Genomic DNA, 144,179 nt, shown 5'->3' with positions numbered 1-144,179 from the left:
GGCAAATACAGCCTTTTCAAAAGAACACTCAGTATGTCTTTTTTCTCATTAATCTCTCTGTACTTGTATATATCTGCTGAGTTCCTGCTGACAATGCCCAGCTCAAGGACTGCACCAGACATGTGCTCCATTATTTATTATTTATATCGCTTTCATCTTCTTTGCATCTTCTTCTCTCATTGCTAACCTAACCCCAGTGTTATGTAATGCCATCTACTAGGCCAAATGAATTAATCTGTGTTCTGACAAGTGTCCTGTGGGTCTAGTTTTATCAATGCTCACAAATACCACAGATCAAGCATTACATCCTGCTGTGTGTTTGGAGCATGTTTGTGTGTCTGTGTGTACAGTCCATGTGCTCTCAAGCACAACACGCAGTAGAGCTTAAATACGTCACCGCAGCTGGCAGCATGACTGGAACTTTCCTCCCACCCCCATACAATCCAGGGCTGAAAGTCACAATCTTTCTTCCTCTTTGCCCCTTAAACTAATTTGTTATTTATGCTGTCCCACCTGCTCACCTCCTTTAACCCCATTCTGCCCACATTGTTCTTTCTTTCTTTCTTCCTGTCACGCATAGCACATATACAACTGTATTCTTCCTTGTATGCAGCAGTTCCACAGAAATACCATGGCCTCATGTGAACCTGAGCTTTCTGCGTATTTTCTGCCTCCATGCCCCATCCCTCCTGCTGCTTTACCCAAGTATCAGAGCAAGTGCCTGCTGTTAGATAAAAAGGCTCTCTCTCATACACACATCCCTCTGCTTTGCAGCTAGACTTTAAACTTCAGTGATGACAAAAAGTAAAAAATGTAGAATTTGAGTGTCTCTGATTTATATTGAATCTTTGTTAGAGGTTTATGTTTTAATTATTCATTTCATCTACTCTAAAATAATCACTTTTAAATAATGGCATCACTTTGAAATGTAATAAGGTGCGTTATCACATATGTAAAATGTGGGAAAACATATGCTAGCATACGTTAGCTAATAACCACTGAATTGATACGGCCTGATTGCACTACCAATATGTTCTAATGAGAATTAGTTGCAATTTAATGAATGTAAGTTTCAAAAATTCCATAAAATGAAGAACTTTGCTTTGTCATATAAAATTGTGAGCTTTTGTCTTTCATTTAGGTTGGTTCTGTGAATGCCCAGATTTTCTACAAACTAAATACCTGCAGTCCAGCATACTATTGTTGCTTTGCCATATTTCACGAGCTTGCATGCTGCCTTTGGGCACTTAGAAAACATTTGCTTCCAATTTGTTGCTCGTAATGTTCAATAATTAGGTCAGCACTTGCAGTCACATATAATGCCATGTTAGTTCATGCTTCTCAGTCACCAATTAAAGTTTAGTTTAAAGGAACTGAATAATGACCTTAGTTCCAGATTAAAATTTTTTTAACTCAAACTGAAAATGTGCTAGTTCACATTAATAGTAATCTTCTGTCTCTAGTTCCTCTATAATTATAAACACCTTTCAAACAAATGGAATTACTGTTATTTACTAGTTGACAACAAAACTGAGTTATTTTAAATGCAAATATTGATTTAACCACCTGATGTGTCATAAAGCCAATCAGCTTGCAGATATTGAACATATACATTTTTTTGCAGTTATTTGCAAAAATTGGTATTGATTTTGATTTCTTATAATTTAGCCATTTGGCAAAATGTCAAAACCAACTTATTGTTTCAATTATTTGTGGGATTTAATATTTGGTGCTGGTGTGGCTGACATTCAGATTTCTTTTAAGGAGCATCCACACAGAACCTGACTGGACACTATCTTCCTCCACTGTTTAACGCTGAACGCTTGATGCCCCACTCCGTCATCGGGGCTTTCTTTGTTAAGGTTCTAAAGGAATTATTAAAAAGTTCTTCACATTACATTCTAACTCCTGCAGATCTTATATGTTGGTGATTAGTGAGACAAAGCTGTTGATAAATGATAAATCAGAGTGGTCATTTACTTGCTAATTATAGCTCTGTTTCCATACAGGCAAATGATTTCAAAACAGTAAAGGGTGAGCTAATCCAGCGCCAGCTTTTCTAGCACAAGTTGGCACTGGTCCCACCATTTTTCAGTAAAAGACCAGAGATTTATCCATGATGCACTTGCAAACACAACCAGAACAAGCTCCTGATCGCTCAGCTTGACAAGCTCAAGTCGACACAGTTGCCCATTAGGTCAAGAAGCAAAAAAATAAATGGTGGATAGCAATATTAAGCCTGCTTCCAGAGACAATAGCCAATTGTAGTGACAGGATGGCAGCAATTCAATCCTCTGGAGTCAACAGAGCAGTGCACTAAAATCACATCATCAATTTAACATGGTCTAGCAGCCAAATCCAAACAGTGCAGTTATGCAGATTTTATTGACAGTTTGATGTATATAAGTCCTACACCATATAAATGACTGAAGCCATGGTTATGCTTTTTATGCTGTGGACACATCTTACTATAAATAAAAAGGAAGACTTTCAAACCTTTTATGATATGATAATGATATTGTTAAACTATAGAAAAGAAAAGAAAAGCAAACATGTTCTGAATCACATTTAATTTTATATTTTAAATTGTTTCAGTAGACATTTGGGATTTAGGTATTTGTTTTAGTTTGATACTGAAAAGCACCATTTGCTAACAATGGTTGGTGCAGCTCTCCCAAAGTGCGGGTGGGATAAGGGTTAGGGTTAGCACATATGATTACTGGTTTGCAGTGATTGTGATATGTAGTAACTCCACTGGGTAGCTCGTGCTAGAAAAGAAAACAATCTTCATGACATTACTGAGCAGGGGCCTGTCAGATAATTTTTCGTCACCAAGATAAACTAAGAACATATGAGCAAACAACAAATAGGTAAGTGTATATGTTTTGAGCAGCATCAGAAAAAAATCATGGCATAGCAGTTATTTTATTAAATATAAAATTACCAAAATATTGTATAGTATGTGCCGATCATTACATAATCTTGAATAAACCTGAAACTATATATCCAGATAAACTCCACAGGACTATTCAGAACATAGAAGGCTACGAGACAACACACACCGACACGCTCTAGGTGGTTAAAGCACACTTCTCTTTTATCCTCAGAAGGATGAATTTTAAACTTTATTATATAACAGAGAGTGGAAAGGCATATCTCCATAGTAATAGTTGTTTAAACACTCTGTAGCTTGGTGTTGTGGTAACTGAAGCTGTTTGCATTCAACCCCCCCCCCCCTCTGATTTTATAGAGGCACTGATCTAAAGATGCAGAAGCCTGAGGGTCTGAAACAAAGGGTGATCGTAAGAAATGCAAGTTAAAGTTTTGTCAGAGGTTTTCTGATGAAAGGAATTGAAATCAAACAGAGAGGATGACACTGCTGTACATCACTAAGAACCTTAATAATGGATTGCATTTATATAGCACTTTTCGGGGCCCTCAAAGAGCTTTACAGTTCCACTATTCATTCACTCTCACATTCACACACTGGTGGAGGCAAGCTACAGTTGTAGCCACAGCTGCCCTGGGGCAGACTGACTAAGAACCTTAAGCAACTCTCTCTCAGATTTACCACAATATGTGCCAGTATAAGTACAGTATGGGTCTAGAAGCACAATTTAACAAGCTCCTGAATAAAAAAATTTAAAAAAAGCAAAGTGGATTGTCTGAAGAAATGTAATACATATTTTTGCAACTTCAAAGGGAGAGAAACCCCAGGACATCTTCAAAGGTATGCCCTTAAAAATAGACCATAGAGAAGTCCAACTTGTTTTCAGACAAAAACACAAATACAATAAAGGTAATGAAACTAAAGTAACAAAATAGAAGATCCACATACACAAATAGATTATTATATAGATCACAGCTTTAATTTTTTTAAGGCGTGAATGGCTTGCATTTGCTAGCCTCTAATTTTATTCAACTATTGCACCCAAAACAAAATGACACATCAACCATCACTGCTTTTCCTCAGATAAAATAAAGGCTCTATCACAAGTGATGTATGATTTTTAGCAGTTTTAAATGTTATATATTGCAATTAAAATTCTCAGAAGAATTATGTGCACTTTGTGTCAGGTTTTCTGCAAGATGTTGTAAATCATGTATGTTATTATGGTTCGACCTGAGATTGTCATCCAACGTCCACCATGGTTTTGAAGACTTGGCTGATGAGATATAGTGGTGTTCAAAACATCAACTGTCCTTTTATTTCGGCTGGGACACATATTGTTCTTACATTTATAAATCTTACCTATTCATCAAATATCACTGCAGACTTCTTTACAGGGCATAAATATATTACTGAATTAACATATTGAAATATACACCAATGAGCCCCAACATTAAAACCTGATTTGGCTCTGCCGACTTCTTGCAAAACATGCCACCATGTTTGCCACCCCTTGATTTGCAAACCCCCATTTTCAACTATTGTTGAACTGCATACCAGTTGTTTTACCAACTATATGCCATTCAGAAATTGTCACTAATTGTTTTTTGAAATTTGCATTCTTTTATCAATGTGTGCTCAAATATGGGACTTTGCAGAAATGCTGGACCAGAAGGGCTGGATATATACAGTAGCTACAGTCAGCTTCTTCAGCCAGTAGGTGGGAATCATCTCGGGGCCTAGTGCTGTCCAACTCTTCATACTTGAGACCTTTTCTTGGATATCTGCCATTGTGATGGTTACTGGACTCTATTCAGGGAGGTCGCTGTGGTCTGCTCTTAGATCCATTAGCCACGAGCATTGCCGTTATGTGCTGCGTCCTTCTCCCATATGCTCTTCCAGTGTTGCTCCATTTCCAGACTTGGTGGTGCGGTTCTCATATTGTTCCCCTGCCACTGAGAGTAAACCTTGGCTGGTTCTTTGGAGAACATCTGGTTTATTCTCCTGCCTTCTGTCTCTCTGATTTTTCAAGCGGTTGGCCAAGGCTGTGAGTCTTTGCTTGGCAATTTCCAAGGCCTCAGGTATGGACAGCTTCCTGTACTTCTTAGGATGGACAGCTTCCTGTACTTCTTGGGCACCTTCTTTATCAGACCTTTCTGCAGCTATGCTCCTTGTGGCTGTTTAATTTGTGGCTAAGCATCTCATCTGTCAATGCTGCTATAGTGTAGATCAGCTGATGAAAAATGGTTAAAAAAGAAAAAAAATCCTGTTTTTTTTCATGGTTGGATCTGAACAAGTTTCTAAGTAGAGCTTCAACATGCAAGAACTGGGAGTGAGACAAGCATTGAAAACAATGCTTAAAATAAAAACAGGCTGTTTTACAGCTGATCAAAAGTTTAGGACCACATGCCTTTAAAAGGCCAAATCTGTGCAAAAATGTGGATTCACTGTCATTTTCTGTCAGGTAGCCACACTGTCATGATGTTCTGATGGCAAAGGCAAAAAAAAGTTCCCTTTTTGAAAGTGGTCGGGTTGTTGAACTACATAAGCAGAGTTTTTCGCAGTGCAACATTGCTCTGGAGGCGGGACGCAGTAAGACAGTAATTTGGAATTTTTTTAATAATCCTGAGGGTTATGGAACAAAAAGGTCAAGTGGAAGACCCCAAAAAATTTAACTAGCACTGAGCCAGAGGATCCAATTGGCTGTCCATCAAGGCACTGGACGATCCTCAACCCAAATTAAGGCTGTTACTGGTGCCGACTGCAGCCCCATAACCATCAGCTAGCACCTGAGACTGAAGGGCTTCAAAATCAAAAAATTCCTTGACTCATTAAACGTCACCGAATTAACCGTTTGGACTTTGCAAGAGAGCATCAAACATGGGACAAGGTAGAAAGGTGGAATAAAGTTTTGTTCTCTGATGAGAAAAAATTTAACCTTCATGGTCTTGATGGTTTCCAACATTACTGCTATGACAAGCAGATCCCACCTGAGATGTTTTCTACGCACCACATTGGAGTGGGCGCGTCTGGTCTCGGATGCTTTTTCCTTCAGTGGAACAATGGCGCTCCAGGAGGTGCAGCTGCTGGCTATATCCAGATGTTGCCAAGAGCATCATGACTGAGGGCCCTCGTCTGCGTGGTAGCGACTGGGTTTTTCAGCAGGACAATGCTACAGTACACAATGCCCGCAGGACAAGGGACATCTTCCAGGAGAACAAAATGGTGTTCCCGTGATCTAAATCCAGAGAACCTTTGGGGGGATGGCCACTGAAGTTTACAAAAATGGACAATAGATGTCCTTCAGAAATGCTTGCATCAAGTATGCCGCAACAAGTTTTTGAAGTGATCAACAATAACGGAGCTACGCATTACTGAGTTCATGTTTGTTACTTTGGCAAAAATTAAATCTATAAAATAACTAACCACTAATCATACATTTTTGAATGTACTGTATGTATCCCTAAATTGCAGATCCTGTTTCATTTTGATGGTGAGAAAGACCAGTGAAATTTTCAAGCTTTTATCTTTAACAGTCTTTGAGATTTTTTTTTTCAAACATAAAATGGAGATGATTGCCATCTTGGTGTTTTGAAGCATCCATTGTGAATGCAAGGTTGATCTGATTGATGATCCTTATTCTTGTATAGTAGAGACTTGGCCAACCCTAAAGCTTCCTCTTCTTTTCCACTATATTTTTCTTTACACAATTAACAAAAAAAAAATACCGGTTTAGACTATGAACTCATTACTCAGTTTTCAGATAAAGTGAGGCGGAGGTCTACTTCTAGCCAGTAGAAAAAATGCAAGTTTAAGTCCATGTTTTTATTGCTGACACTGACCACTGATGTAAGAAAAAAATGGGCTTGTCAAAGATGCCAAAGGCTTCCAATTGCTGTTAGCAGTTGTCAGGTAACAAATAAACAAAAACAACACTGTTATACAAAACCCTATGCAGCAGATCATAAATTAGAAAGCAGTAATCTATTTTTTTAAATTATTTACTTAGTTTTGTATTGCAAAACCCCAGTGAAGAGTAACTGGGAGACCAGGAAGTGCTAACTTCGTTTTTTGCTTCTGTATGTGAAGTATGTCAATCATTCATACAAGGAGCTGTGTGCATGCACAAATAATAACCTGTCACCAAGACTTTATCACTTCACTTCTCATGTGCTGGTCTCCTGCTGCATTCTTCTTAAGACAAACAAGTCCACATGTCAGTACTTGTTCCACATTGTACCCATTTGCTGTAGTGTTGTTGTTACACCCCGGCCTAGGCAACCGGAGTGCAACACGAAAAAAGTAAAAATAAAGAAAAAAAAAACACACAAAAAACCCCACTAAAGCTCACCACCAAAATCCCAAAACGAAAGTATCGACAAATCTATTTACAACAAACTATTTATTTACAACAAAACACCAAACTATTTACAACACGGGGGAGATCACAACCATGACACACTGAAACACAGGGTTTAAATACCTAGAGGGAGCAATCAGGAAAATGGACAACAAGAGGGAAACACAGCTGGGGCAACTCAGAACTGACGAGACAGGGAAACGTAAACTGAAAAGACTAAGATAACACAGACTTTCAAAGTAAAACAGGAAACACATAACAGTCACGCCAAAAACAACACACTGACAACACCGAAACGTAACAGTTGTCTTAATGAGTAAGACAGTTCATTTCCTATATTTTCCATGTAATCAAGCTCAAACCCATCACTGAATTTCTCAATAATGTTTGTGCATGTTTCTGTCCAGAAGCACAAATGTTCTTAAAGATGCAGTCAGTCAAATTTAATTTATTTATTTTTATTGAGTGTTTAGTTGTTTTAATTTAGATGGAGAAATTTGTTGCAGTTTTATTATCTGAAAAGGGGCCCCTTTTATCAAAGAAGGGAAAACATGAAGGAAAGAGAGAACAGAATCGGCATCTGGATAAAATGTCTGTTTTCTTAACCCCTAGCCTCATCTCTTTCACTGAAATTAAGGTTATAACAAATGAAACTACGTATAAACATTTTTATTTATTCCCAATATGGTAACAATTACTAAGTCTCCCATCTCTTGATAGCTGACGACAAGCCAGTCAAACAATAATAGCTGTTTTTCGGCTGAAACTATGCCGGCTAATGTTGGGCTCAATTGTCCAACAAAATTACACTTTCTAATAAAAAAAAAAATTACATTCATACATTGTCTGAGAGTTTATTTGCTAAATGTTAAACAATTTTATTTTCTACTTTAAGGATAGTTTCACTAATGGTGGTTAACGTTAGCTAACAAAGGCTCACAGCAGATAAGCCAAGCTAACAGCAGCTAGCTAATAGCTGCAAAAATAGCAGTCCTTACCAGCAGAAGTCCAGAATACCCTCAACAAATCACCTCAGTATCAAAGTTATGGGACAGAAATTAGCTTAATTTACTTATTGACTTGTATCAGACAAAATGTTACCGCCTTTCCAGATGATGACACATATTTACAGACTGGCAGCCTGCAGTCACCACAGATGAATGGGAGCCACTGTAGCTAGGATTGTGCACTTGAACTGAGAGGGGTAAGAACACAGAAATCAGTTGACTGTTATCTAATCTACTGACCTCTAATGATGAGATTTTACCCACTGTACTGTTAAAAAATTTTAATTTTTTTTTCTTTCTCCAAAAAGCATTCACAAAGTCCCATATTGAAATGCCCAACTTTACATTATGAATAAATAATAACGTACAGGATGCAGTACATATTAAATGTAGAAGAAGCTTCTTAATCACAAGGGTGGTGCAGCCTATTTAAGTTTATTTTCTCCAGTTTTGTTGAATTAAATTCACATATTTTATTAATATGTTAATTAGCAATAATAAGCACGTATATGTGACTCTGTGGTGTCCTGTTAATAGTGTTAGCTCAAGCTTTAGCACTTAATTGTTTCCTCTCATCAAAATATGGTCACTTCTCTTCTGGATCCAGAAAAAAAATGCATGGCCACGGCCTAACGTTGAAATTTTGAAACTGAGCTTTAAAAACCAAGGCTCTCATGTCGCTATGTCTACCTTTTATATACAATTTATGCTCTAGACCATAGGTGTCAAACTCTGGCCCGCAGCCTAATTACATTTGGCCCGCGAAGCCACACCAAATTACTATTAGAGCTGGCCTACTGGTATTATACAGCTAATATTTATATTGTTTAGTATTAAGCTTTGTTTTTTCCATATTCAGTTTTCCAGCAAAACTTATTTGAGTCCATAAGAAAAGATTCATTCTTATATCTGGAGGAAGATTTTTTTTTTTTCAATAAATATTAATGTTAGCCCGCGACTTTGTTCCAGTTTTGAATTTTGGCCCACTGTGTATTTGAGTTTGACACCCCTGCTCTAGACACTTGAGAACAGGTAGCACAGACATAGCTTTGTCAATAATCAGCTTGCCGCCCTTTTAGTATATTCTTTGCAGTCAACTACAACAAAACATTGTGATATTTTAATTCTATTTTAAAAAAGTAATAATCTCCTTGCAGTCTTGTCTGAGTCACTGGAAACCCCCACGTTTTGGTGGCTTGGTATTAAGTCCGTATTAACTGAGGGAAAGTCCCGTAGTGGTTTTATTTGGTCTTAAACAACACCTAGTCATGGCTTGATACCACTTTTGTTAAAAAGAGAGAAAAAAAAGACATAAATAGTCTGTGAAAACCAGAAGATATCCAATTAAGTTACACTTTTAGTGAAAGTACAATACTGCCTTCCTTTTATGTGTTAAATAAACACTTTATATTTAGACCAGAAGATATATAAGATATGATTAAGGTTCATTCATGTGTGTTCATTCAAAGTGCTTTCGTATAGAGGTGTGTGTGCATTTTCATAAGGATCTTTATTGATCTCTTGATTAAATAAAGTCATGCTTAGGAGAGAAAAGCATACGGTATATAAAATACTACCATTTTACTATTAATATTTAACACTTAACTAGCTGGGCCTTATAAATATAGAACCGAAACATAAACTGCTTCTGAGAACTTGCAAGCACGGAAAGGAATTCTCTGTAGGCGGGACAGTTTAACAACTCGACTCTGAGTCTGTGATCTACCAGCCAAATAAACCGGTTTGCAGGTCATATGAGGTGAAAACTGTTCATAGGGGAACAGGAAAGTGCACTCTGAATAATGCAAAACTTTGGTCAGCTCAACTCTTTCCACATCATATCAGCATTTAAAGTGCAAAGGTTTCTGGGAGCCGTATACGTATCTTGTTGTTTATTGACAGGTTAGCATTCCAACATGCTCCATTACGGTCCTTGTAACCTTTCAGACAGATAGCAGTGCATAGGTTGAGCTGATACTGGTGAGGGGGTTGGACATACATTGGCAAATATTTGCTCAGGCATTCTGAGGCAATGGCTTAAACTTAAAGCATGAATCCAAAAAAGGGGGGGGAAAGTGTAAGGAGAAACCATTTTTCAACATTTTGTTTTATCGCAAATACACAGAAACACTCAGCAGAGTCAGATACATTAAGTGTGTAACTGTATCAGGTTGAAGACTGAGTCAAAGTAAATCTATGACGCACGATATGAAGTAATAATATAATCTATTCAACATTAAAAGAACTATTTGTACATATGTAATCATTCAAACAAAAAATTTAAAGCCAAATAAGTGATAGTTGAAACTTTGTTACTAATAGCATTGAATAAAAAATAGATTAAGTATTACAATAAAGTCACAAAGTCACTTATTCAAAATAAAATAATTCTGAAAATGCAAAAACAGTGGAGCACAGTAACACTTCCTCTTTATTTTAGCACAATAAAGGCTCACTTTAAAGTATTCCATTTTGTTAACTACTTTTAACATTTCTAAAAAAAAATTCCAACCATTATCTGAAATCACACAGTGGCATTTACTTTATCAAAAGAACCTGTAAGCAGTGTTGGGAAGGTTACTTTTAAAATGTATTCCATTACAGAATACATGCCCCAAAATGTATTTTGTAACGTATTCCGTTACGTTACTCAATGAGAGTAACATATTCTGAATACTTTGGATTATTTAATATATTATCAAGTTTTTTACAACTACATGAATGTACTATTGCTGTGTGATTTCTTACTATTACTGAAGGTTATTTGCCATACCAATACCAACTAGATTTTTAAATCTTAATATAAAACGAGTAACAGTAGGGTGAACATTAGATAAGGCTGCATTGCATAATATGTCGTGTAGCCGAAAACTAGTTTTACTTTGCTGTCTGGGTCAACTTTACTAGCGAGAGACAGAGAGAGATAGCTTACTTTTAACTGGGCTACACTGCCCATAAGGCTATGTCTGTAACACTCTGCCTATTGCCTTCATATTAAATAATTTTTTGAACATTAGAGCCTCTTAATGCGTGTTTTGTTTGGGTTTCCACCGGCGTGGAATTACCAGAAATAGAGAGGGGACAACATATGAAACAGGAAAAGACCACCGCCTTTATTTCAAATAAGTAACTGTATTCTGAATACCAGCTTTTTAAACGGTAACTGTAACTGAATACAGTTACTCATATGATTGTATTTTAAAAATGTAATGCCGGTACAGTATTCCATTACTTCCCAGCACTACCTATAAGTAAAGTGACCTTTAATGCACAGGTAAGTATACACAGGAAATATTTGTGGAAACATTCATTCTTTCCAAGAGTTAAATAATACCACTCATGCCCCTATACAGTTACAACGAGCAGACTGAGATTAGCACAAAGACTGAAAACAAGGGGGCGGTATCACAACACACCTACTGGGCAGAAATGTGCTCAGATTATCTGCACTGTAATCTGTACACGAATAATGTTCACAAGAATACAAACTCTGCGAAATACTCACAGTCTGTGTTCACATGCTATAAATTGAATTAGTGAATTAGTAAATGAGCTTTAGAGGTGCTGCCTGCATGGCCTTTGTCAGAAGTCATAACAAAAAATCAAAAACAAACCATAAATCAGATTAATGCTGCTGCATTCTTTCCAAATGGTATAGTCTCGCTTTATGTGCACTTTATGGAGAGGGAGCCTGCATAGGCATGCAGCGACCTATAGCTGTCCTATATACTCTCTAAAGATGTGAGCTTCACAAGCCAATGCTGTTTGTTTCTGGTGAAACATGCAGGCAATGTGGGAATTCTGTTAATGGCATTTTATGTTCCGTGTTGGTTAAATAAACGTTCAATTCCAGTAAGACTGTCTTGGGTGAACCGGGTGAAATGAACAAAATATGAGTAACATTCCTGTCTAAATCAAAATCACATTAGTAGGCCAGCTGGAAATCTCTTCTGGATAATAAATCTGTCCTTTGACATTTCAAAATAAGTCTTTCATTTTCACACCAGTGTCGCTGACGTACTTTGTTCTGGCTTTATCTCTTTTAACTTTTGGTGTAGCTTCAAGCTGAAAAGTCAAAAGAGGCAGCACGACTCATTTCAGAGCACGCTGATAAACGGCGGCACACTGTAAAACAGACCTATCTTCTCGCTGCTGACTCTTTATCAATACAACAGATTAGTTATTCTTCACGACCAAATGACCAGATATGTGTTGCGATAAAGAAAAGAAGTCACCCTCTCTAAAGACCTCAGCAGGTGTATCAAAGGATGCTGCGGACAAAGGATGCCGGTGATCCAAGGTGATGTACCATTGTGCATCGAAGACTCCATGCAGCCAAAGTGGCCTAGACGGATTAGCCTGAGAGGGACTACATGATGGTTGCTTAGTAACTACAAACCTACTCAAATGCTTGGCGAACATTATGGGCAGGGCTGCATTTTGACCATGAATAATGAATAGTCAAAGGTGCTTTATGTTCCAGCCTTACCTCACCTTGAACTCCACACAGCATGATGTAAACATATGTGCCAAGAGAATCACCTCACAGCCCTGAAACTTCTGTTGCAATAATCGGTGTACATACGTACCTGCGGCATGTGTATTCAATAACTTTCCAGTGGCCGGTGTACTATAGTGGTTTCAGCTGGATCTCTGCCACCTTTAGTGCTTTGCTTCAGGCTCTGTCCAGGCTGTTTTTCCTATTCTGGGATGTCCTTGTATGACCCATACTCCCATGCCAAGATCCAGGCGGTGTCTAATGAAAGTAGGGTTCCAGCAGTTTATTTCAGAAAAAAAAAGGGAAGAAAAAAAAAGAATCAAAGCTCAGGACAACAGTGTTTCATTAGCAATACTTGTCAAGCCAGTAGTTGAGAATTTGAAAAGTAGATGTGGGAATGTGATAACAGACTGGAAGGTTTAAAGGAAAAGAAATATTTTCACAGTGTAAGGGGAACCATTTTGTTCTCTAAATTATTATTATTAAGCGAAGCAGAAAATTTTTTCTGGTTAGCATTGAATATTGTAAAGTTTTCGCAGTGAAATGTAAAGTGGCTTCAGATTGCTTAGAGTAGGTTATAAATTGTTGCAATCTAAAGAAAATGAAGAAGAAAAGGTGAAGTGAATCAGAAAAACCCTAAAGACATAAAGGAAAAATTACAATTTTACCTCCATTTTTTTGGGTATAATTTATTGGAGTATTCTTCTTGTTTGTTAAGCTGCAATAACATGGACTGGTATTTATATAGGGTTTTTCTACCCTTACTACAGAGTCATTGCACCAAAATCAAACGTGGACTTTCTAAACACAGACCAGCAAAACATCGGGAGAGAGAACCATCCAGAAGAGCTAGTGTAATCTAGGAAGTGAAAGTGAAGGTAAGCTCTTGTCCTGCTCATCCTATTGCATTTGTAATCAGGTGCTTAGGGTTTTCAGAGGTCACAGTATGTGTGCATGTGTAAGGCCCGTGATTTGAGCGACCCATGTTGAGTGGTTTTAAGTTGACAATCGTCGCTAGAGTTAATAAGCTTAAATGCAACAGTATTTCTGATGACCTCCTGGGCTGTGGAGTCACACAAGGGTAAACCCTGTCTTAGAAGTCCTAATTATTCCATGAAAATCTGATTCAGCCAAAGACACTGGCCGAGGGCTCCTTGCAAGCCAGCACACATGCTCTTTTCCTTCTTTAGCCTTGATGTAAACAAGCAAAAGACTTAGTCCAATCGAGTAATCCAGATCACAGCGGCAGTTTCCCAGAGTGATGTGGAGAAGCCAAATTCACAGTAACTCCTGATCTTCTCGGTGTTTCAATTGCTTCTCTCTTACAGAAGCGGTTAAGAAATCCTTCTGCTTGGTGCTGTTTCCTTTATTAATGGCGAACACCTTTTTAGAAGCATTTAAACAATATCGTATGATATAACATTTGATCATCTCAGGTATTGTTTTTTAATGATTTGCAACTTCTTGTTAAAAGTCCACATGTGCACATTGCATAATTTCTCAAAAAGCATATTTTTACATCGTGCCCTTTTCAGGCTATTCACTGGCCAAAGCTCATTACTAGACTGACATGAATTGAATGGCAGTTAGATCAGTTAGCCGATTATGTAAGTGTTTAAACTAATCAAGTGTCGGTAAAGAATAAAGACACAAGAGTGTCAACATGTCAGCAGCTATTATGTTAGTAGCAGCATCTGAGTCACTTCCCTTTAACTATGTCTTTTTTTTCCACTTCCAGTCAGCCTTCTTTGAATTACAAATGGTGAAATTGGACTTGCAGGAAAATGCGTTTTGCAAGTTCAAGCACAAATGTTATTCCCAGAAGTATTTTTTATGGTGATTTTGAAAGTTGAATGTATTTGAATTCACCAGCATAACATTCAATCAATTACATCAATTTACTGAAGTCTACTCTAATGCTTTTACTCTTTTTAATGCTTAGATTTAGATAAAGAGAGGTGCCGGAATTGTTTTAGATTTTTTTAATAATGCTATAAACTACTTTTAATATCGCGCTTATTGTGTTCATTCTTATTCATTTTCCAAATTGCTATTTAAAACAAAGAAGGTTCGCTTTCATGTTTAATTATAATATTTAATATACTTGCAATTAGAATAAACACTGTTTTAAAGGTGAGTTACTGGATGGAAAGCATGTGCCTAACTTATTGATAACATGTCTGTTTGAGTAAACACTGCAGGTTTATGGTCTTCCGCAGTGTGTGGCACCTGGCATCTCTTTCCACCCCTCATTTTTCTAAACAAACACACATCTGGCTTTGGGAACATCTGGTTTATTACAGCCATTTCTCAGCAGGTTGTCTTCTGTTCGTTTTAGAGATTTTGCAAAACATCATCAGAGGCCTCCAGTGCAACAGCTGCTAAACAGTTACAGGTGCTTTCAGACAGCCAGGGCGTCTGGGCTGTATTTGCAGGTGTATACTCAGCTGCTAACAGCAACTTTCCAGCTGCATATTTTTATTCTTGGAGTCTGAATGTGGTTTTGTGGTTAAAAATAAGCTTTACTTTCTTATATTTGGCCTTCTTCTCAGGTCATCCACTCTCTGAAACAAGCTGTTTGACCTCCACTTGCTTTAAAATTATCTTTGGTTTAAGATAAATTCCTTTTGATTGGTTGGCCCTCATAAACAGAAGCAGTTATGTACTGCTGGAATACTGGATTGTGTTTTTCTCTTATATTCACAACAGAAATTATGGCCATAGTAGACAAATCTTTATGCTTGTTATTGGATAGGTGCAACCCCAGAACGAAGAATTGGTGGAGTTCTAGTTGTTCAACATGCAACAAATGTAGAAAGAAAGCAAATATGATGTTTAATCAGTGTTGTGGTTTCTGTATTCACTAGCATGGGATCCTAGTGACATAAATACCATTATCAAAGGGTGGTCACAAGGTTTTCATGTTTTTTGTTTTTTGTGAGTGCTCACTCATCCCTGAGGCACTACACTACAATTCACCAACTGTACATCCGTGTCAGCTGGCAAGAGCTTGCTAACAAACAAGTTTTCTAGTATCTAGTATTGGTCAGAGGAGAATAGAAACAGTTCATTCAAATTTCTACTCATTACAACCAAGGTATAGAGTAGAGCATCTCTGAATGCACATCTCAATGTGAAACCTTCAAAGAGTGGACCATAGCAGCAGAAAACCCCCATGTTAAATCACTTGGAGGGTATGGTCAGAATTTGGCATAAACAGCATGAACGCGTGGATGTATCCTGCCTTGTATCAACAATTCGGACTGCTATTGGTGATGTAACGTGTAGGGTGAATACACCTGGCACACTTTGAGCCTCTTAGCTGAGCATCATTGAAATGCAATAGCCTACCTGAGTATTATTGTTGACCATGTCCGTCCCTTTATGACCACAGTGAACAAATTTTCTGACAGCTGCTTCAAGGAGGTAAATGCACTGATGCAAAACTAAAACCATTTCCAGTTCTGTTGTAGCATACATACAGAGCTCCGTTTGATGTAGGTGGCAGTCAAAAATCTGAACTGGCGAAACTAACAAAAAGCACACTGATAACAAAACAAACAAACAAAAAAAAACAAATCAAATACAAAATAGGAAAGCAATTCGAACTGTCTAGATTTTGTATCCATCTTTCTGTGCTAAAGAAAATTAGAGCAAGTGAGATTGACAGGACAACAACAAAACAACAGCATCATAAGGTGATTATAATTCTGCAAAAGTTTAAATTATGTATGAACACACCCAAAGAGAAAATGAATAAAGAAACAGTGTTGCAAAGTTAGCAAGCTAGCTTCCTGGATCAGCTTTGACTGTTGGATCTTTTTGCACTGTACTGAATGTTGCTATATGTTGCATAAAAAATTAAAATGCATTAGAAAAATTGGCAGTTAATTTCAAGCAGGTGCTGCCTTATATTTCAAGCAATGAAACTTAGAAATAACAAGTACAAGCAGGAAAGAAAGGAAACTTTTATTAAATTAAATGAAATTGAATCATTTCCTTTCTTTTTCCAATCCTTGCAGAGGGTTTTAAAAAAAGCTGTGAGTACAAACAAAACCACAAAAATAATTTGGCAGCACACAGTTAAAAAGAGATGACCCATTGCTTCCGTTCAGGAGGGTAGAGGAACCACTAAAGGACGATTTGCTAACTAAAGCTGAGAAGACTACCTACGGGAAATGTGTCTCGGACTAATAACGTCTGATGACAGATTCAACGGGCTGTGAACAGGTAGTGGCTGAGAATTAAACTAAGCAATGACTTGTAACAAAAGATTGATAATGATATGAAATTGAGTGTAAAAATAATGGTTCCACAGTGGCACGAAACCCAGTCTCCTGGGTGAAGGCCATTGGTGGGGGGGAATGTGCTGATGTTGTTTATAAATAACTTGATTTAATGAAGGAAGCAAACTGACGTCAGACGTGAGTAAAATGTATTTTATGATTTTGAGTTGCACTTTAAACATGAAAAGGTTCAATAAACATAAATCGTAAAGGTCAAATTTTCTAGTAATTTTTTCATGGTTCAGGCTTTAACCTCCTAAGACCCGAACTCTGTCATGGCATGCATTTTTAAGTGCTATTTGGGCTGATTGTTTTTACATTCATCAGGTCCCAAAGAATTACGTGATTACGTGTTTTGTTTGGGTTTTTTTTTTTTTTTTTTACCTGATTTTTGTTTCTGAGAAAAATGAGATCCACTTATGAGGACATTCGCTTTAAATTTCGATAGCACACTGGCAGTATAATGTCCTTGTAAGCGGATATCAGGCCCTTGTAGAGCAAAATTTAGTATTTTGGTCTAGCCAACCCAAAATGTGATGACCACATATGTGGACGCCAGCTCAATTTTCCTAGGAAAGTGGGAAATACATGCAATGATTTACTGAAACAAGAGCAAGCATTGTGGAAATACAGCATATCGACACAACCTGAACTCTCTTAGTCAACCTTTCTAGTTACCTTTCTTTGTCAGCAACAAACCAATCAACCTTCCCATTGACATCCCGTTTTTCAATCGGACAAGATGCTGCCATCAGTCCATCCAGCCAATCTCTTCCACTTGTCCTTATCAGAGTCGTGGGGGGGCTGTATTCTATCCCAGCTATCGTAACACTGATTCTAAGAATCCAGCTTCACCAATAGTGTTAAATCTGAGACTCCTTTTAGCGTAAGGCTCCATGGTGTAAATAACCTTTAATACATGTAGTGTGTCATGTCCAGTAATAATACATTACATTCAGGAAGAGTTCTCCAGGCTTTTTAGAGGACATTCAAAGCTCTGGGGAGGCCGGTCCACAACCTGCTGAGATCTATTCTTATAATATTCACTGAAAACTGGACTGGATCGCAGAAGCAGCAAATTGTAAAATTACACACCAAAAAGATGTTAAGTCAACTTTTCCACATCTCTTAACTACTAACAAAACATGAAAGGTTTGGAGTCTTGAAAGAATGCGTAGAAAAAGATGTATAAACTCACTGAGCAGCTTCTTATTGAATAGATTTAAATAGTTTGGAGCTGTCCAAACTAAAATCAGGCAAAACTGGCTTAAAACAGACTCTGTTGAATGTCCAATTCATACTAGATATTATTTGAATGGCCATATTTTAATAAATAAATAAATTCACGTTAAATTTGTATAATTAGATTCGCACACACTCATGACCTGACTATAATAAATCCCACGCTAAACCTATTGTGCTAAGGAGCCCCAGTAGTCTAATGGGGTGCAGTCATTAGGCAGTATGATAACCCATTATAAGCTTGATATAGTGCACATCCTGAAACAGACGCATAGCTTACATATGCACATACAGTGCCATGAACATGCATTTGTTAATTTAAAATGGGCCTTTGTACACTACCAGTCAAAAGTATGGATACACCTTCTCTAAATGGTTTTTCTTTATTTTTACTACTTTCTACATTGCAGATACATACTGAACACATGAAATATATGAAGCAATATATATGGATTTTTGTAGGAAGAACAAAATGATAAATAACTCTAAATATGTCTTATATTTTAGGTTCCTGAAATTAACCACCCTTTGCTTTGTTGACAGCGCTGCAAACCCTCGGCCTTCTCTCAATAAGCTTTATGATGTAGTCACCTGAAATGGTTTTCACTACACAGGTGTGTCTTGTCAGCATTCATTTGTGGAATTTCTTACCTTCTTAATAGGGTTGGTACATCAGTTGTGTTGTGCAGAAGTCAGGCTGGTACGCAACTGACAGTCTTATCTGATAACTGTTAGAATTCATATTATGGAAAGAACCAAAATCAGCTAAGTAAAGAGAAACAACAGCCCATCATTAGTTTAAGGACTGAAGTTCTGTCAGTCTGGAAAATTGCTAAAACTTTGAATGTGTCCCCAGGTGCAGTTGCAAAAACCAGGAAGCGCAGCGGCTGGCTCATAAAAAACTTTACACTCTGCTTTGGTGTAAAGTCCTTTCTATAATTATTTGAACATTTCACATGAGGACCGCCTCAAGAAATGAAGACCAAGAGTCACCTCTCCTGCTGAGGAGTCACCGGCCTCAGAAATCACAAGTTAACAGCACCTGAGATTAGAGCCCAGATAAATGCCACACAAAGTTCCAGCAGCAGCTGTTCAGGGGAGACTGCGCGAATCAAGTCTTTATGGTCAAACAAGAAACGACTACTAAGGAAAAGCAACAAGCAGGAAAGATTTGTTTGTGCCAAGAAACACAAGGAATGGACATTAGACCAGTTGAAATCTGTGCTTTGGTCCAAATTTTAGATCTTTGGTTCCACTTGCCGTGTCTTTGTGTGATGCAGAAACGGATGATCTCTGCATGCATGGTTCCAACTGTGAAGCAAGGAAGAAGTTTGATGGTATGGGGGTGTTTTGCTGGTGAAACTGTTGGGAATTTATTCAGAATTGAAGTCACACTGAACCAACATGGCTACCACAGCATCCTGCAGCGACACGGCATCCCATCTGGTTTGTGTTTAGTTGGATCATTTATTTTTTTAACAGGACAATGACCCCAAACACACCTCTAGGCTGTGTAAGGGCTATTTGACCAAGAAGGACAGTGATAGAGTGCTGCGTCAGATGGCCTGGCCTCCAGAGTCACCCGACCTACACCCAATTGAGATGGTTTGGAATGAGGTGGACCGCAGAGTGAAGGCAAAAAAGCCAACAAGTGCTAAGTGTCAAAGCAAAGGGTGGTTATTTTGAAGAATCTTAAAGATGCTTAAGGAGCTTAAGAATCTTAAGTTCATTCATAGTTTTGATGCCTACATTGAAAATCTACAATGTAAATAGTCGTGAAAATAAAGAAAAGCCATTAAATGAGAAGGTGTCCAAACTTTTTACTGGTAGTGTATTTGATAGGGACATTCTGTGGCCATCTGGTAACAAAAAATAAAATATAAAGCCTATTGAAAGAATACACCAAATCTTTAATAAATGAATCAATTGATATAAAGGTGGGCTATGGTTACTCTACTGTAGAACAGGTTTGAACTAGAGATACCACTTTTTTTTGTCCGATACTGATATCATAAATTTGGATATGCCGATACCAATGTGAATCCGATAGTCTATTTTATAGTCAATAAAACTGTTTTCTTTTATATCTTGCTGCCGTTCGTATAAGTTCATACTCAAATTTGAAAAGACAAAACACTAAAGCTATTCTATTACAAAAATATATGCTGCACCCAAAATATTTCGCAGTTCAGCAAAACTAACTTTTTATTTAACCATTTAGCGGAGCTTTAAATCTTATTTAAAGTAATATTAAAAAAATTTAAAATGCAGTTTCACGCAGATTTCAAAAACTTTGGTTCTGAAAAAAGCGCAATCTGCACAAAATAAAATTGAATCAATCAATCTTCAAAAAGAAAAAAAAATAGTTGTAGAATGGACCCTTTTTTCAAGTTTAACATAAATAGACATCCAGAGTGGAAAGCAGTGCAAATAAATCAGACATGGCTTCATGACACTCATCTTTTATCAAGATTGAGGTCAGTGTAAGCCGTTTCTGTGATGTTTAACCTGAGACTGAATTTTGTGTAATTTCTATACAAAACTTAAGACAAGTATGAAAATAGGTGGTTTTCATAGTTTTTTTCTTGAAACCACAGAACTGTTTAACCTGCAACACAGTTTTTTTTCAAAGTAAAACTTGAGTCCATCCATTGTACAGTCATACTTAGCGATGTTAAGCTTAACATCGAATGCTTTACAAACATTCAGAGATTAACTTACACTTGCTTTACTTCTCTGGGATAGCTTGCTCAGAGATGAAATGCTGGTTTGGTAGCACGTAACGAGGCTCTAGATGCTTTCAGTGTAAAGTACCACTGACAGGTCTCGCACGCAACAGCCGCTCTATCACGTGACGCATACTGCTCCAATATGCTAAGGGCAATACCTGGATTACGCCATGTCACAAGTTTTGTAAGGTGCCTTTGATATTTAATCCGGTGTCCTTTTTTATGTCCTAGGTCAGGATTGGACCGATACTATATATTGGATCGATCCTGTCCCTAGTTTGAACAGCAGGTCATTGGGTCTTTTCTGCTCACAGTAAGGGCTGTATGGTACAGATGACCATATTAAATATATCCTCTCTTGTTGACATCATGTAGCTCTGAGAGGAGAGTGTGAAATGGAACGCTTACAGCAGTGTGGAGACCATTTGATGCACAGGGATTATTTGCACATACAACACTTAATCACAACAATAGTCACGTCAATGTACTTTATATTGTAAGGTAAAGACCCTAACTACAATAATACAGAGAAAACACCAACAATCAGACAATCCCCTATGAGCAAGCACTTGGCGACAATGGGACAGAACACCTCTGTTTCAACAGGAAGAAACCTCCAGCAGAACCAAGTTCAGGGCGGGGCAGCCACCTGCCATAATCAACCGGTGATGAGAGAGAAACAATGCAAAATATATACCTGATCCAACCCTAACTATTATTAAAAAGTGAAGTTTTAAAACTAATGCTAAAATCAAAGATTGTGTCTGTCTCCCATGTCAAAACTAGCAGCTGGTTCTAAAGAAGAGGGGTCAGAAAGCTGAAGGCTTTGCCTCCCTTTTATATAGCCTAGGAAACACAAGTAACCCTGCAGTCTGTGAGTGAAGTACTCTATTGGGGTGTGTGACAAAGTGGGTGAGAATACCATTTGTCCATATTTGAAGCTTGTTATTCTTAGTTAGCATTCTTGGTTTGATTTAGCCATACATTATTTTTTTTATTCTGTTGTGGGCAAACATTTACTATACCGGGTTTGTTTTTGTTTTGCACTTTCACCATTCCTCCATTCCTTCAAATCGTGGTTAAAAAAACAAAAACAAAAAACAAAAACACTTATTTAGCCTTGCCTTTTCTACCAGTTGCTTGTTAGTTAGCTTAATGCTTATTCTTATCTTCGGCTTATTCTTAATTACTTTTAATCATTTTCAATTTTTTGACTGTTTTATCCTTTACACTTAGTTTTCTTTTATGCTTTTATATGAAATTCTTTTGCTTTTGTGTTTTAATGACATTCAACCTGCTAGCATGTTTTGGTACCTTGCCATAGCCCTCATCCTTCCCTGTTACTTCATCCTACTCTCTTGCATGTTAAGCATTTTGGTACACCACTGGTTTTTAAATGTGCTATATAAATAAAGTTTGTTGTTGTTGTTTCACAGATTATGTAATGTAACATCTTGGTTTAAATCAACTCTGACATGTTTGTTAAGTTAACGTATTATTTATTCCAGCTTGTCTAGTTTGTCAAACTCACCTTACTTACCTATGTTCCAGGAGTAGAAGGAGGAAGTGCTGCTTCACTTCCTGTATTTATAGCTTCCTGTTTAGTCTGAGGTCACAGAAAGGGACCAGGTGAAGAAGGGGGAGAATTGGTGTAATTTAATAAAGTCAAGTTTATGTTGTTTGTTGACAAATGGATGCATTGATGTAATATGTATTGGTTACACCTTAGAGTGTTTTTATTGCTAGTAAAGAGTAGTATCATAAGTTTATGAGTATGGGAATGTTTGTCTTACCTGCTGAATGGAATAGTCCAGAGGAGAAATTGTTTGGATAGCTGACTATTTAAGCAGAAGAACTCAAGTGTTCAAGTGGAAAGGACCAGGTCAGTGTAGCTGAGTGCACGTGACCTTAATTTTTGTTGGTCTAAGTTCAGTTATGTTTATTTGTACTGGTGTTACGTTCTGTGAGGCTGTGGGAGTGTGTGGGTGGGGTCTTTGCCCACTCTCCCCACCTCCACCCCTCTTGCCACTCCTACCCCTCTCTGTCTCTCTCACTCTCCTCTCTCCCCAGGACACAGCTGCTGCTGATTAGCCTCGTTTGCCACCTGACTCCAGTCAGCAATCATCCTCTGAGGCTATTTAAACTGGGGATGAGCTGTGAGCAGGGTGGCTTTTTTCCTCGGTGGCTCTATGTGTTTCGGTGCTAGATGTTGGACAGACAGCCTCTTTCTGACCAGTGAGCAGACGGGCTTGTGGGCCCTGAGAGTGTCTCCCCGTGGTGGGGAGTAGGGTAGGAAGTGTGGGAAGTGCCGCCTTTTTTATTGTGTTTGTTTGGTAGTCTTCCTGCCTTTCGTGGCTGCGAGCGTTTTCTTTGTTTCTTTGGCGTTGTTGGTAAGACGGCGTTGCCGGCCCTTTAAGTTAATGTTAATGTCGTTTGTAATCCACCTGTACCATTTCGTAATAAAGTTCTATTAATACAGAACAACTCTGTCTGTTTTCCTTTTCATTCTGATTCCGGACTCATTTGTTACTGGTCCCCTCACTCATATGCCTAGACCCCTTCGGGGGGAACGTAACAATGTGGGGGCTCGTCCGGGATATGAATGGAAGGAAAATAGAGTTTTTGTGAGTTGTTTGCCGGTGGCCTGGTTAGTTGTATGGTATCGGCTGCGCTCCCTCTCCAGTTAGCAAAAGGGGAGTGTCTAGCTGAGCGTAAGCTCCTCCTTCAGGCACTCATTTTTTATTTTTCCTTTATTATTTTCGGAGTAATCCCGGGTGGGGATTAGTTCCCTGTCGGGGGTAGGCTTGTCGGTGCTTTGTGCACTTGATGCTTAGCCTTTAAAGTTGCCTCGAGCCTGGTACACTCCAGAAGCTAACTAGGCTAAGATTTTAGTAGGCAGGTCTGGGGAGAGGGTCGGCGGTACTTTTATTTATTGGTTAACCTCTGGCCACACTTTTCCCGCCTGTTTTCTCATTTGTGTATTGGAGGTGGTGCTGCTTTGTTGTTATTGTTAGCCTCAGGTAGTTTTTTGTTTTTAGAGTTGATGGCTACCTTTGATATTGCCGTGTTTAAGAAAAACCCCTCGCTTGTCCAACTGGACGCCTGTAGGAAGAGGGATTTGCATGAGGTGGCATCAGGTTATAGCATTTCTGTTTCCACAGCTCCGCGTAAGGCTGAGCTGAAAGCTGCTCTTGTGTCTGGCTTGGTGGAGAAAGGGATAGTGGCCTTGCCAGTATCTGCCAGTCCACTTGAGCATGGGGCAGCGTCTCAGCCTGTTCCGCAGGCGTCAGCTCAAGCTGTAGGTCCATTGGTGTCGACACCTGTTGATCAGGGGCTGCCTGAGGACAAACCCATGACATTGCCTCGCTTCGAACCCCTCTCCATTGAATCAAGTGAAGGCTCGAAGCAGGATGCTAAGCTCCGTGTACGCCTGGCTCGTCTCCAGTTAGAAAAGGAGGACCGTGAGAGGGAGTTCCAGCTAAAGAAAGAGCTGGAGCTTAGGCGTTTAGACGCAGAGCTTGCTAGAGCCAGAGAGGTCGAATTGAGGAAGGTGGAGGTGGAGGCAGAGACAGCTGTGAGGTTGCGACAGCTGGAACTCCGGCAGGTTTCCCTTCCTCCGACCGCCTCCATTCGTCAGGCGGACACCCCGTTTGACGTAGGGAAAAACAGTCATCTGGTTCCGATGTTCCGTGACACTGAGGTCGACAGCTACTTCGAGTCGTTTGAACGAATAGCCACGGCCTTGCACTGGCCACGGGATTCATGGGCCATTTTGCTCCAATGTAAGCTGGCGGGTAAGGCTCAAGAAGTTTGTTCCTCGTTGTCAGCTGAGGACAGCTTGGACTATGACAAGCTGAAAAGGGCTATCCTGCTGGCCTATGAGCTGGTCCCAGAAGCCTATAGGCAGCGTTTCCGGGGGTTGAGAAGAGGTCAGGATCAGTCCTATCTTGATTTTGCCAGGGAAAAAGGTGTTCTTTTCGATCGGTGGTGTGCGGCCTGCAAAGCCACTGACCTGGCTTCGATCCGGGAACTAATGCTCATAGAGGAATTTAAGAACTGCATTGCTGAGCGCATCGCGGTATATATTAATGAACAGAAGGTTTCCTCGCTACAGCAGGCTGCGACGCTGGCTGATGAGTTCGCGCTCGTCCATAAAACCAGTGTCAGTAGGTATGACCGGCGCGATGCCCCAGTGAAGGCTAGCGAGGTACCAGTTGCACAGCACCCAAAGAGTGAGGTACTTGTGTTTCGTCCCAAGGCAGACCGAAAGTGTTTTTTCTGTTTTAAGTCTGGCCACCTGATCGCAGATTGTGAAGCTTACAGACGGAAACAATCAGTCTCGTCTTCACGTAAACCAAAAGGGGTTGGGCTGATTAAAACCATGCCTCCTGTCAGTAGGCCCCCTTCCCCTGAGACCCCGGATGAGTGTTTTAAGCCCTTCATTTTTAAGGGGATAGTTTCGCTTTCTGGTAAGACCGAGGATAAGCGTGAAGTGACCATTCTGCGTGATACTGGTGGCTCACAGTCCCTCATACTAGCTAGTGTGCTTGAATTTAATGAGAAGTCTGACTGTGACTCTAGCATCATTGTAAGAGGTGTTGGGATGAGTTTTGTGCCTGCTCCCCTCCATCGTATCTGGGTACAGAGTGAGCTGGTGAGTGGTTTCTTCTCAGTGGGTGTGCGGCCTTCTCTCCCGATTAATGGGGTGGATTTTATAATGGGAAATGATATCGCGGGTGGGAAAGTTTACCCTACCCCTGAGGTGACCAACAATCCTGTTATAGAGCCTGTGTTAGATGCCCTCAGCCTGCAGCACCCGGATGTGTTCCCGGTGAGCGTTCTGACTCGTTCACGTGCCCAGCAACAAGGTGGGGGGGGTTGATTTGTCAGAATCAGTGATCGGCTCTATTCTAGAGAAGGATGTGATGCCCTGCACCGATGAGGGAGATAATGGAGCCTTAGAGTTAGCTCACAGTGTGGTTGAGCCAGCTCCTGTGTCTGGAGCTCCTTTTCTGCTCACCCGGGAAGCACTTGTGAAGGCTCAGAAAGAAGACCCTTCATTAGTTCAGTGTTTTACCGCAGCAGCTCAGGATAAGGGAGGTGAGGGGAGCAAGAGGCAGACATTTTTCGTTTGGGAAGGTTTATTGATGCGCAAGTGGACCCCAAGGCCTGGAGAAGACTGGAGCGTAGTGCGGCAGTTGGTGGTTCCGACCAGTCTGCGGTGGCATGTGCTGCAGTTAGCACATGATCACGCATGGTCAGGTCATTTGGGTGTCACTAAAACATATGACCGTATACTGCAGCATTTCTTTTGGCCGGCAATGAAAGCAGATGTAGTGCAGTTTTGTAACACCTGTCACACTTGCCAGCTTGTGGGTAAACCGAACCAGGCGGTGCCCCCCGCCCCCCTACGTCCTATCCCTGCTGTCGGTGAACCTTTTGAGCATATCCTGGTAGACTGTGTTGGCCCCTTACCAAAGACGCGGGCAGGGAATCAGTTCTTGTTAACCATAATGTGTGTGTCCACTCGATACCCAGAGGCGATTCCTCTGCGGAAAATCACGACAGCAAGCATTACCAAAGCACTAGTCAAATTCTTTACCACCTTTGGCCTCCCGAAAACCGTGCAGACAGATCAGGGTACCAATTTCATGTCCAGGGATTTTAATCGGACTCTACGGTCCTTTGGAGTTTCTCATTCTGTGTCTAGTGCTTATCACCCAGAGTCACAAGGTGCACTGGAGTGGTGGCATCAAACTCTCAAGGCGATGTTGAGTAAGTATTGCCACGACACCGGAAAAAGCTGGGATGAAGGGGTCCCTTTTGTATTGTTCGCTATACGTGATGCGAAGCAGGAGTCTTTGGGGTTCAGCCCAGCTACCCTGGTGTTTGGACATGACGTGCGGGGTCCGCTAAAGGTGCTGAAGGAGAGTTTTCTCAGTGGTTGTGTGCCTAAAACTACTGTGGTGGAGTTTGTAAAAACATGCAAGGACAGGTGGCAACGGGCTACTTTGTTAGCAAAAGAGGCTCTCTGTGTATCCCAGGCAAACATGAAAAAAACGATGTGATCAAAAAGCAGAGGAAAGACAGTTCCAGCCTGGGGACAAAGTTCTTGTGTTGTTGCCCGTGCCCAGTTCTGCCCTCATGGCTCGTTTCTCAGGCCCCTATGTGATAGTGAAAAAAGTGTCTGACACCAACTATATTCTCAACACCCCAGAACGCAGAAGGAAGACTCGCCTATGCCATGTCAACATGTTGAAACCATACCATACCAGAGACACCAGCATGACAGAATCATCAGACACTGCTGGGACGGCTGTCCCCGGTTCAGTCCCTGTTGCCCTGCTAAGTGTTGAAGTTAAGGGTGATGATGATCTGGGTACCCTTTCTGAGGGACAGCAATGTGGGCGGTTGTCAAATTCTGTTTTTTTAGCTAAGGCCGAGGCCAACCTATCTCACCTTCCTCCGTCCCAGTGTAAAGAGGTACTTGACTTGCTGCACTCCTACCTGTCTCTTTTTAGTGACGTACCCTCGCGTACCCACGTTTGTGAGCATGACATTGACGTTGGAGACGCAGTCCCAATCAAGCAGCATGCATATCGTTGCCCCTTCGCCAAACGTGAGGTCATGAAAGAAGAAGTTGAGTACTTAGTAGAAAACGGCTTGGCACAACCTAGTTGTAGCCCCTGGAGCTCCCCATGTCTACTAACACCTAAGTCTGATGGCACACCCCGTTTCTGCACAGATTATCGGAAGGTAAACGCTGTAACGGTCTCTGACTCTTTTCCGCTTCCTCGTATGGAAGACTGCATTGACAGCATCGGCCCTGCCAAATTCATCACCAAACTCGATCTCCTTAAAAGCTACTGGCAGGTGCCTCTCACTCCCAGAGCTTCAGAGATTTCTGCATTTGTCACCCCTGACCACTTCATGCAATACACAGTAATGGCCTTTGGCATGAAAAATGCCCCAGCTACTTTTCAACGACTGATGCAGTTGGTGTTGGGAGATGTGCCCCAGTGCAATGTGTATCTAGATGACGTGGTGCTATACACAGACACATGGGCAGATCATATGTCCCTTCTGAGGACAGTGTTTCAGCGGCTAGCCGAGGCCTCGTTGACCCTCAATCTCGCTAAGTGTGAGTTTGGTAAGGCAACCGTCACTTACCTAGGTAAGCAGGTGGGGTTTGGGCAGGTCCGCCCAGTGGAGGCGAAGGTTGCTGCAATCCTGGACTACCCGAGTCCAGCCACCAGACGGGAACTAAGGCGGTTCCTAGGGATGACCGGATATTACCGGTGTTTCTGTAAGAACTTTTCTGTGGTCGTGACCCCGCTAACCAAACTGTGTAGCCCAAAGGTGCCTTTTGAATGGTCAGTTGAATGCCAGCATGCCTTTGAGTCGGCAAAATCTCTTCTGTGCAGCACCCCTGTATTGGCAGCTCCAAACTTCTCTCGCCCCTTTAAGCTAGAGGTCGATGCCAGTGCCACCGGAGCCGGGGCAGTCCTGCTGCAGGATGATGAGGAAGGTGTGTGCCATCCGGTCTGTTATTTCTCTGCAAAGTTCAAACCCCATCAACTGAACTACTCTACCATAGAGAAGGAAGCCTTAGCTCTGCTTCTAGCTCTGCAGCACTTTGAAGTGTATGTGGGCTCCAGCGCTTCCCCGGTGACCGTGTTCACAGACCACAACCCCCTTGTTTTTCTGAACCGGATGTACAATCACAACCAGCGACTGATGCGCTGGGCACTCCTGGCCCAGGATTACAATCTGATGATAGTGGCTGATGCACTCTCACGCAGCTCGCAATAGGGTGTTGTTGTTGTTGTTGTTGTTGTTGTTGTTGTTTTGGTAGGGCTTCAATGTAAGGGGGGGGGGGGGGATGTTACGTTCTGTGAGGCTGTGGGAGTGTGTGGGTGGGGTGTTTGCCCACTCTCCCCGCCTCCACCCCTCTTGCCACTCCTACCCCTCTCTGTCTCTCTCACTCTCCTCTCTCCCCAGGACACAGCTGCTGATGATTAGCCTCGTTTGCCACCTGACTCAGTCAGCAATCATCCTCTGAGGCTATTTAAACTGGGGATGAGCTGTGAGCAGGGTGGCTTTTTTCCTCGGTGGCTCTACGCGTTTCGGTGCTAGATGTTGGACAGACAGCCTCTTTCTGACCAGTGAGCAGACGGGCTTGTGGGCCCTGAGAGTGTCTCCCCGTGGTGGGGAGTAGGGTAGGAAGTGTGGGAAGTGCCGCCTTTTTTATTGTGTTTGTTTGGTAGTCTTCCTGCCTTTCGTGGCTGCGAGCGTTTTCTTTGTTTCTTTGGCGTTGTTGGTAAGACGGCGTTGCCGGCCCTTTAAGTTCATGTTAATGTCGTTTGTAATCCACCTGTACCATTTCGTAATAAAGTTCTATTAATACAGAACAACTCTGTCTGTTTTCCTTTTCATTCTGATTCCGGACTCATTTGTTACTGGTCCCCTCACTCATATGCCTAGACCCCTTCGGGGGGAACGTAACAACTGGGTTAACTTTGGAGTTGAGTTGGGGGGGGTTAAAAAAAATAAAAATAAAAATTATCACCAAGATGGTGAATAAATCACTTGCTGCACTGGACAGCATTTGTCTCCTGCCCTTCTTCAGCCACTTTGGTCAAGCTACCTCACAGGGTGACACGGTACTATTAGATCTTTAAGATAAGATGCAGCCTGGTTATTTGATACCCATATTTGAAGAGAATGATTTTGATTTCTATTCTGGATTTAACAGGGAGCCAGTAAAAAGAAGCCAATGTTGGGGGGGGGGGGAATGGTCATATTATGTTTAAAATGATCATCCAACATTGTAACTGTATATGGGTGATGATAAATAGTGAACAGCATAGTAGAATTTCTGTAGGTGACAAGAAACTGTATATTCCTATCTGTTTTTACAGCCGGTGTATGACACAGCCAACACAGTGAAACAAGCCATGGGGTAGAATGAAAAAGGTAGGAGGAGGAAAGAAAGACTCAGGGGACAGACTCAGGGGTGGGAAAGAAGGTTGGACACATGCTGGGAGTGTTATGGCATCAGAGAAACCGATCCAAGCAGTCACATGGATGCCATGTCATCAACGCCCGAGATGAGGAGGAAATTTCATGGTGAGGCAACATGATTTGCTTTGGCCTTTTTGTATCATACAGAATAGGAGAAACTTAAGCATGAGAATACAGTAATTCCACATTTCTTTTTTCTGTGTAATCATCGTAAATAGGAGGAACTTAAGAATGACAATACAGTAAATTCCACGTTTCATTTTCTAGTTTAATCATCTTTTACTAGACCAGACAGTCAGGAACAAAAAGTTGCTGACAAAATAACAGAATTTTATCTTACAATAACCCCAAAGCCCAGCTCAGCATGGCCTACTCACTGTTCATAGCTCCCATAGACGAACCTTCATTTTAATCTCACCTACACAGCACTGCCCAAATGTTGCTCAAAACAGCACAGTGATTATTTCCTCCTTCAGTTTGTCTTTGGGATCATGTTTTGCCATGATCACGGGCACAGACACACGCACTTCAATTTTGAAACTGGTGATGGCAGGTTTATGCTGCCTCCTTTAACTAACAATATGTTGAGGGGCCCTAGACGAAGCGAATGACTCATCCAGCCTAGATGGTCTGTATGAATCCAGCGCCGTCTAGTGGCCGTAGAGGCCGCTGAAGCATGAAGTGAATCAAATGTTTTGCCTACTTTCTGAACTAACCGTACGAAGTCTACATGCCCAATAAAGTACAAAAAAGAAAAAATAAATAAATAAACAAAACAAACCCCAAAAGATAGAGAACTGTTATGTGTTATCAACATTCAACCTCTCAATATATCTTCCTCTCGCGCTTCCCATGTCTTTGTGGATCTTTGAAGCCCAGAGTTGACGGGAGGTAATCCCCACCATGTGAGTGGGCGGTGCGGGTACCGGAGGCGTGTCCCCCCCCCTCCTCATTATTCAAACGCTGCTGTACCTATAAAAAGAGTGCCTGCGTGCGTCAGATAGTTTTCTCCAATGGGTAAAGGTGACTAAATACCAGTTGTCTCGTTTGCCGGCACAGTCTCATCCTATCAGCTGGGGGAGAGATGATGGACGACTCCGGCGGTGTCCAAATGGCGAAGGCGCTGAAGCATGCAGCCCTCTGCCTGATGCTGCTGCCCCGGTTCCTTCTGGCCGCAGTTATGCTGTGGCTCCTGGATTTCTTGTGCATTAGGAAACAAGTGCTGCTGAAAATGGGAGAGAGGCAGGAGAGCCCTGACGACCCGCCGGTGTGCGTCTCTGACTCTAACAAGATGTTCACCTTGGAGTCCCTGAGGGCCGTGTGGCATGGTCAGAAATTGGACTTTCTCAAATCTGCGCACCTTGGGCGCCCTGCGCCCAACACCGAGGTGGTGCTCGTCCAGGAGCGGAAGCAGGTGCGAATCCTGGACTGCGTGAAAGGGAAGAGACCGCTCATTCTTAACTTTGGCAGCTGCTCCTGACCGCCATTCATGACGCGTCTGACGGCGTTTCAGCGCGTCGTGAGTCAGTACGCAGACATTGCGGACTTTTTAGTTGTATATATCGAAGAGGCGCATCCCTCGGACGGCTGGGTGAGCTCGGACGCGCCGTATCAGATCCCCAAGCATCGCTGTTTGGAGGACAGACTGAGAGCCGCTCAGCTGATGCTCACTGAGGTGCCGGAGACCAACGTGGTGGTGGATAATATGGACAACTCATGTAACGCCGCGTATGGAGCCTACTTTGAGAGACTTTACATCGTGAGCGATGAAAAAGTGGTGTACCAGGGGGGCAGGGGTCCAGAGGGATACCGGATTTCCGAGCTTAGAAACTGGCTGGAACAATACAGGAACGATCTGCTGAATTCCCAAACAGCGATACTCCATGTGTAGATGCTGAACTGCCCGCTGCTCTGCCCACTCTGCTTAATAAGTATCCAACCCACAGTGCAAAATATCCAGATGCTGCTATCAGATGTTCACCCATGGCACATTGTTGTTTTTCTTGCAAAAAACATGAAGAATTTTTTTTTCAGGACTCTTTGTCAAAATAGCCTAAAGTCATGTTGAAGCATAGACCGTAGGCTGTAATTTTGTGCTTGTCTCGACTTTCATTGATTGCGCATAGCGATTCTCTTTATTTCTTCTTTTTGTATGAAAAAGTCTCAATTGGATTCAATTGGTAATCACTCTATTTTTCTAGTGTGTGTGTGTGTGTGTGTGTGTGTGTGTGTGTGCGCGCGCGCGCGCTAATATCGCCTTCTGGTGTCTCTGTGAAGTTCGGTTTTTAAAAGGCTCATCCAGAAAACCGACACTGATGTTTCCGACACTGGTAGCGGGTCCATATTAGCGGGACGCCTCACTCGGTGACCGACTGCCTAACGGTGTAACGTTGAAGCAATTGTAACTGAACAAATGTTTTTAATAAATGTCAGATTACACACTGATGACGCACTTTTGAGTGTTGAAAACGCCTTAAAGCTCTTCCTTTGGTCATCCTGGTGCATCCATTTTTATTTTACTGCTTCTGTTTACTTCTAAAAAGAGAGACAGAGAGAAAGGAAAGAAAGGAAAAAGTAAGTCGTCACATTTTCTTGCTGTGTAGTTTTAAAGAACAGATTTAGAACTGAGCTTCATATGATTGCTTATCTCTCTGTTATGACGTTGTTTATTCTCTTTTAATTTGGTACATAATCTGTCCTTGTGGCTAATCTGTAAACCATTCACCAGTTCAAGAAAGGAACTTTTTGTGTGTCAGTGAGAGGGAAAAGGAGGAAACAAAAGGCTACTCAGTTTTATTTAGACAGTTCAAAAGAAGAGGCCTGTTTCATGTTGTGTAAGACGGTTAATGAGAAATGACAGTGAAGAGAAACTGATATGATGATCAAGCAATGAGGAAAAGATTAAAAAAAAAAAGCAAACAAAAAACCCCAAACAAATCTGAATTTAACCGAATTTGTCTAATATTACACATTAATGGAAGTCATGAACATAAATTATTCTCTTTGTTGAATTCATGTAATCTGCATTTTGGCAGAAAAAATCGCTCATCAGAGATTGTCTTGACTTCACCAGATCAACTAATGCACAGAAAAGCAAACTTTATACTCTCAATATGGAAGCTGCATATTAAAAAAAAAAATTTTAAAAATGGAATATTAGTTATTCTAAAGAAACTGAGATAGCTAAGATGCATCTTTAGTTCTTAATAAGTCTCCCCCATATACATTTACACACTGCCACATAATCAGGATTAGGGAGTGCTGTGTAATACTGTAGGTCAGTTGTGGCTAATGTTACTTCTCTGTAGTTTTAATGTATTCAGGTTGATTCTCATGTATGTGCTATACAATGTTGTATGTCCTTAGGCATTAATGTAGTGTACAGCAGCAGGGGAACTGATGTGTCCTTGCTTTCGCTTCAGTGCTAAATGTGGGGAACAAAGTCAGTGTTCGTTTAAACTTCCCCTTTCTGATTCATTCCAGGTCTTTCAGGAAAAACAGAGGGGGAAAAAAAGGTCGGTCAATTAGAAATGTCTGACCACAGAGCTTTTTAAAAACGTCACTGGTCACCTGAGAGAGATTCACGAGTCAAAACTACCAAACGGGCCGTCACTGTCGAGCACTGACTCTAGCATTCAGTTTGTTTGTTTTTTAAAATGACATTTTCATTAGTGTCCCAGTCCTCTTTTTTTTCTTTTGGGTTCTGAATATAATGCAAACAACATGATCAGACAAGACTTAAAAAAAAAAAAAAACCACTGATCTCTTGTTGAATTACTTGCTTGGCTACCGTGTGCCATACAGATATTAGTTTCATCTTATCTGGCAAACTGACTAATGAATAGAGAGGCAAGCAGACTGCTTAAGGGCCCATCAGACCGAGGGTTCAAACACCGATGACACATCTTTCAGTTTTATCAGATCACACCACTGTTTGCGTCAGACGACTCGGTCTTCCAGGGAATCTTATTTCTATGGGACCAAGTGATGCTCAGTGACAGTCAGAGGATGATCTCGGTTTAAGTGGTCTCTCGAAACATACAGAGATCCGTGTGCATAACACTGAGGTATTAAGTGCATAATGGATGCAGACCATTTCAATCCCTGTTAGTATAACAGGCTTACAGAGTCTGTGTGTGACCAACATGGTCTAAGCTGATTCCCTCCTTGCTGATAGGAGGCTTTTTTTTTTAGCTCATTTTTAATCACAGTGGTGAAAAATGAAACTGGTTCATAGTTGTGCTAAATATTCAATGACTAGAAGACAACAGAATGTGTGTTTAGCAGGAAGCTTGAGAAATAGTTATTCTCCTTGTAAGCAGTAGTGCACTGACTGTATTTTAACAGTAATACGTGAGTCACACAGTGTGACTGACATGTGTTTGCTTCCTTCAGACTGTGGTTTGTGGCGCTTTGCCTTTCAGAAAGCTCATCCTGCTTTTGGAAAAAATGAACCACGAATAATTCATTTTCACCATAAGTATTCATTCATAATTTCCTCGTTTACTTTCCCTTTCTTTGACTGCCCATTTCCTTCTTTAATTAATCTGATATTTTAAACAACTATAAATTACAAAACTGGGAATGTAAAGGTGATGTAGCAAAGACTGTAAATGTTTATATTCCTATAGGCCAAAAACCTTTACCAGTATGAAAGTTCTTAAATGTTGACATTTTACTCGAGATAGCGTGAAGGTTTGAATTACAGTACGTGTCGGCAACAATTGTCTAAAACTCTGTGCAAAGTCTTGGGTTTTGCTGTTGAGTCAAATTCAGGGAAACAAATCTAAACAGATCAGTTGAAGTTGGCAAAAACAAAAATGGCGACGGTTAGGTTAGCATAAGTACATGTACATGATCTATAGAAGTAGTTGCCTTCTCTTTCCTTTTCTTTTGTTAGATGTGGCTAATTGTGTGGCTTCATTTCTGCGTCTATCTCCCAGACGAACGAGCACCAAGTCAAGGTTGCGAGAATATCCTTGTTTAGACATTTGCGAGTATTATTAAATGTGATTTTGTTTCAAGTTGTCAATTTCTTTTCCGTCTTGGCCAGCGCACAAAAGGTTTTTAATCTCGGCATTACGTATCCTGGTTAAATAAAGCTATTAACAATAACAATCAAATAACACACAAAACAGTCTAAACTCATAATCCCTCCTGTATAATGTTGGGAAATTCCAAGGAGGGGCAATGTGGAACTATCAATTATAACAAAAAGCCAGAGATAAGATCTTCTGGTCACGTAGGTGTTCATTTGTTAAGCTCTGCGAGTGCAGTACCTTTTCATCTAAACTCTTATTGCATCCTCCACCCCAACTCTCTTTACCCCAAGCCGCAGTGATTAGTACTTTTCTATAAGTCCTGCAGCTAAACAAATGTGTCCTTTGTTTCTTCTTGACATTTAAAATAAAATAAGGCATTTCAACTTAAAAGGAAGTGACAGTGAAGTCTGCAGAGGGAGGTACACACCCATCTTTTAGGCAGGACACGAAAGTTCAGGTCCGACCACTTTTAAGTTTTGTTGTCAGCAGATTGCCAGTTTAGTTAGCAAGGTGGATCAATAGACTGTATGAGTACATTTCACAGAGACAGATACTTGTTTCCTGCTACTGTTATTAATTTCATTGACTTGTAAATGACATGTTCAGTTGATCACAGAGAAAGGAATATTATTTGTCTGACAGCTGCATTTAAAAGTTCCCGGAGCCACCAAGACCACAAAGACAGGTGACTCATATTTGTTGAGGTTACATCATTTAGCCAACTGCCTATGTTGAGATCCACCTATCACTCAAAGTCTCAATAATATTCAAAAACATTAATTAGACAATAAATAAATTTTATCATCGTCCTGTGTCAGGTCTTTGCTGGGGGGTTTTTCTTATTTCTTCAAATGACTTTCTGACACTGTTCATGTGTTTTAGATACAGTTGTGTTTAGAAGTTTACATATAATCATCATGGGTATGAAGGGCTTTTAATGATTCCTCTGTGCTGTTATTTTTTCCAGGGTGGAATGATTGTACAGCTTTATTGACTTTAGAAAACACAAGAACTTGGATTTTGTTTAATCCACACAGGGTCAAGAGTATAAAATACGCCCTAGCTAATATATGGGTAATGTTCTTTGGCTAATCGCACCTTGATTAGATCCTTTTTTCAGCCATCAACAAGCTTCTCGCATAATTTTGACCTGATATATGACCACTCTTCTTGACAGAACTGGTAGAGTTCATTTAACATAGTTGATTTGTTGGAACAGAACAAGCTTTTAAGCGTAGTCCACAAATTTTCAGTAGGGTGTCAGTTGGGGCTTTGGAAAGTTTATTCCAGAAGCTTAATGGGTCCTTTCCAAACAGCTGCAGATTCATCAATTTAAACAACTGTATTTTACTACATGTTATTCTGATGCATCCCTACTTTCCAAGGGTCTGAAAGATTACCCAAACTGTCATCCTTAGATGATTTGGTTAGGATGTTCATGAGCAACCCAAGGAACTAAAAGGGGTTCATCCAAGAAAGACGCCTCTGCTCCAAAATGTTTAAGCTCAACTGAAATTTGCAGTTGCAAAAGAACTTTTTAGAGAAACCAAATGCCTTCAGGAGACAGGTTTTATGGTCAGATGAGAAAAAGATTGAGCTATCTGTCCACAATGACAAAAGATATGTTTGGAGGCGCAAAGGTGAAGCTTTCAAACCTAAGAACACAGTACCACTGTCACGCATGGCGGTGGTATCATCATGCTCTGAAACTTTTTTTGTTCCCAGTGGTAGAGGTACGATGTAGAGAGTAAACTGACAAATGAATAAGGAGGACTACCTCTAAATACATCGACTACCCACATGTCAACTGCTGTATATTATGGCTGGAACAACCAATTAAAATTCCATATAAATTGTTTGATGATTATAACCTGCAGGGTATTTCCTGTTGCCACCAGGTGGTGCTATAAGTGTGACATAATATTGGCACATAGATGCCTATGAACTCAAAAATGCTGGCAAAATTATACATTAAATTCAAAATGGCTCACTACCATTGGAGTTTAGTCCATGGCTTCAAGAGTCTTTGTGCATCTTGATCGTCTCTTCCAAATTTTATGATTTTTTTAGGCTTTTCAAGACCTCAACAATTACCTTCTGTTTCAAGACGAATCACCATGGCACCAGGGTTTGTTGTTAAATGAAATCTCCCAATTTTCACACTGTAGCTTCATCAAAGTCTGATATTTATTCATGTGGTCAATCTAGGAGGAGTAGAATATGAAATTAAAACATTACATTTCCTGTTTTCACTAGGTGTAGTTCTAACTATTGTTGACAAGTATCATATCAGTCTATTCAGGGCTGGACTCTCATCTTGCCAGTGAACTTTGGGAGAGACTGGACCACGTGTCTTTGAGTTATAGCAATTTCATGCTTCATGGTGAAACATTAAAATTCGCAGTGCCACCAGGGTGACGCCCTTTGGCAAAAAATTCACAGAACCCAAGACCAACTTCTTGAGTTATTTTGGGTGGCTCAGGTCAGTCACCTTGAAGCTGTATCTCAAAGTGTAAAACATGCCATTTCCTGTTCCCACTAGGTGGTGCTGTAACCATTGTTAAATATTACAATTGAAATATATTCAAGGGTATACCCTTATCAAACTTTGGATTATGCTTTTGTGAATGACAGCAAATGAAAATATCACGGCGAATGATCAAAATTTGCTGTGGCACCACAGACATGCCCTTAGCCAGACATGCCAAAAACTCAAACCCTTAGCGGAATGCCCAGGTCTGCAGTTAAGACTGACCAAATATGAAGTTAGCAACTAACTGGTAAACTTGCCAGTTGATAGAAATTATGTTTAAGGTGAGCTGTAATGTTTTGCTATAGTGGATCAGCATCGGTTGGTTGCATCCATTAGTTAAGAACTTTAACTAAGTTTAAAAGTTGATTTAGTACTTTTTTATGCTTGTCACATTTTATAAGCAGTATTTCATCAAAAAATAAATAAATTATTAAGCTTTATATCATCGTATTCATTTTATCCCTTCCAGCAGAGGCAAAAGCGTTTTTTAAAAAGATTTTATAATAGATATCCATGTCATCCGTGAGCATTTTGTTAAGTTAATGTTCCAGTGAGTTCCAGAAACCACAGGAACCCATCTTTTGGCATAGGGCCACCTCTTCTGCATGAAGCACTGACTTGGCATTAAAAGAACAGAAGAAATCCCAGAACATACCGATACATGGTAAATGGTAAATGGCCTGTATTTGTATAGCGCTTTACATACCTACAATATGTAAAGTTCCTGATATGTGATGAATCATTATGTTATCTGAAATGAGGTGACGTATAGGAAGACATCAAATCTGTTGGTGAAATTATCATTTTTCATCTTGCCAATCTCATGACTTTCCATTTAGCTGCAAGCCCTTGAAGTCATATGATGTACAAAACAAGGTTTGTGACCATGGGACAGTGTAGCCATGTGAAACGATAGTCTATGACAAATTTTTACCTTACCTTAGTGACCCCACTGGATAACTTTTATCATGTTTATCACTTTTATCAAGCTTTTGATTTGGTACAAGACTAGAATCAGAAATTTTGCTGCCATTAAAGGCAGAATCCAAACGTTTTTTCTTTTAGTGCTGTGAGACTCAAGCTGGGAAACATACCTGCAATGAGCAAGCCATAATTTTAAATAATTAGGTCTGAGCCTTGTAACACACGGCAAAGTCTCATATAGTGTATAGAATTGTGCAGACAATACAAACTGTGGAAACAACACATCATAATAAAAAAAGAAATGGCTAGACAATAACACTAGGGAGATTTGACTCAGTTTCATAAACTATGCAAACATCAGAGGCAATAATAAGATTAAAAGAATCACAGAAGCAGTGAGGACTCATTTTCAGTGAGGAGGTGACCACAGATCGCTGTATGCTGGTATCAGACTTTTATATAAGCTTGTGTCATCACATAGTTTACACCTAACACATGACACATAAATGACTAGTTTACTGATAGAAATACCTTATCAAGATGGGAAATGCTTCCCAGACTTCAAACAATGGAAAACCACAGCTTAGCACATAGGCTGAAATTGAGCATTCAACAGTTGGATGAAATACAATTACATAGTGAGACAGCTCAAAAGCAATACCGGTATTTATATATTACAATATATAGGGAGGGTTATGAAGAATATACCAGTTGGATCCTTCACATCCCAGGAAAAGAAGAACATATTTGTGAGCCACACTTGGGACATGCCTTCATTGCCTTCCTAACAAAACTAGTAATCAGCATGGCATTTGATTCACGTCATTTGGTTTCATCAATTTAACACTAACAGAGAGGTTCAAGCTTTCAACTTAGAAGATTATTGCCTCGAGTTTATAATGTCAGCTGATTCATCCAAAATCCCTGTGATGATCATGCTGGCAAATTATTTTATCAACTCATGCAACAAATTTCATATTAATGCAGCATAGCATTGTGCGTGTAGGTGCATCACAAAGTCACAGACACTAATTATAATTAGTATAGTAATTAGTAACCGTATGTCACTTGATACGATATCAAGTGACATACAGATAAAATGTTAGAATTCCACTTCCCAAAACTGGATTACAGACCTCTTGTTCAGTTAATGACACTGTGAGCATTCACCTGTCATTCAAAGTAGCAAACTTGCAATTGTAATAATGCAAATTTACTAAATAAAAATGTAGATAGGTAAGTTCTAAAGCAATTCCACATGAAAGGGGAAACTAACCATACAGTCCATATCTTTTTACATTGTGGTTATTTTGCACTGAAGATTGGCATTTTAAAATGGGAGCCATGGCAACCTTAATTAAACATTTTTTATGCTTTTTTACCACGAGTCCCCTAGGGTCCATTCAGGTCCAAATGACATAAATTTTAGCATCTGTCAGTTAACACCTTTGGTTTTTAAGTTACACCACAATCTATCTGGACCATTGACAACATAAAAGATGGATGCGTGAAAAGTGACGCTAACATGGAAGTGCTTTAAACCTGCATTGTTTTTAATGACCACTAGGGGCTAATTTCTCAAGTTGCAAATATAGCTGTATGGAAGCCTTTGGGGGAAACCCCCCCCCCCCCCCCCCCCCCCCCTGCTCCTGCTCTGTGACTTCAGTAAAAAAGAAAATGTTGGTTGTTTTAAGACTCAGAAAATATATATATATACATATATATATATATATATATATATATATACACAATGTATATATATATACATTGGAATGTCGTTCGGACTGGAGAAGTGTAGTCGGATGGTATCAAAGAGAGGGAAGGTAGTCAGAACTGAGGGGATTGAACTACCAGAAGGCAACATTGCAGACATAGAGGACAGTTACAAGTACCTGGGGATCCCGCAGGCGAATGGGAACCATGAAGAGGCCGCTAGAAAGGCTGCAACCACCAAGTACCTGCAGAGGGTCAGGCAAGTCCTGAGGAGTCAGCTGAATGGTAAGAACAAGATCCGGGCCATCAACACGTACGCCCTGCCCGTGATCAGGTACCCTGCTGGGGTAATAGGCTGGCCAAAGGAGGAGATAGAAGCCACTGACATAAAGACAAGAAAGCTCCTGACCATGCATGGAGGGTTTCACCCCAAGTCCAGCACCCTGAGGCTGTACGCTAAGCGGAAGGAAGGGGGCCGGGGACTGGTGAGTGTCAGCACCACAGTCCAGGATGAGACAACGAACATCCAAGAATACATTGGGAAGATGGCCCCAACTGACCGAGTGCTCAGTGAATACCTCAGGCAGCAGAAACCCAAGAAAGAGGAGAGAGACGAGGAACCATCATGGAAGGACAGGCCCCTGCACGGTATGTACCACCGGCAGATAGAGGAGGTGGCTGATATCCAGAAATCCTACCAGTGGCTGGACAAAGCTGGACTGAAAGACAGCACAGAGGCACTAATCATGGCAGCACAAGAACAAGCTCTGAGCACAAGATCCATAGAGGCTGGGGTCTATCACACCAGGCAAGACCCCAGGTGCAGGCTGTGTAAAGATGCCCCAGAGACAATCCAGCACATAACAGCAGGGTGCAAGATGCTAGCAGGCAAGGCATACATGGAACGCCATAACCAAGTGGCCGGCATAGTGTACAGGAACATCTGTGCCGAGTATAACCTGGAAGTCCCGAGGTCAAAATGGGAGATGCCCCCAAGGGTGGTGAAGAATGACCGAGCTAAGATCCTGTGGGACTTCCAGATACAGACGGACAAAATGGTGGTGGCTAACCAACCGGACATAGTGGTGGTAGACAAACAGAAGAAGACGGCCGTAGTGATCGATGTAGCGGTTCCGAATGACAGCAATATCAGGAAGAAGGAACACGAGAAGCTGGAGAAATACCAAGGGCTCAGAGAAGAGCTCGAGAGGATGTGGAGGGTGAAGGTAATGGTGGTCCCCGTGGTAATCGGAGCACTAGGTGCGGTGACTCCCAAGCTAGGCGAGTGGCTCCAGCAGATCCCGGGAACAACATCGGAGATCTCTGTCCAGAAGAGCGCAGTCCTGGGAACAGCTAAGATACTGCGCAGGACCCTCAAGCTCCCAGGCCTCTGGTAGAGGACCCGAGCTTGAAGGATAAACCGCCCGCAGGGGCGTGCTGGGTGTTTTTTTTTTTATATATAAAATCCCAGCACGCCCCTGCGGGCGGTTTATCCTTCAAGCTCGGGTCCTCTACCAGAGGCCTGGGAGCTTGAGGGTCCTGCGCAGTATCTTAGCTGTTCCCAGGACTGCGCTCTTCTGGACAGAGATCTCCGATGTTGTTCCTGGGATCTGCTGGAGCCACTCGCCTAGCTTGGGAGTCACCGCACCTAGTGCTCCGATTACCACGGGGACCACCGTTATATATATATATATATATATATATATATATATATATATATATATATATATATATATGTGTGTGTGTGTATATATATATATATGTGTGTGTATATATATATATATATATATATCAGTCTTTTGTATGTCTCTCTTTTTTGGGGCCAATGCTCATTCGTGCCTGTCTTTGCATGTTTATAAGGATGAACGATTGGGTGTTGAATATAGTTACTGAATGGTCAATGTGATGGATTCAAAAAAGTCTTGCATTTAAATTTCTAAAGCATCAAGTACAACTCATCACAAACAGAACCTATAATCAAACCTAAATTTTAATGATTATTATTCTTTATATTTCAGAGCATGTAAAGAGGGAGAAATGAACTTTTACTCCTGACATTTTAGGCCACTTGCTTGGTTTTGTTTGTGTTTTTAGTGTGCACAAAAAACTTCATATATTCATACATCTCGCTTAGTTTAGTAGGGATTTAGTAGGGATCTACAATTATTTTTAAAAGTTTTTCCAAGGGTAACTTATAGCAAAAACTATCAATTTTTTCAAATGTCTCTGATCCATAATTCAGGGGGTACATCAATCACAGTGAGAGGAGGCTGCTTTGGAGAAATGGTAAAAAGTAATTAAAGTAAGAAGAATAGGCAGGAAATCGTAGGAGGCCAATGATGCAGGCAATAATTTTGGGATGGAAACTAGATGAATCATTCAGCCAAGTTTTTTTTCTCTTATGGAAAAAAATGTCATTGTGGCAGCCAGTTACTCTGCATATCACCTCAGCGTGGCATCTGTATCCTGGTTGCCATAGGAATATGGTTGCTATGAGATCAATTTATCTGGAGATCTGGCGGTTGCAGATGTCACTGGGTGCTGCTTTTAATAACAATGCCCTGGCTAAATTACATACATTTAAGGTTTACAGTCGATACTTACTTTGACAGAAAAGAGTTTAACAAAGACTGAAAGCATCGATAAAGTAGTCGGGACATTTTGGGTACTTCACTCTCCTCCGGTAACTGCGTAAAACTGTGACCCGAATGCACACTCTCGGGTGTTCAATATATCAGATGAATGCCACAGATGCCAAACCTACTCTAGTTTCATTCAGTAATTAATATCCATAAGTGTCATATGAAAATTGCTTTATTGCTCATATGTCTTCATTTATGTCAGCCTGTATTTATCACAAGTGATAAGAGGGAGTGACTGTAAGACTATACAATGTCCTCACAAGGATGTCAGCTACAGGACACATTTGGGCAATCTCACCAGCAATGTCCTGGAAAAAAAAACCCACCAACAACAAAATAGATTCCTGCTAAGGAATTTTGAGGCAAATTACTTAAGTGAGCCTGAATTATTTTACTTAATTTCATATGTGCTCTGTCAGTGTATGTACTCTGTGGGGTATGTGGCACAAGTGGGAAGGTAGTTTTCCAATGTGCGGCCTTTGCTTACTTAACTTAATATAAAGTTCTGAAAACACACACACACACACAGTTCGTCAGCAATGTAAAGGATGTGAAGCGGTTAAAGGCAAGAGCAAATCGCCTGCTGTTTGTGAACAGTAGCTGAGCCTCATTACAGTGTTAGAGAGAAGCAGTAATGGGCTACAGCCTGAAGGTACATTAGTATCAAAGCAGGCTGAAAGTGAGGTGAGCTGCACTAAAACCTCAGGTAGCCGTAAAGTGAAACCAGTGCAGAGGGGCCATGAATTCTTCTAATGGCCAGCAGGGGACCCCATGAGCACTTTCCTGATGAGTTTCAGTCTGGCTTAAGTCTTAATGAATGCCACAGTATCTTCTTTGTGTCCCATTTAGAGCAAAATAGATGATACATCAGGGTGGGCTATTGGGTGTGACTGATCTGACAAGTCATAAAATGTTCTCAGTGGCTGCGTCAGAGCCACTGCTTGTGATTTGTGATTTAAAAAAAAAAATCCAAGCAGGCAATGACTCGAAAAATGAACCACGAGAGAACATGAAGTTTTAAAACAAATTTAAAACAATCTGCCAGAGAAACCTGCCTGTAAATGTCCTTTCTAGATTTAATTACCATGAATCAAGCAAAGGTGTACAAATATTTACTATATGCTGCCGTCTCTGGGACAAGAGATAATTGAGTTGTGTCTCCTGGGCAGAGATGTGAAGCAATGAAGTACAAATACTTGTATACTGTACTTAAGTAGAATTTCAGTTTTCTGTACTTTATTTACTTTTTACGTTTACTCCCTACATTTTTACACAAATATGTTCTTTCTTCTCCTATCTGCGAGAGAAAATAATGAGAGCTCACTTCACCCACAGATGGAGAAAGATATACGAAGGCCATAAAAGACAGGACAGAGAGGAAGAAGAGGTCAGATTTAAAGTTAAGGACTGTTCAGTGGTACTTTACAGACTGAAAATTTAAAGCTGACATGTAATGTCATCATTTTAATCAAATACTGGATTTGTATGTAATATGTTTTGATGAATCAGTATTCTAACTTTGTTATTCAATTTTGCACGGAAATACTGGGTAGTTTTGTCCAGTATAAACATGTCAGCTTGCTGTTCTGTGGTGAGTTTGAACATCTGTGCTTAAGTATAGAATGTAATATCTCTGCTCCTGGGTAGCTTTCTTGATTGAATGACTGTCTAGCACTTCAAATGATGGTTAAAAAACATTTAAAGAGCTCCATTAATGAGCAATTAAATGATGCTGTGGCCTCAAAAACACACTATGATCACAACATAAAAGATTGATTCACTTAATTTAAACGTTCTTCACCTTAAATGCTTCATTTTCTGTAAAATGCATGTCTTAGCTCGCGGGCTTAAATTTGCCACCTGCCTGTTAAACTACATAAACGGCTTGATTTTCTTGTAAAACAGCAGTTTTGTCATTTGTCACTTGAAAACAATAAGTTGTGATTTGATAAAGAATATGATACAAATGTTTACTCACTGTTTTCTCACAGAGCATATTTTGTACTGCCTAACTACCGGACTATTCACGGTCACTGAACAGCAGTGCTGTCACATGACAAGAATAACATTAAACTGTGCATGATGTTCTTTTTAATGTCTTTTGGATTTTACTAACTTTATTGAATAGGGAGAAATTTAATTAACACTAATTTCATTCATGTGCTGGCAAAGACTTTATCTCTGATATGATGCGTTAGGGTGTTCTAGGATCTATGGCTTAACCTCCTAAGACCCGAACTCTTCCACGGCATGCATTTTTAATTTCTCTTTGATATTTGGGCATATTGGGGCTCAATGAATGTAAAAACCAAGAATTACCAGATTTTTTTTTTTTACCTTATTTTTGTTTTTATGAAAAATCAGAGCCACATATGAAGATATTCGTTTAAATTTTGATAGAACAGTAGCAGTATAATGTCCTCGTAAGTGGATATCAGGCCCTTGTAGAGCAAAATTGAGTATTTTGGTCTAAATAACGCAAAATGTGATGTCCACATATGTGGACGCCAGGTCCTAGGAGGATAAAAACACCAGAAAACATAAAAAATAAAAGGTCCTGGTAAGGATAAATAATAGTAATGTTTCATTATTTGATTGCCATTTTCTTCACATGACAGGCTTTCAGCTAGTCTTCTTAAAAGAGAAATGTATTTTTCTTATCCAGATCATTTACTGGAGAAATGAGAGGCACACAGTTATTCTTGGTAAGCAAGGATGTTTGGATTTAAGGCGAGTTTTGCACTTAATTCGCCTCAGCTTCCTGACATGTTTTTAACTAAGAGAGATGAGGTGTGAAGCCCCTCTAGGGGTAAAATTGCAAATTTCCAGCTGATTTTCTGGCAAGCTCAGACCCTCCAGTGTGTTAGGGAGAGAAAGGAGAGAAGAAAATGAAAATCCCTGAGTGTTTCGTTTCTGGTCATTTTTCTGTTCCGATTTAAAATGTCTTTCAATCTCTTTGAATCAATGTTCTCGTTGAATAGGGAGCCCCCCAGTCACTCACTCACTCACTCACGCACACACACACACACACACACACACACACACACACACACACACACACACACACACACCTTTCCTTGCAATCCACAGCAGGATGATCATTAAGCATCGTGTATCTTGTGAACAGATTTAGGGAAGCCTGTTACTGTGGCGCTGTGGTCAGTGTGGCTTTGAACTCTTTGTTTTCAGAGGGGAAGATATCATTTTGGAAGATTCTAGGCTTTTTCTTTTCTTTTCTTTTCTTTTGGAGCAAAGCAATAGAGATCACCCTCTCACTCCAATGCTTTTAGCTTGAAAATGTAGCTATATTGTTGTGTGATGTCTGAATTAGGGTTTGGGACTATGGGCTTAGTTCTATGGCAGGGATGTCAAATTCATTTTATATAAAGGGCTGCATACAGTTCACTTTGATCTTAAGTGAGCCGGACCAGTTCAAAGAAATTTGACTGCATATTTAATCCCTGAAATATCATAATATAATATAAAAAAAAATGCAATTTCAACAGCACATCTCATGTTTTGTACATAAATGTGTAAAATTGTAAAATTACATAAAAAGTTCTGGTAGCTCACTGCCCAGACTGTCCCGTCTATAATAGGAACTTCTGTCATTGAATTTTTTATCTATTACTTTACTACTCTGATGTAGTGTGAATGGCTTTGGGGTGATCTTTATCATCAGCCAAAGTTGTAAACCTATTAGAGTTCATCTACAAATGCCTTGCTATTTTTATCCAGAGGGCCGGAGTCTTTGCCAGGCTGATTCTGGTCCCCAGACCTTCTGTTTACCACCCCTGTTCTATGGGCTTATGGAGCTGTTTAACTGCCTGGTGTCACTGTAAATGATCAGTGAACTACAGCTATTTAAGAAGTGGCCTGGTAAACCATAGCTACTCTAATCTTATCTAACAGCGAATAACATTAAGTAGTTTGATAAACAGCTAATGACTATACATAATCAGCTGTTAGGAATTAAATGCATGCATCCAAGAATGCCTGAGTCTTTTATTTTGTTCAGGATTGGTGGTTGTTTAATTAATATAACAAAGAAACTCAGTTTTGTTGACTGCCTATAGTTAATTAAATTGAATGGTGTTAAGCTGCCAGATTAAAGTACTCTTGAGCAAGATTCCAGTATAATAAAGAAGTATATTGTTTTACTGTTATTGAACTGGTTAAAGGTTTCTGGGTCAGTGATTAATAATGGATTGCATTTAGATAGCACTTTTCAGGGCCCTCAAAGCACTGTACAATTCCACTATTCATTCACTCTCACATTCACACACTGGTGGAGGCAGCTACAGTTGTAGCCACAGCTGCCCTGAGGCAGACTGACAGAAGCGAGGCTGCCACATCATGCCATTGGCCCCTCTGGCCATCACCAGTGGGTGAAGTGCCTTGCCCAAGGACACAATGACTGAGACTGTCTGAGCCGGGGCTTGAACCAGCAACCTTCCGGTTACAAGACAAACTGCAAACTCAAGCCCCGGCTTGGACAGTCTCAGTCGTTGTGTCCCTGGGCAAGACACTTCAGCCGTTGCCTACTGGTGGTGGTCAGAGGGCCCGGTGGCGCCAGTGTCAGTGCGCCCCAGGGTGGCTGTGGCTACAATGTAGCTTGCCATCACCAGTGTGTGTGAATGGATGGATGACTGGATGTGTAAAGCGCTTTGGGGTCCTTAGGGACTAGTAAAAGATTATACAAATACAGGCCATTTACCATTTACCAAACACCACAGCTTATTGTGTCAGTATTGTTCCCGACCATGTCCATCCCTTAATGACCGAAGCGTACCCACAATGTGATTGGCTGCTTACAGCAGGTCCAAAATTTCAAATGACCTGTTCATTCTTGAACATGACAATGAGTTCACCGTGGTCAAATGGGTTCTCTGTGGTGCTTTTTTTTTATGTACCAAATCAAGTTACTGTGCTGTTGCAAATTAACCAAATTAGTTTTGAGATGTCCAACAGCTTTTCTCGTCTTCTGTTTACCCTCTTTCCACTTTTTTATGAACAGGCTGTTGGCTTACAAATTTAAAATGTGATATAAAAATGTATATAAAATAAATCATTTCTAATTTTCACCTTGAAATGATTTCCTAATCATTCCAATTTTACCATGTCGTAACTTCTTATGAAACAGACAGAGCTGAATTAAGATTGTTTTGACTGTTTGTTTACTACATACCAATCATTTATTTCCACTCAACTGACAGTTCAGCACTTGGTGTGATTTCAGACTTCTAATAGGATTAATCGAAGCTTCCAAAAACGTAATATTTAGACCAAAGCAGAGGAAGAGAGTCAAATGCGAATCTTTGTAAGTTCTTATTTTGCTGAATTAGATTTTCAGTCTTTTTTTCCCTCCTAGAGTTCTTTGAAAGGTTAGTGATGTTATTAAGATAACTGCGTTTCTAATGTGCATAGATTATTCTTCAAGGGGAATTCCGACATGTGCAAACGGCTGTCCTGCTCATAGTGAAACCATGCTATCAGAAATGGCCCCAGCTCTGTAAGTATGTGCATAATGCAGGTAGAAAATAAGAAATTCTGATTTATGTAAATGCTGTGCATTACTGCACATTTTGGTATTAAAGTGATGTCAGCTAAATATAGGGCCAACACTAATACAGATACTTTTAACTTATATAGTGAGCTTAATCATCAATTTGCGAATTCTGAACAAACTTTAATGACCATTGTGATTTTTACTTTTTGTGATTTTCTGTTTGTTTGATTTTGGAGCCCCTGAATCTAAATGTGACTGTCTCTAAAGTGTAGTGGGCTGCATACTGAGCTTAGGGAACAGAAACAAAGTATTGGTTTTATTGCACTACTATCCATCTGATACCAATACCAGCATTGGTATCAGTACCAATGATATTTTAATTGAGCTGCCAACCTCTAGTATCGGTTAATTTGTGGGTTGAGCAGGTGACTCTGACCTGAAGCCCCATGCTGTGTATCTTCCCCCTGCTCTCTCCGCTTTTCTGTCTCCAATAAAGACAAAACGCCCAAAGAAAATAAGAAATTTGGCAGAAGACTGAATATATAATACCAACTGTAGAGAGAAAGATCACTGAGACTGTTTCTAGGATTTCTTTTCTTCTGCCATCATCTTAATGTTACCCATAAATAGTAACAGCCTTTTTTAGTTTTGTCATTTCTGTTTTCTCTGCAAAATCCACAGTTGATAAAGTATGTTCAGGTGATGGCTGAGCTTTAGATGTGCAAAAACAGCAACAGCAATATGTGTGCGAGGCTGCTTGTGTCACAGCAGCATGCACATGCAGTGGCATTGCTAAAACCGCATATGCACAATGAGGATGTTTGGTTGTTGGTTCTTCATGATGCATGCGTGCATGATTATTATTTGATTTATTTTTTTATTATTGCTTATAGATGTTAATGGGCAGTTAGCTGACAGCCCTGCATATTTCTTCTCACAGGAGCCCTACAGTTGCTCTAAAGGAAAATCTATCTCAGGTCTACACAGCATGTGCAAACAACCATGTGCCGTGGTCGAACTTCAGAGGTTAAAAAGCTGGTTTAACATTAGAATGAATGTGTACCCTTCTTCCCGAGGGTCGACCTCCAGCAGGCTATCCATCCCCGGCCACATGCAGCAAAAATCAATGAAGTCAGAGCTTTTTGTGTTTCTATAAGAAACTCTGGAGACCAAGCCGCCCAAAATCAGCTTGACCCCAATGCCAACATGCAGACACTCCCACGTCTTTTTTTTGTTAACCATCAGAAGAAGCTTGTATTCATTTACCTTCTGTTACCCTGCACTGCAAGTTGGAAGAGCCTGTGTGACTTTCAAGCAAAGAATCATGTATAAGTTGCAGAATATGCTTTTCCACAATTAAGTCATAGTTCATGCACTTACATCTGCAGACATGCTATACCTGTGTTATAGTTTGTGAAAGATGTGCCTAAAATTGAATTTCTTGCAAAAAAAAACCCTGAAAAAAAGAATGCACAGCACGTGAATGCAGCCATGCACATGCTGAGAAAAAATCATTCTCCAGCAGTGCTGTTTAGATAACGCTTCTCATCTGAACATCCTCCTCTGCAGAAGTTTGCCCCTGCATCATTTCAGCTATTGCTCAGCCAAGTGGAAAAAGAGCAAAGAGTGTGAAAAAGCTTTGTGTGTGTGTGTGTGTGTGTGTGTGTGTGTGTGTGTGTGTGTGTGTGTGTGTGTGTGTGTGTGTGTGTGTGTGTGTGTGTGTGTGCCTGGCTCGGGCTTTTTTTCTTCCTTCCTCCAATTTCCTTCGTCCTTTTTGACATATTTCCAAATACAAGTATACAACTCGGTGCTCTTCACAGTCTTTTCTGCCCTTCAACTCCCTCAAGTGTGCTCTGACGTTGTGTGCTGAGAGCAGTGAGGCTCCAGACAGTCAGGTGAGGCTGCCGTCTCCAAACACCGTTCTGGTTCATCTCCCCAGCACATCGTCACACAGTTACCAGTGGGTTCGTCGTACACCACCGAGCCCTTTATGCGTCTGCGTGGATTCAGCAGACAATCAGGTCGTCCCCAGATGCCCCTGAATCCCTGCAAGATAATAAAGGTTCTGTGTGTCTCAGACAGACATGGAAGGCTGTCCTGGTACGACTCTGTTGTGCCCAGAGTGGCAGGCTGCAGGATTACTGCTGGAGAGGTTAACGCAGTTTTGTCTCCAAAACGCACATACACGTGCATCCACGTGCACGTGTAGCAGGCAGGAAACTAGTTGTGGAGAGAGAACAGGCTAATAATGTCAAGACTCCGCAGTCTTCTGATCAGGCAGATGTGGGGTCGGATTTCGACTCTGGTTTTATTGATCTGAATTCAGACTTTCATACCTTTGCTTTTTTTTTCCACATCAGTTTTTTTCCAGGCTCATTATTTAAACCTCACACTGTTTTTAAAGACACACACGTGAATGCTGTCCTCAGGCCACAGCTCTTAGTCTGGTATTATTTATTTTATTTTTTTAAATGTCCCTTCAAAAATACTTTGAAGATTAATTCAATTTTTGGACTCATTTTCTCAAACCTAATTTAAAAGCAGCACTGAGAGTACACAGTCAGTAATCAAGATAATAGAAACATGACATTTTTCCTCTTTTCAGAACTAATAACATCAATATATGTTTAAATTTGACCACAGCTGAACCGAGCCTCTGTGTTTTATTCATTAATCAACTAAACATTGTTTGCTTTTGTGCTTAAAAAAATAAAGAAAATAATAACAGTAAAATGAAGTTTTCATCTTTTTTTATTACTGACAGCCAAGAAAGCCAGCAGCCTGCGTTTTCAAATGGAACGCTTTGATTCCAAGTGTACAACATTTATGCATGATTTTTTTGAGACTTCTACATCATCAGTGTGATTTTCTTCCGCCTTAACGAAACCTGATGTAGGCAATCAGATACATGCGGTGCTACTGTGAGCCCTAAACTGCAGAAAAATGCGGGATTTTTTGGAGAAATTATAGAAATGAAAACATATATATGCAAATCGATATTTAATGTGTTCATTTTTAATTGTTGAAACAATTAAAATTTTCTGGGTTTACATGGTGAAGTATGGTTTAAAGTAAAAAGAGCAAATAATTTGTTTCAGGCCAAATTACAAATCCCGTTTTTGGCCCTTACAGGTCTGGACAAACTCATCATTTCAGTGAGTAAAAGCAGCAGAAGTTCCTGAAAATGGTCAAAGAATCATAGGTAAGAGTTTAGAGTTGTGTTTCCAAGGTTTCTTGTTCAAGTTTGAAATCATTTCTGTCAAATAATGAATGGATTTCTCCCAAAGAATGAGCTGTGAGTCATACTGATGAGGTCTAACTTCATAAATAAAAGTCTTTACAGAACATGAGGGTTGTTTCTAGTTTCACTGGCAGGGTTATATCTTCAAACACTTAAGCAAAGTGCTGTTTTACCAAACTTTGTGGTGTCCCTGTAAGGAAGTTTGCTTTGTTCAAGCCGGACGAACCTGAAGTGAAGTTGTCTCTGCCTGTGTGTGTGCGCGAACGTAAGGATACTGGGCTGCTCCTGGGCCTGATCCCAAGTCCTTGGCTTTGATGCTGATGACTTTGAAGCCGGAGTGTCGAGCATCAAAGAAAGCGGGCCTGGGCTGCACCCCAGCTCTCCATCCTCAGGAGGAGAGCGGCTGGAGTGCGAGGTGTGACTCGTCGCTTTCCAGAAAAAGACTTCAGGTGTTGCACAGCACCAGCACGAGAGGAAAAGATGAAGTGGATATAAGGACACAGAGCTAAATCCCAGACCCCCTGTGTGATATGATGAGTCACTTCTTGGCTTGCAAACATCACACGCACACACACACACACATATGCACACACATATGCACACACACACAAGACACACGCAAGCATCACTCAGACGTAATATCTGGTCCACACAGATGTGCCCACAACAGACTTCCGATTAAAGTAATGCACAGCCGAAAGCTTTTCCTAAAATCTGATTGGATATAGTCAAAATGGGGGTCGACGCTCCAAACTTTGGAGCACTGTTTCCATGGCAATAGGTTCTGACATCTCCTGTCGTGACGAGATGCTTTTTGGTTGCAAGGACTGGGGGGGGGGTTCGCACAACAAGATTTGAGCACTGACAGTCAAGGAACGCTGTCAGAACATCCTAATAAAAAAAGAGTGAAAGAAAAAAGGGGGGGGGGCAACACACCATATTTGAAGTCGAGACGTGTGGTACAAGAGTGTGACTGCAGGCAAAAACAATGAACCCATGTGACCTCATCTGAGATGAGGGAGAGAGAGATACACAGAGCCTTTTAGCCACCCACAAAACCCACTGATGTATTTTGATTTTCAATGACGCACGCAGCCCTGAGGAATATTTCCTTAGATAATTGGAGGACAACGTGTTGACAATGAGCCCAACTGGGATTTTTTTCTAGTTTTTGTTTTTTCATCCTCATTAGGGCAAGCTTTTAGGAACAAGGGTTATTATGCCCATTCAGAGTAAATATAGAAATCTGTGAATAATAAGTTTGCTGACTGCAACAAGGGCGCAAGATCAAACGCCAACAAAGCGAGAAATAAATAAATTAAATAAAGACACACTTTCCCTTCTGCTTTCATGCCAGCAGCCCAACAGTTGTGTGTTTTTGGAGCGAAAAATATGCAAGTCTATTTGTTTTCCAAATCCCAGCTGGTTCATTTGGGTTCAGCAGATGAATCCCAGCAGGGGTGCTAGACACAAGAGGGTGGGTGCCAAACCTCACTGTTGTCTTCAAATGAATAGAGATTGGAAATGTGACGTCATTCAGGGGCAAAACCGCAAAGGATTCTGGGAACGAGTGGCAAGCGGTACTAGCGCACGCAGGCTTTCACATGAAAACAGTCACACAGCGATAAAAAGAAACAAAAAAATGGCAAGAAGCTGTTGTATTATTAACTGCAATAGCCGGTCGCATGACAGCCACGGGAAGCCGACGGGTAAAGAGATCGGTTGTTATCGGATTACGTCGTCGAAGAGAAATTGTTTAAGCCACGTTTCCGAAGTAACAAAGAGCCGACGGATGGCCTGGATTGCTGCAATTTGAAGACCAAATATATCGTTTCAGAACACTGCAGCTCACATGTTAGTCTGCTCCAAGCATTTCCACAAAGGCAAGTCTTCTGTTGTAGTTGTTACGTAATTTATCGTAACATAATTGTTGACGTAGGTTACAAATAAGTCTATATTGATTTGAATTTAATTCGTTGCGCTATGCTGCTTTGTTCACTGTGGCTTTGCGGGCCAATGTTTGCCAATTTTTTGATGTGTTTTATAGAACAAACCAGCCTATAAAATGCTGGAATGTGATCCAGACTGGGGCCCCTCTATCAACCTGGGTCAGACCGAGTGTAAAGCTGCTACCACAGCGAGATTTGATCGGTTGAAAGAGAGCGAGATCAAAACAGCCACGAAAAGTCTGCATATATGTGTCCAAGTGTTGTATTGAAGGAATCAAGTGATGAATAACTGTTTTCCAGTATGTTGTTGTTTTTTTTTCATTGTTGATTTGTTTTTCACCGAAGCAGCTAATAAAGCGTGATGGAATACAATTTGCCTCTTTCGTGTAAGATTCTATAATAGAATGAAACAATAATGCCAGTTATAAATAAAGAAAAACTGAATTAATTACAAAACACTCTTTTTTTTCTATTAGATCTGAAAATGTTGTGTAATACTACAACCTGAAACAACAAATAGATTGCGTTGGCCTGTACAGGAGATAAAGAACAAAAATGTAACAACAGCGGTGAAATGACCAAAGTAAACTAGACCTGGGCTTGTTGCAGGGATCTGAAGTTACTAAACATTTTGTGAGTGTTGCACTCACACTTCACTCAGGATCATATAATAATAAATATGTGCGTGATGAAAGTTGGGCAGCACGCTAACGTCTTTAGTCCACTCTGTATGCTCGTATGGGTCTCACCCTTTCACTCCTTTGATTTTTTTTTTTTTCCTCGTACTTTTTTTTGGCTTTTCGTTAAGTCTGTCTTTGTACGGACCTGCTGTGTTCTCCGTCGTTTTTTACATAACTGTTTTTGGGGCAAATAAAATGAAAGTAGGGATTAAAACTGCAGAATTGATGATTACTGGTGCTGGAAATGCTAGTGTTTGATGCAGTGTCTTGATGTTGTTGCCACGTGTACCCACAATGCAATGCGCGAAAGTCACGTGGTCTGTCAATCTCATAGGTGAAACTTGAGTGACCTCAGACAAGCCAATTTAGAGAGCGTTCGGGCAATTGTGAATGGCCGATGGAAGCACCTAGCAACACTCGAAGACAAGAGGAGAAAAAGAAAGCAGTGTCCTTCAGATGATACCCGAATGAATATCACTGCTTCTGATCTGAAAAGAGGATATGATCACATTTTAGGCTGGAACTGGTTGGTAAAAGTACCATAAAAAAAGGATGAAAACAGTCAAACATTCAGAAAATGCAACATAGATTACTCTTATTGTAATCCAGCGTAAAATTATGAAACCTAACTGACTGGATTATATACTTTTTCAGAATGATAAATAATTAACGGGAACGACAACAACAAATGAGATTCTATTTTGAAAATGAGCTTTTAATGTTAAAAATAAAGGGCTGAAAACATCAAAGGTGGCATGCTGATGTGCATTTCATTAGTGTAATACTTTGCGCACCCCTCTTATTTCTTATTTCTGAAATGCCAAATCATCTTTTAATTTGGAGGTAGAAAAAGTCTGCAGAGATGCATGAAGTCTGCATCTTAAAAGTGTGAGAAATGAGTGCAGTGAAAGCAAGTGAAGCACCACATCAATTCACGATTAAGCTTCTTGACAAGACAATTAATCTGCGTGTTGAGGTTCAAATATTCTCCAGCAGGTGGCAGCAAAACACTTTATTTCTTTAGTAACTTGTGGATGCATCAGGGTATTTTTTTCAGGATTGGGGATCTGGGGTTCCTCTTTTAGTGTTTTTCATTATTTTTTAATCAATCATTAATAAAGAAGATGAGTTACATTAAGACATGTTAAAAATGTGTGTGTTACAACCTGTCATTGCTAATGTGTAAATGGATATACTGGATAGGCAGTCTTTGGAGACTTTTTAGGCCATGTAATCTAAGCTCATACAGTTTGGCTTATTTGGTTTTCTGACTTCAAATTCAAAGCTAATTTGTTCTTGTCCAACTTTAAAAAATTACTAAACTTTACTAAACTGAAATACATCAATTTCAACACACTAGAGCTGGTTGTCTTAGTTTTACTATAAACACTAAACACACTGCATCAAATTAAGTTCCACAATTAACCCCGACGCAAACCAAAGATTGGCTGTACATTTAAAAGAAATTACTGGCAGCTAGAGTTTGGAAGATTGATCTAAATATCAATAGTATTGATACCACTGCTGATAGCATTGATTCTTTGGATCTATCTTTTAAGTTCAGTATGTAGCCCACTGAATTGTGTTAAATAAACTTCAGGCTAAATTATGATCTTCTAAATCACTGAGATGCTCTCCAGCTTACGAGTTTTCTGCTATAGGGTGATGCTTCTGGGTTCCCCCGTAAGGTTTCCTAATGATCTATAAAGCCCACGTCGTTTTTTGGGCACCACTCAGACAGAATCTTTGTTATTTTAGCTTGTGGAGTGTTAGATATTTACAGAGCAATCAAAAGATGAAGCAGATGAACAGAGCAGATGATCATCTGGATCAAAAAGTTACAAAATGTCAACACTATTTAGTCCAAGCATGAACTTGTGACCATCAGGAGCACTGCAAGGAAAAAAGATGACACACTGTTTTTTTTTTTCTTAGGATGAAAATATAAAACACATGTTCTCTTTATTTGCTGTATATAGATAGATGTACACCACTGGAGATTTGGATAAAAGCACACACGAAAAGCTCATGTATGTAGGGTCAACACATCTGGAGGTGAAAAAAAAAAAAATGGAAACGATGTCAAAATTACAAAGATAAAAAACTACCCAAATTCTATATGGTTTCTAACTGTAAATAGTTACATGTGTTGAACTCTGTCCCACATACCAACTGTCAGCAGTTGCTAATAACCTCTGTAATCTGTACACGGGATATTTTGTACAAAATATGAAATCTACCATTTAATAATAGTTATAACACAAAAGTACATTGTATGTACAATATTAGACAAAGCCATTTAGTATCAGACGCATACTAAAGGACACTTGCAAATATAACTCTTTTCAAAGAAACAAAAAGCTTATGTCAAATGAAGAGAGCTCCAAAGAAGCCAATATTAAAGCCATCTGAAGAAGAACAGCAGTCACCAATGGGAGCCAGCACTGCGCTTCAGCCGGGATGGAATCGCTTTCCTTTTTGTCGGGTTTCGGTGAAAGCCTTGAATGACTGTTGTTCTTCAAGACAAACATGGAGAGAACTGAACAGTGTGGTTGCAGTACTATTTACAAATTTGCACATTCAGTTGAAAACACTGACAGAGAGGTTCTGCGAGCAAAGGAAGAATAAAACCATAACAAAACAAAACAAAATTTAAAAAAAAAGAACTTGCAAGCATCCAGAAGCAAACACGTGCTCAAATAACGAGCCCTACAGGTTTTGTTTCGTGTTTTTAAACTGAAGAGGGCGTGCACCGTGTGGGCACGCAGGTGGAGGGCGGGACGAGAGAGGATCAGACTATGGGAAAAATCAGAAAAAGTGGAACGGGAATAGAGGGGCCACAGGATGGAAGAAGAAAAGTTGGGATGGGAGGTGATTTTCCTCTCCTGTATAGGCTAGCTCTTAACAACAGGCACTATGGGGAGGGGACTCAAACACTCAAACAAGCGCACACACACACACATAGACACACACACACACACACCAAGACAGACAGCATCACGGATTTCAAATGTTTACTAGTTTGTTTTAGTTTCAGTTGTGTTGCGAGTGTCTTTCAAGTGTTATCAGGAAGTGCTTCTTTGCTGAAGTGGTTTGGGGCAACCACGCCATCTCTGCTCTTTAGCCTTGAACTCAAAAAAACAAAACGGATCCAACTACGTAGCTTCAACAAGGCAGAAGTCCAACAATGGACCTGAATACGTTTTTTATGGAAACTACTGTTATAACCTTTGAAATCATCTGACATTTTATGTCATGCTGCTACTCTGTTCTCAGTTGAGTAAATACCCTCTCCGACTACAAAAGGCACTGTGAAAAGAAAGGCTTATGTTTGACCTCTTCAAACCAAACATGCCTCCTCTACGGAGCAATCTATTCTCTACCAATTGTTGTACAAATAAAAGGATCTTGCTTGAAAAGATTTGAAAAACAAAAAAGACAAAGTTCATTATCGGCACGGTTTCTGCCCCTGTTTAACTTCTCTCAACACACAGTAACATCGTGTTAATCCCAAACAACCTAGTACATCTCTTTAACCTCTCATAAGCCTTAAATGAATGATAGTGACTTGTACTGAATGCTAATAACCATGTTAAACACACAATGGCTGGACGTAAATAGGAAACTAAAAATAAATCGACACAATCCGCTCTCATGTAACCGGGCAGCCAAACATGCTTGGGCCGCGGACTCATCGCTGTGACCGATAAAAAAATGCTCTGAACATGTGGTAAACTTTAAGCCATAGATGCTTTGGGAGCCGTGCTAACTGACTGCCTTCAAAATTAAAAGATCTTTTTTTCTTAAAAACAGGAACTAAATGAGAAAGTTGGCACCGAACTAGGTTTCTACACGGGAATAATGATGTGCAGAAGAAAAACCTGGAACCTCAGTCGGGTTGGCCGTGTTTGATGAACAGCACTGAGTTAAAAGGGTTTTTTTTTCCCCCCCAATCCTTAATACACACCCCTGCTGAATTCAGGAGTGGCCCAGTCCTGATGAATGGAGTGAATGAATGAATCCTAAAATAATAGCAAGAAACAGAACAGTTCTTCAGATAGGACGTGATTTTTTAAAAATCTTAGAAGAGCTCCTAATATAGCATGAAGGGAAAAATATAAACAGCTATCTAGTTTAAATTTTATGAGAAAAAACAGCCAATATTAAATATACAGAAAGAACTGACACAGTCTCACCCCACTGTAGATGGCCTCCATTGAAGTTATAGTTGGGGGCTCTTATTATTTGTACAAGCACCTGACGTTGATAAAGAAGAGACGAGAAGAAGACGGCTCATACACACACACACACACACACACACACACACACACACACACACACACACACACACACACACCAGAACAGAACACCTGAGAAAAATGACCAGAAGGGGGCAGCACAGCACCCCAAAACACAAGTTGAGCGGACAGGGGGAGGAGAAAAAAAAAAAAAACAGAAGAAAAGGAGATTATGACAATTTCTTATTTGAAGTTCAGTATACGGCGGGTTGCTGTGGTCATGCAGGACATCCCAGCACCGCAAGCAAGAACCAGGTGAAGGGGTGGGGATCAGTAAGGACCGAGCACCGCTTGTCTCGCAAAGCCGGACCTGGCTTAGATGTGTGGCTTTAGACATTTTCTGTGTCAGGTGGAGCTGGGATCGTTCATTTCTGTGTTGCACTGGGCTGGACTGAGATACCACAGTTCTGTTTTGTTTTGGGGGGTTTTGTGCTGGCCCTCCGTGGGTTTGTGATTCCACTGTGGATGCTGCTGGTTTATGGTAGGTCTGGGATGGTCTCTTAATGGCCATCGTGTGGCGTCAACATTTCCTCTGCTCTTCGGTGCAACTCCAAAGCTGTGACTGTGGAGATGTCTTTGGGGAGCTCAGATTTCCTCCGCATCAACGGGCGTTCTCTGCGCTGGTCTTTTTGGATCTAGACACAGACACAAAGAGGGATCAGTAAAATCAGAACTAATGCATTTACAGCCCCACTTCATGAACCTAAGCTTCTGCACAGAGGCCCGTTTTACAGGCCGAACAAGATTTTAATTCCTGCAATTTGCTTTCCTTTCAAACCTTTTTCTCACTTACATGACAAAACTGATAAGCTATACAATTCAAAACTGTATAATAAAGAAAAATGTGATAGTGCAGCATGGACAAGTCTCTGGCAATATTGTCCTTTAACACTCTTTGTTCATCCCGTCTCTGTTGTTTGGGTTTGGAAGGCAGACAGGATGCTCAAGTGATTTATGTAATCTGTCTCCGTTTCAGCAGCTGGAATAACCATCTTTGCTCAGGAATTACTTGTGGGGCCAAACAGCTGAGTCATAAACCAAGTTCATTTGTGATTCTGAAGAAATATTTTTTTAACCAACAACCTGCAAATTCACTGTATGTGTGCATTTTATGACCACTGTTTCAAAACAATACAAATGTGAAGATGCTGTCTGCAACAGTCCTACACCCACATACTTTACACAAACAGGAGTGTGCAGACAGCTTAGAGGTTCTGTGCTGCTCGGTCGACAGCATTCTTCATTTTAGCATTTGACAGATATTAACAAAAAAACAAAGTGATGACAGGACGCATTAGGAGCTGCATCGATCGCGCAGAATTGGAACATCCGCATTCGTCTTTGTGCTTCTGAAAAGCTGCTGGTGGCAGCGGCAGTTGCACAGTAACCACTACAAAGTCCCCTGATAGTGCTGCTGTTTTCACACGCGCCACACAGATATTTATGGGCCTGAACGTGGTTTTTATTTACAGCACAGCTATCGCTAAAACAGTACAGACACACCAAACTGGACGATTTAGGCAAAGTGACTGGCACACGGCATGAGAAAAATGTCGCTAAGCCTGAGCTGCACAGTTCACAATTTTAAATGTCCTAAAATTGCTTTTGTATTTATGTCAACTAATGAGAGAGGCTCCACAGCATCCTGCAAAATGAGCTGTGATTAGTGGAATTCATTTCATATTATTAGCTTTTTTCACTTCACACATTTTCTTCATTATTAAGATTTCTTGTAGTTTTCTGCTGCTTTGAAGCAAAATGAAAGAAAAAAAAAAACGGACTGCTGGACTGTGGCTGTGTGGTTCCACTTAACATAACCACATTTATTTGTTTTCAAACAAAAATAAACCTCCATTCCTGGCGCCAAAGTCAGTATCAATAAATAAATTAAAGTGTCCAGATTTCTGCTTTTTATGACCACGTATATGATTTCATTAAGACTGAAATGTAAACAGGTCTCATATTAAAGCGATATTCATCAAAGCTTGTGCACATTTCAGTGAGAACGTGTGGTACCCCTCAGATATAGGCATGCATATTAAATGTTACACACACTGACCTGTGTGGCTTCCTCAACTACTGCTTTCTTTAGCATGTTGACATCGTCTAGCAGTAGCCCATCTGTCTCCATGTCCATCGGACTCCCTGATCCTATTGAGTCCACATACACGACAAACTGCAGCACAGGAAGAGAAAGAAAAGTTAACCACAAAGAATCGCATTATCCAATATACAGGTTTGTGAGAGGTGCTAGCTTTAAGCAGAACTTTTCTCAATGACTTTAATCCTCAGCTTTTGGACATACATTTCCCCACAATCCATCCTGTAACTTTCCATCTGTTGCTTCCACACATACACAAAAGAAAAAAAGAAGAGAAGAAAAACTAGAAACTCTTTTTCCTTTTTTCCCCTCAGTTGGAGTGTTTGTCAAAACACCAACTGATGTTCATCACCAAAACATCAAACCCTGCTTGATTCGCACTGAGATACCCTGCAAACCACTGAGAGGGTTGCAGCACTGTGAGAATTGCTAGGTTACTATTTATTTGCTCACCTGTGGGTTTGCCTTTGCTAGATTCTCAATCTTCACCCATGCTTCTTCTCTCTCTTTCCATTTGGCTTTCTCTCTGACACACACAAACACACACAGAGTCCTAAGAGACTTCTTCAAAACAGAGAAGATTTGCTGAAAGATAAACTCATGTTAAAAAAAAAAAAGTTATATACCCAAACTCTTTCAAGTTAAGAGATTGTGGTTTTAGTTTGTATCTACTTAGTCATCTTTTCCACTTCTAATGATGTTTAAACAATGTTTTCCATGACGTTTCTAACACTGTAATGAGAACAAGGAAACTGTAGCTTGCGCTGTATAAATGGGTGTGATGTCTCCCTGCATTACTTACTTGCTTTTTTCTGCCCTGAACTGCTGGGTGCAGTCATCAAACAGTTTCTGGTTCATCTCCATAAAGAGCTTCAGAGCATTGTAAATCAACCCATGAATCGTCCTACAGACACAAAAAGGTTACCACAGGTCACTTGCTTTGCTTACGTACTATCCTCATACACTTCATCATAAAGATAAACAGATAAATGGAGGGGGTGGGGGGGAGCCTCACTTGTTCCAGTGGGTTTTGGAATTGCGGTAAAGGGCCGGGAACATGATGGGGAGGATCTTGGCAGCGTTGTCACTGATCAGGCTCATGATATACTCATTATTCCAGTAGTACAGCGCTCGCTCTGCTACCTGACAACACAGTTTTTCACAGGGTTACGTGCGTACACAGACAAACAGAATGCACACTGTACGATTAACTAAAACACGCATCAAAATAAACAGGGATGTGGTTCAGACCTGAAAGTGCGGGCTTGACACACATTTGGCCAGCTGTCTGAAGAGGGGTTCCATGACTTTGACGAACTCCGAAGGCTCAATGACATCCAGTATCTCCTCCAGTTCGTTGAGGAACATAACTTCTTTTGGACTGTGGGTCTTTGGCCAATACTTTAACAATGCCATTACCGTCTACGCACACAGACAGGATACCAGGCTTATTAAAGAGGAAGCAGGAATGTTTGGACAGCCGATTTTGGTCAGCTATTAATCTGCTGATGGTGGATTACATGAGCTTACATTACAAAAACTATCAGTAGAAGCAGAAACAGTAGTCAACATATTCATAAAGTAGTTTAGTTGATCTCAGGGCCTTAATGCAAGCACACAAAATCCAAAACACCTTCCAGCAGGTTTGTGAGGACTTGTGAGCGCGTTTATGTTTGCTCCGACCTTACCCACCATAAAACAAACAGAGAATACTGTCTTGAGGAGTTTGAATGACGTATGTCTGAAAAGAGCTTGAAGGTCAATCGATAATAAAAAATAAAAAAAAGCCAAAAAATCAATATCAAAATAAATAAATCTTACCGGTTCTGTAAGGGTGCTATCCTTCTCTAAGAACTGTACCACACAGTAGGCCAGCTGGGAAATAAAAGGGAAAAACAGGAAACGGCATTTGTTTTCATTTTGACAAAATCAGAAGTATCATAAATATTATTGGGAGAGAGATTGCACTCAACAAACTACAGAATCTACATAATAAAGTAACATCAAAGATGGCGGCTGTCCTAAATGTTCTAATCAGGCAAAAAAATGTTGCTGCATTGGCACATGAGCACAGATGTCAGTTTTTGCATGTGTACGCTATTTTTAAACATTAGTTAGGGGTAAAAGGACCAGATTGTTAAGTTGAAATGTGCATTTTTATCTGGTGAACATTGAGAGTTAAAGTTGTGACTAACTCCACATTTTTTATCATTGGATACACGCTTCACTGACAAAATAACTGCTTTGAGGCATTACCTGCATGTCTGCCAAGTGAAAAGACTTTGCTCGAGACATACTTTTGTTACAGCGTTTTGCTTATAGCAGAGGAAGGCAGAGCAAGGCATAAGAAAATTCCTACCTGTGGGTGATACACACTAAGGGACTTGACTTTGTGCAAAGGCAGGAGGACTTTCAGCAGGAATATCTTGTGCTCTTCTTTCAAAGGTAATGCAAATCCATTGATTATGCTGTGAGAAAGACCGTTATTAGAGAAGAAATTACTCCAGTTTACAATAATTCGGCATCTAAATATTAATAAAAGTCTTGAGCCACCACTAATGCTCTTATACATTTCTTCCAAGGAGTCAGCCTGTCATTTTTGAAATGGTCTTGAACAATAGTTCTGCAGGATTTCTGAAGCTCTTTCAAAGACTTTCTTTGGACACTGTTCTTTCACTCATTTTCAGTCCTTGTACTTGAACATTATCAGAGAAATTTTTTTTCAGCACAGACCTACGAACACAAAATAATCTCTCAACTCATGGGATGAACCAGTAATATGTCCATACATAGCAACTTTGCAAATACCATGTGGCCTTTCAGGTGACCCATTATCTGTTTACTGAAGCCTCATTAGAAATGTTCTAATGAAAATGACAAATCACACAAGGACTGGACTGAAATCAGTGGCAACAAGTCTTATGGAGTGATGGCACCGAAATCTGTATCCTCCACAATACAACTCCATCTGGAAAGCATCTGATTGCCAACAGCTTCATTTTTCAATTGCATCCAGAGAAGTGCTTTGAATGTCCTTCAAGAAGCCCAGAGAACTATTTCTGAAGACAACTCAAAGAAATCACAAGAAAGCGCAGGCTGTGTTGAAGGATAAAGGTGGCGTTACTAAATATTGACTCTCAAACTTACTAAAACTATGCAAACTCACTTTTTGCCTCATATACTCTATTTCTACTTAAATTTGCAAATGGTATAAATCACTGCACCCTTTAGCCATTATCCTAGCAAACTACAAAGAAAAAAAGAGGTAGCTCAACACTTTTGCACATACTGTGTGTGTGTGTGTGTGTACGTACACACACATATATATACACACACATATACACACACAGGGGTGTACATAAGTGGTCCGCAGGTGCACTCTCGCTATCAAAATAAAAGACGCGCACCAGATCAGAAGTTGCAACGCACGTTTGCGTGCATAAGATTTTCTGGAGGAGGACAGACATTTGTTTAGAACTCTTAAAGATGTCGAAGAAGCTCCTTTAAGCAATTACTTTGGTGTTCCTTCACCTCCAAAGAAATGTCAGAGGGAGTCCGCAAAAGAAGCGCATATTCTCGGAGAAGTGGTTGGAGGAGGTGAGTTGGCTTCAAACAAATGATGAACGCACAGAGATGTGGTGCAGAATATGCCATGAAAATCCCACTCTAGTGGACCAAAACAGTGCCTTTAATATGTATGCAAACGCATGTTGAAACTTCTTATCTGGTGCGCATCTTTTATTTTGATAGCAAATGCGCACCTGCGGACCACTTGTGTACGTGTATGCACGCGCGCGCACACACACACACACACACACACACACACACACACACACACACACAAAACAAACCTATATTTTGAGCCCTATACTGCGAACAGCAGCTGCTTTAACAAATCTAAAAGTATCTTACCTGCCTAGTATTTCCAGTAGTTCTGCAATTCCATTATGATGCTCAGTCTCATAAATGAACCTGAAAAAGGGCAAACACACACAAGTTAGCAATAATGTTCCTTTAACCCTCAGGCTTTGTTAAAAATCACCACCCTTTCAGCTTGTTCGTGGCCACAAGTGGCCAGTATAGAGCCCTGAGGGTTAAAGAAAACAAAAAAAAAACCAAAAAAAAAAAAAACCATAAACAAAACAAGCACCATTAATGTAGCTATAGAAGACACACACTCACCTATAAAATATGTTATTAATCTGTTTTCTAATGTATGCTCGAAGGCCCAGGAACTTCCCATAGATGCGATGGAGAGTGGTCTTTAAAAAATCTCTTTCTCTGGGGTCTTCACTGTCAAAAAGTTCTAAGAGCTGAACAAACACACACACACACACACACACACACACACACACACAAGAAGGTTACTGGGACAATAAAATTAAACGTAACCAAGTACTACATACAATGCTCTTAAGTGGGCATGTTACGGTTTTTATTGTTTTGTCACATTGATACTATTACAGAAATGCAGAAATGCATGCTCATACTAAACATGGCTAAAGCTTCAAACAATGATTTCAGTGTATGTGCAACTAATCTGAAAAAGCCAAAACTTCAGGCCTTAGGCTGCTTTAGTCACTAAACTTCAGACAAACATTGGCCTCAAATGACGTGTAGGAGAGCAGATATCCTCAATATGTTCTTTCCAGGCATCTGTGCGCACAGTCAAAGCTGTACACGCAGATGCCTCACCCACATGCATAAAGGCAGAGGAGCTAAAACAGCTTGTTTTAGACAGTGCACGAACAGAGGGGCTGGACCAAGCACTGGTATGCGATAAACAAGGATTATTTTGAACTATCAATCATGCAAAGCTTGTCTAGTTAAGAATAAAAATATCAAGGTGGAAATGAGCATCATAGCTCCTCTTTACAGAGAAAGAAGCTGTGCTCTAGCAACATGCTCACCTGCAATACAAACCTCTGGTCAATATACTTTTTGGCTATGTTTGGTTGAAAGTCCGGTGACTCTAAGAACCGCAGGAAGAACTCGTAGACGAGCTGTGGAAGAGGGGCAAAGACTTTAAAACAACAGAAATAGGTGAACAGGCTCTTTCTGACTAAACCATGTATGTGGGTGTGATGCATGTACCTGTAGATGCGGCCACGCAGCTTCTAGAGTGGGTTCATCTTCCTCTGGGTCAAACTCTGCACCCGTGGGGTTGGATGACGGCGGCAATGCCCTAAACATATTCACAGCAAACTGGGAAACAAAAACAGAGGACAGACAATCGGACATGCCAGATAAATATAAACTTGAAAAAGACATTTCCCCCACAGAAATCCAAACCGCTCAAGGAAGCGGTGGCCTCTGCCCTTTTTACTTGCATAAAAACACAATATTTAAAACATCACCATTTCTTTGTTTACGTAGGCTGCCAGTAACCTGTAGTAACAAATAGATCAAATCCATTGGACCATGTACTGTCCAAACTGCCTTTAAAAGACAAGTAAAATATTTCTATCAGCATAAACGTGTTTAAATGTTGCAAAATCCACTTTTTGCCATTTTTTAAAAATTGTCTAGATCCACAAATTATGAGTTGACTACATCCTCTCCTTCCTTTTCCTTCTTGAGCCCTTCGAGGTTAAAACCAACTGAGACGTCAAAACCTGATAAGCACCGCCCCCGGCTGTGAAGGAGACCTGCCTTATTAAATTCAGTATGAGCAGCTGCTGTGGCTAATGTTACCTTTAGGTTTGAGTGTACTCCTACGAGCCACAGTTATGTCAAAATTGGAATGCTGTAATGTAATGAAAATCAGATATTATGAAAAGCAATAAACAAGAACAGAGTGTAGGTTACTGTGTTTCATGTTGCTTTTTAATCAGCCTTTAGATTTGTTTGCTTCTCTCTGTTCTCTGAGCTCATATCTTCCTCTTTTTAATATTTCATACATTTAACTACGATGAATCTGTGTATCTGTGGACTGACTGTGCTTTGAAATGTATCCATTTTTCATGCTACATCCACAGCACATATTAGGTATACTAGGCAAAACAAGGCAGTGAGCGTTGATTTGGGGATTGGTGTATATTCGTTTCTTCAGATTAAGAGCAGTGCTGTGAAACTGATTCATCACCAAAAATGTGCAATATGGATAAGTTAATATCTGCAAAATACAGCAGACTCTGTAAGGGGCAAAGACGTTAAAATGTTGTGGAAAGAAAGACCAGTGAAGTATTTTGAGATTACATTTTAAATACACATTGTGCAAACATATCAGACTTAAACTGTTTTTTAACAAGTTCAGTGTAATACATCAACTTTGAGGTATTGTTTGTATTAAAGAATTAATAAAAAGGTGGTAGGTGAGTGGATATCAACAGTCTCTTGCGCTAGTTGTCCATACTGGCCTATTTCTGTGACTGTACAGACCCCAGACTGTGAAGAATCTATTTTGCCTCTGAGACGGCGCATTCAGAACTCCTTTGGGATTCCAGTCGATCAGAGGTCAAAACACTCATTCACCATCAGGTTATTATTCCAAGCAGAAATCACTCCTTACTTTCAACAAATAGATCAGGACAACGAAACCACTGTTACAGTGCCATGTAGTGCAAATAATGCCTGTTTAAATAATGATGCTTGAACACTGAGATGTCAAAAATGCTCTGAAATACAGAAACCTTACGGAAGTAAATAATGTGCAAAGTTTTAGCATCAGAATACACTTTATTACCATAAAGGAAAATGTCGTGTCACTCTTTACTTACTTTGATCATAAAAGCCATCAGTGGACTTCAAAGAGCCCTTGTCTTTAAGGGGGTACGGGGACAGGCGCTGCCAGGAGTAAGAGTATATTTTTATGCTGATTTGACAGCTCAGTTGCATTTTCTGCCGCATTGATCAAATAAAGCCCAGGCAAAGGAGGACGGGGGGAAATTTGCACCTTGATCATCTGCAGTTTACCATGTGGCATTGAGGCCGGCCTTTGATTAACATCAAAGGCTTTTTAATTTGGCTTGGGAAAGCAAATCTGGCACCAGGAACACATTGAGACCACGACCTAAGAGGAACACCTCTCCAATCTACAGCAGGAGCTCCAACACAGCTGCACTGGCAACACCCTGATTAAACGAGCAGTTTTCAGACCTACACCATTGAGGGGTACAAACAATTTAGGGTGTGCAATACACGAACAATCTTTAGACGAATTCAAACAAGAGACATGCTGAAGAAAACAAACAGATCACCTGGTTGCATACGAATTATTTAAATGATCTTAAAAGATTTGTGGCAAAAAAAAAAAAACTACCAAAATAAAAACTAAAATGGGTCAAGTGAAAACCACAAAATGTTCGTTCCATGCTGCGAAAATGAAACTGAAGAAAACAAATCAGCTTCATCACAAACATGAAAAAAAGAAAGAAAAGGGAATCTACCGGGTGAGATGGCTCTCCGAGGCCATGTGGCTTCCACTGAGCCTTTTTTCACAATTACAACTTACACAATTTTACAGTAAGAGAAGTGACACGTGACATCTCGCTAACACGAAATAAAGCAATTATAAAGGAACAATGCAGAGTTTGTGTAAGTGAATATTTTTAGACCTAAACTACTAAAACATTCCCCAAACCATATTACACATTGCATATTCTATGGGATAAAAAGCTTTATGAGAAATATCATCAGCTATAGAACCACAGCACTAGTACATCACAGGACATTACAGATTTTAATGTTCTATTCTAAATCATTTAAAGCTTTCATTCATGGAAACACTGGTGGCAGAGTTTCCTCACACTTAAACCTGACTTGGGTGGGAGTCCCATGTATCTTGGCAACATACTTTGCATTTTCTTCTAATTTTTTCCTCCATCTCCGACAATGATGTGACCTATTTACAAAATTCCCTTACTCTTATTTTGAAAGTTAAGTTGACATAAGATGTAGCCTTTCGAGACAGAAAGTCCACACATACTTTTGCAATATGAGTAACCAAATCGCTTTTTATGCAAGGCTTTACTTTTTTCCAGGAGTTGAGTGATACAAAGTACAAAGATGGCTAACTAAGTTTAGTTAATTATGTTCACTTATACTCTCTACTTATTAAACATTTGCCAGGTCAAAATAAAATAATAAAATAAAAACAACTGGTCCAAGCTTCTCATTTCCACTGTTTACTGTAACACTGACCATGTGAACCACTTCTGGGTAGATCGGTTCGGTGATGACGTTCCTGTTGTGGGTGATGTACTCCACCATCTCGCTCAGCGCGGCTCGTTTCACCTCCTTCCATTTCAGGTCACTCAGTGGGTCTGAGACAAAATCGAAGAGAACGCAGCACTGACGCAACTTCTGGATAAACAGCTTCTCCTGCTCTGCAGGGGGAACATCTGTGAAACAGAGAGAAGAAAGGCTGGAATTAAATTCAAATTCTCTTCACGAAGCAAAATGTCAATGATTTTTAACATTAGAGCAGCAATGATACCGACAGGCTGACTTACTTTTAAATGTTTTGCTAAGCAATCTCTTCATTTTACAACCATATTTTATTTTGCTGTGATCCATCACAAAGGACTTATAATGTTATAGACTGCAAGGCATGTCTCTGAATAACTTTAGGTTTACTGAGCTGTGCTGTGCTTGTTTGAGACAGAACGGTTGCAGCTTTTGTGTGTGCGTTTTCATTTATTTGATAGTTCAGGAAATGCTGGATTTCCTACTGAAAACTCTTGAATAAAAACACCAGATACACATATTTTGTGCTTCTCCAGAGGAAAGAACATTTCGACTTGCTGGCTTTATTCTGGGCACGACTGCATTGTTTCTACAGACTTCACTGGAACTGTGAATTTGTGCACAGCAGCTCAGCTGTTTGCTTGGAGATAAGCATTTTGGTTGATAAAGCAGAATATATCCGGGTGGCACGTCACATGATAGATAATGAAGTTACCAGTGCCCCATGCATCAACTGTGCACAGCAGCTCTCTCTGTGCTGCCAGTGTACCCGGTGATGAAAGCCTGCTGACAGCCAAATAACAAATCACAGCTGCTTAAAGCAATAACCAATCACAGAGTAGAGCAGCCCTGCAGCTGACGTATCCGTGCGCCAACTGTTGTGAAATCCTTTGGTAAAAAATGAAAACTGTTCATCCAAATGATTTCAAACTCAACTCTGCACACACATACACACGTTCCTCTAGTTATTAAAGCAAAAAGCAACCAATTCAACTTAGTGAGGTAATGACTGCTATGTTATCGCCACATCAATGATGCACCCTCTGGGAATGTGGGGCCACACCTACCTGTGTATCATTATTAGCTTGCAATTAAAAAAAATTACATGTTTTTGCAGCCAATGAATTTTGCACAATGAGCTAACCTCCAATCAGTGTCAGTTTAAATGATTTATAACCACTTGACAGCTTCCTTAAAGATATGAACGATTAGAGAAAAGTATGAAAACATTTTTTGTCTGCAATTAAGTAATTAAGTGACAATAACAAAGCTTCTAAACAGAATTATTATATATTAAAATAGATCATAATTTCAATCAACTTTCTGGACTTCTCAGAGGGAACCTGAACAGAGCTTGAAGGGTTTGCACACTCCGTACATCATAAGGTGTGCAACAGTGCAAGGTATGAAAGTACGGACGTTTTTATAAACAAGACCTACTCTAAATCTACAGGTAACCATTTTAGCAATTTTAGAAATAGCTATAATGTGTGCTCTCTCCCTTTATCAGCACTCAGGAAGAAGAGCTCTGAATAAAGTGCAACTTACTTTCACCTTTTTTTGACAAAAGTAGAAAGGACGCCATTACTACAAGCAGCCTATATAGCACCAAATAACCCCAGCATTATGCACTCTACTGTGATGGGGCCTTCACTAGGACACAGCTATTTCCCTTTTCTTTACAATGATCAAAACTGTCAGTAGCAGCCTGTAATAAATGACACGAGTCACAGAAAGGAAGCTTCTCCTCTGAATTAGCCTGAGCTCATCCGATTCCCAAGCTCCAGAAAATACCATGAAACCAAGAGAAGTGGATTGGTGCTCATTCATTTTCATCCAACACGGGGATTAGTGTCTTAAAACAGAATGTCACCTTATAAAACCTACCTATGGGGCAGCATTAATCTCTTCATCACAGTCTGTGATTCTTGAGTCTTTCTTTTCTCCCCATTAACAATCTGCATGTGTACCCTACATCACCATGGTGACTGCAGGCAGAGACGGGACTTTGGACCAGGGGGTGACCACTGCTAATCAGAGACGCATGTCTGCTGCTTCTACACTGGAATCAAGAGACCGCTGAATTGCTGATCACATCAGCTATGGCTGAAAAAAGTGTCAGTCAGCACTCCCTGCTACACTCAGTAATCTTACAGATACATTTATAAGCGTCCAGTGGCTTTCTTGAACACTTTGGAATAAAGAGTTAAAACAGCACGGTAATCTGTAATTATATATCTACAGTATTTTCTGTGCAGACCCTGCTTTGCATAAGTTGATACCAGACAAAATGTTAACAGCTGGCACCAATAAAATAGGTCAATTCTAAAAGATTCAGTAATGGAGGCAATGCTCACAGACTAGAACCTCAAATTGCGACTGACAGCACACCTCCACATTAGTCACAGAGGAAACGTTAGCATTTAAAACAGCATGAAACAAAGCTGTCCTATGAGTTCTTTTAGGTAGACTACCCTTTTGAATCAATAATGTATTTGCTTTATAATTCCCCAACACTGTTACAGTGTCAAAGCTTTGTGGTGAAGCTTCCTTACTTTACTGTTGCTTCCTTTCTTATCTAATAGCTCTTTGTTGGCTCTTGTTTTACATTTGTCTGTTTTTATACAAATAGTTATACATGCCATAAGATATTTGGAAAAAACTGGAAGATTTTTGAATTTATATTTAGAAGACTAACTGCCATATTCAAACTACTATCCGCAAACAGGATCCAATTGAGCACAGTAAAAGGTCAAACATCAGCCAAGCTCTTGAGCTTTTGCCACAACATCCATTTTGTATTTCTGGAGCAAGTTTACATAAGAGTGTCTTCCTTTCCAGTGAGGTGCACTAACTGTGAAAGTAAAACTCACGACCACTTTTTGTGTTCATGACTAATATTCAGCTTGCTTCTGCTTAAGTGCGTACAGTGTGTTTAAAAATATATATATATTAAGCCTTGTTTGGACAGTGAGCACAAATACTTGTCAAAATGATGAACAATCCCCTCTAAATGCATGCAAGTTAATAAAAATATTTATAAGTGTTAAGTTAATATAGTAGCATCTGTTTTACTAGGAAGTCTCAAAATTTTACCCTTAACTCTTTAACGCTTGAAATCCTACAAGGACCCTTTAAGGTCTTTTCTGAATTGAGCTGCTTATAGAACAAAATGACTGGGTGTGCAGATTCGTGAGGGTGGTCTCTGCTTATTCAGCTACCCTTTGAAAAACCCAGAAACTATCATAATGGTCATCAAACAACATCTTTACTGATAAACACTGAGGTGTCAAAACTTGTCATTAAGGGTAGAGGGGAGGTGGTCAAATGTGGTGTTTATAGCGAAAAGAGTAAGATGAATACAGAAAAACGGTTGCTGAGTTATTTGAGGCTTGGTACACCTGCATCAAGTTTTGTTCCTATTACTGTTACAGGCCGACTCATGAGCACCTCGACTCATCAGCCTCTGAGTGCTGAGAGGTCTACCAGCTCCTGTTACACAACAGCAGTAGGGTTTCTGAACAGACCTAAAATATTAAGAGACCTGCTGTGCAACTGCAGACTTCACACACGAGCGTCTCTGCATGGATCAGTGAATAACCTTTACTCATCTAAAAGCTCCAGCATGCATACAGGAAGCCAGCCACGAACACAAATTGCTTCTAAGCACAACTCTTGACTCAGACATTCTGTACTACGGAATATGAAAATAACTGATTAATAAAGTGTCCCTAATGGCAAATGTGGTGCGCTTACCATCTGTCCCTTCAGACACAGGATATCCGAAGGAGGGACCGGTGGCTTTCTGCCATAACTTGCTGTAATTATCACTATGCATATAAATGTCACGAGACCATGTTAACAGCCACATAAGCAACACCATGATACTGACATCACTGTGACAGCAGCAAGCATATGAAATAATTGGCTGCATGTTAAACACACACTGCCACTTCATCTAGAGACAGCTTCCAGCTTCCTTAAGTTTGTCCGAATCAACGTCAACTCAAGAAGAACACTGGAGCTACAACAACATCAAACAACCTTTCTACTTATGTTAGTCACATTGCAACAATACAATACAGACATATACAAACTAACAACAAGCTTTGACCTCACTTCCTATGACATCAATAGTGTTGATGGGGGAGGGGAGACTCAAAACTACCAATCTTACACCCCCCCCCCCCCTAAACTAAAGCTAAGCTTTGCAATGTCTTGGCAGAACCCTTCCTTGCTGACATACAAACACAATCACCTCCTTTCTCTTTCAAAAACCCTCGTGCAAACAACACTAAAAAAAACTCTTAAACTCGCCTCCACAAAAGTAATGATACATATAATATCAAGCTTTTTTTTTTCTTTTCTTTTTTTTTTTTTTTTAAATCACCAGCTGTGGCTGCTTAACACTCAAGCCCACCTCCTCTTTAAACAGACCAGTACACAGCAGCAGATTTCCTATTCTCACCTCTAAAATGCATGAGGGCCACAGGCTGGAAAGGCCCATTGGCGCTCGGTCCATCCAGAACCATCCCGCCGGCAGCTCTAGTACATGCCAACATCAGTGAGCTGAGGCAGGAAACAGGAGAGAAGAGGGTAGCCCGGGCTAAGGCGAGGAGCCAGCCTCCATTTTAGCACGAACACTGAGCAGAAAATGAAGCTCCCCTGCTGCTGGAGGGAACCAGCTAGTTAGTGATGTCATCCCACACAGAAGCAACCTGGTTGGTTAGCTGCAATCACATGGGCGGGCTGTCAGAATAAATAAACATGAGGAAAGAGACTGGCTATTGGAGTGGGGAGAAAAGGGGTGGGCCAGTTACTGTGATTGGGCCAAAAGAACCTACATCTGTCAAGGAGTTTTTAAAGCACAAACAACTCGCCTGAATTCCATTTAACCGGTTCTGAAATAACCACAAATGGAATAATAATACCATGGAATACAAATAACTGTACAACATGTAGGTTGCTTGTAAGAAGCAGAGGACAAAGGAAACCATTTATTTCTCTTTTAGTCTTTAACTCCCAACAACACCCACATGGAAAAGAAATAAGAAAAACTTATAAAAGACTTGCATCAGCTTTAGCTTGCTTCATATAGTGAATCATATAACGCTTATATGATATACTCATGAAAGTGGCCACTTTCTCATTACTTTCATATATTGTTTTAGGAAGTATCCAAAACATGGAAGTTTCATTTATATAATTTTTCAAGGGATCTTATATCTGTTTTCACTCTTATATGCTTTTCATACAAGTTTCACACAAGACAGATACAAACTTTAGAAGATTTATATATATCTTTTCCATATTGGCAAACCTAAATAAAACAAAATACAACAAGGTGTTCAATGCTTAATGTCACCTTACACTGGTCATCAACTAGTGGACCTTTTTTTAATGTCTGCTGCCATTTCCAGCATGCGTGCCAACTTTGTGCGCGTGTGTCTGTGTTTGCATGACAGATGGCTCTTCAGCAGCACAGCCTGAGCCCAGGTGTATGTGACAAGAGAAACAGGAAGGCAGGAAGTCTCAATGTGAGCAACACAGGATGTGCATATGCAGAAAGCCACATTTTGAATCAGCAGCACTGGGGAACAAAAGCCTGCACTGTAAACCTTTGCGGGCACATTGGTGACACAGACAATTAAAAGCAAGAAATCCATACTCCCAGTCACTGGCGTAGCACTCCCAAATATAGTAACCACTGCACCCTTAGAATACAATAGGGCTCTGTAAAACTCTGCACACAGACAAACACAATCAGAACATACACCGACATTTTTTTTTTTGTGCATGCCATATGTGTCATCATACTGAAAGTACAGTAAGCACATACAGACAAGGTGTCGAAACAGTGATTCAGCTAAAGTCATAAGCATTCCTATGCACGAAGAATAACCACGCAAATACAGTGTAGATGGGTGTGAATTAAACAGATTTGGACTACAGTCACATATAATCTAATAATTTTTGCTGCATAAGAAAGCCACCGAGGAGAAAAGACTGCACAAAAAGACTTTGCTTACCCCATTAGAATGAACATTTCATAACCATAGCTGTGTGACAACCCACAAACATTTCTATTAAAATGTGTGTATGGCATACTAGCCTTCGCAATTACTTCTCTTCTGTGAAGGACAAAAAACGACATTATTTTTTTGCACTATGATTGCTGTCATTTCAGTGATTGGCAGCGTTAGCTAAGATTACATAAAACTGGCCGAGCAACTACAGCAAGGCAACAGGGTTGTTTTTTCTATGCAGTTTCTGCATAATGTGCAAAGAAGGAAGACATTGATATACTCTTGACTGCTTAAAAGTAATTAGGGGAATCATTATTTGTGGATAATATTGTCCAGCAGATGTAACTCTATACAGAGGTTTGGTTAAGCTCGGGGCGATCGTGGCTCAAGAGTTGGGAGTTCGCCTTGTAATCGGAAGGTTGGACAGTCTTGGTCGTTGTGTCCTTGGGCGAGACACTTCACCCGTTGCCTACTGGTGGTGGTCAGAGGGCCCGGTGGCGCCAGTGTCGGGAGCCTCACCTCTGTCAGTGCGCCCCAGGGTGGCTGTGGCTAAATGTAGCTTGCCATCACCAGTGTGTGAATGTGTGTGAGAATGGGTGGATGACTGGATATGTAAAGCGCTTTGGGGTCCTTAGGGACTAGTAAAGCGCTATACAAATAGAGGCCATTTACCATTTAAGCTCAAAAAAGAAAAATAGAATACATAAAGTGTTTTGGAAGTTTCACACTTTCAAAAAAAAACAAACAAACAAAAAAACAAACAAACACTGTTTTAGGCTAATGTAATGTTTGTGCAAAATGCATTTTGTGTGGTATTTCATAAAGCACATAATGGTGTCACGGTTCCTCCCTGTGGGTTTGCACTTCTCCGCTGGAGGTGCAGGAGGTGTGGTGTGGTTCGAGTCCGGCTGCTGTTTGTTCTTGCACACTTCTTGTATTGCCACTGTTGCTCCTGCTACACAACCTTGAGCTTGTATACGTGTTTGTCTGCAGGTTAGAGGATGTAAAAAGTCTTACACTAAAGTCAACTGTACAAAATGGGAACAACTACACCCCTAATGGATGTAATACTTAACATCTAGTTTAGTTGGTCCTAATATATACGATAATGGAGCACTTCATCAGCAGGAACTAATCTGGGCATATAAAGGGCTCTTTCTTGCCATTTTGTACCTTAGGCATAGTGCATCCATGACCATGAGAAGAAAATACTGGATTACTCATTACAAATGCTACTTTGGCACATGCATTCACCAAACTCGAGCTTTCTGCTGTGTCTGTGCTATTTTTTAAATGCGAAGAAACTTGTGAGATTGCTATAACACAAGCATGGTTTCAGAGCTTTTTCTAAACGTATCATTGATATCAGCAGCACTGCCTAAAATACACAACGAAGTGGTTCATTCACAGGTCTGCTGATCTTCAATGTCACGGTCCTCTGTAAACGCTTAAGGCTCAGATCTATTTGGAGAAACAGACTGATCGACGCAGCTGAGGACACAGGCTCTTTCAACAGTGGCTGAACTTAGGCAGCTTCCAATGATAGGGACATCTTTATCAAGATCCAACCTATTTTTTCTTCTTCTCGTAACGCAAAGATGAATCACAAAGCGATGATACATGCTGATCTGTATTAGTCACATTAGAAGCAGATATATTAAGAAACAAAGCCCAGATTTGTTCATTGTGCCACTAAAAATGTTGCACAAGTGGAAAACACCTGTGGCTGATGACTGCAAGATAAACACGCTTGGAGATCGCATTTAATGTTGCAGCTTAAACCTGGTAACTTGAGGAATGTGTTATTATAATATGTACAACAGTTTAAAAGCTTAAAACGTTTTTCAAAGTTCAAAAACAAGTTTTAGACCTGCAGATATAGTAAACGTGTGTGAATTAATTAAATACCATTTTCAATATTTACTATTCTTCCAAACAAAAGACCACCAATTCAGATACAGTGTCATGTTTTTTAGTAGGATCCTGTCATTTCTGAATGTTGCTGATGCATAAATGAAATATTCACTGCTTAAATATAGCAATGTGTCTGATTCTCTGACTTCTAGCTACAAAACCCTTCTAGAAGCAATGCTGAAAAGTCCAATCGTGCAAAACCAGTGCACAGCTTGAGCAGTTTTAACACCATGATCACTGCCAGTGACTTTTTTTGTATTTTTATTCATATGAAATGTCTGACCCGGGAAGTTTCTGTCATGAGTTGTAGGGGCCTTTTTCTGCTCCCACATGTATTCAAAGTTAAAGACGTTTCTCTGACATGACATGACAAATAGTGATTTAACGTTAAGATTACTTCCTGGAAGCTTTAGAATGTAACTAAAAGACAACCACAGTAAAAGCAACATTTCGATTCATAAAAATAAAAACTGACTGACGTACACTTTAGTAGTTTGACTTAGACCTGTGTTTTCTGCTAACAGTCATTGACACCTACTAAACAACTGTATTACAGGTAGCAATAACAGAACTAAACACACAACTTATTTAGTTTTAACATCTTCACGTTTGCTGTCATTATCCTGTCTCCCTAGTGCTAGGCTGAAAAAATGCTTAAAAAAAAAAAAACATAACTGCTGACCATATAACTTCTGTCATCTTTACTGTTTATCCCTCAAAATGAAGATGACTGTACACTGAAGAAGTCAAACATAACTAGCTGTTGGCACACAGTGTGACACCAAAAAAAAAAAATAGTCAGAACTGTCAGAAGCACTGCAGCTTATTAGACTTGGGACAGCCCACTGTCTCCAGCTGTCCCTGCTCCGTGCTTCGTCATTTGTGTCCATTGTGTCTTTGACTAGTGCTGAAGCCCGTGTACCGTTCTCACTGATAAGATTCATTTCAGACAATTAATAATTTACAATGAACTACGCTCATTCAACAGGAGAAACACAACAACGGGAGAAACATAACAATTTGTGACGCATAAACTAAATCCAAACTACTTTGAATACTAGTAGCTACATGTTTATAAAAGAGCAGAAATGTCCCAACTTAACCTGCGACAATAAAAATAATATTTTAGTACCCACCAGAATCTGCCGTGACATAGGCATTTAGCCTCGTCACTATCTGTAACATTTTACTCTACACAATTTCTCTCTCATCCAACTGTTTACTCAATAAAACATATCTCAGAGTTAGCACGAACTACTGTTCACAGACTAATAAACATTCTCGGTCATTATGATTTCATTATGTTGTTTTTGTAAGGCTTTTCCTGGTGTCCTTCTGTTTAAGTGTTTTATTTTCCTTATGTTTTCTTTTTTACATTGTGTACAATGTTTGCATATCTGCGGTCTGCCGACTGTTAATTATATCCATTAAAGTGCCCCTTAAAACAGTTTCAACTTATAAAGGAACATGGGAAAGTTTTGCATTGCCATTAAGCATAGTCTCATTAAAAAGGTAAGGACTGCAAATTTCATACACTATGTTAACTGTACCCTCAATTTAAAAAAAAAAAAAAATCAGATTAAAAAGTATTATCTGTTTTTAAACTTTGGTTACAAGTAGATATACTCATGTCCTTCATCATCACCTCTCATATTTGACACTCTAGCCACAAGGTGGCACCAAACCCTGTGAGACCAAGGCTCCATGAAGGAGAGCTCCTGCTTTAAAAGAGAACCCATACAGAGGGAGCAACTGTTGTTGTTCTGTGCTTTTTGGCACATGTATATAACACTTGCAATGAGACAAAGAAAGAGGAATTAATCTCCTGTTTACTTGCCTCAGTCAGACAGATCTCCAGCTGAACATTATGCCAAACACAAAAAAAACAAGTTTGGATTTGTGTATTTTGTCTTATAAAATCTACACACACAAAAAAAAACGGCAGCTCACCACATCGGGTTTCAACAGAAACCAAACTATCGTCCAAACAAATGCAAAAATTTGAACCATACAGTCAAAGAAAGCACACACGAATCTGGAAGTTCATGGGAAAGGCCTGCTTCTGGTCAGGGTTTTTAAGTCTCGCCTCAACTTTGCGGCTCTGCGGGACAGGCTCACGGACATGTGTTTCCATCAGGAGGTGGTGAACATGCCTGGAATGAAAACAGGCCAAGCGAGGAGCCTGTTTGGACAGGACTAAGTGATAACATCTACTTGGCCACTGTGGGATAATGTTTTGCAGAATGTTATCAAAGCTCTCATTGGGGTGTGGGAAGTGAGCAGGCTGTATCAGAAATGAAGTTAAGCCTATTGGTTTCCTCACACGTTACAAAGGTAACGGCTAGCTAAGATAAAGACACAATCATTTTTTTATGGCAGAGCATAAAGACACAATGAACAATAAATGGCCTGTTATCATGTTGCCACCTTAGGAAATCCAACTTTGCTCTACATGCCAAGGTTTCCATAGACAGAAATAACATTCGTAAATTCTCCTTGAAGAACGCTGCCTTTGCTCTACTGTGAGCTTACAAGCCTCCCACCGATGACGAAAAACAAAAACAAAAGCGCTCTTTTCTGCACACACGGCATCAGTGCCAGAACGTCCACAATATCTTTTACCAAATACAGAAACTTTTGAGCAAGTAACCCAACGAGACTGCATTCACCACCATTCGGGGTTACATCAGTTCCATAAACTTTACACTGCTGTTCCATCAACTGTAAATAATCTAACAATCCAGGAAATATCTGTCCTTGAAAGGAGATGGATAATTCTCCCTACCCACTCTGAAAGTGTCGGGCACATTTCCAATGTCCCAACTTTGTTTCACTTACTAAACAGAATAGTCATCTGGGGACCACTAAAATACCCTTTTCCTACGAGATTCTTATTTTTCCTGAGTCTGAACATTTAGAAAGAAACAGAAACAGTATAACCAATTCCTGTTGTGCCATTGCCACTATCAGTTATAAAATTGTTTTTGAAGTTTAATTACATGATTATTTAACAGCCAACAATGTCAATATAACTGTCTGTAAAGCATACCACTATGTTAGGTAACTATAATTAAAGTACTGAGAAATTATGCGTGCAGTCATCCATGTATACACAGGACAATGCTGACAATATGCATTTATTGTGTCGCAGCAGTGTTTGCTCGTTGCTCTTGGATCTGGCACTGAACTTGGACACTAAATATCCATATACATCTGTAAAGTTCACGAGGAAAGACAGGAGGAGGAATAGTAATAGCTGGCAGACATGTCTTATCTGCTCACTGGCAACATTCGGAAACACAAGGGCCGTGGAATTAAAGCTTTATCTCTGGATTATCACTAAATATAGATGCTTGGGTTAAATCCAGAGCAAAATCCATGCCATGCATGTCCTCTGTTTGTTTCCACATATTGCATAATGTCATGTTCAGCCTGGTATTAAAATGGGGGTGATGCAGCAAGGGATGCTCATGGGAACTTCTGTGGGGAAGGAGTGACTAAATAATTGAGTACGTGCTTGTTAGTACATATTTCTGTGAGGTGTGCACTTATCTAGATCTGCATTTGAGACATTTCTTACATATTAAACATACACAGGCAGACCAGGTAGTTTTCTCCACCTGCCAAATTTGGTTGATTTGATTTTTGAATTCTGTGCAAAACCCTGAAGCGTGAAAACATTACCTCAACTCCGTTCTCTATGAATATATAACAAATGCAAATTCTACCAAATCGAGCGCACTCTGTAGTTCATTATGTGATTACATAAAATGGATTTCAGACTGTCACACAGGTGAATACCTTTAAAAGCAGGAAGTTTCTGCAGTTCCCTGTTGTTGCTCAAGCTGAAGCGAGAGGAGCTCTGCCTCTTGTCCTTTTTGACAGGTGTCTGGGAACCTGGCTGCTTCCCCTTTAGTAGCTGAGTTGTTGGAGGAACACTATTGCTAGCCTTCCTGTTAGAGCTCTGCTGAAACAAGAGAAAACACACATTAGTTACACGGACATAAGAGCAAAGACACACTAAAAAAAAAAAGATGCAGGTATAAAATATGGGCGAATGAACCTCTGCAGAAATCTAATAAAAATGTGTGCATGCAGCCACCAGCCAAGGAGCACAACTGGTACTTTTAATTATATACACTGAGTTGCCATCCACTTGACAAAATGCTCATTAAAAAAAACAAACCCGTTTACCAAATGTACAATTACTCTTTACAATAGTGCATCATCCTGATGTGGGATCACCTGAAAGCAGCAAGTTCAACTGATCCAGCCTTCCTACTAGGATCCATTTATCAGTGTGGACCTGATGACACAGAGCTTAATTCACCTGATGCAGCTGTGGAGTCTGAGTCACAAGAGATTTATCAAATTCGCTTAAGACCCAGACAAAGTTGGCCACAGTCTGAGCCACACTACAAGACAGACAATCAGTCTGTGCCACTAGAAAGCTGTTGTGTGAAGTGGAAAATGCCGCTGTGCTGACTTCTGCTATGAACTCGATTACATATTAATGTACTGGAAAGATCTGAATTAACTCATGTAAGTATATTAGGCCAAAGTAGAAACATCTGTCATCTATGGTTCTTCTCATTTAATGCTTCAAATTTTCATTTGTCAGTTATGGTTGCTGACAACAAGCCAAATGAAAGTTACATATATATTACATAACAGCCTTTACAGTTATGCATTTCTGGTTGACAGAGCATATGGGAAAAAAGGAAGGGTGGGGGCAGTGACAACAGCTTGCAGCCCAGCGATTTTAATTTGACACAGGTTGGTGCACTAGCTGATCTAATACATGGCTGCTGACACGCAAGTCTAATGCTGGCAGAGCCTGAAACTTTCAGCTTGAAAAAATAAATAAATAAATAAATAAATAAATAAATAAATAAATAAATAAATAAATAAATAAATAAATAAATAAATTTCAGTAGGTCGGCAAGGATGACTAATATATGTAATTGTTAGCCAGCTGTTAGCCAGCTGTTATTAAAGGACAGGTTTTAAAATAGAACAGATAAGGCCTTTATTGTAATTGTAAATGTACAACGCAAATGTGGAAAATAATAGGGATTATATTAAACTGGTAACTACATAAAGCTCTGAAATAGATATAAAGCTTAATGAAATTATCTGCTAACTGACAAGTGTGGATTTTATAACTCAATAAACTGGACTGTGTATATAACACAAGGCAATAAAATAGTGTGTTTCCCACAGATTTAGCTTGTACAGTCATGGCCTAAAGTTTTCATTTCATGTTTTTATAATATGGTAAAAACATAATCATAGGCATTTGATAAGCTTTTGTTGTCAGTGTGACATGCTGGATGTCAGCTTCGGGGCTAAGTCCAGAAGCTCATAAAAATGAATCTGATCTCTTGGCACAATAACTCTGAACCAGTGTGAATGACTACTGTAAAAACTCAAGTTGCATATTGTATACAATACAAAATTTGTGCCATGACTATAATCTGTGTGTATGTGTGCCTTTGTGGTTTATATGCAAATTGGACACGGGGGGGGGGGGGGGGGGGGGAGAGAGATCTCTTGAAAGGATGAAAAGAAAAATATGTAAATGTTAAAATGAGTCAAGTGTACTCGGACAGACTTCAAAAGACCTTGCCACCTAAACTCAGTCCATCTGTGGTGACACCGGAATACAGCCTGGTTGAGAACATTGTAATCTGTGCAAGAGCAGGACTACCTTTTGCTTTCTAGGCAGCACAAACAGCTGCCAGCTCTCATTCCACACGCGACATAACTGCATTCAAATGCTTGCCTTCCTTTAAAAAAAATTAAAGCGCCTCTAGTTGTTTGAGTTCAGTCATTATCATCATCCCATTTTACTAGTTTTATTAGTACAGGGAGGTCAAATGTAAGGCCAGCAGACCAGAATGAGCATGGCAAAGACTCCAATCCTGCACGCCAGACAGCTTTAGAAAATATGAAGGAGTTCATAGATTCCTATTGATTAATCACTCCCTACTCCCATTCATATTCCTACAAAGCCATTAAGTAAGAGATAAACAATTAAATGACAGAAAGTTCATGTTTTTCCAATATTACAGTAAGTCCACAGTTGTGATGGACTGAGATTTTCAAATTGAGATGGCCAACACAAGTAGTCCATACTCCCATATTTCACTATGGTGTTCATGTGACTCACATCCATCATTAGTTAGCTCGCTACAGCAAATTTGGTCACAAAGAAGAATTTTCCCCTGATGAGTTCAAAGAATCATGAGACCTAAAACAGAATAAGCTTTTCTTGTTCCACTCCACAGGAGGCTTCCTGTCCTTTTGCATGAGTACTTGCTGTCAAGTGAAAAATATACAATTTCTGCACAAGTATATAACATAGGCATCCTGGTTTGTGGAGGCCTTTGTGATGCATTTAAGTATTCTGAATCGGCACTTCAGGAGCAACATTATAAATTGTAATCTGCAAAACACTGAATTGATAACAAGACAATAAACTAGATATACACAATAAAACTTAAGCTTTATCGTGTCCCTCTTCATTTTTTTTAAATTGAAAAAATAAGTTCAGCATGTACGTTCATTTGTATTGCAACCACAATCACTAATACTGGAGACCACTATCATGCAGTAATAATCCAATTATAATGTAATACTCCTCTTGCAAAGCTGGTGTCACTAAATTCCATTTAATTTTAAATGACTTGGAGGTAATTACATCAAGTTGAAAAGGTTATCCCAACCCTTGCGGTCTCTGTTTGATCTGTGATGAGTCTAGGGTGTGTTGGTTTTTTTTAACTGCTTGTTTAGCTTTTAATATATCATTTACAAGTTTCTATTTCCTCTATCTAATCTAATGTTATATATCGCTCTGTGTTTAGGGTCTTTGGTAATGTATATGCTCATTCTATTTGAGTTGTTCTCTTGGGCAGGGGACTATCACAAACGAGATCTGACATCTCAAAAGTCCCAATTTGAGGGTTAAATACATTTTAAATAAAAATAAAGTTATGTGTTCTTAGAGTGGTTTTCCTTGTTAGCATACCTCATGTTCTGAATTCTCCTGTCCTCCACTCTTCCCCACTTTGCCAGACTTGGGAGACTCCTGCAAAAACATTTTCAATCAAAAGATTATAAACTTGATTTAATTAAATGAAGTTTATATTGGTTGACAACATCAGGTGAATGCAATTGGTGAATGCCGCCTTGCACAAATCCAAGCTAAATATAGCACGCCTGCCCACCCAGTCTCGCACTCCTGTTTAACCACACTGTAAAGTCTGCTGTTAGCTAGCTCACGTTACACGACCCGAGGTTTCAGCTTCTAAAAGTCCTTAAATTTACACCAAAATAACACACACGTGCAATGTAAGTATCACTTTAAGATAAGGGTACTCTATTTACATAACACTGCACAACGTGCCAAGTGCTAACATGACGGCAGGATAGGGCTAGCAGGTAATGATTGCAGGCTGGCTAACGTTTGTGTGATGGGACACTGCGCTGGTAGCAAAATGTCGTATTATACACCCGGCACGTTATCAATAAATTCAATGAAATGTAACTCGTGCAAAGTTTGTTCACTATGGACACGGCCTGCTAGCTTTTGTCTAACTCACCTTATCTTTTTTCGTTTTATTCGGCATTGTACAAGCGTAACCGCCCTTGCTCCCCTCACGGATACTCCACAACCAAAACCTTGACAACTCTCAGGACAGCACACTGCAAGGCGGTTCAGTCTGCCCTTACGCTGTGATTGGCTGTTTTCAGTCAGCTGACTCTGGCGCGTCACGCTAACGATGGCCAGTGTAAAGGCACCGAGAGCGCACCCTGCCGGTGACAGGACAGCAACACATAGGATTACAGGCTCCCGATACTTTGGATTACAGCCATCGACAGCATACTTCCTATGGTCATTCCATGGAAAATCAATCAGTGCCTCCCACATGACCCCCTCATAATGAGTTGGCAGTGTATATATATATTTTTTTTATTACAGATACATGTTCAGGTACAGTTTTTATTTTACTTATTCCTTTTCATTCAATTTTTCGTCTAAAATCTTTGAGCATCCCAATCCTGGCACATACCATAGTTTCAGGAGCGAATCTGCTAAAAACTCGTCTCCATAGTTGTGTTTCCTTAATGTTTCTCCCAGTGTTTTTGGCTCTTGTTCTTCTAATGTGTTTGAATATGTAGAATTATCTTTAATAAGTGATTTTATCCAAACTGTGAAGCAATTTGTAACTAGGTTTAAAAAATCCTATATAAATAAAGTTGTTATTATTATAGTAGTAGTAGCAGTAGAAGTAGTAGTATTATATACTGCAGAATTTTGGGTAGACTCGGATGGTGAAAACAAATTATAACATTTTATACCAGGCTGAACCATCTTCGTTATGTGTCAAAATAATTTTCCTTTATAGTTATAGTTTATAGTTTTGCGTCATAACTTTTGCACCGTCCACTTCCTGCTGTGACAAAACAAATTTCCCACGTGTGGGACTAATAAAGGTTATCTTATCTTATCTTATCTTATCTTATCTTATCTTATATTTTTGGCTAAATATATTCACGCACCTGTAAAACCAGTGGTAAATGGCCCGTATTTGTATAGCGCTTTATTTAGTCCCTACGGACCTCAAAGCGCTTTACACTACATTCAGTCGTTCATACACTGGTGTGTGGCAAGCTACACAGCTGCCCTGGGGCGCACTGACAGAGGTGAGGCTCCGCCACCTACCTTCTTTCAGCTGGTTGAGACCCCTACTAGGCCGGAGCTTTCTAGAATATTTGAACAGCTTGGTAGAACCTTCTTTGAATGCACAACGACTGCCATCTACTGGTAGTTAACAGGAACCCACACGTGTAAAATGACTTGGACATATAGGATAAAAGCAGTGCGGAATGCATGAAAATATCTAAATCGATGTTTAAGCTTATGAGTTTAAGTCTAAGGAGCTTGGGGAAAAAAGCGTCTGGACTTCTTTAGGTTGCTTGAAGACGTTTCACTACTCATCCGAGAAGCTTCTTCAGTTATAGGGTAAAATGGTGGAGAGTCCAGACTCTTTTCTTCCCAAGCTCCTTAGACTACAATGACCTGGATGACTGAGAACCTTCACAGACTTATGAGTTAAACATGTGCCTTTCCACAAATAACAAAATGGGTAAGCCTTAATTTGATCATTTGTATCTTAGAAGAAGCTTAAAGATAGATAAGCAGAAAAGTAGAAGAGGAGACAAAAAAAGGAAGTTATTTTTGGATGAATCTGACTACAGCAATGATGTATTATATAAACCTTTCCTTCCTCTTTAGGAGTTTCTCTGTCCACTTTTACTTTTTCAACACAAACATCTATATCCTTGTAGCTTCAATCTGGCAAGAAATATCAGTACTGTGGAAAAGACTTCAGTGAGGTTACGTAAAAATGAACAAATTCCCAAATTATAGCCAAAAAAAGAAGCCTCGAGTTCTTTTGGCTTTTCCCCGTTTGTCTTTCTTTCAATTTGTTCCCAATAAAGGCATAATTATCAGACTTATCTGCTATTTCTTGACTTCCCCTCAAGCATTTTGCTTTTTATTACACAAGATTTTTTGCTTTTTCCATGGAGAAACTAAAAAGGCAACTGGAGAGCAAACAATCTGCCCAAGGGCAATGCTTCATTCATATGAAGCAAAGAAAAAAAAGGGGTGGTTCTTCTCTTTCTTTCACTCTATGTTTAAGCAAGCATTGGTTTGGTAGCTTATGATTCATAAACAGTGTTGACTTCACTGGTTTTAAATGAAAACAGTATACTTCAAACATGGAAATTACAATGTCACATCATCACTTTATATTTATCAAGATATAAATTTCTGTCAAATGATGGATAAAGAATGTCTTTAAAAAATCCTGGTGAGAAAAAAAAAAAAAGATTCTAAAATAATGTTTGTACTTCATTTGAGCTGAATTAAGAAACCCTTTTGACATAGCTTTCTACTTGTTGAGAACAAAGTCTAAAGCAGTTCTTCGACTACAAGTGAACACTAAGTTTCATTGATTTTCTCGATAGATAGAAAGATAGATAGACAGAGTGGACAGGTTAACCCACCTGTCCAATCTAAAAATGCAGCATACTATACATAAAACACGAGACTTGTGTTCACTCATCAGTAACAATGACCAAATAGCTTAACATGGTAAACCTTTATTAATGGTTTTTGCACCGTTTCAAATAACAGTATCGTGTTTTGTTATATTTACAATAAAGAACAAACTTTGGAATGTCAAATACAAAAAGAACAAATGCATCAATACAACTCAATACAAAAACAAAAATAACAATCTGAAAACTCTAAACATCTAAAGGAATGACTGAACTGCATGTGGTCAACGCAAGTGGAAATAAAGTTACGATGGTCATCAAAAGTGTTTAGGAACAGACATTCCAGGCTCATTTACAACATTTAACATTAATTTTTTTTTTATAACATTAGTTTTGTTTTGTTTTTTTAAATCTAAACAGGAAATGGAAGCTGATTAGTCCACCTCTTCCATCCTAGATGTGTCATCATCTTCCCCTTCAAGAGGGGGCATGTCCTCAGTGGGTGCAGAGGTGTTATCGTCAGATGTCACATCATCTTCATCAATACCTGGAAGGAAAATAGGAGCAGATCAGTCAGCAAAGCAGGGTTAACTCGTTTACTGGCAAACATACCACCAAAAGATACAAGATTTAACAGATACTCACCAAGACCTAGTTTGATCATTCTGTAGATGCGGTTGGAGTGGGTCTGTGGGTCATCCAGTGTGAATCCTGAGGAGAGCAGGGCGGTCTCGAAAAGAAGGATGACCAGATCTTTCACAGACTTGTCATTCTTATCGGCCTCTGCCTTCTGCCTCAAGGTCTCCATGATTGGGTGGTCAGGATTGATCTCAAGGTGCTTCTTTGCTGCCATGTATCCCATGGTGGAGTTATCCCTCAGCGCCTGAGCCTTCATGATCCTCTCCATGTTGGCCGTCCATCCATATGTGCTGGTGACAATGCAGCAAGGGGAAGAAACTAGGCGGTTGGAGACTGTGACCTGCAGAGGAAAACAAAAGCCACCGGTATCAATCAGTTGAACAAGAAAACAAATTCCGTTGTTATATTGTCATTTGGTTTCATCAGCTTACCTTTTCAACCTTCTTCTCCAAGATATCCTTCATGATTTTGCATAGGTTCTCAAACTGAGATTTCTTCTCCTCCTGCTTCTTCTTCTCCTCCTCATCCTCAGGCAGCTCCAGGCCTTCCTTGGTTACTGAAACCAAGTTCTTGCCCTCAAACTCCTTCAGCTGCTGGACACAGTACTCGTCGATGGGCTCAATCATGTAGATGACCTCCAGGCCAGCTTTGCGAAGACGCTCCACAAAGGCAGAGTTGGCAACCTGGTCTTTGGTCTCACCTGAAATGCAGGCATGATAATGTTGTTCATTCATGCCATATTGCCCACATGAGACAAGTTTTGTTTGCCGAACGCATGCTTTTGATTGGCAGTTTTAAAAGTGTCCTCACCAGTGATGTAGTAGATGTGTTTCTGGTTGTCCTTCATACGTGTGACATAGTCCTTCAGGGACACCATCTCATCTCCAGAGGCTGATGTGTAGTACCGCAGAAGCTCAGAAAGCTTCTTCCTGTTCTGGGAGTCCTCATGGATGCCAAGCTGTAATAAGGAAAACAGTCAACTGTTATCAACAGTGCAGATTTATTCAGCTGAATGTGCAAAAAAAAATTGCAGGCGCTACCACTGGCTGCATTCAATTGTTGTTAAGCTACTTTATAATATTCATACTGCTAGAGCTAAATTATTCAAGCAAAAGAATTAAAGACAAGATCTGGTAACCTTGCACCTCACTCAGTCAAGGCTGTGGATACTGACCTTGATGTTCTTGGAGAACTGCTCGTAGTACTTCTTGTAGTTGTCCTTGTCCTCAGCCATTTCTGTGAAAAGCTCCAGGCACTTCTTGACCAGGTTCTTGCGGATGACCTTCAGGATCTTGCTCTGCTGCAGCATCTCTCTGGAGATGTTCAGTGGCAGGTCCTCAGAGTCCACCACACCCTTGATGAAATCTGATAGGAAGCAGAAAGGAAACTGTTAAAACTCTAAAGATTCCATTGTGTCATTTTCATTATGATAATTCTATTATTGTTAGGGAAATTGTAATCCACACTTTAATACTCACTGAGATACTCTGGGATGAGCTCCTCGCAGTTGTCCATGATGAAGACTCTGCGCACGTACAGCTTGATGTTGTTCTTCTTCTTCTTGTTCTCAAAGAGGTCGAAAGGAGCACGCCGAGGCACGAAGAGCAGGGCACGGAATTCAAGCTGACCCTCTACTGAGAAGTGCTGTTAGGCAAAAAAATAAAAATAAAAAATTAAAGTGATTATATATTGGACTACATTATATCAGACATAATTTTCCTCCTATAAAGTACTGCTACATTTTTAGGTATTTTTAAAATAACATCTCAAAAGCCCAACCTTAACAGCCAAGTGGTCCTCCCAGTCATTGGTGAGACTCTTGTAGAACTCTCCATATTCCTCATTCGTGATGTCATCTGGGTTTCGGGTCCACAGGGGTTTGGTCTTGTTCAATTCTTCCTGGTCAATGTACTTTTCCTTGATCTTCTTCTTCTTCTTCTTTTTGTCCGACTTGTCATGGTCATGTTCTTCATCTGATCCAACATCCTCAATCTCAGGTTTGTCCTCATCCTTCTCCTCATCTTTCTCCTTCTCCTCCTTCTCTTTCTCCTCCTCTGCCTCGTCGTCACTCACCTCCTTGTCCCTCTCTTTCTCCACCTGAAGGAAAATACATTTGGTCACACACTAAAGAATTTCCCTACACCTTAGCCTTAGGCATAGCTGGACAGGCCATCAGGCATACAGGGCATTTGCTTGGTGGGCCGATGGTGATTTTTCGTTTTTATGGGCCGATGATTTTTTTTTTTTTTTTTTTTAATAACAGTATAAACAATGAAAGGTGATGGATTGGCCAGATGCTGGCAGATGTGTAAAAAGAACTCAGTTGTTTGGTGGTGGCTATGGCGGAGCTGCCACAAGAGGCCAGGTGGATGAGGGAAAGGGGAGGCAGGAGGAGCAGAGACCCGAGGCGGCCGCCCGTCCGAGTGTCAGGTGAACTGAACTTCAGGTAAGAAGTTATGACCTGCAGTCTATCTGGATCAGATATAATCCAAGTTTAGGTGGAGTTTATTTTCGTTGTGCTGAGTTTTTACCGTCAGTTACAATAACTTGTACTGCGTACTAGCTAGCATGACGGAGTTTCTACAGCTGAGTGGGTGCTATGTTACTGATAGTGAACTTTATTCTATTCATAAGGTTAGTTAGTAGAGTTGCCAACCGTCCCCTGAAAAATGGAATTGTCCCGTATTCAGAGAAAATATCACGCGTTTCGTATTGAGCTGAAAAGGAACAGTTTGTCCCGGACTTCAGCTAGAATGGAAAAAGACACAAAGCTGGAGTTTTTCTGTCTTTACGCTGTCAGCTGTCTCTTCAGCTACCTTCACACTGCAGGTCTTAATGCTCAATTCCGATTTTTTGATCAAATCCGATTTTTTTTGTCTGCTCGTTCACACTACAAATAAAATGCGACAGCGAACGCGCTCTAGTGTGAACGTTCAAAGTGGCCCGCATGCGCAAAAGAAGATGTCACACACAACGCGCTCTGTTTAGACACAGAGCAAACAATATCGTTTGACTGATGGCCCTTAATATAAAGACTTCGGACTTCATGTTTCCCAATTTTTGCTTTAAGTTATTTTGTTATTTCCATAATAATGTAAATAACTTAATCATTATCCTTATTGCTGTTTTAGAGGAGCGGTGCTTCAAGGGATAGTTGCAGATTTCTGTCAGAATCTGAAGATTATGCAGTACAAATAAAATGTTCACGTTTCTCCAACGTTGTCTTCCCAGCAGTTTCACCAGATGGCCAGGAAGCGTTCGCGATGTCTTATCGGGCGCTTCTCCGGCACTGATAATTGGCGTCTGTCTTGTGTCAGTGACGTAAAAGACGGATTTAATGTGACTTGACCGTTCACACAGCAGTCGCTTTCTGAAACATCGGATGTGTATCGGATTCAGTACCACATATGAAAGTGACCCAGATCGGATTTGAAAATATCGGATTTGTGCCGTTCACACTGTCATACCATGATCGGATATGGGTCGCATAGGGTCAAAAAAAAAAAAAAAAAAAAAATATCGGATTTGATGCGCTTTCGCCTGCAGTGTGAACGTAGCCTTCTTCTCTCATTCAATCGTGAAACTGATCAATGATCAGCTGATCGGCTCTCTTGCTTGTTTATCGCCCACTTTGCGCCAGAAAGAGGAAACCAGCAGATGTCGCACTAAGCAACAGCAGCATGTTTAAGCTTGATCAGCTGTTGTTAGAATTTATTTAATATTAATTTCTAGTATCAGCTGATGTTTGCTGGAGTCACAGCTGTAAAAGCTGCTGGTCATTATGTCGGTTTGGTTATCTGGGGAGAGGGAAGCATGAAGTTGAAACCAGGAGATGTCCTTACTGAATCATCAGAGCTGAACAGGTGATGGAGAAACAGGTTTACCTTTTAGGTGACATGAATGAGTTGAAGTTATGAACTGTTTCTGAGAGACAAATAACACCAGGTTCCTTTTCTAAGTAGCTGACAGCTGGTAACTGTGCAGGGGCGGGTCTAGCAAAGCTTTGCCAGGGGCCCAGGTGGGGCATTAACAGGGAGAGGGGGGCACAAAGAAATACTTTTCTTTCTTATTCTCATTTAAAATATCTAGCTTTTATTAAATAATTATCTGAATCTTACAACCAAAGTTTTTATCTGATGTACAACGTATTGAAATCATACATATACCAACAAGACAGTGTACATCACTGTCACAACAGCGTTTGTTTTCATTCAAAGGCTTTATGGTTTTTCCTATAATACCTGGTGGGCCGGTCTGTAGTCAAAATGCCCGGGCCAATTTTTTGTCCCAATCCAGCCCTGGCCTTAGGGAGTCACTATTTTATAATATCAGTGTTTCCGAGATTAATTGAGCAACTTTCTCAGAAGTCTTAAGTGCAGAAGCTATCTGCAATAGTTACAAATTTAATTCTTCTATGGGATCATTAAATATGACTTAAGTACTTACAAATAGCGTAATAGGGTAGCCAATGAACTGTGAGTGCTTCTTAACAATCTCTTTGACCCTTCGCTCTTCAAGGTATTCTGTCTGGTCTTCTTTGAGGTGCAGGATCACTTTAGTTCCACGTCCCAGTGGTTCAGCTGTAGAGGAAGACTATAGGTCAGTATACTGTATAACCACTGGGTTAAATGATTAATAATTCACTTCAAATTCGGGGTTATATCACTTACAGTTGTCTACTTTAACTGTGAATGAGCCACCAGCAGATGATTCCCAGGCGTACTGCTCGTCATCGTTGTGCTTGGTAATGACTGTCACCTTCTCGGCTACCAGGTAGGCAGAGTAGAAACCCACACCGAACTGACCGATCATGGAAATGTCAGCTCCAGCCTGCAGAGCCTCCATGAACGCTTTGGTGCCGGACTTTGCAATTGTGCCCAAGTTGTTGATCAGGTCGGCTTTGGTCATGCCAATACCTGTGTCAACTAGGGTTAGAGTACGCTCCTCTTTGTTGGGAATGATCTCAATTTTGAGGTCTTTGCCAGTTTCCAGCTTGGAAGGATCTGTGAGACTCTCATAGCGGATTTTGTCCAGTGCCTGACAGAGCAAAACAAAATGTTAATTGTTTAAACAAATTCCAGAATTTATTCTGTATTGATAATAATATAATTAAATTTCTTAAGGGGAAAAAAGCATGTAATTTAATTAATTAATTATTTTAAATAATAAACACAGCAACACAGACTAATATTGAAAACCTACATCTGAGGAGTTGGAAATAAGTTCCCTAAGGAAGATCTCTTTGTTGGAATAGAAAGTGTTGATGATCAGGGACATAAGCTGAGCAATCTCAGCCTGGAATGCGAAGGTCTCTGCCTCCTCCTCCATTGGTTGGTCATGCATTTCAGGCATCTGAGTGAAGACGGAGAACAAATATTGTTTTTTAGAAAACACATTGACTAAAGTGACTGGAACACAATATAAAATACTATTTTTATGACACTAAATGTTTGCATCCCAGCAATGTACACTTGAAAAACACTGCCAATCCTTCTTATGTAAGATGTTGCAGTTACAGCTTATCCTTATTAAGTAGCCTCGATGTTACATTAAGGAATTAACAGCAGTCAAACGAAAGCAAATTCTCTGTAGATGTGTAGTATATAGTGACTTTCCTGGGTTTCTTTCTTGCTTACTTTCATAATTTTGTATTAAAAAGGTACAAGGACCTTTTTTTTTCCCCTTCTTGGACTGTGAATTTAATCTCTGCTTGGTTATTGGCTAATCAGAGATTAACACGTGGCTTGAATTGCATATCCGTGTCAGCAGAAATGACTCCACCTGCTGGTTTCCCAGGTGAAGTGCAGGTTTCTAGAAGGTACGAGGAGGCAAGAAGAACTCTCTAGCAGTTTCCATAGGAATCAAAAGCTCCGCCTCTCATACAGCTGACGAGATTAAAGGAATGCACACTCTGTACCTACTGATTTTGCACTGAATTAAAACCTGGTACAAGGATAAGGTGGCCCAAAAATCTTGCAGAAATTTTAGCACAGGAAATTTGATTAAGGTTCAAACAGTTAAACCCCTGCTTAACATAACACCTTCCTCCCAAATGCATCACTAAAGCATCCTGCCATGTGGCTACTGTCCCGCAGGTTTGAATTCTGAAATGAGGCACAATAGGAATCAAATTCTTATTACCGTTTATGAAGCTGACATTAATATTCTCAGAGCAGATATTAATACTTTTTAAATCAGTTTTTAAAGACCAAGTGCTGTAACTAGACTTCACCCTTTCTTCACTTTAGCTTCACTTTTTATCCAGACATGACAAAAATGTCAGCTTTGTTTATAAATTAATGTCAAATAAGCTAACATTTAGTACTATTAAATCTGAATTTCAGGGAGTGTAATATTTTCGTATCCCAAATGTCTGTGGTAAGGCTGTTAATGTATTTACCTTGGTTTGCAGTGTGCCAAAACCTCCTGAGGAAGATGTGTAGAGATCCTTCCTTATTCACAGGTTCGTTGACTGCTAATGCTCCTACGGAAACTGGTGTAACGGTGCGGTTTTTATACCCTCTATGACCATTCGAGAAATCCTCCTGACACAAGCTTCCAGAACCGTCTGGAATCCTCCTGCTCGGTGGTGGCCACTCACTGGCCCGGTGGCCTGTCAATCATGGTGCGTGTACATGCCTCTCTGCCTTTCTTGGCAGAAGGAGGCGGGATTAAGGGAGGGGTCGCTGAGCCTAATGAGTAAGGCATGTGAGAGCAGAAACTAAAATGAACCATGCTGTATTCACTGAAAACTCCAGAATACATGATAAATCAAACGATGTAATTGATAAATGTAAGCCAGCTGTATAATGCGCTTCTCTAATACAACTTTTCACCTTTCAGTATTATTGTTTGCAGGAAGCAAGAACAAGTGATAAAATAAAGTGCAGTAGATCAATAAAAAGTGACAGGTGTCATTTTTAAAATATATTTTATTACAAATTTGATTGCTTTTCATAAAAAATGTTACAAAAGAGATACAAGTCAAACCCCCAGTGACTCAATAATACTCTTAGTGATTGTCAGAAGTTTTACAAGTGGCTGATACAATATAAACTAAAGCCACTGTGGTCTGTATTACGTAATTCCATCAACTTTTTCTGACTAGCACATTGTTTACTAACAGAAATTCTGCTAAAAAATAATGTACATTTAAATTAGGAACATAAATTACAAAAATAAAAATGAAAGCCAGAAAAAGTCTAGTAAATAATTTAGTCAACTTCCTCCATTCTTGATGTGTCATCGTCGCCTTCCAAGACTGGCATATCTTCATCAGTGGGCTGAATTATGTCTTCAACTGCAGAATCATCATCATCAATTCCTGTGTATAGAAATACAGCCATTAAAAAACAAATTCCTCAATTAATGTATAATAACCTAACTACTACCTGAATGTTTAAAGGAAAAGATATACATACCAAGACCAAGTTTGATCATTCTGTAGATGCGGTTAGCATGTGTCTGTGGGTCTTCCAGTGTGAATCCTGAGGAGAGCAGAGCGGTCTCGAACAGGAGAATGACCAGGTCCTTCACAGCTTTGTCGTTCTTGTCAGCCTCTGCCTTCTCCCTCAAGGTCTCAATGATTGGATGCGAGGGATTAATCTCAAGGTGCTTCTTTGCAGTCATGTAGCCCAAGGTGGAGTTGTCTCTCAGTGCCTGAGACTTCATGATCCTCTCCATGTTTGCCGTCCATCCATAGGTGCTGGTGACAATGCAGCAAGGGGAAGCAACCAAACGGTTCGAAACCACAACCTGTCAGGATAGAAATTCAGTATTTTTAGTATGTTTGAACACAGTCAAGCCAACTTCCCATCCCTAACAATGTTAACTAAAATAACTGTATCATTTTCTGAAGGAGAAAAATTACCTTTTCAATCTTCTTGTCAAGGATGTCCTTCATGATCTTGCAGAGGTCCTCAAACTTAGTCTTGAGCTCTTCCTGCTTCTTCTTCTCCTCCTCATCCTCAGGCAGCTCCAGGCCTTCCTTGGTTACTGAAACCAAGTTCTTGCCATCATACTCCTTCAGCTGCTGGACACAGTACTCATCGATTGGCTCAATCATGTAGATGACCTCCAGGCCAGCTTTGCGAAGACGCTCCACAAAGGCAGAGTTGGCAACCTGGTCTTTGGTCTCACCTGTTAAAGTTATTTCAATATGGTGTTTAATGAACTTAAACTACTGGGGAATACTTGAAAACAAAGGAAAATAAACCATACTGAATAACTTACCAGTGATGTAGTAGATGTGCTTCTGGTTATCCTTCATACGAGAGACATAGTCCTTGAGGGAAACCATTTCATCTCCAGAGGCTGAGGTGTAGTAGCGGAGCAGCTCAGACAGTTTCTTCCTGTTCTGGGAGTCTTCATGGATTCCAAGCTAAACATAAAAAAACAGCGTGTCATTTCGTGGTATTAAAATCCATGCAAGATGATTGGTATCAGACATTTTTTCTGAAGTTTTAGAGTTGAAGAAATTCAGATGGATGAACCTACCTTGATGTTCTTGGAGAACTGCTCATAGAACTTCTTGTAGTTGTCCTTGTCCTCAGCCAGTTCTGAGAAAAGCTCCATGCACTTCTTGACCAGGTTCTTGCGGATGACCTTCAGGATCTTGCTCTGCTGCAGCATCTCTCTGGAGATGTTCAGTGGCAGGTCCTCAGAGTCCACCACACCCTTGATGAAATCTGAGTAGGGAAAATAAACTGGTCAGCTTCCCAAAGCCAGGAGTTGAGTTCCAAAAACAATTACTAATAACTATGAATTTTGAGAGAATGCGTCAAGATTTATGCGTTACTTCATTGTTACTTACTGAGGTATTCTGGGATCAGTTCTTCACAGTTGTCCATGATGAAGACCCTGCGCACATAAAGCTTGATGTTGTTTCTCTTTCTCTTGTTTTCAAAGAGGTCAAATGCAGCTCTTCTGGGTACAAAGAGCAAGGCGCGGAACTCCAGCTGGCCTTCCACTGAGAAATGCTGCGGGGGTAGATATGTATTAATTAGCATAACATTATTGCAACTGGTGTTGGTAAATATGATCATCACAAGAAGATTTAGCTTACCTTCACAGCCAGGTGGTCCTCCCAGTCATTGGTAAGACTCTTGTAGAACTCGCCATACTCTTCATTGGTGATGTCATCAGGGTTACGGGTCCAGATAGGCTTGGTCTTGTTGAGCTCCTGGGCATCAATGTACTTCTCCTTGACCTTCTTCTTCCTCTTGTTCTTGCCATCCTTTGTATCTTCATCCTCATCAGAGCCAACGTCCTCAATCTTAGGTTTGTCCTTGTCCTCAGCAGCCTCCTTCTCAACCTCCTCTTCCTTTTCTCCCTCCTCCAGGTCTACTTCCTTCTCTCTTGTCTTCTCCACCTTAAATATGCAAAGGCATATTTACATTTTGCTTTGCCATGCCATTATCACAGTCAATGTGTGGTTATTATCAAGTATTGATTGAATAATTGTTCTTACTGTGTAATTAAAAACTTACAAAAAGTGTGATGGGATAGCCAATGAACTGTGAGTGCTTCTTCACAACTTCTTTGACGCGTTTCTCCTCGCAGTACTCTGTCTGGTCTTCCTTGAGGTGAAGGATCACTTTTGTGCCTCTGCCAATTGGCTCTCCTAAAATCAACAACAAAATTAGAACCGTGGCAGACAGGGTTAAAATGACTGATTCAATTGTTCTGTAAATGAGGGGACTAAGACATACCTGTATCAGGCCTGACTGTGAATGAGCCTCCAGCTGCAGACTCCCACACATACTGCTCGTCATCGTTGTGCTTGGTAATGACTGTCACCTTCTCAGCTACCAGGTAGGCAGAGTAAAAACCCACACCAAACTGACCGATCATGGAGATATCAGCCCCAGCTTGCAGAGCCTCCATGAAAGCCTTGGTGCCGGACTTTGCGATTGTGCCCAGGTTGTTGATCAGGTCAGCTTTGGTCATGCCGATACCTGTGTCAAGGAGGGTCAGGGTGCGAGCATGCAGATCAGGCCTGATTTCAATCTTCAGGTCCTTGCAGGACTCAAGTTTGGTGGGATCCGTCAAGCTTTCATATCTGATTTTATCCAAGGCCTGCCGAGAATAGATAACTCAATTAAAATACTTTTTTTTGGCAAAAAATATAAGGGCTTGTTTTACCTTAAAAAAAAAAAAAGGAAAACATGATGCGGAAGTGTTTATTTCCCTTACATCTGAGGAGTTGGAGATGAGCTCCCTAAGGAAGATCTCTTTATTTGAGTAGAAAGTGTTGATAATAAGGGACATCAGCTGAGCAATTTCAGCCTGGAAGGCAAAGGTCTCCACCTCCTCCTCCATAATGTGTGCAGAGCTCTCAGGCATCTAAAGGGGGAGAACATATTGGGTAACATTTTTCAGAAAAACAAAATTGAAATTGTACCTCTATATTTTTTGTGTTTTCAAATAATTATATTTTCACCTGTAGTTTAAATTTATTTACTCTGAACTTCTTCGGTTACGTTTTTCTCAGGCAGCCACATGGCCTGCTGATACGCACATGTTCCTTCTGTCAATCAGAGAACTGGCATTTTTTGGGGGGGGGGGGGGGCTAATGCTACTGCATATATTTTTTAGGCCTTCTAAGAACATTTCATAGATTAAACAAAAGCTTTAATCCAGAATCAATAATTCCTTTACAGTTTACTAAGCTAAGATGCAAATGTGCTGCATCAGCTGTTAGAATAGATTCTGAGAAGCCATTGGTCCCATACTTGGGTCACCTTGCTTGCCATGTGCTTCATGCCTGTAACAGTCCTACTTAGACACTGATAGAAAAGCACATACACTATACCATTCTGATTCTAACCGATAGTAAAGGTTAAAGTTAATTACATTATATCACAAAAGCACCCAATATACTGTAAAAAGAAAAAGTTGTTTTAAATTTTCTAATTCTTACCTTGAATTCTAATTCATACCTTGAATATAATCTTTATTTTTTGTTACTTTGTATAGTTAAATCAATCACTGAGCTTGATTTCTCTTCTTCAAGAGCTTCAAGTGTGTGCTTGGCTGCTGCTCCTGTGAGCAGTAAGTGTCTTGTGAATTAAATCACTCACTTTACATAAAATCGTGCAAGCACCCAGTATACTCTAAAATTGAAATGATTGTTGCATTGATTCCATTCTTACCTTAGATTTAATCTTTGTCTTCTGTCACCTTTAGTAGACAAATGTATCACTGAGCTTGATTTCTCTTCTTGGAGAACTTCAAGTGTGTGCTTCTCTGCTGCTCCTGTGGGCAGTAAGTCTCTCTTGGTTGTGTTCTAGTGAGCGTCTTCTGACTCTATGCAGACCACACGACATGACAACGTGTTTTTATACTTACGGGATGGTTTCTCGAAGCTCCCATTCAGAAGCTTCCAGATTGTATGTTCACTACAGTCAGGGGGGTGCTGAGGAATGGTCTGGAAGGGGGTTGCGATTGGGACATTGGCGCTCTAAAGTTGGTGTGCCCTTATAGGGTTGCAGAGTCACAAGGAGTGCCTGTCAGTCACAATGAGAGCTTCGCTGATAGCTTGTATAGCTGTTAGACAGCATAACCCAGCACCACAGCTGTGCATTGCCTTTGCCATCAGCAGCTGCCATGGTGCCCCACTGCACCCACATATGCTCATATTTAAAGCCATTTGGGATGCTGTTTGCAACTTGCTGTCCATTCACAGTTTAGATTAGGCATGTTAAATTCATTTCATTGTGGGACACATACAGCCCACTTTGATCTTCAGTGGGCTGGACCAGAGAAAGACATTTACCTAAACATTTAATCCCTGAGATGTCTTTAATGCAATTTTAACAGTGTGTCTCAATTTTTCCACATCACAAACACATTTAAAATGGACTTCTTGTAAAAGAAAAGAAAAGAAAAGAAAAGAAAACTAATAAAAGAAAAAAAAAAAAAAAACAAAAAAAAAACCCAAAACAAATTTATATAGTATATCACAGAAACAGGAACTTTTCTGCAATTTAATTGTTTATCTATTACTTAACTACTTTCGTATAATATGAATGGCTATGGGGGAGATTTTTATCAATAGGAAAAGTTGTAAAAACTAATGAAAATACAGTCAAAAGTTCAAAATCTGTGTACTCATTCACATTTCACAATCAGAGTGGTGTCTTTACTGGGCTGGGCCTGGTTTAGCTCATACCTTCATACACTTCTGAATTTGTTCTGGGCTATTAATAAATTTATTGATTAATACATTCACCAAACAGAAATTCTGGAGGGAAACCCATATGCTGCCTTATTTACACATCTATATATGCATATTGTCAGAGTTTAGATTACCTTTTCTTTATTTGCATAATGCATATTGCAGACCAACTTACTAGGAATGTCTAGAACTTTCCATTTAATTTCCTGATTTTCATTTGTGGATTGCAAACAGAATATGCCATCCAAAGTATTTGGTGATAGAGAGAGACTTATAGTGAAGCAAACTGAATTTTGACTATGCTCTGTGGCCATTGGCCAAACTTAAATTCTCGCAGAAATCATAAGCTTCCCTATAACACATTAATATGTGTATGCAAAGACACAGTGTGTTGATGAGAGCTTGTGATGGTTTAGCAAGAGGTTGCAAAAACCCATTCATCCCATAACACTTGGAATAGGCTGCACTTACATGTAAAAAATAATTAAAGTCAGACTTGTGTAAGACAGACGACTAGAATACTCTGGTCCGATCTGAGCGGTAATGGCTTTACTTACCAGAGGAGGGCAGTGTATCGCACTTTCTAGGGATCAGTTACATAATCTAAATGTTTCCAGCTGGTAGCAGACGTTACTAGAAGCTGAATACTCATGTACCTCAGTGTAAACTGATGAAAGAGAGAAGCCAAATTTCTCGGTGTTCCACTATTCTGTTTGAGTAAGACAGTGAGTCAGTCCTTTTTTTAATGAAATGGAAGAATGAGAATAATAGCAATGTTTCTGGAACTTAGTGCCAGAAGGTAGTTTTTACATCCTGGGATGGTTCTTACTTTGGTGCTTTGATTACAGAAGTGACCATGAGTTTCAGTCTTGGTTTTCTGTTTCAGAACTTTCTGTCTTTGCCTTGACTATGGAAGATTTTATTGCACAGAGAGATTTTCCCCCTTTGTTTTTATTTACTAATAATATTTACTTTTCTTTACTCTGTTTATACTCAATTGAAAGCTTTTTCACCATAGGTTTTCTTATTATTACATAGAATTTTTATTTGTATTCATTCAAAATAAATATAATTTATTTATTGCTTTGGTGGTCCATAAAAGTTGTAAAAAAACATTGATTTTAGCAATAAAAAATATTAAATAACAGCGAGTTATTTTAAGTCGATGTGTTTATTGTTTAAATTAATCGCGTTTTACACGCGCATACACTTCTGTTTTTCTGCTGGACTCTATAATTCACTGTACGCATGGCTGCGACCGCAACGGTTCAACGCATGCGCTCTCGCTGACATCCGGGGCCAGGACAAGGATGAACGGCGATTTCCAAGATGGCGGCGGAGGGAGGAGGGAAGGAGATGAACGAAATTAAAACTCAGTTCACCACACGAGAAGGTGTCTACAAACTCCTCACGCACTCTGAATACAGCCGCCCGAACAGGGTGCCTTTCAACTCGCAGGGCTCCAATCCCGTCAAGGTCTCCTTCGTCAATGTAAACGACCAGTCCGGCAACGGCGACAGGATCTGTTTCAATGTGGGCCGGGAACTCTACTTTTATATCTACAAAGGCGTGAGAAAGGTAAACAGTACTGAGCGAGGAGGCAAAGTAACCGCTGTTCGGGAGCAGTCCGTTAATTTGACATATTTAAATGCGTTGCAAACCAGCTGTCAGCTCTCTCGGCTTCTGTTATTTAAGTGCGCAGATTATCAAGAGAAGGCCATGTAGCAAACCGAGCTAAGTTAGAGACTGATTAGCATTCTTAGCTAACATCGCCACAGTTGTTTTTGTTGTTGTTGTTGCTTCGATTAGATTTGTGCGCCCTCCAAGGTTCACTAGTTAATTCGGCGAAAAGCTGTGACATGAAATTACCCAGTGAACTGTGCTATACGAGAAAAGGCTTCTCCTGTTCTGTCATGTCATGTGGTGTTTGTTTATTCTCGTTTCTTTACGTGGAAAGTGCACCTCTACACTGTCGGTGGCAATACAGACAGGAAACAACTTTGTTGTTCCTGTTAAAGAAGCCACTGACTGCATGTAAGCTTTAGACTTTGTAAGCTGTGGGCATGGAAGTGAACAGTGTTGTTTTTCATGGTGTAATGATGTGTGCACGCTACTGTCAGGACTGGGTTGTGATGCAATGTGATCCACTGTTTAGGTTGCGTGCAGTGGTGATGTCATTGCAGCAAGACACGTTTAAGCAGAGATGGTGACTGTGACAGCGGTGATCATGCTGGTCATGTGCTTGACCCGTAAGCTGGGTGTAGCGGCCAAGCATCCTAATAAGGACTCACACTTGTGTTCGTGTTTTGGTTTTCCACGAAAACTCTAACATTGCATATTGACGTTAATGTTAGAGCTGTTCTTCTGTCGTCTTTAACAAAAGTAAAGTGCAAAGAGGAACACTTATTTTGGATAATTCTAAGTTAATATGGTGTACTACCCTGCAAAGGGCAACCTTTAGGTTTGAAAAGTTATGAAGTCTGTTATTTGACAGCAAGTTAAGCTACAGAATTGTGTGGTTCGATTTTACATTTTTTGAACCCTGAGGCTAGTGTTTGACGTTTCCTTATGATTAAAAAAATCTTCAAATTGACTGAGCAACCGTAAAACTGCAATGTCAAAACATTTAATAACACTGCTGTCTATGGAAAAGAGATCCTAGAGAAAATTTTCGAATAGTGATAAAAATGCTGATACTTTTGCTACTTAATCAAAACTGCAGGGAGTAAATATTAGCCATTATAACTGTTTGCCAGTAAACAGCAATGTTAACCTGTTGATACAACAAAATTGAACCAGAGTAAATGCTGCATTAGCTTTAGGGACAGCATTTGTATTCAGGTTCATTTTCCTGATGTAGGGACGTCTCGGGTGGTTTTTAACATCAGCAATTCTCAAAACTTCCTCATCAAGTTTTGGAATCCCAGAGCACGGACTGAACTAGTGCAGCCACACACACACACACACACAAAACCCCGTTCAGCTATCTTAGTGAGGACCTTCATTGACATAATGGTTTCCCTAGCCCTTTATCCTAACCCCAACCATTAAAAATGATGCCTAACTCTAACCCTTACCCTAAACCTAACCATAGCCTAATTGTAACCCTGACACTAAAACCACATTTTGAGCCTCAAAAAGGCCTTCAAACTTGTGAGGACCAGTGTGTGTGTCCTTACAAGTGACTGTTGGTTCTCACAAGTATAGTAGAATGCAGATTTCGGTCCTCACAAAGATAGCTAACAGATGGATAACACACACATTACAAGGTGAAGGCCTGACTATCTCAATTATTTTGGGGTTAAATGTCTTGTTCAAAGACCCAGTGATGTGCATGAAGAAGGAGCTAATGGTCAAACCACTAATCTTACAATCAATGGGATTGCCACTTAACATCTCAAAGTTTTTCAGCCATATACAGGACAGTGGGTAAAAGAAATTGAAGCACAGCAACACATTTTGCACAGTTTCAGATTAGTGACAGATAGATCAAAATCACCATTTTGTCTGTTGACAAAAGTGAGTAAAACATTTGTCACCTGAAACCCTAACCAGGGTATGTCAGGATGACAAGTCACAGTGAGTTGTTGTACATAAAGTTTATTGTTCAAGGATTAGACAGATCCACTGCAAACAGTTGGGATCAAACAAGTTTTGTTTGAGGTATTTATTTCTCTTTAAACTTAATATTAGCAGCTGAACATCCCTGGTAATATGTCTTCTGTGTCTAACCCAGGTGGAATATGAAGCATCCTTGTATAAATGATTTATGACAGTCTAGCCACAGCATCATCGTAGCACTTGTATTGTCAGGCAGCCATAGATGCTTATTTTATCTCATTTTATTTTGAGCTGCCTTTTTGACAACACTGATACCTTTAGAAGCGTTGCAACTCCTAACCTTTCTCTCTGACTTGTTTTATGCCCCAAAATAGACCTGAAGAAAGCGATAGACATGAAGCTATCACAAATGTTAGATTTGCATTAGTCAGGCTTTGTTGCTCTTTCTTTCTATTTCGGAATAATGACTTTCTACATGTAACAACATATCACAGTTTCTTTAATTTATTTTTAGTCATGTCAATGTGTTTGTAATTGCAGGCTGCTGATCTTAGTAAGCCCATAGACAAGAGGATATACAAAGGAACGCAGCCTACGTGCCATGACTTCAACCCCCTCACAGCTACAGCAGAGAGTGTCTCTCTGCTGGTGGGCTTCTCAGCTGGCCAGGTGCAGCTCATAGACCCAATAAAGAAGGAAACCAGCAAACTCTTCAATGAGGAGGTGGGTAGCAGTTATCATTGTTTTGAAGACAACTTGCCTCTCTTGAGCCTTGTACTATGAAGAAGGATTTGAGGCTTAGTAATGTAACTTCGGGTTTAACCCTGGATTTTCAGTGTTCCAAATGTGGTCCACTACTTACCAGGGTACATCGCCAACATAATTTGTACCGTAGACCTAATCTGCTCTACAGGTTATGTTTGACGTAAGAGATAAACAGGTATGTTCAGTTTTCTGGAATGAAGCATCACCATTCCTGGATGATCCTTGTGATCCAAGTGTGTAGATAGTTAAAGGTTGTTAAAAAAAAAAAGAAAAAAGAAAATCTAAAATCTTTGTTTTTCTCTGGTGAGCATTAGTAATAAATATAAATTCTTCCTTTTGTCCAAGCTATCTGTAAGTCATTTTAAAACTTTTATTGTACTTTGAATAGACTAAACTTTATTAATATTGCTTTTTCAGTCTAGCTGGCCAAAGAAGATGAAGCTCACACATAATCAAGCAGCATCATGAATGCTTCGAAACAAAGGAACTTTATTTTTGGTTTATGAAGAGTTTCCCCTCTCATCGAAGAGGTTTCGTAAAATTCTAAAACAACTCATGGAGAATCTCAATGACTTAATCCCTAGTGGGGGTTGTCCTGAGGTCTTGTGAGCCATTGTTAATTATGTGAGTTGTCACATGAGCCAAGGTGTGAAACAAGGCTTTGGTCATTATTGTAATCAGGGCCAAGGTGGGAATCCTCTATGAGTCTTTGCCTCACTTTATCATAATATGAGGTATTTGGTGTTGTCCTGTCCTTTTCCTGTTGAGGTGGCTCTGTTATGTTGTGTAATGCATTTGTGGAGTGAGTGTTTGGTTCCTCCCATGTAAAAATCTGAACACTGCTTACTGAATTACACTGTGTTGTTTAGCTTATGTTAGAGTATTTTAGCCTTGGAATGTGCCAGTTTTTGTCTTGAGGGTTTTCCATGGTGAAACGTGTACTAGGATGTTAATGGTTGGAGAACATTTTTTGGAACTTATCTAAAAAAACTTGCCACATACTGGACAACAGTGTATTTCCCTTTGTTGTTCTCTATCCCTGGTGGATGTCTGAGGTTTGTTCTGGTGCATTTATTCTCATATTAATAAGGTGTCTCCAAAAGTTGATTCTGTTCATCTGGACGTAGCGTTTTCAGTGGGAGAAACGCTTCATCACTGATTAAAGTAGCTTCTTCAGTCTCAGCTGACTGCAGGTTTCCCCAATCTTATAAACAGTACATTTGCATAATGACTGAAACGACCTCCCAGCCCATTGTTCCTTCAGTGGGCTGGTTTCAGTCATTATGCAGGCTTCTGCTTTATAGGTTTTCTATTGTGACACAGGTGTCATCTGCCCATCTGATCTCTGAAGGCGATCAGACAGTGTTACTTTTCACTTCCTCTATGCAAAAATTGGTTACACTGGGGAAGCCATGGCGCATATTTAGTCTGTAGCAACCTTCATATTTGAATTATATGGTGGCTCATTTTCACAAACCACAAAAGATACCAGTTGCCTTCTTCTCAAGCAGTCCAGACTCCCATGACCTGGACATTCTCTGACTGAGATAACTACATAGACATATTTAGATGACTCTTTTTTTTTTTTATTGTACTTTTGTCTCAAACACACAAACTCTCTGGTGTAATAGCTTTAGCCCTGATGCGCATGTGTGTGCGAGTGTGTGTTCATGCACGTGTTAGTTTAATTTTTAAGCCTCTATTATGTCTTTAAAATCTATTTTTATAATACCATAGTGTATATCACTCTGCTTCCCTTAGTCTTACCCCATTTCTGATTGGTCATATTCTTTCATATGAACATCCTCATAGCTAGATCGAGAAACCTGACTTAGCATGTTGTTAATCACCTTTGTGTGACCCCTTAGCTTGACTGCTGATTTTGGGGTAAGTGGTGACAAATAGAAAAAAGGTGTCATGGATATGATGAACTTTCCTTGTACAGGCTCCCAATAATATGTTTATCAGAATCAGAATACTTTATTAATCCTTAAAGAAATTGTGTTTATGTTTGATCTAGTCCACTAGCTGACCTGTCTCCTTGTTTTTTGCTTTGTTTTTCCTTTTTTCTATTCTTCTCTTTCCAGAGACTTATCGACAAGTCGAGAGTAACATGTGTGCGATGGGTTCCTGGTTCAGAGAGCCTGTTTCTTGTGGCTCACTCCAGTGGCAGCATGTACTTGTACAATGTGGAAAACACCTGTGGCACCACAGCACCTCACTACCAGCTCCTTAAGCAGGGTGAAAATTATGCTGTGCATACCTGCAAGAGCAAATCGGCTCGTAACCCTTTACTGCGGTGGACAGTGGGCGAAGGGGCGCTCAATGAGTTTGCTTTCTCCCCAGATGGAAAGTTTCTAGCTTGTGCGAGCCAGGATGGCTTCCTGCGGGTTTTTGGCTTTGATGCCGCAGAGCTACACGGAACTATGAAGAGCTACTTCGGTGGCTTACTGTGCGTGTGCTGGAGCCCCGATGGACGGTATATTGTGGCAGGAGGGGAGGACGACCTGGTGACGGTTTGGTCATTTTTGGACTGTAGAGTCATTGCACGAGGGCATGGCCACAAGTCATGGGTGAGCGTGGTGGCGTTTGACCACTGTACCACCAGTGTTGAGGATGGCGACTTGCCTGCGGAGTTTAGTGGCAGCGATGAGGACTTTCACGAGCAGAATCACTTCAGTGCAGGCAGAGACAGAGCAAACAGTTCTCATTCTCGGCTTTCTAAGAGAAACTCTACGGACAGTAGACCGGTTAGTGTGACCTACAGATTTGGCTCAGTGGGACAGGACACCCAGCTGTGCCTGTGGGATCTCACAGAGGACATTCTCTTCCCTCACCTCCCTTTGTCCCGCACTCGAACACACACTAATGTTATGAGTGCCACAAGCCCTCCAGCAACAGGACAACCTCCTTCTACTCTGTCCACGACCACCAGTTCCGGTGGCACCAACAGTAAAGACAATTTGAGCAATAGTAGCACTAGCGGCAACCCAACTAACTCCCTCCCCGGCACCTTGCCTCGGTCCAATAGCTTGCCTCACTCCTCAAATCCAGCGGGGGGCAGCACCCCCAACAGTAACACAGGCAGCAGCAACAGCAGCAGCAGCACCACCGCCACAACCAAGGCCAACAGCATCATTGACAGCGCTTTCATCGCCACCAGCGTCAGCAAGTTTGCAACACTGTCGTTACACGACTCGCGGAAGGAGCGCCACGAGAAGGACCACAAGAGAAACCACAGCATGGGTCACATCAGCAGCAAGAGCAGCGACAAGCTAAACCAGCTCAGCTCGTCAAAGATGGCGAAAGCTGACGCTGCTAAGACTTTAGGCACTACTCTGTGCCCACGCATGGAGGAGGTGCCGCTCCTGGAACCGCTGGTGTGCAAAAAGATAGCTCACGAAAGACTCACTGTGTTAATCTTCCTGGAGGACTGTCTGGTAACAGCCTGTCAGGAGGGTTTCGTTTGCACCTGGGCTAGGCCTGGGAAAGTGGTGAGTGACGGGCCTCATGAGAATACTCTCTTGTGACACTTTAAAGTTATGTTTTGTTGTTGTTGTTGTTGTTTTGTTTTTGAGTAATTCTTGCATTCAGGAGCAGTTGGGTTTGGGTTTGTTTGGGTTTGAGTTCACACCTCATATATATCTATATCTATCTATCTATCGCTATATATATATATATATATATATATATATATATATATATATTATAAACCTGCATCATTTTTGATTATAAATAGGACAGTTTGTTTAAAAAAAAAAAAAGAGAGAGCAAACCTCACGGCCTCACTGTTCTACCTCTCGTGTTACATTTGAGTAAAAACCTTTATTATCAATGTGTGTTATCTGTCTCTCCACAGGGATTGCTATCATCTCAAAACAACCCAGCCAATTCCCCCAGTGGAACAGTAGTATAGTCGATGCTGGTGCTGCTAATAACAGCTCCACGCAACAGAGACGTGGGGACGACCACGACCGAGGCCCTGCAGCGCTTCTTCACACACAGTCACACATCACATGACCTCGAGTGTTTCCTTTCATTCTCATCACTACAAGCACCCAGATGCTCTCTTTGTGTTACTGTTCATGTTAAGAATTTTGGCCAAGGCCAGAGTTAGAAACTTGACCCCCTTTGTTTTGTGTGTGTGTGTGCGCGTGCGCCTGTGTGGGGGAGGTGGAGTGGGTTTAAAGTTTGCTATTGGAAGTTAGATGGCAAGTTTTAAATCATCCAGGAGGCTTATGGGAAGGTTTGACTGGCTTCATTATTGCATCTATGCTCATATCAGAACGTGTCTAGTCTAACAATAACAAACTAATCCCCCAATCTCTTGTGCCTGTAAATCTTCAAAGACTAGATACGGTGTAAGCATTTGTGATGATGCCTCAACCTGACCTTTTTGTGTGGGTTTAATTAAATCCCTTTTTTAAAAAAGAAAGAAAGAGATAAAATAAATGTAATATATTCACAGATAAAGGGAATAAGATGAGGAACTGTTTTGGAGCGACAGCAGCATATCCCCAAAGCGAAGTCTCTTATTTTTCACCTCCTGGGTGATTCCTTGTGCAGTCACGGTTGTCAAACACCTGCCCAAGAGAGACTGCCTTTTACTTCCTTTTGAAACGTTTTTAAGTCCGAGTTGTCAAACTCAGGAGTTTATTTGCACAGTTTTGTTTTTCTTTCATTCTTTTTCTTCCCTTGTATATTTTGAACTCATGAGGGTGGAACAAGTTTTTCAAAACGCTTTGAAAGCACTTGGGGAAACGGCTTGTTATCGTTCTGTCTCAACGCTGGATGCTGCAATCATAGTTTTTTATATAAAAAAAAATTGTTTGCACTTAATAGTTAGAGGAGTATGGCTTTACATTTTGGAGTGTGTAAGGACTCCTTGACAAGGTTGTTATATAAATAGAATTTAAAAAAACAAACTTTGTATCTATTGAGCATTTATTTTAATATTGTTTCGGATGAAATGGGCTCTGTAATATATGTAAATATTGTACATCAGTGATTTATGAGTGAAATGATCATATTACATTAATTGAAAATCCTCATTTCAGAAAATAGTGATATTTCTAATACAGAAAATCTATACCTAATATTAAAACAAATCTTGAATATGCAGGTGAAAATGTTTCTTTTCTGTTGTACATAGAGAAATTTCAGGTGTATTTTTATTAATGAAACGTTTGGTATAGGAAATGTCTATCCTTTTGTCTAACAGGTAGTGCTGAATGCTAGCTAGCCTGTCGCTGCAGATTCCTTTTACTACGTAGACAGGTAGGCGCAGAGGCAGTGGTCTATAATTCAGCCATCACTTCGAGCTCAGGTAAACCACAGGAAGACCAACGCTGGCATAGTTCTCCTCACCCATAGGCAGCAGTCCCATCCGTCATAATACTTGTGAAACTCACTTTAACAAATAAGACTGACAACCTTGTTCTGCACACAGGACTGAAATCTGTGACTTCTGTTATATTGCCAGTAACTGATGCTGAACTTGTGAACAAACTTGACACTGTGTTGAATTACTAGCTGACATGCGTCAGCACTGGTGGTGTTGGGGGGTTAGGTGCTTGAGGTGAGGGGTGCTTTTTCAGGCACCCACACAGAACTAAGGATTTTAACAGTGGGAGCCTTTTCCTCCATGTGACGCCTATTAAAACAGCTTTGACAGACTACCTGTTCTGTTTGTGTTCACTGTTTATTTACACATGAAACTACGCGTTCATGCAACACTTATTAGTTGGACATGCAACCTCCATGCTTTCTTCTGCCTGGTTAAGCGGTCAGGCTCAATACAATGTGAATTTCTTACATTGTTAACCTTTACTTTTATCGCATAGCGAAAGAAGTATTACATTTTTTCACTTCATAATGAAGGACTAGCACAACTAATAATTTCCCATGATGGCTTGGTTCCAGGGCAGGGTTCTAGGGCAAACTCATTTGACATTGTGAGCCACTTTGATCTAAAGCAACCTGGATGAGTAAAATTCCCTTTTCTTTCGATTTAATTGCAGAGATATCTTATAAGCTTTGCAATTGTAACAACATCTCAGTTTTTCAACACGACAAAGAAATCCTGCTGCGGTAAATGAATGAAATCTGGCTTAAATAGTGAGAAATAAATGTGTAAGATAGCAGGAAAACTTCTGGTTGCTCATCACACAGACTGTCCTGTCATTGCAAAACAAAGCTTTTGTTTATTCACTGCAAATGTCCCTTTTTGTGGACCAATTCTAAAAAACAAAACCAAATAAAGAGACATTTCTGAAATAATTTGTGAGAAAATAGGAAGATTTCTGTTATTTAAATGTTAACGAATTACTCTGGTGTAGCATGAACGAATGAACAGCCATGGGGGAGGTTTTTATTAGCAGAAGAATCTGTGAAACTTACGAAAACACAGTTAAAAGTCAAAAATTGATGCCCTCCTTCACATTTTCCAAAACCATCCAGTGGACCGAATTTACCGTGTCAATTCTGGCCCCCGGGCCTTAAGTTTGACACACCTTATATAGGAGATTTCTAAAATTTCCTTTTACTTCATTTTGAGAATTACCTCCCTGACCACTGAAGTATTAGTATTGCAGCTAACCAGCAGGTGGCAGTCTTGTTCAGGCAAATGAGAGCTTTTGGAATGTTTTTTCCATAACAATCACTTGATCAAACGGGGAAATTGCTGTCTATGTGATATGTAGCCTATATCCTGTTGTCTCTCCCTTGGTCTCCCATCACAAATGTATTGCTTCCACTTCATATATATTTTATATTCAAAGAGCAGAATAAAACTGCCTCTCCATAATTTATGAGCTACTTTTAGGAGAAACACAAGCACTCATAGCCATTAAACCGGCAGCCTGTGGCATCGCTGTTATGTGAGGGGAAAAAAAGGTGTGATCAGCAGGATAGACTGGCACAATCATCCCGTCAGGCTGTCACTAAAACAGCTCTGACTGCATTACTGATCTCTTCTGGGCTGGCAACATCAATCTTGAGCAAGTGTCAATCAGAATTAGTGAGATATTTACATTTAAAAAACAAAAACCCCACTGATTGTAATATATGTGCTATTATTGTGCTTTCTGTGCTGTTTACAAACCCTATCACCTTTGAATGGCAATCAAACTACAGTAGCGTCGAGCACAGGCTTGAAAAGAGCTGCATCTATCTTACACCTTCAGGGAAATGGGCCCTCTTTGATAGGTATTCAATAGCTTGAAAACGAATCCCACTGCACAATCCCTCTTTGACCATCTTTTCACACTGATGCAATTCCCTCGTCTGCATGTCTCCATATATTGACCCAGAGTTTTGTTTACCTTCAATGTGTGCAACGTCTATGAATGATTAATATTGCCTCTCGGGGGCTAGAAGCCCAGACTGAGCAACATTTCATGTGATGCAGAAACTTGACATCTTAAGATACTGTGAGAAGGGAGGGAGGGGAAAAAAATTAATTCATGCCTTTATGTCAGTGATAGATTTGAACGTACACGTCTAGTCAAGTTGGGGAAAGGATCACATTAATCTAGTTTCATTTTCAAGCTCTGCAGGGATGTTTATTTAACCCGCTGCTAAGACCTGTGGTTAGTTTAGACATTAAAGAATGAGTTATATTACAAAGTCGGGATAAGAGGGTGACAAATTAAATGCAACATGGAATACAAAGTTGCTTTATTAGGATGGCTGTATTGACAATTGGCCTGGATTCTAGAGTGGATAGGCAGTTTTTTCCTCTGCGCCTTTTCAACTGCAATTTAGATAACTGTGTATCGGGAATTTTTAGGAGGGGGAGAGGTATGGATAATGGTCTTGGGCTGTACAGACCTTAAATCCAACACATAACAGTTTCTAACGCTCCAATGTCAGCTAACCATTAGTCACCACGTATCAAGAACAATGTGCCACTTCTTCTATTCTCAGTTCTATTCTAAGCCATGCTTCCCTTGTGGTACAGGCCCAATTTCTGAGTATGCACCATGGGAACAGCTGCACAATTTGCCAGTTGCATGACCTCAGAGAAGCAGCAGCAGTATGACTGCATGTCTTCACACTGCATTATGAATTGAAGTTTACTAATAAGAAATTAACAGGAACTGCTTACCCTGCAGAGATTGCATTGCTTTGTTTTTGTACCGAAGAGGAACATTTGAGAGGCTTTGTGTCAATCTAAATAGAAAAAAATCACACTAAGGAAACAACTTCCTCTACATACATTAAAGTATTTCATCTTTAATTCATGTGGTGCTTTATGCTGAGACTTGTGTCACTGAAAGGCCACCGGCAGAGTCTACCAGAGGAGGCCTTAAATGTGAACTGTTTGAAGAGTTCAGTCACTGATAACTTATTCCAGATTTTGAAAAGTATGCAGAACTGATTGTTGAACACTGCCAGGAGGATGGTTGAGGGATGGAGTGATGGAAAGGGAGTAGGGGATCAATGCAGCCAGAGAAGCCAGTGAGCTCGGGCGTCAGCGGAAACTATCAATACTGAGCTGTGGCCTAAGCACTTAAAATGTAAATGCATCTTCAATAGGAACAACAGAAAACAGAAAGTAGTGTCAGAGCCTTGGGAGCTCTCCAGGTGCATCGCGTTTATTTCTCTGTGAGAATCTCTGCAGATACAGTAGCACAACGTTATACTACATTGGGTAGGGGCAGTGATGCATTGCAACAAAACAATGGCCTGCAGTTTTATTTAGCTGCAGTGCATCACCATCACTTCTGTCAGATATAACACGATGAAAACTGTAGCTCTGCGCGCCCCCGTTACTGAAAGCACTGATGGAATTGAATTCCGAACTGCTGCAGTCACTTTAATATCGAGTCTTCTGGTGTTCTCTAATAACCCGTTGAAGCTAAATGGAAATTATTTAAATAGAATGAGGTGTCTCAACGGATCTACTTTGATCTCAGCAAATTTGTGAGATATAAATACCTTCAAACTAATTATGTGAGCACAGCGGGACCTCCGAGTCCATAGTTTCGCCAAACTCGTGACTGCACCAGTGAGCACTTGCCTGCTCTTCCCAATTTACCACCTACTGAGATACAGATGGGTGACAAATTACGGGAACACCTGAATGCGTAAGTGCTATAGTGAGGGGATGCTGTAGCTCAGTTATGCTGCAAGGGTCACTGGTCAACTTAAGAGGAAGAGATCCCTACTCATCAATAAAACGTTGTTCTGAGCAGTCACCTTTATTCCACAAACATTTCCACCCTGATGAGCAGAAATTGAGTGGTCAAAAGCACAGGATGTGAGAAGTTAAGGTTTCTTCAGAGTATTTAGGGCTTGACAAAAAATTTTTGACCGGAGAGATAACGGTGGGCAGTCACCAGGCTTCAACTCAAATTCCTAAGCCAGATTTCAGACATTTTTAAGCTACTGTTAATTTGGACCCAGTTCTGCCTTGGCGCCTTTTGTAGGCCAGATTTTCATAGGTTTGAACTTATCATTTCTTAGTGTGTACTATAAGATGTTGGGATCATTTTCTTGTATGGAAAATTAGGGCGGATAGAATCCGTGGGCTGCCTTTCAGTCCAATCACTGGTATATTTCTTGTGATAGCTCCTTCCATACCCACTGACACCAGTTTTTGGCACTAGCAACAGACGTTTATGAGTTAGAAACTGGCCATTGATCCGTGGAAAAGGAGCACAGGGTAGTGCTGGTCCTAGTTTCGCTTTGGTGCATTTTTTAAACGGACCGATAAGCTGCGTAGGAAAAATTTGTGGTTCTTTCTGTCATAAGAAACTCCCGGCAACCTTTAGGCAATGTTCTGACCTTTTTTCCAGTGTATGTGTGCAGACTGAACAATAGCAACAGGTCAGTGGAAACCAGTGGCTTAAGTTATGTTGACATTACCTTTAATTTGTTTCCCATCAGTATGTTTTTAGACTTTGAATATCAAATGATGCATATAATAATCTTAAAATCTTCTTATAGAAAACACAGCAATATATATTGTTTAGTATATCAATGATACAAAACATTGCAGACTTGTTAGGAATTACTTAAATAATTCAATGTAAAGACATATTTGTGTTAAAGAAGCCAAAAATCCAACATTCGTCTTTATTTGGAACAAGCCAATAAAACAGGCAATATTAAGAATAGTCCATAAAGATTTACTTTTTCTTTATATAGGATGCAAAAGAGACAATAATATATAATAGTAGCAATTAAGGTCACTGTAATCGAACATAGCTCTTGCAGAGTTCATGATCCCTGATGTCTCCCCAGCCCCCATTTTTCACATGTGGGGCCACTCCTCCTGCCCCGTTGGCTGGCAATCTCTTTGTGATCAGGAGGTTTTTTGGGAACAGCTGGTTCCCACTGCTCTGTAGGATGTTTTCTATCTTGGTTTTCTGGTTAATGGGCATGCAAGAAGCCTTCTTGTGGTGCATGCCGCAGTCTCCGGCATGGAAAATCCGTGGTGCCTCGCTCACCATGACCTTCCAGTAGGAGGGCAGGCATGACACAGTCAAGTGTTGTAAAGACCAATCCCAGTTGTAGTCATCATAAGTGCAAAAGGTGTCGGTGCATTGGATGAGTTTCTGGTACGTCTCTCTACTCAGAGCCATCCCCATGTTGTGCTCGGTGGACTTCCAGGCTTTCACCTCCACTTTATTTGCTTTGCTGGAGTAGCCGATGTGGCTGTAGCTCCCCAGTGAGAGGATATCGCAGTCTGTGCACTGCTCCCTTTTCAGAGCAGTCATTTGCTTTAAGAGATGGATAAAGTCCGGAGACAAGTAGTGGTCCTCTTCGATCAGGAGAACGAGACCCTTATGGTCTTTGAGAACTCGAACTCTGTCCCATACAAAGTGAAGCTTCCACCACCAGTGGTGCTTGGTCTGGGAAAACTTGGCCTCCCGGTAGTGTCCAAACGAGTCAGGGTACTCTGCGTTAATGCAACCCAGTTTTAAGGCGTCTTTTTTGGGGATGTCTCTGGGGCAGTCCCTGGGGTCATTTCCAGGGAACTCCTGTGGGTACAGCTGGATGCTGAAGGGGAAGAAAATCTGGAGGACTTGGCAGAAGTCAACAGAGGCAACCACTTTGTTAATCTCAGGGGACCAGTAGTCATGGCTGAATATCAGCAGTATGCTATCCACACCTCTGGCCTTTCGTAAACTGTCTACCAATAGCTTTAGATAGTCTGGTCGGTTATGGACCTGAACTACTACAACCAAATCGTCCTTCTTTCGAGTCGTCTTAAATTTCTCTTCATTTCTTATCGTCTGATCAAAGTTTAGCTGGAAGACAATGCCACGGTAGACTAAAGTGGTATTATCCACATCTGGCTTGGATATTTTGGGTTTGTCCTTTTCTTTTTCTTGGTGTGTGTCATTTGCTTGTATAACAGGTGCTGGGACAGGTGCCCGACTGACCGCTGGCGTTGCTTGTTCCTGGTTATGACTGTTGACGCTATTACTGCTGCTGCTGCTGATAATGTTGCTCCTCCGCACCGCCTCCACTTCCCTGGGTAACGATCCACTGTCGTTCTTCTTCTGCCTTCCACTGCTCCAGAAAGCCAGGCCACATATGACAACCACCAGAGTCAGTAACACCACCTTCCTCTTGTAGATTCGGAATCTCATGATAGAGGGTTATCCTCTTGTAAAGGGAGAGAAGTTGATAATTGGGACTCAAGATGCAGCTGTATGGGGGGCTTACGCTTTGCACTGAGAACAGGAGCGATTTAAAAAGAAAGTGCTATCAGGCTAAGTGTTGGCAAAATTAACTGTTGTTGTAAACATGGATCCCACTGGAATGTCACTGGTGCTGAATGAATATTCCATAAGGCATGGCGGTTTTTGAGAGGCAGCAGAGTGGCAGTGTGCGTGCACCACCTGAATGAAAAATAAACCAGAAAATAAAATTAAGTGCATTGTGACAGGTGGGGGTAAGGCAATGTTACGAAAATCTTGACAGAAATTTGTTTCCACAGTATATAAAGCACATTGCCATGCTGGAACATGGAAAAAGACATCAATTGATGTTTAAGCATATACTGTTGCAAATTACGCAAGACCAAACTCGGTGCAGTAATCATCACTCATTAGCTTTTGCCATCCCACACACATAAGGTAGGTCACTTGGTAACAACTGAACCACCTACACGACAAATGCGCAAAACTAATATGGTGATAACTGTAGGAAACAGCATCAATCTCCGTAAATGGCTAATAATCAGACCTGCAGTTTAAGTTACCATGTCAATCGGTTTGAACTTCTTCTATTCAAACATACAGTGCAGTACTATGAAAGTTTTAGGTACTTCATGCAGAACACTGACCAGTCTATCTGTTAAAGTGCTGCAGCTGAGTTTTGACGTGCACATAAAAGAAAAGCATTGTGCTGTATTGTTAGTGATACTTGAATGGCTTTACCTGGCTGTGAACCAAAAATATCTTGGTTTTTTTCTTGTTTTTCCAACTTTACTGCCAGAACCCACTAACTATGGAGTGATTTCACTCTCAGCTCTGACATCTGACTTCCAAACCAAATGTAAAGCAATACTCACAAAATAATGTTATCAGGGTAGGAGATGCCAGGAAAAAATTCCTGTTTAGGAACTATTCCCTAAGAGCGTCTCATTCTATAATCACAATGGACAAATTTAACATACACATCGCATAACAACCAAGCTGAATTTTTTTTCTTATAATTACAAGTAAAATGATCACTCAGGAGAAAGTTAAATGAAACAGAGTCTATCCTTCTTGAAAATGTTGTACTTGGTACAGAGACAGTTTTTTATCATATAGCTTTGAGATCAGTTTAGTTAGAATTAATCAGATTAGATTATTAGACAGGGGCTACAATCAAGGAAGACAAAATTCAAATGAAAAAGAAGCAGATTTTACAAAGTGCTTAAAACAAGCTACCTGCCAAGTGCCACCAAAAACTGTCAACATAACTGCTGCTGTTTTACAGGCAGAACATTGACCATATCAAATACAGATTTCTGTATATTTACTGTACTTTGCATTGAGCTAATACCTGAAAGCACCTCCAGTTTACTTATCTTCCCTTATCTGCAGAGTACAGTTAACATATCCAATAAAATGCATTTAGTCTGATGACAATGTAAAAGTATATATTATGGTTTCACAGACATTCAATAAATGATAATCACCGAGCTTTATTAGAAATATACATGCAACTGGCTGCCAGCCAGCCCCTACAAAGAGTATCACAAACGCCACAATTGTGATTTCATCCAATCCTCACCCTTACCCCATACTTCATCTTCGCTTATATCGTTAATGTTGGTTAAAGCTCAATGCTTCTAATTTGCCCTCCATTTATTTTCCTCCTTAACTGCATTATCAATATTGATCGCTCATTTCTGCTGAGCAAACCTCCATACTTTATTCGTTATTAAATTAGTAGTCTCTCAGGCTGACTACCTGACCATTTATTCTGTTTTCTGGTTGCCTGAAAACTCTACTTAATGGTAGCATCCAGTCCAGACTGCAGTGTGTCACCGACACTGCCTGAGAAAGGTATCTGATACCTACTAGAGTCTGTGATAACAGAAGTAAACACATTCCCTGTAACTGCCCCACACAGACATATACATTAAAGTAAGCCCCAAACGCTATTAGTAAATGTGCACAGAAATGTATTAATATGTGATGTGTACTTTAAGGAAAACAGCTAAATGCAGGAATAAAACGATACAGCTCTCTAACCCACATTCTTCAAATTATTGTAATTTGCATGCCCACATTCGGCTTTTCCGTGCTAAATGCTTTCCACACGCCTCCTGCCAAATCAACTCAAATATTTGGTCTACAGCTTAAAGTATTTCCCATTTTAATCCACTTAATTTCTTTTATCGTGACCTAAACCGGTTTATACTAGCAGTACAAGCGCCTATCATGTAAATGTGCAGTTTCGTCTTGGAGCCTACAGCACAAACCCCATCAGTTTTTTTTTCTGTCCTAAATTGGCCGCCGTTGGACAACACCGAGCCAGCGGCGGCTTCAATCGATTTTTTTAAAACCACGAGATACAGTTTTTAGCATTTCGCCGACTGACACAAAACCCACAGAAAGCAGCCGAAAACAACGGCGGGCGCCTCGGCTTCGCTCTTTTATGACAGCCAGCATCACGGAAATGCTAATAGCAAGTTAGCAACGGCGTCAGCTAGCAACTTGCAAGTAACCCGCCCGGACCGAACCACCGTCAACACCGTGTCGAACCACAACAACCACGCTCACAGTAGTTTACCTAAAACCGCAGAATCCGTGCGGAGCTTTCACTGTGAAGAGTCAGTACGGTGGCTTCCCATTCTCCTCCATACCGTTCTGCAAAATGCACGGCAAACGCAACTGTCGACTAGCTGTGTGAAAACACTGCCTGTCGCTGTCCCACAATGCAACGGGCCAGCGGGGGGCACCAGAGATACCCGAAATATCTTGAATCCCCGCTGCTGCTCCTGCTGCTGCAGATACTCTGCTCTCTAAACTGACCTGATGAGGTTTGAGTGGCTAGGAAAAGTTATTGGGCCTGTTTGAAATGTGATTGACCCCCCAAAAGTAATTTCCCATGTTTTTATGTGTGATTTGCTTTTTTTGATGTCTAAAATCTGTGCTTGTTGGGGGTAAATAGTCTGTGGTAAACAAGATTTACGAAGGGGTTATATATAAAATAAAGAAATTACTTGTTTTTTGTTTCTTTGTTTATTACCTTGCATTATTATACCTACATTATATTCAGTCATTTTTGACTTTATAGACTTTATAAAATTTTTTAATGTCAGTGTCATTTTTAACCTGGATGAATAAAGGCTATATCAAAGTTGTTGTTGTTTTTTTAAGTCGCAGACTAGAATGATCTTTCTAGCTCTAAATGACTTGATGTCATTTACAATTAAGTTCAGTTGAATTCAATTCAGTGTGTTTAGTACCAAGTCTTAACAATAGTGTCCTCAGGGCACTTTATATTGTAAAGTCCCTACAATAATAGAGAGAGAATTCCAGCAGTCAGATGATGAGCAAGCACTTGGCAACAGTGGAAAGGAAAAACTCCCTTTTAGCAGGAAGAAACCTCTGGTAGGACCAGGGAGAGGCTGCCATCTGACACAACCTCCTGGGGTTGAGGGGAGGGAGACCAAAAGGTGCACTGTGAAAGAGGGTCCAAGTTTAATAATCACTACTAATAATAGCTATGTTTGACGGATTGCAGGCCAACAACTCATTGACATTTTAAATGCTGGCAATTATTTGTTGGCAAATACCAGAAATCACTTTTTGGCACAACACTGGGATTTCTTGATTATTTATACAATGTGTTGCAAATCTACACAGACTGCCTTAATTGCTACTTTTTTGTTTTTGTTTTTTTCTTCTTCACTGATCACTCACAGTGCAGACCCAAAAAAGGGAAGTGTTGAATTTTGTTAACTCGTGGAACCTATTTCAGCAATACCAACCTCCATTAGATGCTACATGTAGCTCCATGTAGGATGTGTACAACATAGAAGAGGAATTTTGGATCAATCCTCCCTAGAAACTGTTCCCACAATTGATCTTGATTGAACATCCCTCTTCGAGTCATCCCACAGCATCTCAATTGGTTTAAGGTGAACATATTTATTTTATTTATTTTATTTAGGACAGTGCATGTTAATGAACATAAATGTAAAAAAAAATTACATGAATGTAAACATACCAGATTATAGCCAAGGGCTAATTTCCATCTGTTGTCCTTAAGCATAAAAAATAGACATAATAATTCATAAAAATTCATCATTCATTCATAATAAAAACTCCATCACCAAACTTACACATACACACCATTCTGTTCCCAAATAAAACATTAAAACTATACAACTCATACATGATCACACACTTGATTTGTCCATAACCAGTTTTTAACCTTTGCCTTAAACAAATTGAGTGTAGAGCATTCTCTAATGGGTTGAGGAAGACTGTTCCACAGATGGCCTCCCTTGACAGACATATCCTGACTTTGCCATTCAAAAAACAGTTTCTTATTTCCCAGCTATTCTGCTGAAGAATTACCTGTGCACTTTGGGCCTTTGTGTAGCTATTGTCCCATCACCTAACCTCTCCCAAGATAGGTCATGGACAGCTGCCATAATAATCTCTTGGTAAATTTTCCTGACAGATTTATGCATTGTTCCCTCAGTGAGGACATGGGGTTTTGGTACTAAGATGCAGTGCATTTTCCTTATAAACCTGCTTGTTTCCTTCTTCTTCAGTAGTTCAGTGTTTGTCTCCTTTATTGAGAATAAAAGATGATGCCAAAGATGTTATGAAACAGCAGGGGATCTTCTGCAAATTTGAAACATACTATTAAAAATACAAAAAAAAAAAAAAAAAAAGATTCTTTGCCATGATAAAAATGACACAATAATTCTGAGTAAAATGCAACTGAAATATATAAAATCAAAGGCTGAATTATTCAAAGAACGAATCATGCAAAAATGCAAGGTGCAAGCTCAATGTACCAATCAATATTTTAATTTAAAGCTGACGTTGTACCTATGTCACGAAATTACTTGGAAGATTTACATATAATGAAATTATTTAAAGTTTGTATTTGCTGTATATTTCTTTCTTTCTTTCTTTCTTTCTTTCTTTCTTTCTTTCTTTCTTTCTTTCTTTCTTTCTTTCTTTCTTTCTTTCTTTTATTTTTTAGAATATACAATAACTATGTATCTGTTTGTGAATAGCTTTTTAAGAAACTGGAGCTAAATACATTATTTGTTTAGTCTGATTGCGTTTGGTTATAATCTTAAATGAAGATTAGACCGCATTTTGTGGGTAATCAATGAACAATTTCAGGCATTTGTGGTTTGCATGATTTTTTATTGCAGTACATTTGTACATGTCACGAGTTAATTTGAAGGATTATGTGTGCAACCAGATGCTCACGCTAAACAGAAAGAGCCAGCACTTTGCTGTTTTAAGTGCTTATGGTCAACAGACAATTGTTTCCGAGATGAAGACTGAATAGTTTAATATAACATGGTTTTATTTAAATGCAGGGCTTAGAGCTGTAAGAGGGTTAAATGATGTCACGGTTACCCATTGGGCTGTGGGATTTATTAATTCAAATTGATTAGTTTTGGCGATGTACAAAAAAATTAGTATTTTAAATTTAGTTAGGCGCTAGGAGGCGGTACACAACAACCCGACGCCGGAAATAGAGCACCAGAAAGCCTATTTGCGCACGCGCGCCCGTTCTTCTTCCTTTCCGACACTCGAGCGAAAAGAGACAAGATGGGCCATCAGCAGCTCTACTGGAGTCACCCCAGAAAATTCGGACAGGGATCCCGCTCCTGGTCAGTGTCTACTTTGTTGCGTTGTTTATCGGTTAACGTGATCAAGTTGAGGTGATATAAGGTGTTTCTGGCCTCCCCATCTTTAAAAAAAAACGCTACCAAACGTGCACCGCATGTGCCCTGAACCTGAGCTAATATGGCGGAGGCAAATACTCTCTCCTTCCCTATTAGCATCAGCCTTGTGTGTCTTTTGACCGGATTTGGTTTTATAACGGCTAGAGTTACCGAAAGCCCTTAATGCACATGAGTTAGGCGTGTAATTTCTTCCGTCGCTTGATCGGAAGAAATTTAACAAATGTTTAACGTTATTGAGAATAGCATTATTACAGGACTGTTAAAAGTTAGCCCCGGTGTTCAGAAGAGCACACCAAATGCACACCGGCTCATAGTTTACGACAATCGGCGCCAGGGTTTTGTATAACTGGTACATAAAAGCGTATATATGCGTTGACTGATCCTACTCTGATGTTGTTGCAGCCGAGTGTGCTCTAACAGACATGGCTTGATCCGTAAATACGGGATCAACATGTGCCGCCAGTGCTTCAGGCAGTACGCTAAAGACATCGGCTTCGTTAAGGTAAGTTGTATTTTTCTGTTGCCTCTCAAATTGATCATAACTTTACATCACAGAACATCAACTGAATTTCCCACTGTATAAAGTTTCATTAGGACTGGCTTTACTGATTTGAGGATGAAGCCCATGAATTAAATGTTGTTTTAATTTTGCATGAGTTTCATGCTGTTTTGCTTTTTGCTCCTCACAAGCATGCTATATGCCCGTCTCTTTACAATAACTAACACCTGTTTTGTGTTCTTACAGCTGGACTAAGATGTCTTGTGCTGACGTCCTCGGATGGGTCAAGTTGTCAGAAGTCTGGCCATGATGGGATAATTAATCATTGCAAATAAATTTTGTCCAATTGATTGATTTTTGCGTGGTTATTAATTGGCATGAATTTGATATTTTTTTTCCACAATGGATAAAAAGGACTTTTAGATGAGCGATCAAACACTATTAATGACCTTTGGTTTTGCTCAGCAGCAAAGTCATGTTGGTCAGGCAGTTAGAGGTTTCCATTTTAAATAAAATAACTTAGTTGGTCACCTACTTTGAGTTGCTGTTCATTAAGAGTTAAGCAAACAGGTTTTATATAGCAAGAGGTTTTAAATATGAGTAAAACTGAAACTTGATTGATATTAACTGGGGTTATGGCTACTCAGCATTTAGTGACTTCATGTCATTAGATTATAATTGTGTAGTAAACCATGAACATTGAGTTGCAAGCCTTATAGCTTTTTTTTTCATTTAGGTGAAATGTAGACATCCTTGTAATAGGTAGATAACTGCAGAGAAATGGTTTGTATCCATGGAAACTGGTGCGTGGGGAAAGACTGATGGGAAGAAAACACAATAGGAATGGAATAGCCTTGATAATTTGATAATGGGGTGGGGAAGCTTTTAGACAGGTCGGCTGTGCCTGTCGTTTGAAAACAAACCAGGAGCATGGAAGTAAAATATTTCAGGTGGAAACTCAATTTTAAGGTTGCTTTGTGGTTGAGTGGTCACATTTCTTTGTTAATAACCTTTAATGGGACATCCGCTGAGCTATTTTGCAAGAAGTCAAGTAGTGCAATTAATCCTCACAGTTGTGCATCATGGCAGCGGCGTAAAGTGCAGCTGATTAATTTTTAATTCAGCGTGCCTTCACGTAAAACAACATACCCCCAGCTCTCATCCAAGGACTGCTAACATGCTGAGATAATAGTCTTGCTCAAAGTTAATGAAATTTGATAAGTCCCCTGTAGTGTGCCTAATTGCTTAGCGCCTTGTGACTGAAGCTACCAAAGTGAAGCTATTTGTTTAAGGCTGTTCCCAGGTAGATGGGATTCTGTGCAATCTGATATTGAGTTGTTTTTCTGTTTCTTGTTTTTTTTTTTGTTTTTTTGCCAGGATTTACTATAAAATATTTGTCATTATTGTTCTCACCTTTAAAAAAAATAGTGTGAAGTGTTAGGCACTAGATGGCAGCAGCACATCATGCTCAGTGCCGTTGATGATGCCACTGACTGCTGGTAATGCTATTTATGCTGCTGCCCCCCCCCCTCAAAAAAAAAAAATCTTTCATTCATCATTATTATATACCTTTTGCCATCAGGTACTAGAGAAGCTTCATGGGGTCTAAAGTGGGCAGTTAAAAGATGTTTGTGGCAGATTGAAAAGTCTAAAAATACATTGTAGTTGTGCAGCTACTTAGATTTTTTAAAAAGCATAGTCAATCTACTCCTTTATGCTCGAGGTTCAGATTTTAATCTGTTTAATCCAAGGCAATAACTAAAATATGGTTGGGAAGTGCTAGCGTATCACAAATAATAAATCTGTTTTTGTTCAGCAGGCATAAGATGAAACTTTAATGCTCCCATTGGGGAAATTGTAAAAAAGAAACAAAATGACAAAAAAATGAAATTGACACAAACACTCAAACCTATAATTCTAGCAACAAAACAAACTGCTTAGAAATAAAAGGATGAATGAATAGTGATAGAGATGTTTAAAAGTAGAGCAGCACCCCTCATTATAAAGAGTCTTCGGAAGTCCAGTACATACACAAAATGAACAAGTGAAACTTTTTAAATGAAGGAAATAAATAAAAGGTACTTCCTGCCAAATGCAGTAAATATATGCGATATAGCTACTTTAAACAAATGTGGCCATAACTGTCTGACTGAACTTTAGAAATGGAAGCACAGCGTGTGCAAAACATTCTGCAAGGCTAAGGCGTATTTTATGGGGTGTATTGATGTCTACCTCAGATCTGTAGGTATTTTAAAAGTAGGCCAATAAGTTATGCATAAAAGGAGCCTGTGTGCAGGAACGGGCAGGCCAGTTTGGAGCTGAACACACAAGCGCTCCTTGTTGCATCACTGCACCATGTTGGCGGGTGGAAGGTGTTGTCTTTGATGTTCAGTTCAACTGCCTTTTTTTCTTCTTTGCACCGCATCAATGTTCTCGCTGTGCTGTCTCCTCAGTACACAACTTCCACGACAACTGACTCAGTGAAAAATCAGTTTCATCCAACCTGAATCTTTTTCAAAAAGTCTCCCATCGTTGTTACCGTTCACTGGCTTTGTGTGGTCACACAGTTTGCTCCAGCTCCACTTTCTGCCTTACACTGTGCTATTTTTATATATGTAGCCTACATATAGTTAGGTTCACATGTGTTTGGGAAATAGCTCTGTTTAAGTCCTTTGTCCTCAGTACACAGTGGCTTGTGAATCAGACAATCATTTTCTGAGGTACAAAAGAATTTGGGCAGTTGACTTAAGTGAAAATAGAGTTGTTAAGAAATTGCCTCCATGTCCTTAAATAATTATAGTTTTTACTTATTTTTCACATTTTTATTTTAGTTATAAAAGTTAATGATTCAGGAAGTAAACCTTAAATCTTATCAAATCTGAAATATTGTTACCAGAAATGCTGTTTTGACATGACGATCCACATTTTAACTTTGACTATCAGTCCTTTGTTGTTAAAATTTGTAACAAACCAACTGAGTGGAAACTTATTGTTGGTCAACTCTTTGTCCAAATGTGTGAAGAGCTGGAGTTTCCCCAGAGACATATGCAGTTTTGGTGACACAGTGAGTAGCAGTAACTGGGTAGATATCTAAATTTACGCATTTATTATCAAACAGTAATGGTTTAGCACATACAGTAGTTCACTTTTCCTTTTGGGCTACTGCTTCAACTTTAGTCTTGCATTTTGTAAAGGGAGGAGAACCACAGAGGCATATTTAACATAGACAGTGTTTAAGAAATGGACCTGGTTCCCTGGTCTGAAAAGGGAAGCCCATGCAGATGTGCCTTAAAGCTGCATTTATTTCCTGTAGCTGGCAGGGAGAGAATCCTGAATAAGCACAATGGTTATGCTCTGCAAATTATGCTCCCGTTTTGGACAAAATAAATGGTAAAGCAGGGTACATACCTACCTTGGGACTTGCACCTTGCTACTGTATGAGGATGCAGTGTCCCTCTGTTTCACACATTTGGCCAGAGGGGCCGATGGCGCGATATGGCAGCCTCGCTTCTGTCAGTCTGCCCCAGGGCAGCTGTGGCTACAACCGTAGCTTGCCTCTACCAGTGTGTGAATGCGAGAGTGAATGAATAATGGAATTGTAAAGCGCTTTGGGTGCCTTGAAAAGCGCTATATAAATCCAATTCATTTATTGCCAATGCTCAAACTTAGACTTCTCAAATCAGTGGTGTTGGCAACATCACAAAAGCTATGATCATCTTTCACATAGATTTAAATAAAATGGAAAAACTGAATCCACTGAAACTGAATGGATGGATGGATAACATATTTAACTGGATCTTTAGTAGCTCATAATCACTGACTTCTTTTCTTCTTTCTAGGGGTTCCCCTTTAGAAATTATTTAAAAAATCTACTCAGCAAAGTTATCAACTATAAAACCAATATAACTAAAATATGACAATAAGGTCAGTTAACTGTTTACTTAGGGGGTAAGGATACGTTTTCTTTTGATATATTGTTAATACAACTAAACTGAATGAAGTTAAGAGTTATGGGTTTTATTAGAAACAATGTTGCAAATAAATTTGTGAAGTCTCTTTTATTTTAGTGACCTGATGAGATAATTGCATCTGTACATGGAGGGGCTGGTCGACAGTTTACTGGGAGTAGCAGTTAATATTATTATCCCTAAGTGATGTACGTGCTGGTAAAATCGACTGTTTGTGGCTATAAAAGACTCTGTGATCGCTCATGTGTGCCATGCTTGTACACACACATAAATATGTTATTGTGTGCACTTTGTGGTCACAGCCAGATCTTAACGCCGAAAGCAAACCTGAATGGAACACTAGTTTGAACAAACCAGAAGGGAGCTGTTGGTGTGATGGCTTGGGACCCAAAGTCTCTGAGCTACTGTGACTGACTGCCAGATACATTGCAGAGGTCTGCCATCCATCTCCTAGATTATAGCGAAAAATAGGTGAATTGAAAACGTTACAGCACACTGTTGGCATGGAAACATTCCTCTGGGTTTACCTGCTTTTGATTGTTAGACCAAGAGGCACTTCTCTCTGCTAGGTTACTCCAAACGGCTGTGGGCAAACATGCAACTCATTCATGCTCCCCCTCTCCCAGTTTCCACAGATTGGGAAAGATGTTGACTGAGGGATGGCAAATGAAAAATATGAAGAAAAGAGCAGCAGCCAGAGACATAAAGAAAAAAATAGATTAATTGAAGAAAGAAGCAATAGTAAAAGCAGAACCTGTGAAATTATGCAATGATTAACAGGCTATTGTGTAAGACGCCCTAAGAATAATAGCTGATAATTACAGGATGTTTTGTTCCTGATATTCTCCTTTTCTTTATGTTATAGTAAGCTAGAGGACTGAAGATAAAACATATTTGTTATTATTTTCCACAGTTGCTATAAAACAGCAATATATTTACCCACAAACATCACCTGACTACATTATTATCTCAGATATTTTTCTGTTTCAGTGTACTCCCTTGAGACGTGAGCTGCGCACTTCACTGAGCTTTATTACAGTCCAGTATGGAGCACCTGGCTGACTCAATCGCTCCAGTCAAACAGAAGCTAATTCTCCAGCCTCCATGGAATAAGCGTGCTGCAAAGCCCCAATTTAGGCTTAGATGACTTCAGCAAACATTAATTTCTCCATAAATTTCAAGGGAATTGCCTCAGCAATGCAGACTTTGTTTACCTAAAGTCAGCTGTGTGGCCAATATTAGACTTACAGAGATATGTGCAGCCTATAACGTCGGGCAGATATTAAATAAAACCAAAAGTAACATCAGCTGGCTGTGAAAGTCTCCAAGGCTAAATGGAAATCGCATGCTAAGCCCATGGCTGACAAGTCACCACAGGAAATGCGCAGGTGTAATTATTAATGGCCGTCATCCATTTAGATGCTGTATTGCCAGAATCCTGCTGCAGTCTGGCTCAGAGCTGTTGCTTAGTGGGACATTTAAATGAACAAAGCCGTCATGAGCGCCGCTGTGAAAGAGATCAATTATGGTGTTTTTGCTAGGCCAGAGGAGGCTGATAGACATTCACTTTGTTTTCATTGCGACTCCGGAGGTGGGCAAGATCCACACGACACCTCATGAAAGAAGATGGTGCTTAAAATAATATATATATATATTTTCACTTTCGGCTTTCAGTATTTCTATGAACTGGACAACACAAATTCCTAATTAGAAGTCAGTGAACACTGCAGCCATGCCCGTGCACAGCACAGCTCACTGTTATAGAAAGGAACGATGGTTAATGTTATTTGTAACACCTGCGCTTTCCCAATGACAACTCAAACGTGCTGTTGAGAGGAGAGAAGAAGAGCAAGTTGGCCTGTAATGAAATACGTTGAGAAAATAAGACAATTCGTGTTTGAAACGACTGATTTGTTAAAGTTTTGTGACAATCCTCTGAGCTCACTGCTCACTTCAAACATGATATAGCGGAGGGGTTCAAACAGCAGGCAGAGATGCACTGACATGTCAGAGTGGGAGCACCGAATGCTGCGTTTGCCGATGGAGCGCAGCTCAAACTAGCCAAACTTAATCCAATTACATGAGCGTTTCTATAAAGACAATGAAAATCCAAAATCTTCAGGAAACTGATATTTCCAAGCTGAATGATGCACACTTCTGATCAGAAGTTCATATACACTCATGGGTATGAATCCTAATCTTGAGCTTTTAATTTTTTTTTAGAACTATTTCTTTTTCGAGGTGAAATGATTATACAGCATACATCTTTAATGACTTTATTAAAAAGGAATTCAAGACTTAAAGATTCAAGATTCAAAGTGTTTATTGTCATGTGTACAGAAGAAATAGCATTTCTCTGTGCAATGAAATTCTTCCTTTGCTGTCCATACACAAATGCCAAGTTAGGTAGGGTTGAAGGAACAAAGATAAATAAGGATAAAAATAAGACAAGATATTAAGATAAATATGGTAAAAATAAGGATAAAAATAATGAAAGATAAATAAATAAGCACAAAAATAAGTAAATGAAGACAAATGAGGTATGCAGTTGTCAATGTAAAAGGATGTACAAAGGAGCTTAATGTGCGAAATGAACTTAGTGTGCAAATTGCAGTTGAGGTAGGTCAGCTGTTCAGGAGTCTGATAACAGTGGGGAAGAAGGAGTTGGAGAGTTGGAGAAGGAGGAATTGGGTGCACCCGATTTGCTCTAACCAAACAGGCTCAGATATATATACATACACCCTATGAACATTTGGTTAAATGTCCCCTAGCAAGTTGCATGTCAACACTTTTGGTAGCTGTCAACAAGCTTCTGGCATAATTCCAGCTGGACCACTCTACTTGGCAGAATCGGTAGAGTTCATTTAAATTGGTTAGTTTCTTGGCAGAGACTTGGCTTTTAAACACAGTCCACAAATTTTCAATAGTCTAAGGCTGGAGGTTTGATGGTTCCTGGGTTGTTCCTGAACATCCTAACCAATTTCCTCTAAGTGACAGTTTGGGTCTTCTCCAGATATTGGCAAAGTGGTGACACATCTGAATAACTTGCACTTACCTACAGTTATTTGAAGTAATGATCCTGAAATATGCAGTTATTTAAAAATGTCTCCAATATAAAAAATGAGAATCATATAAATCTATGATTCTCATTTTTTATATATTCACTGAGTTCCTTGGCCTTTTGCTTTGTTCTAAGTATCGGTCAGTCCAATGAGAGCAATCAAACAAATCCTTTAAGACTAGCAAAGAGAAACTACCAGTTGTAATCAATTATAATCACTAATGAAAACATGAAGGGGGTTGTCCAGTTAAAAGACACTGTAGAATCTCGAGCATAATAAACAAGACCAAAATTCAGTCATGGGACAACAGCCTGTTGTTGTAATGCCAGTTACAGAAAATGTGAAACAACATAAAAATAGGCTGGCTGAATATTAATAACCAGGGTCAAGAAATATGTCACCTCTCTGCAAAGGTAGGTGTATGATCAGCACTAACTTTTTTACTTACTCTGTAATTTCAGAGCTGAAATACAGAGCCAGACATGAAAAATGTGTTGCTTACCAAATATGACAAATACAAAAGACGGTCTGGAAAAGGTTTATTGGTATTCAGTCTGTACTGTATTGGCTGGCACAATGCTGCATTTAATGAATTACACTATACATGCATCCCATGGGATTCATCAAACATCTGTGGAGAGTCGGTCCACAGTGAAGGTCATAAGAGGATCTGTCTTTTTGAAGATATGGATGTGGAACCTTTTCCTTTTTTTCCTTTTAATTCTTTAAAATTTACTGTTAGGTTTCCACCAATAAATATAAAAAAACATAATGTGATTTTATCTGAATGGTCATCCTCTCGTGCAGCTCTCAAGCTCTTTCAGGATGACTGCTAAATTTAGATTTCAGTGTGGAAGTCCCATTCTGTCCACTTGCACTGGTGTTTTGGCAGTGTGTCACAGTGCTGACCATTCAACTAGAATTTCACTTGAAGCTAGTATGCATGAATATCATCCCTCAGACACATCAGCATGTTTCAGTGAAAACAGGGTCAATTCAGATTTCTTTCCATGCAAGTTTAACATCGGTGACCTAAAGAGGGATGTAAAAAATTAGCATCTATGAAATCTATACAGTACTGCATGAAAAAAGATGACTCTGATTGGCCAAATTTCAAACAGATATGGTTGTTAGAGCCCTACTGATTTGTCAGTAGGTCGATATTAGCTATTGGTATCAGTATTTATAATGACTGATAAACACACGGACACCCTGTTAATATTGGCTGTTTTACTGAAATTATTATGTTATTGTGTGCAAAAAAAATTATTTGTGCTTTCTAAAGAAAACTAGTATGTTTAGAAATGTTATACTGAAAATCCCTTGCTCTATCAAAAAAGCACTTAGGAACATTTTGATAAAAACTTGAAATGTCAAGTTTTCTATCCAGTAGGTCTGTTCTTCAGTTTTGGTAAGTGAGATTCACTTATTTTATTTCTATGTCACTTTGCACAGAAACATAAACCTGCTAACTGGTGCAATGTGTTTCTAAGGTCTTTTGGTGGTACCTCGTTAACCAGGCTTGCTACTGTTAGCTGATGACTTGAGCACTCCACACCCATCCAAGTATGGTCACTTCTGGCTCCTAATATAACAAATCCACAACAGCTATAATTGAAGCCAGTAAGTGATGTCACCTGTTGTATACAATCTACGGCTCAAATGTGAATGGGTTTGTTGTAATGTCCCAAATCCTGTTAGCTAAACCATTACATTCTAGAGTAAATCTTCTAAAACTGTGCTAAAAACCAATAAGATATAACATAATGTGCAAAACACTGTCTGCTTCCCACAGTTCAGGGAAAAGATGCTGCACATCTTAAATATGCCTGTGGGGGCAGTGCTGCCCCGCAGCTGAGACTGGAAGTGCCAGTCAGAGCAGGCACAGAGCAGTGAAAGGTGAGGTGACAGGAGGTGCTGTGCATCTCTCTTGGGAAGATCTCTCCAGTCACAGCAGAGGAAAAAAAACAAACTATCAAAACCAGAGAGAGAGCGATGCAGAATGTTTAGAAGCAACCTTGATCAGGCTGTCAGCTTGGGTTATACCTAATTGAATACAGCATGCCATTTGAAGTGGAGAGTATGGCTTGAGCAGCAAAGAGAAGCCAGAGTAGGGCAGGCACAGCGGGAGAGTAGCACTCACCAAACAAACAAAAAAAGACAAATCAAAGAGTAAACACATGAAATGTTCAAGCAGACAGCCCAGATCTTTTCTCTGTGTCCAACATCATGTACTGTCTTTACGTATGTGCTGTTAGTACCTGCAGTAGCAGAGAGGCTGTAAATCTCAACAAATGTAATTTGGGGAATAAGTAAAAGGTGAAGGAGACTGCGCCACTTTGTCACTAACCTCATCATTTCAGGCCTGATTTGAAAATGCATGCAAAATAGCGATGGAAGTATTAGTCACAGCTCTGTGTTAAAGCAGGTTAAACGATATCAAACTCTGCTCTCAGGAAACATAATACGGCGATGGAGGTCAGCGGCTGTTTCGGTGTTTGACTGGCCTGCCATTGGTAGCTCAATAGACCGGAGTGCTCAGGGGCAGTGGAAAAAAAATATTACTCATAAATGGAAAAGATCACATATTGGCATTTGAAAGTCTGCAGAGAAATGGTGTCACAGAGGAGACTCATCTGTCATATCTCCTCAGGCTAGAAGGACGTGATGTTCTGTCAGAATTGAAATATTTCTCACGCAGGTCAGTGGCTCCAAATACTTTATTTTACTGCTATAATCCCCCTATTACAGCCATGCACATGCACCATATATATTCACCCACATAGTGGTGTGAATATATTCACAGCTTTTGCCTATAAATGAGGAGATATGACCACAAGCCTTTATGCAGTATGGAAATACCCACTCATAAGCGTGTCTGTCAATCTCTTTTTTACACCGGTTTGGATGTTAACCTTTGAATTGTCAGTGCCCGGCATGAACATGACCAATGCTAACATTTTTCATTCCTCACATTTATAAATCGCCAGCAGAGACTGCGTGGAATTGAATAGTTTAGAAGATTTGCATATAAAATTACACTGCAGTGCATATTAAAGGAGCAGTCCATGCAGGTAGAGAAGAATAAAAACAAAGAAAAACAAAGGGGCAAGTTCATATGCGACGTCCATTTTTGCAATAGTTCTGTGTGATACTTATATAACCTGTATTGCTGATACCAACACAGATACTGATACTTTTAACCTAATATAAACCACATATAATATTAGGTTTTTAGTAGGGGTGCCAGGATACAGAAAATTCATGGTTCAGTTTGGTTCGATACTTTGGTGTCACGGTTCGATATTTTTTCGATACAAAAAATGTTCATGCCTTCTTAATTTGTCATTTATTAAAATTATAAATATATATTTTAACTCAAAAGTACAGTTTTTAAATTGAATGTTGCTGAAACAAAAGTAATTATAAAAATAAATCTGATTGAGGAATCACTCATCTTTGGAAAAGAGAGTTTATTACAGAGAAATGGCTCTTTCCAAAATAAAAGCTATACTATACGCTTCTTCTGGGCTATATTCTCAGCAGCATATTGTAGCGGGTCAGGGCTGTTCGGGGTTCTGTTTGTACAGTTATGTTTTGTTTATGTTGCCATAGTGACGGGTGACACCCTCTCGCTGCGACGGTGTGTCCTTCCGGGGTCAGAGGGCGCCCTGTGTGTTGTTGTTGTTGCTGTGCTGTTGCCGCGCTGAGCAGTTAGCTAGCGGCAGTGTTCTTCTGCAGATGTTAATAAACGGCTGTGTTCCCTGGCTAGCTCACGGGAAGCAAGACCAAACGACACCTCCGTCTCCTCCTTGTCTAAGCTCGCCACATTGGTGTCAGAAGTGGGATGATGGTGGCACCCCATGTTCTGACCCGAGTGACTTTTCCCCCGCCGGTCGTGACCGGCCGGTGCGCCAGAAGAAGGCACCTGGACATTTGCAGGACTTTGTGTGGGGTAATGGGGTCGTCGGGGACGACTGACCCCTTAGGTGGGGGCTATGTAGCGGGTCAGGGCTGTTCGGGGTTCTGTTTGTACAGTTATGTTTTGTTTATGTTGCCATAGTGACGGGTGACGCCCTCTCGCTGCGACGGTGTGTCCTTCCGGGGTCAGAGGGCGCCCTGTGTGTTGTTGTTGCTGTGCGGTTGCCGCGCTGAGCCGTTAGCTAGCGGCAGTGTTCTTCTGCAAATGTCAATAAACGGCTGTGCTCCCTGGCTAGCTCACGGGAAGCAAGACCAAACGACACCTCCGTCTCCACCTTGTCTGAGCTCGCCACAATATTAAACATATCAGGTCCCCATAAGGAGAATCATGTGCTAACGGCTGTCTAAATGACTCGAGTAAAGTTTGTAGCATGCATGCTTGTTGTTTTTGTCTGCTTCCACTTGTCTTTGCACTAGGATGATGTAGGAGTAAATGTGCAGTCATATTCGTTGTGTTCCCACTAGTGCTGTCAGCGTTAATCTCGTTGAAATGACGTTAACGCCACAACACGGCAAATCTCCGTTAACGAGCTACCCCTGATCGCCCGTGTGTGGGGGTTAACGAGCTAACTGCGCTAACACACTAGTTCCCACCCATGTAATTGAGCATTGCGTGGCACATCCAACATACTGTTTTACTTTAGTCCATGACGCGCTTACCTTCAGGGTCATACCTCACATGAAAACCAAAATAATTCCAAACGCTAGATCTGAATGAGGGTGGGGGAGGTTCAATTTGCAATGTTGCAAGGAGAGCTTATCTTCTGTCTCGCTAGCTTGCCCGGCGCTCTTCCTTCTGATGATGCTGTCTGTGTTGAGCGCTCAGTGGATCTGCACTCGACAGTGCAGCCTAGGCGGAGTAGTCGAACGCAGATTCACTGAGCGCTCAACACAGACAGCATCGTCAGAAGGAAAGTTGATAAAATAAATTAAAAATTTTGTATTGTTCGATACATATGCGTACCGAACCGAAAGCACTGTATCGAACGGTTCAATATCGATACGAGTATCGTTGCACCCCTAGTTTTTAGGTCGATACATAATATAAAATATAATATAACCTAATACTAATTATTTAACAGTGGGCTACATACTAAACTTAGATGATAGAAACAAACTATTGCGCTAGTATGGATCCAATCTCAGTACTCACATTGATATTGATCCCTCTGCTCTTTTCCAGTAGCAGCAAGTAAGCACTGGTCACGGGTCGCTGCTGAATTGTTCCTACAGAGTTACTGTGAATTCCCCAACTTGTTTGATATGATAAGCAGATGTTCAAGATGACGAACAGCTGCCAGCCACTGATCTTATTAGTAGCTGCTAATTCTTTCTGCTGCGCCTCTAGTTGGGAAGTGTCTGTTTCTTTGCCACCCAATTGTCACACTGTGCTACGGCTCAGGCTCGCTGTCTCTCTGCTCACACGTCAACGCTAGTACTTCTAATCCAGGAGAGAAAATGAACTGTCACACATGTTTGATTGTTAAAAGTGGCTGCTGGTTTCCGTGACAACACCTCCACCGGCTGGGTTTGGAGTAATGGGCAGGCAAGACTTTTTTTTTTCAATATTTGAAAGTGGTAATTCAAATGGAGGCCGAATTCACAGAGCGACAATGTGACAGATGCAACTCCATTTTTCAAGATGAATGTAGAAATGATGCAGCCCAGGGAGAATCAGAGAAAGCGCCATAAAACCCAGCAGTTCAGACGGAGGCACAGAGAGCAGACTTTCCCCGCTCACTCCACTTCCAGCCATTCGTACTTATTTTTTTATTAACCCCACTCCTACCATAACCATTATCCCTCTGGCTATTACGCACAAGATCCCCCCAGACCGACCAACATGCCAGAAAGTGACTGGCATTAAATATGACACACAGTCCTTATACCATCATTGCAGAGAGGGCCATTTTCCTCTTGAGTGAAATACAGGATGGTGCAGAGCGGATTTTTTTTCTTTTTCTTTTTTCACGACAAACAGGCCTAATGCGGTGTTTGAGTCATATAACTTCCACAGGCTCCCACCTGCATTTGCATTCGAGAACCACAACAAACTGCTGCTTTTCCTCATGCATACATGCAGCAGGATGAAGCCTTTCATCAGGCTGATCACTGTTGTTTTGTGTGGTTAAGCATTATTTTAATGACTCAGTAGCCACTCAAAGCTACATTTGAAATGCACATCAACAAGCATTTGTTTTGGTGATGTTGCCCAACCTGTACTGTCTCTGCCATCAAATGGCCATTCTGTAGAAATGAGTGGATCAATCCAAATACCGATACCAGCGCTTCTTTTGACATAAGATCAATACTGTTGATGATTGATTCTTTGTTTCTATCTATAATGTTACTTTGGCAATGAAAAATTTACATAAAAAATACACAGTGAAAAATATCAGAGCATTTTTGTGTTGATTGTTACATCTATTTCATTTATAGCCTACAGCACATTTAACATGCAATGAACCAAAAGTCTTTACTTTCTAGGTCTACAAAAAAAGAGTTTCAAAATCCATGAAAAACTGAAAGGTTTGTTGCAAAAGCTAATGATTTTGGGGAGTCAAAATGATGTAGTGGTCATCAAAATGTGTTTAGAATTTGCAAATTGGTGATGATTAATTTCATAAGTACATATATGTACTTGTGTGTGTAGATATATATGTATGTATATGTATGTGTGTTTGTTACTTGTAGTTATTACTGCCTGTTACCTGTGGTAATGCAATTTATAATTTATATATTCTGTATTCAGTTATGAAGGCTCTAATTGTTGGTTGCGAGCTGCCGCTTAGATGCTTGTATCTGCCCGGGGCTGTTGATGGGTCTGTATGCAATGATGGGCGTAGCTGCGGGAAGTTTATTGTTTTTTTTTGTTGATGAGTGAGTATAGGGGTGGGATTTAATAAGTTTTCTTCGTCCCACTCCTTTTTCAGGCAAGTTTTGTTTTTTGTTTTGTGTATTTTATGTTCAATATAGGTATTTGTTGTGCCTGAAAATGAATAAATAAATGAAATGAAATGAAATGAATAAGTCATGACACACTGCTCTCCAGTACATAAGGTGCCTTGGTGGGGTAAAAGTATTGGTATCGATATTGGTATTGGCAATACTGGCCCTGTATTTACTTGGCATCCGATCGATACCAAATTTGAAATATCACACTACCATTTTGACCTGTCAGAACTTGGTACTAATTATGTTTATTTAAAGCTAGGGATACTTGCACTGAAAGGATGCCTCTGCAACAGTCTGTCCAACAGAGCGGATTCAGTAGAAATGACATATTCTTGTAAAGGAAAATGCTTTAGATAATAAACCAGGTAAATTCGAATTATCATTCCACACCATAACACTCTGTGGTACACATATTCTCTGTAACTTCAGCAGTCTCAAGAGGTTAACTGGCTTGGTTACAGCAAAATAATTTCTTGCCCATAGCAATGACAAGTGTAGGATTAAGGAGTCACACAGAAAAGGATAGCATAGTGCATTGTTGTTTGGCGCTAAGATATGTCCCTCCCTGTGGATGCGCTGTCTGTTTGCCTGCAGCAGCATGACCTGCCCACTCTTGGCTCTCTGCTACTGCTGTGCAGGGATCTCTCAGGATTTATTGATTCCAGCCTGTCCACCCACCAGAGGATCCGATGCTAGTTAACATGATGCAGAGTCCACATATTCAGAGGCCAGAGAGTACTGCAGGCCTGAACTCTGGTTTGAGTAATTGAAAATGATGGTGATCAGTCAGATGCAGGTTGCAGCTGATTAGGTGTGTTTACAAACAGGTAGAGAAATCAATGAAGACAGGTCAGTAGAAATCAGAAGTATCTGAATGAACATCGGTGAGCGGTACCAGGAGTCAAGAGGTTCACTGGATTAATGCAGTGGCCTTACTTAAGCATTATGTAAGTAGCAGTTAAAAACAGCTAGTGTCACCAATGTTTCAGTTAATAATGCAAATAATAATTACACATTTGCATTTGCCTTTTCAGTGCCATCCATCCATCCATTCATTTTCTGCTGCTTATCCAGGTCTCAGTCATGCGGTCTGCAGTCTGATACCCCCCCTCCCCTCTAATTCTTCTGGGAGCTCTTCCCAAGCGAGCAGAGGAACACGGTCATCTGTCTGTCCTGTACCAGCCTCAGGGACTCCTCCCACTGAGAGATGCCAGAAATATCTCACCTAGGAGGTGCCCAGGAGGCATCCTAATCAGGTGCCCGAATCACCTCAACTTAGCTGTTATTCTCAACTCGTTTGGATGAGCAATGACTCAACTCCGAGTCCTTCATGAATCTAAAGTTGGATAGAAACTTACAGTTCTGACTGTAAAATTCTATAAAAAATATTCTGTGGACGAGACAACAGGTAATATTTCTGGAAGGTTTGAGTCTTGTTACATCTGGCATAAAACTAAGAGCATTTGATAAAAAGATCATCATACCAACAGTCAAACATGGTGGTGGTAGAGTGATGGTCTTGGACTGCTTTGCTGCTTCATGACATGGACGACTTGCTATAAACGATGGGACCATGAATTCTGCTCTCTAACAGAAAATCCTGAAGGAGAATGTCTGGCCAGTCAGTTTGTGCCCTGAAGCTAAAGCACATTTGGGGTATGCTGCAGAACAATGATTCAAAACACACCAATGAATGTTTAAAACAAAGAAAAAAGAAAAGAAAATGAAGGTTTTAGAGAGGCCGAGTCAAAGCCTGAACATGAATTATATTGAGCTTCTTTTGCATGACCTTAAACTCCCCAGTGTGGCTGAACGAAAACAATTCTGAAAAGAACAGTGGGCTATAATTCCTTCAGAGAGATGTGAAAGACTCTTTGCCAGTTATTACAAACACTTGAGTGCAGATCTTCCTACCAAGGATAGCACAATCGATTAGCTATAGGAGGCAGTTACCTTTTTGCTTTGGGCCAGGTAGTTTGGATAGCTTTTTTCCTTTAATAAGTGAAATAATCAATTAAAAAATTATGTATTTACACAGGTTATCTCTGTCAAATATTATTAATAATGTCAATTTGGATAGCAGACATGAGGTAAATCATTTTGTGTAGGCATGGCCAAAAGATTCCTGCCTTTTAAGTATGTTTATCATCAGTGATTATTCACAAATAACTGTGGCTTTTGCTACTTAAGTGAAAACAGAATCTGGTTTCATTATTTTATCATAGCCTACATAATGCCTTAAGGCCACTGCTGCTGTGATTTGGCGCTGTATGAACAAAATTGAATTGAGATGAATTGAACAACAGCTTTATCCCATCTTAAGGGATGCACCCATATACCAGTCATTTCAATGATATATCAACAGATAATATAAGTAGTGGGTGTATGTTGTTGTGTCGCATGTTCCTCTGGCACAAAAAGAGGAAATAAAAAATCTGACGCAGATACAATGTTGAAATAATTATTTAGACTGCTGATGTTATTTTGGTTGTTAAACATTTTTTAGTTATTTTTTTGGTGCATCCCTTTGAAAATTTGCATGTTACCAGTGTAACGTTGGCATCTCATCATTCATCTTCCCTTTCTTTGATAGCTTGCTCTACATCATTACACTTAGAGTTAACGTGGTACTCAATCAAGCCTTGGGATGTTCATAAATTACGACGGCTGCCAAGATGAAATGAATAATTGCAGTCGAGTATTATTTCGAGCCCCGCCAGGTTGAGCTTCGTGCAACCTCTGTCGTACACAGGGAGGGATCGTGCAGCGACGCCTGCCTATCGAGGGTGGCCGCACGCAGACTTACGATGGTGGTGATGAGGAGGGGAAAGGCTTGGCGTGGAGCAATACACGATAAGGTTTCTGCACCACTGTGGACAGCACTGGGGGATTGTGGGAGAGAGCTTATCAGTCTGCGTCAGGGTCTATCAGCATCTGTCATGTTTACTCCTCAGGTGTGCTGGCTGCTGGCTGACTGTTCTGCCAAGGCTCCTTCATATCAGCCAGCTGAGAGCTAACCGGGAGCACAAACACAAACCCACCCACTGCTGCTGCAAACCAAAACCCTCTCTATTACCTCATCCTATATATAAATCTCTTTTTCTCAGAGTTTAGCTACTTTTCCTGTCTCATCCTTTCCCAGCTTGCCTTTTAGTCTGTAACCACTCTGCCACTCTGTTCACCTGTCTTGGAATGGATATGAAGTGAATCATCCTTTAACAGGATATCAACAGACTTGACCAAATAGCTCTACACCAGCCTGTGTGTTTATATGTGTGTACCGTGTTTATCTATCTTTGTGGGGACCAGAAATTGGAATTTCACTATACTTGTGGGGACCAACTGCCTTTATGGGGACAAAATGCCAGTGTCCACAAGTTTGAAGGCATTTTTGAGGCTCAAAATGTGTTTTTTGGGTCAGCGTTACAATTAGGTTATGGCTAGGTTAAGGCTAAGGGTTAGTGCCTTATTTTTGATGGTTAGAGTAAGCGCTTAGGGAAAACAGTATGTCAATAAGATGTCCCCACTAAGATATGAAAACACAAGTGTGTGTGTGTGTGTGTCTTAAAGTGAAGTGACAGAGCAGAGAAGTAATTTTGCACTCTGTAACCTCTTCTCTGCTCTTACAGAAGCTAAAAATGAGGAGGGAGGAAGTGATTGTGTAAGACACAGACAAAGAGTGGCATACACTAAATATGGGAATTTAAATTCTGAAATTTTGTTTGTGCCTGTGTGCCACAGAAAGAAGGAGAAAAGGGGAATGAGAGAAAAGTGAGAGGACAAAGTTAAAATGAAAGAGAGGGAGAGAGAGAGAGAGAGAGAAATGAGAGATTTGAGAGAGATTGTCAAAATGTCGCGGGTAGAAAAGTCAGCAGTGAGGTGAAGAGGAGTCAAACAGAGCGAGAGGAGGTTGAAACCATAATTAGTGTCAGTGAGTCACTACGAGTGGCCCTGTGTGATGTCACTGGCTCCCCCGTTCTCTGTATCCCGCACTGAGGACAAGCTTGGCGACTAGCACATCCTGACCTCTCGCCTTGCTAAGGAACACGCTGTACTCTCTTCTGTTTTACTGCTGCACAGCCTCCAGGCTCCGGTCTCCAGCCCTAGCTGTGTCGCCTTTAATGACCTCATCACTGTTTGCGGGGTCACACTCATGCCTGCTGTGGCTGCTGATGTGTCAGCGTGTGTGTGTATGTGTGTGTGTGTGTGTGTGAATGTGAGAGAGCGAGAGAGAGAGAGTCCTATTTTCCAAGCGTGCATCTTTCTTATCACTGGTAGAGCATGAAGAGCTGCTGCATGACTGACAGCAGAATCAAACCAGTGTAGCAAATACCGTCTGCCTGACCATCTCGCTGGCAAATCAATGTAACATTGGAGCAAATCAGAGCAACATATGAGAAGTGGCCTCTGTACATTCCTCCTCTGTGAGGCAGACGACCGTGGCCTGTGTCATGCTGTTTTCTCCTCACTGTGGTATCACAGAGAGGCAGGCGGCCAACCACTGTGAAGGAGTGTGCTCTGGAATGACAAACACCCACTTGATCTCATGAACCTGCATAACAAATGGATCTCAGTGCCACGGACATGGCCAGTGCCGTGAGAGACACACACACACACACACACACACACACACACACACACACACACACACACACACACACACACACACACGCATGCACGCACGCACGCACGCACGCCAAAACCCCCCACTAAACACAAAATAATTTGCATCAGTCACAAAACATTTAAAAAGACAACAGCTTGGGAATAATAAAGTGAAATTTAAAAAATCAAACAGAAACAGAAAAAATATTGAGTGAGAGTAATAAAAGTCTTTTTTCTTTTTCAGCAGAGTATCTATTAACCATAAATAGAAATACATATGACACATAGCCTGCAGGTTTATCTGAGTGGAAGTGGAAATTACTTGAGAAAGGGCTGGTCTAGGCAGGGGTGAGCAATTAATATTACCAGTTCTGCTCAATATTAATTTGATCTCTTTACAAGCTCATTGGTGCCGCCCTCCACAACAGTCCTTGATTCTCATAGGGCCTCATGGAAGCTTAACTACCCACCCCATTCTAGAGTGTAGAATCGCTTTCTTTTTTTATTTTGCCACATGCATGCACGTCTTCCCACACCTACCTAAGCACTACTCTACCGACTTAATGATTTTGGTTCTTGTTGTTTAAATAAAGTAGCCAAATTGTGACAAACTTGCATAGACTTGCTTCTTGTCATAGTCCTGCACTGGTGTGCTCCTCTATCTATGGTCTCTAGAGTTCTCGATTGGGTTGGGCAGGTTCTGTCTCCGCCCTTGGGTGGTAGATTTAGTCTTCCTGTCTTTCAGCCTGATTCCCACTTCCTCAGCAGGACCAGTTTATATCCTGAGCTGCTTGAGCTTCCATTCCTTAATAGATTGCCAAACCTCCTGAGAGTGGTAACCAGGCTCAGAGAGAGCTTCTCTGCATTCTAGTGCTTTCCCCGGTGTTTACGTTTGTGTTCTTCTATGGGTGATGGACAATCTTCCAACCAGATTTGCTCACCTGTTCCAGTTGAGTTCGTCCTTTTTGGTGGAAAATAGCCCCCAATGTCCCCCAGTGGCTTCAGGAAACAAACTCATGTCCCTTGATCCTTAGTATAGCCCGCCCCACCTCTCTAAGTAAGCCAAACTCTTCCAAGCCAAAATCTCCTCAGGATCAATTCTGTACCATCGCTCCACAGTAGCCTTACTAAACCAATGCACATTTCCTCTCTCCCAGGGTTCTCAAGCCCCCCTGGCTGACACTATTTCCTGAATCATGAATATGTTGCAGTCAGTCTCTGATCAAAACCTCTTTGTGTCAATAAATCATTTTCAGTAAAACACATTGTTCATTGGATCTCTCCTTAGACACCACTTGCATTAACACTTTCTGCTATATGTTTAAGCTTTTTTCAATAACATGTAAACATCATTTTAAAAAAGTGGCCTTTATCGGTGTACTACTGTTTAAACCATTTCTGCCCCATAAAACACATCCTTGGATGCAACTGTAAACATTATTATTGGAGTATTCCGGGGTGGTCACGTGTTTCAGGTCTTTGAACTCCTCTCACCGGTGACTCAGCTGTGGCTGACTGGGCCCAGCTTGACTTCAGGTTGGGTCTCCTCTCTGAATCCCAGATGCCTCGCTGATATTCTTGATAGTTCAGGTCCTTGACAGTTCCGTGAAACTGAGTTAGCTCAGGGCCTTGAAGAGAATGCCCCAGAAATCCTCCTCTGCATCCAACTTTAATGGGCATGCATCCTGACACTTTACCCTGCTACTGGCAGACGATGACCAGTTATTCATCCGAGGACCTTTTTCTTTTTACTTTTTTTTTTTTTTGCACTTCCTCCATGCGATCCTCCCACAGCACTGTCAGTTTCACTAGTGTGATATTTTTGGTGGCCTCTGTGACCAGGAGAATGTCTGGCCTCAGGGCAGCTGTAACTGTGCAGTGGGAACTTCAGATGGCTCTCTAGAGAATACTGCACATTGTTATGCCCACTAAAACGGTTATTTTTGGAAATTATGCTACAGCATGTAATGTTACGTTGACCTTTTGTTGATTCAGATTGCTTCAGACTGGATGGCTCTATAGATTTTTTCTTGCAATTGATTTACACCAGAGCAGGCTGGTTCATAGAGGTGTAAGAGGAAGGCATCTAGATAGACTGATATCTCCCTCTTGCGTCTGAAAACAACAACAAAACAACAATAACAAAGGGAAAGGGTAGTTTATGTAAAGTGGTGTTTGGGGCAGAGAAGGTTTTATATCTCTGGTATAAATTTAATGTGCTTAAATCTGTTCGAGATTTAAAATGAGAATATAATGGAGCATGTCTTTAACCAATCAATAACCACAATAAAATTCTGACATTATGTTTGTATGATGCCAATTCACTAATTTTAGCTTGATTAAGTTAAAAATACTGGGCTTGTGTGTGGAGTATTCGCCTTCTAGCTGTGCTGGTTTCTTCAGCGTCCTCCAAAAGTCCACAGACATGCATGTCATGTTAATTGATCTCAAAATGAGAGAAAGTGTATTGGACAAAGTGTTGTATCAATATATGGGTTAATGGGGCTAAGTGCTTTGAGTAGTCAATAAGCGTAGTAAAGCCAGTGCTTTTCAATTAGTGAGTATAGCCTTTGTTTTTCAAGATTTGCATTTTCTTTTTAATTATTGAGAAGTTGATAGCTACATGCATAAGACAACACAGCCAACAGTTAGCGTGTTGTAGCTTTGTTACAAGTTTTTTTTGCTAAGAAGAATACATTTTGATTTGGGGTGCAACAAGATGAGAGCAGACATAGCGCTCCACTCTGCTGCTTCAGCTGCCTCAGCTGGACTTAGGCGTGCTCGGCTCATGACATTAGATCTGAATTATTAAAAATCCTAGATTCACGATCTGCATTTGTTACCTGTGACCTAATCGCACAAAGGCTTCTAATAACAGACGTTATTATTCATTTCAAGGTTCAAGGTTCAAGGTTCAAGTGTTAGAACCTTTAATGATCTTCCAGAATGGTCTGTTTCTCATTTTGTTCTCTCTTTCTTAATTTTTCTTCATCTCCATTTTTTTCTGCAGGAAGTTACGACACATTAGGCTTTTATTCCCCCCTTGGAAAATCTGTACCCTGTACCTGTACATGTATTTCAACATGGGAAGGTGCATGGGAGCCTATGTGTTGCCTTCCATCCATTTTTGATGACCACATAGAGTTATCCACACAGCTTCCACCTGCTTCCTCCAGGCAGCCTCCAAGCTGCCAGATTTACTGAGGCACGGTGCCAGAACAAACTGTGTTTTAAAAAATAAAAAAATAACACTGTCAATATTTTAGAAAGACAACACAGTGAGTAGATTGCATGTAATGGGTGGGAACTCAGAGAATTTTGACCCTTGTATATGCATTTGTGGGAGTTTGCATGTTCAAGGTGAAAAATATGGGGCGAGGAATATTTAAATCAAGCATGCAAACTGATTTAGTAATGCTTAATGTTTGCCACATGCAGTTTACTGCTAATTGTCCCAATATTCAACACTTAAAAAAACGCATGTCTCAATTTTTGCAATCCCTATACTGTAATAAACTTTAAAAACACATTTTTATCTCAATTACATTCAAGCTGAAGACAAGCTGAAATCTTCACCCTAATACAGAAAGCGATGCATTCTCTTGAAAAAGTGTATTCAAAATACATAAACAAAGCAGGCTGTTTGCTATCAATTGCTAACACTACCCAGTCATATGCAAAGTGTTAAGGTCAACGTGT

At 40.3% G+C, this 144,179-nt stretch overlaps 7 protein-coding genes and 1 long non-coding RNA gene across 10 annotated transcripts; 4 read left to right on the top strand and 4 right to left on the bottom strand.

Annotated features, from left to right (window-relative positions):
- Positions 1–12,565: 12,565 nt before the first annotated feature.
- Positions 12,566–49,754, top strand: LOC309688706. Its single transcript, XR_014271150.1, has 3 exons — positions 12,566–13,633; positions 48,130–48,402; positions 49,340–49,754. It is a non-coding gene; the product is annotated as an uncharacterized lncRNA (long non-coding RNA).
- On the top strand, positions 31,009–32,481 carry LOC309689463 (thyroxine 5-deiodinase-like). The gene has a single exon (XM_082505879.1). It carries the CDS (start codon positions 31,121–31,123, stop codon positions 31,925–31,927), a length of 807 nt encoding a protein of 268 aa, XP_082362005.1. The 5' UTR covers positions 31,009–31,120; the 3' UTR covers positions 31,928–32,481.
- Positions 49,755–58,216: 8,462 nt separating the features above from the next.
- On the bottom strand, positions 58,217–84,525 carry ppp2r5cb (protein phosphatase 2, regulatory subunit B', gamma b). 3 transcript variants are annotated; one of them, XM_082504593.1, is made up of 16 exons: positions 84,400–84,525; positions 83,826–83,885; positions 80,597–80,762; positions 68,811–69,010; positions 65,763–65,873; positions 65,579–65,671; positions 64,851–64,981; positions 64,581–64,640; positions 63,028–63,136; positions 62,490–62,543; positions 61,920–62,090; positions 61,684–61,811; positions 61,471–61,572; positions 61,122–61,194; positions 60,627–60,743; positions 58,217–59,202 (listed from the first exon to the last, which is right to left on the bottom strand). In XM_082504593.1, exons 1-16 carry the CDS (start codon positions 84,424–84,426, stop codon positions 59,068–59,070), a joined length of 1,737 nt encoding a protein of 578 aa, XP_082360719.1. In that variant the 5' UTR covers positions 84,427–84,525; the 3' UTR covers positions 58,217–59,067. The 3 variants fall into 3 exon arrangements, with proteins under 3 accessions (XP_082360719.1, XP_082360720.1, XP_082360721.1); XM_082504594.1 differs by having other exon boundaries at positions 80,597–80,759; positions 84,400–84,522; XM_082504595.1 differs by lacking the exons at positions 80,597–80,762; positions 83,826–83,885; positions 84,400–84,525 and adding an exon at positions 73,324–73,542.
- A 2,423-nt stretch (positions 84,526–86,948) lies between these two features.
- LOC309689461 (heat shock protein HSP 90-alpha) lies at positions 86,949–94,118 on the bottom strand. Its single transcript, XM_082505877.1, has 11 exons — positions 93,906–94,118; positions 92,708–92,857; positions 92,176–92,542; positions 91,952–92,085; positions 89,285–89,602; positions 88,984–89,149; positions 88,680–88,870; positions 88,316–88,463; positions 87,937–88,205; positions 87,512–87,845; positions 86,949–87,413 (listed from the first exon to the last, which is right to left on the bottom strand). Exons 2-11 carry the CDS (start codon positions 92,855–92,857, stop codon positions 87,301–87,303), a joined length of 2,190 nt encoding a protein of 729 aa, XP_082362003.1. The 5' UTR covers positions 93,906–94,118; the 3' UTR covers positions 86,949–87,300.
- Positions 94,119–94,419: 301 nt separating this feature from the next.
- hsp90aa1.1 (heat shock protein 90, alpha (cytosolic), class A member 1, tandem duplicate 1) lies at positions 94,420–98,821 on the bottom strand. Its single transcript, XM_082505878.1, has 11 exons — positions 98,659–98,821; positions 97,700–97,849; positions 97,216–97,582; positions 96,994–97,127; positions 96,570–96,875; positions 96,318–96,483; positions 96,002–96,192; positions 95,738–95,885; positions 95,376–95,644; positions 94,927–95,260; positions 94,420–94,829 (listed from the first exon to the last, which is right to left on the bottom strand). The coding sequence occupies exons 2-11, from the start codon at positions 97,847–97,849 to the stop codon at positions 94,720–94,722; spliced, it is 2,175 nt and encodes a 724-aa protein (XP_082362004.1). The 5' UTR covers positions 98,659–98,821; the 3' UTR covers positions 94,420–94,719.
- A 2,140-nt stretch (positions 98,822–100,961) lies between these two features.
- On the top strand, positions 100,962–109,687 carry wdr20b (WD repeat domain 20b). The gene is made up of 4 exons (XM_082505101.1): positions 100,962–101,261; positions 103,785–103,967; positions 106,097–107,503; positions 107,869–109,687. The coding sequence occupies exons 1-4, from the start codon at positions 101,013–101,015 to the stop codon at positions 107,923–107,925; spliced, it is 1,896 nt and encodes a 631-aa protein (XP_082361227.1). The 5' UTR covers positions 100,962–101,012; the 3' UTR covers positions 107,926–109,687.
- A 4,172-nt stretch (positions 109,688–113,859) lies between these two features.
- mgat2 (alpha-1,6-mannosyl-glycoprotein 2-beta-N-acetylglucosaminyltransferase) lies at positions 113,860–118,427 on the bottom strand. Its single transcript, XM_082504689.1, has 2 exons — positions 118,254–118,427; positions 113,860–115,864 (listed from the first exon to the last, which is right to left on the bottom strand). Exon 2 carries the CDS (start codon positions 115,610–115,612, stop codon positions 114,203–114,205), a length of 1,410 nt encoding a protein of 469 aa, XP_082360815.1. The 5' UTR covers positions 115,613–115,864; positions 118,254–118,427; the 3' UTR covers positions 113,860–114,202.
- Positions 118,428–121,200: 2,773 nt separating this feature from the next.
- rps29 (ribosomal protein S29) lies at positions 121,201–122,259 on the top strand. Its single transcript, XM_082506209.1, has 3 exons — positions 121,201–121,335; positions 121,813–121,912; positions 122,156–122,259. The coding sequence occupies exons 1-3, from the start codon at positions 121,274–121,276 to the stop codon at positions 122,162–122,164; spliced, it is 171 nt and encodes a 56-aa protein (XP_082362335.1). The 5' UTR covers positions 121,201–121,273; the 3' UTR covers positions 122,165–122,259.
- The last annotated feature ends 21,920 nt before the right edge of the window (positions 122,260–144,179 follow it).

Source organism: Aulonocara stuartgranti (genome assembly GCF_965226115.1).
Source record: "Aulonocara stuartgranti genome assembly, chromosome: 15".
Taxonomy (NCBI): Eukaryota; Metazoa; Chordata; class Actinopteri; order Cichliformes; family Cichlidae; genus Aulonocara; species Aulonocara stuartgranti.
Note: the sequence above shows the minus strand (reverse complement) of the source record. Positions and strands in the feature narration are given on the sequence as shown.

What these genes read in the sequence shown, in the direction of transcription:
- wdr20b (XM_082505101.1), top strand. Translation starts at nt 101,013, where the DNA reads ATGGCGGCGGAGGGAGGAGGGAAGGAGATGAACGAAATTAAAACTCAG. An exon ending in TCTACAAAGGCGTGAGAAAG is followed by an intron (nt 101,262 to 103,784) that starts GTAAACAGTACT and finishes TTGTAATTGCAG; the next exon opens with GCTGCTGATCTTAGTAAGCC. An exon ending in GCAAACTCTTCAATGAGGAG is followed by an intron (nt 103,968 to 106,096) that starts GTGGGTAGCAGT and finishes TTCTCTTTCCAG; the next exon opens with AGACTTATCGACAAGTCGAG.
- rps29 (XM_082506209.1), top strand. Translation starts at nt 121,274, where the DNA reads ATGGGCCATCAGCAGCTCTACTGGAGTCACCCCAGAAAATTCGGACAG. An exon ending in GGACAGGGATCCCGCTCCTG is followed by an intron (nt 121,336 to 121,812) that starts GTCAGTGTCTAC and finishes ATGTTGTTGCAG; the next exon opens with CCGAGTGTGCTCTAACAGAC.
- LOC309689461 (XM_082505877.1), bottom strand. Translation starts at nt 92,857, where the DNA reads ATGCCTGAAATGCATGACCAACCAATGGAGGAGGAGGCAGAGACCTTC. An exon ending in TTATTTCCAACTCCTCAGAT is followed by an intron (nt 92,543 to 92,707) that starts GTAGGTTTTCAA and finishes TTGCTCTGTCAG; the next exon opens with GCACTGGACAAAATCCGCTA. An exon ending in AATGATCAAACTAGGTCTTG is followed by an intron (nt 87,414 to 87,511) that starts GTGAGTATCTGT and finishes TTTTCCTTCCAG; the next exon opens with GTATTGATGAAGATGATGTG.
- mgat2 (XM_082504689.1), bottom strand. Translation starts at nt 115,612, where the DNA reads ATGAGATTCCGAATCTACAAGAGGAAGGTGGTGTTACTGACTCTGGTG.
- hsp90aa1.1 (XM_082505878.1), bottom strand. Translation starts at nt 97,849, where the DNA reads ATGCCTGAGAGCTCTGCACACATTATGGAGGAGGAGGTGGAGACCTTT. An exon ending in ACTGATCCCAGAATACCTCA is followed by an intron (nt 96,193 to 96,317) that starts GTAAGTAACAAT and finishes TTCCCTACTCAG; the next exon opens with ATTTCATCAAGGGTGTGGTG. An exon ending in AGTTCTCCAAGAACATCAAG is followed by an intron (nt 95,886 to 96,001) that starts GTAGGTTCATCC and finishes TTTTATGTTTAG; the next exon opens with CTTGGAATCCATGAAGACTC.
- ppp2r5cb (XM_082504593.1), bottom strand. Translation starts at nt 84,426, where the DNA reads ATGCCGAATAAAACGAAAAAAGATAAG. An exon ending in ACCCAGAAGTGGTTCACATG is followed by an intron (nt 65,874 to 68,810) that starts GTCAGTGTTACA and finishes TTTGTTTCCCAG; the next exon opens with TTTGCTGTGAATATGTTTAG. An exon ending in TGTCAAGCCCGCACTTTCAG is followed by an intron (nt 61,812 to 61,919) that starts GTCTGAACCACA and finishes CTGTGTTGTCAG; the next exon opens with GTAGCAGAGCGAGCGCTGTA.